At 50.0% G+C, this 142,944-nt stretch overlaps 2 protein-coding genes across 7 annotated transcripts; both read right to left on the minus strand.

The window, feature by feature from the left end:
* Positions 1-34,531: 34,531 nt before the first annotated feature.
* Adcyap1r1 (ADCYAP receptor type I) lies at positions 34,532-82,075 on the minus strand. Of its 5 annotated transcripts, none has more exons than XM_070014269.1 (16): positions 81,620-82,075; positions 74,005-74,118; positions 72,601-72,706; positions 61,832-61,939; positions 59,791-59,811; positions 56,122-56,231; positions 55,497-55,594; positions 54,943-55,075; positions 53,934-54,087; positions 53,535-53,595; positions 52,955-53,024; positions 49,799-49,890; positions 44,702-44,782; positions 41,705-41,834; positions 40,327-40,368; positions 34,532-38,889 (listed from the first exon to the last, which is right to left on the minus strand). In XM_070014269.1, exons 2-16 carry the CDS (start codon positions 74,053-74,055, stop codon positions 38,701-38,703), a joined length of 1,446 nt encoding a protein of 481 aa, XP_069870370.1. In that variant the 5' UTR covers positions 74,056-74,118; positions 81,620-82,075; the 3' UTR covers positions 34,532-38,700. The 5 variants fall into 5 exon arrangements, with proteins under 5 accessions (XP_069870370.1, XP_069870369.1, XP_069870371.1 ...); XM_070014268.1 differs by having other exon boundaries at positions 44,702-44,785; XM_070014270.1 differs by lacking the exon at positions 59,791-59,811 and having other exon boundaries at positions 44,702-44,785.
* Positions 82,076-120,094: 38,019 nt separating this feature from the next.
* Ghrhr (growth hormone releasing hormone receptor) lies at positions 120,095-133,598 on the minus strand. 2 transcript variants are annotated; one of them, XM_070014211.1, is made up of 13 exons: positions 133,542-133,598; positions 131,170-131,272; positions 130,934-131,041; positions 130,362-130,459; positions 129,041-129,138; positions 128,071-128,206; positions 126,344-126,497; positions 126,087-126,147; positions 125,549-125,618; positions 124,967-125,058; positions 124,184-124,313; positions 123,451-123,492; positions 120,095-122,614 (listed from the first exon to the last, which is right to left on the minus strand). In XM_070014211.1, the coding sequence occupies exons 1-13, from the start codon at positions 133,596-133,598 to the stop codon at positions 122,489-122,491; spliced, it is 1,275 nt and encodes a 424-aa protein (XP_069870312.1). In that variant the 3' UTR covers positions 120,095-122,488. The 2 variants fall into 2 exon arrangements, with proteins under 2 accessions (XP_069870312.1, XP_069870311.1); XM_070014210.1 differs by lacking the exon at positions 124,967-125,058 and adding an exon at positions 125,059-125,240 and having other exon boundaries at positions 133,542-133,596.
* Positions 133,599-142,944: the final 9,346 nt, after the last annotated feature.

Consider the following 142,944-nt stretch of genomic DNA (forward strand, 5'->3'; position numbering starts at 1 on the left):
CCTGTGGGGAACTCCCTGCAGGACCTCCATTCCTACCTCCCTGTACCTACTGTTCTTCCCCACTGCCACTTCTGCTGGAGATGACAGGGTTCTAATTACCTAATCTTATAGGGAGGCCTGGGATTTTTTTCCCACTTCGAACATGGCTCCATGTAAAACTCCTTCAAATTCTGCTTGACTGCAGCCCAACTTGTTGAAGCCCTCACTGAGAACTCGGAGAAGATATGGAGCCAGACACTGTCTAACTGCCCTTGAACCCAAGCCACGCATCAGGGAATCCTGCTCCTAGACCTCACTCCTCCATCTTTTTCCTGTTCTCTCCTTCCATCCCTCCCTCTCACTCCCTGTACCCCAAATACTACTCTGTTTAGGTGCATGTCTTTCTGTTTGTTTGCTTGTTTGTATGAGTGGATCGAGATTCCACCTATAGAGAAAACATGCAAGATTTGTCTCTGTGAGTCTGGCCTATTTTACTTAACTTGATGATCTCCAATTCCATCCATTTTCCTGCAAATGACATAATCCCATTTTTCTTTAGGGCTGAATAATGCTCCACTGTGTAGATACCCCACGTTTTCTTTATCCATTCATCAGTTGCTAATTCCATAGTCTGGCTACCAGAATGCTGTGGCTGTAACCAGAGTGCTGGTGTCTCTATTGTGTGCTGATCTACATTACTTCTCTGGGTGGTTCCCAGAGTGGTCAGGCAGAATGTATAGTGGTTATCTTGTCAGTTCTGCTCCTTGGAGCAGGGGGGTGAAAACACAGCCTTCCCACATAAGCCCCTGGCCTCATGTTCATGGCCAAGATGAAGGCAACCAGAGGTAAATGCCATCTGCCTTCCAGCAGATGGCTGGAAGAAAGACTCACACAGCTTCCTGGCTGTGTCATGGTGGCACAGGGAGAATCTAGAAAAGGACACAAATGTCCTGAGTGAAGGCAGACACAGGGAGGGGAGAGGACCCTCAGCTTTCCTGGGCTGTGGTCTTCTGCAAGGTTGAGAGGGCATAAGAGGAGCCAGGGTATGGCATGGAACAAGCTGCCAGCAGCATCCAGGGGAGCCTGTAGGTCAGAGTGCCAGCTGCTGCCACTGCTGTCACCACCACTCCCCCAGGTCCCCACACCAGGGACTCCAGAGGAGGGAGAGCACGAGGAAAGGAAGCAAAGAGAGGCAGGGTCTGAAAGAGAGGCTGTTGTGGTTCTAAGGAGGCCCTTCATTGTCAGCCCCTCTGTTTGGTTCCTCAGCATTCTAGAAGAGGAGACCCAGGAGCTTGTGGAATTCAAGGAGAGGACACTGAGGGTCAGAGTTTGGGGAACTCAAGGAGGGAACACAGAGTCAGGGTGGAGAGACAGGGATTCCAGGGCAGCTGCAGACCACCATGAAGTCCCAGAGCAAGCAGAGGGGATGTGGGTCTTCATGTCTAAACTCAACAGAGACACATCCCTTAAAGACTTCTTTGACCAAAGACCCAAAGAGTTATCTTCATCCCTAGAAATCAAGGTCCAAAAGCACCGGCAATGTCAGCCTTACCATCCACTAGTAAATGTGAGTGGGATAGAATGTCCAGCATCGAACACCTAGAAAAAGATGACTTCCATTTAAAGAAATACAATCTGTTATAAGTTGCTGGTGGTCTGATGCTTTTATAGTAAAAATGAATACCAGCACACCTGCCACCACACCTGTCACCAGGACATCTCAGTGGAATTATCTCAATGACAAATTAAGGGCATGACTATAAGTACTAAATCTCTTTGACTGACTGTCTTCTGTCCTGCCCCCTGTCCTCCCTATCAGCTGACTGAAGATGGCTTTCATACCTTTCAATAAATATCCCTTCATTACATTACCGGCTCAGTGGAAGAAAGTATTGACTTAATTTAACAAGACAAGAAAAGAAGATACGATACATACTACCCCAGAGGTCAAACAAAAGTCCTGGGTCATTAACCCTTTACTCTAGGCCTCCATTTTGGACTTTGTTTCTATAGATCATTCATGCTTAGAAATAGGCCAACTCTTCATACTCAAATTTCAAAACTGCTTCAAGATCTATGAAGTACATGTCAAATACTGCAATATGAGTTGAACTCATCCTATGTGGAGCAAGATAGATTAAGATGTAGTAACAAAAATACCCCACATTTCTACACTCATAACCAAAGACTTATTTCTTACTTGGCTGTCTTTCTTTCAGGGTCAACAAATGATCTTCTCCATGTCTCTCCCTGGAGACCCAACCTGCTGTCACCTCCAGTAGGTGACTAGTTAGGCAGTGATAGGAATTGAGGGAGAGGGTCGCTGTACCACAGTTACTTCTCCATCCTGGGAGGGACCCCATCACCACACTCAGCTTCATCCTGGCAGAGACTCCATCACTATGCTCAGCTCTTTGGCCAAAGCAAGTCAAATGGCCCCACAAATAATTTCCAAGGTGAAGTGAAGAGAATTAGGCTGTAAGTGGGCTGCCCTCCTATCTGTCATGCAGGCCAAGGCTAGGAGGTTAGCCTCCAATGAATCCAACAGAGGAATTCATTCCAGAAAATCCCTGAGAATGCAACCTTTTGGAGCACGAAAGTCTTCCATACACCCAATATTCTAGTGAAGACTTGGACCAGACTCAGGTGTCCTGGGAAGTGGGAGGTGGAGCCTCCTGGGAGGAAGTGAGGTCACGGGGGTGTGGCCCTGAAGGACAAATTAGGACCTTCATCTTGCTTTCTCCCGTTCTTAGAAGCCACCAAGAAAGTCTCTTTCTGCGCTTGCTCACCACAGGTGCACAAACAATGGGGCAACTGACCTCAGGCTGAAACCTCCAAAATGGCCAGCCAAAATCAGCATTACCTTTCCTAGGATGGTTTATCCTGAGTGTTCTGCTATCTTTTTATAGTTAAGCAGCACAGAGTTCATTGTGAAGCAAGAGGGCCTGTGATGGACTCCATCACTCAGTAATCAAGAGTACTTCTGTTCAGAGCAATGCTGGGTAACAGGAAACCCACAGCAGCAGATCTCAACCTTCTAGGTGCTTAACAGTGACTGAGGGGTCACACTTGGCAGAAGACTCACAGGATGGTCTCTTCTATATAAAACGGAGGAGTCAGTCATAAGGCTTTGGGGTCACTCTGAATGTCTCAAATGATATATGTTCTGCCCTAAAAACATGCATTAATAAATATTGCTGAACTGAAGTCCAGACACATGAGAGTCTAGGCCCAGCCTTGAAATAGGGGATGGCAACTGTCACTTTCTCAAGGGATGTGGAGAGGTTACATACAGGAAATGCATGTGGACGTCTAAGAAGGAAGATGGACAAGGAGAAGGTGAGCCCAGCCCCCTTAAGGATGTACAGGCTTTGGCTAAGGAGTCATAAGAGTAAGGACAGGGTACATAATCCTACATTACATCAGAGAGGGAAGGAATGCTATGAAGGCTGGAATTCGGGGAGTCTTCCATTGAAGCCAACATGCAAACTCCATTGAAAGCAGCTTTCCTGGGCACTTTGGACAGTGGAAAGTGCTTCATTACAATTGATTGAATTATCTACATTGTGAATTGTTTGATTCTGAATTGCACAACCCAAGAGCCAAACTCCAAAGCAGATAATTAATGGTTGTTTGCAATTCATGTATGTCTAACTTCTCAGTTGATTCTTTTGCTTCAAAGATCAAAACAAGAAGTCATGCAATCCCCCTGTTTTCTTCGATAATAGATGATACTTGTATATTCATGTAGAATCCTCTGAGTTTGCCTTGATGAGCAGAAGAAGCCACTGAGGCTATCTGAACATGAGAAGCCCATCAGAGAAGTTAATAGCATGTGCTATTAAATCTATGCATGCTGAGGTCTAACATGGTAACAGTTATTGAAAAGTCCCCTGTAACAAATGGGGACAGAGGCATACATTCAGCAGAAGCAGCCAAAGACCCACATGAGAAAACCCAAAAACCACACTGACACAAGTGACCACACTCTCAGTTGCTATAGGATTTTAGATTTTCTCCAATTGTACAACTGCATTGAAAATGCTAGATTTTTATTGAGCTTCAACTACCTTGTTAATGGCTGGAGAAAACTCCCTGTATTTAGTTTTTGCAAATCACTGGGACTCAGATAACTTGGCCAGTAAACTTTCTTTGCATTGGCCTGACCTTTATTTACCAGGTTCTCCATTGGCCATTCTACCTCGCTCTCTTCCTAGCCCTGTGTCACCAGCTTAAACAAACACGTGCATCTGCTCGCAAGAAAGGCACTTAGGTCTTTGTCTCTTCCAGGCAAAGAAACAAAACAAACAAGTAAACAGAAAAGGTTGATATGATAAAAATGGAGCCAACCACAGTTTTTGGCAAAAGCACACCAAACTGGCAAGACTAATTTTAAATATCAAAATGGACTCAATGGGATGAATGCAAAATTATTGGATTCTAATCCAACTGAGTAGTTTCATAGATGGGCCATGTAGAAGGAATGAGAGGAGTTACATATGCTCTGGCCAGACACCAGGCTGAGGGTCTAGGAGTGAGAATGGACATCCCAAGATGAAAAGGCACATTATACCCTTCTCTCCAGGTTCTAATGTTGCTCATCCCAATAAACAGCATCAGCTGATGAGTGCCCCCTAAGTGACTTCTCTTTGTTGTTTTACTTAAAGCCTCTCAATTTATAGATGAGTAAACTGAGGAACAAAGCATTTAAGTCATCTTCCCAGGACCTCAGAATCCAATTGTGGGAAGTGTTGGCCTCTTAGCCCCACCCCAAATTCCACAGGCTCAGCCTTTACTGTATAGTCTCTTGCCTATGCATCACCCACTAAAATTTAGGTGTGTGTGTGTGTGTGTGTGTGTGTGTGTGTGTGTGTGTGTGTGTGTGTGTTGCTTTGTGGTGATTTTGGAGGTTGAACTCAAAACTTGCACTTGCCAGGCCAGCATTCTACCTCTTGGCACACACACACACACACACACACACACACACACACACACACACACACACACACACACACACACATAGGTACACATAGACATCTTTTTACCATGAAGTATTGAGGCTGACCCCAGTCATATATAAAATGGGAGGAAGCTTTGATTTCTGGCTTTAGTAAAGTCATATGCAGGAAGAAGAGAACTTTGGGGTAGATGAGGGATGGTCAGGGAGCTCAGCAGGCAGCCCAAGCCCACAGTGTTGGCTCACTCTGGGCACCACCATGCCAAGCCTGGTCCCCAACCCTGGGGATGCAGATGGGGACAGTCCCCTGCGACACAGATCAGCACAATCCCTGGATGATACTGACCTCTAGGGGCCGCACTGCAGCCAGCAGCCAGTCACAACCACACAGAGGAACCCTGGGCTGCCAGCTGGAGCCCGCCAAGAAATCTGCATGGAGGGCTCTCAGATGGAGACACCGCAAAGCCAAAACATTAACATTTTGCTTGCTATTTATTCAGCTTCTCTGTCTTTAATTCCCCTTCGCCAAGTAGCTTCCAAATGTGTCTTTTTGAGTATCAGAGTGATCACTTTGGATTAAAGTCTTCCTTCTCAAAAGATACCTTAATTAAAATGTGTGTGAGTGTGCATTCGGGTGTGCATGCACATGTGTGTGGGAGGGGGAAATCTCCTTACCAGGAAAATAAAACAAAACAAATAGCTTGAGGAAGGAGGAGATAGCTATTCACAACATGAGATAGAAAATGTGTTATTTCTGTTCTGTTTCTTTCTGCTAGCTGTGTGAGCACAGAGTATGATGGCATATTCCAGCATTTACTGAGTACTTCCTGTGTGCTGTTTGAAGTATGCACATTTACCATATGCATTTTAGGATGAGGAAACTAAGGCACAAAAAGGTTGGATGAATTTCTGAAGTTGCCCAGCTGGCAGGTTGTACTCAGTCTCTTCTCTTAATTACTGCCCTGAAATCCAGAAGGGTTGCAGAACCTGAACTTACACTCCTCATGCAGAAGCACGCTGTTATCAACACTAGGTAATCTGGTGATAATTTGGCACCTTCCCTAGGCCCAAGGAAAGTCCAGCTTCCCGGAAGAGGGAGGGAGGGAGAAGGGCTGATGTCCAGGAAGAGTAATAGTAGGGGTGAATTTGATCTAAGTCCATACAAGCATCCCAATGAAAGCAAACCTCTTTGTATAACTGATATATGCGAGGAAAAATAGTTCCTTTGGGGGCTGAGAACAGGGTTCAAATGCTAGAAAGCCTGCCTAGCGAGCTCAAGGCCCTGAATCCAAACCCTAGTACTACAAAAAAAAAGGGGGGAGTTTCTTTGGATGAGATTATTAAGCTCTCTGCCTCAGTGGTCCCCATCTCTAGAATGGAATAGTAAAACTCCTCTGTCACAAGATTCTTTGTGAAATGATGTGATGCTGCATCATCCTAGCTCAAGCTAAGCCTGCAATGAAGGCTCATGGATTTTTGCTCTGGCTTTGTTATTGTCTGTTATTGGAACTTGGAAGGCTCAGGAAGAGGAGAGGGTGGAAAGATGTCTATGAAGCTGATTTTGCCAGGGAGGCTGAATCTGTTACAGTTCTTCAGAGAGCCAAAGCAAGTTTTAAACAAGAAAAGGAGATGCTTGCACCATCACACTTTCTCTCTCTCTCTCTCACCTTGCTGTGGTAGAGCAAGAAATCTCTCATCAGAGGTTGAGCAGATAAAGACATGTGTTAAAGACATGCCTTCCCATTATAAATACTTGGTCTGTGGGGCTCTGTGATGGCTACAGAAAACAGACGGAGATGAATGACTTAAACACCTCATGCCTTAAACACCATTGTCTGTTTAATTTCATCAAGGAACCCTTAAAATAGACTTGTCTTTTCCAGGAAAGGGGGAAGCTTAGATAGGTGTCCACACATCACAGCTCTGGGAGTGCGGCTGCAATCCCTCCTGTAGAGAAGGATTTCAGGAACACAGAGCCAGGTGGGGGATCTGCAGCTATGATAGCACTTGGGGCAGCTAGACACTGACATGGCTGGCAGACAGCTGGACTGTACAATGTCCACTGAGTTTGCCGGCCACGGACTTGGTTACCTGGTGTTTCTCAGAAAGGATTTTGGCACAGCACCAGTCCAGCATGGAACCTGTGCACATTCAGTTCTCAAAAATGGATGCTAGATTCTGAAATAGTGAACTTGGCCAAGTGGTATCTCCACTGAGGGACAAGTGGGCCTTGAAGAGGTTTTGTTGGATCCATTGAAGGGCCTGCTGGTAAGTTGACAAGCAAATTTAATAGACTCCTGGGCAGGTGGGACAAGCCCCCTCACAGGAGAGTGAGGATGTACTCCAACCGGGGATGCATGGCAGTGCCTTCTGGAGCCATGCCTGCAGAGACACTCAAAGACATCCAATCACTCTTGAGAAGAAGAGACTCAACACTGAGGGAATTATGGAGCAGGCTGAGCTTTGATACCAGAAGGATGCATGTGTCACCAAAGATGGACAGAGAGCAACAAGAGATGGATCCAAACTCAACCAGGCCTCCATGTCCAGAGCAGGCTGCATGGTGAGCTGGGTGAGAAGTTACCAAAATGGGAAGGAAATGTGCACCCCAGTGTGTCAGGGGGAATGACCCATGGAATCAAGTGGAGTCGGGGTAGAACCTGTCACCTCGGCTTCTCTGGGAAGCTTTATCCCTGGGACCACAAGTAGAGAGAGGCAGCACAGATCTGAAATACAAGAGTGTGTCCTGGGAGAGTTGGGTTATGAAGCTGCAGTGACCAATACACACACATACATGCATGTATCTAAGCTGAGCACTCACTCCGTCATTCCTCACTCACTTTCTGGTCACATCTCATGTGAAGCTCTCGCGATCACAGAATGAAGATATCCCAGGTCCTCACCCTTGATGACTCTGGTCACTGATGGATCATCCATGAGTTTTCACAACAGAGCCTTGGAAGAAAGGATTTCAGGGACTTTGAGGAGACAATTTGTTCATGCGAGCTGGAAGGGGATCAAGGAAGCTGCACAAACAAGCCACAACTGAGTAGGTTTTTCAGCACATACAACCATGGGGGTGGGGGGTGGGAAATGAGTAGTTCCTTTAACTCACAAAAGCACAAGGAAATAAATGCAATACACAGAGATGGAAGTAACCATAGTTAAGCAACTCCCTCTCACCCAGCTTTAGGCACATCTGAGGCCAAGAATCATTTGTAGCCAAACACAGGCCTCACTGGCCATCACCCCCTTGGCATCAGCAGGAGCAGGTTGTGACCGCACCCCAGGCCTTCTCATTTCCCACACAGATCATCTGTCACCTTGCACAACCACCACCTTGCACTGTGCACTGATCCATCATCCTTCTTCAGAAAAGGCTCATTGCCTGTTTATCCTTTCTTGCAATAAAAGGTGTTGTGCTCCCTGCAAAAAGCTATTTTTATTTCAAATGCTCAGTGGGGAACTTTAAACTTTGCTTTGCTAAGTCATTTGTAACTGGAGCTGAACAAATAATGTGTGATCTGAATTCTTTACATTTTTCTCCCAACTTCAAAGACTTCCAATCTCAGGAGTTAGACCCTGACCCCTGACCCTAACCCCTGACCCAGGACCCCTCACCCCTGACTCCCTGCCTTAACACGGGGTTTAAGGTGTTGCAGATGCCCTGAAGGGCCAAGAGTCTATAAAGATGGTATTTAGGGTTGAGCTAGAGGTGGAAGCAGAAAACAGAAAAGGAGGCCGAATATAAAAATATTCTGTAAATTTCCCTTGAGGGATCCATGCCTTAGTTCTGCCAAATAAGAGCAGTATTGACCCAGTGCCAAGTGCTAGGATATGTGGGCCTCATAGAGCCTAGAACCCTGCATGGCAAACAAGACCACATGGAGCCAGGAATCCTAAGAGGATGAGTATGTCACCCAGACACCATGGATCACGATTCTGTCCCTCCTGCCAGGCAGTTCCAGGCAGGGCCTTTGCAGGGATGTAAATAGCAACTCCAGCTTTCTGGGTGCTCACACCCAAGTCTTTGAGTATCTTTGGTCCCCTCTTACTCTCACACCTACCTCTAGTCTCATCGTCTCTGCTCTCCCCAGCAAGGGCCCAGTCCCCTTCTTAACCTCTCAAACACCCGTGGCCATGGCCATTTCTTCTTCCCAGAGCTGCAGCCAAAGGCTCAGATGCTTCTTTCTCCAACCAACCCATTGTCCTGCTCTGGGCAACCGTAGGGCAGAGGCTCTGCTAGCCCTGTGCCCTCCTGCCCCTGCCCTGCAGCCATTGTTTCAGTCCCTCTTTCCTTCCACACTTGTGGCTAAACTCCTTCCCTGCCAACAATGACTTCTCCTTGTATTGACTTTGAGATCCCACAATGACAACAAACTTCATCATTCCTGACACTGACTTTCCCACAGCACATCAAGGGACAAATTAAGAGAGACACCAAGGGCAAAACACATGCTAGGGGAGTATGAACTTGTCCAATTGCTTTCTGTACCAATGTCTTTATAAAGACATAATGACTTCATTCTGACCAAATTTGTATTTTATGGAATCAGAAGAAGCATGAATATAAAAGGAAGGGAGGGATGAAAGAAGGAAAGAAAAGAGAGAGGGAGGAAGGAGAGAGGAACTAAAGAAATTCTATCTTGATAAAATTGATTATGAAAATCACCTATATTGACCAACAACCTTGCAATGAAATCAAGAATTATTGCTGACAAGAAGCAAGAGGCTGGCACTTGCAGACATCATCCAGGAAAGCTGGGGCAAGCTATATAAGGTATAAGGGAGTTATTGTGGGTGGAGATGAGTCTGAAGGCAATAAAGCCACCCTCCCAAAGAGGCTGTCAGAATTCTCAGACTTGATCTTTTATACCCCCTAGCATACTTGGTTTTCCTTCCTTTCTTTCGACAAAAGAATGAACTATTAATAAAATGGCAACGTGTTATTGATATTTTATGTCATAGTAATAGGAATCAGGAAAAGTAATCATGAAATGTTTAACATAAAACTAAATACTGCCCCCTCTCCTTTCCCTTCAGCTTCTGCTGAAGTTTTCTTGCCAAAAGCCAACCTCCTCCTACAGCACAAGCCTAAGAGCAGGACTCCGCTCTCCCGCTGCGTGCTGGCATCCAGAGCTCCCAGCAAGGATAGCAACAGTGTCCTCTGATGCTCAGACGTGGAGAGCAACTTTTTTGCTTGGAAATCCCACTGCTTTTGATCTATCCACTTTCCATTTTGTTGCCTATGTTTCTGCTGGCATGCCATGCTTGGTGATGTTAGGCTGGGACCACAGGCGGGGAAAATGCAGTACTGTGGGAAGGAAATGATCAGCCAGAGACTCTGCTGTTTAATATTGCAAGGGCCTGGGGGGAGGGAGGGAGGAAGAGGAGGAGTATGAGGAAGAGGAGGAGGAGAGGAAAGCCAGAAAGCAATCTTCATTTGCCTCCCAGCCAGTGGATCCAGGCACTGTCTGTGACTCTAGCTTCCTTTGGGAAGAGGAAACATTCCTCAGATGCCCCCTTATGTGGGGAGATTGCAAACACCCCACAAAGTGAGTCCCAGCAGGTTAAATCTAGAAGGCTCCCACATTCAAATGAATTGCTTTAATAACCTCAGTTGCTGGAAGTTTTGTATGCTTTGTTTGAAACTAGCTGCCTTTTGTTTGTGAGTGGGCAGTTCCTCCTTACCACTCGGGAACTATGAGAAACCTGAAATCACCACTACTTACACATTTGTGAGGCTACAGCACCAAATTGAATACCCAAAGCTCTCTTACAGGGGAACCGGTCCACACAGCACACTCAGAGCTCAGGACAACCACACCTCCAAAGCTTTGACCCTACATGATTTACCACAGCAACACTGGTTCCCTCCTTTTAATAACATAGAGCACACGCCCACATGAGCAAACACAAGTGGTAATACAACTAAAAGCCACCCCAAACTTCCTTGCTGGTGTAATTCCCAGGATATACACCAACAGATCACAACTCTAGGTTAAGAAACACTGGGGGGGGGGGTACATGGCTCAAATGGTAGAGCATCTGACTAATAAGTGGAGACCCTGAGTTGAAGTCCCAGAACTGGCTTACGTTGGTAATCAGCAAAACAAAAGCAATAAAGCAGGAGAGTCATAAATTCAAGGCTAGCCTGGGCTACACTTTTGGCTTGGGATGTGACTCAAGAGCATCTGCATGGGAAGCCTGGGGCCCTCAGTTCAAACCCCAGTTCCAAAAGAAAAAAAAAAATAAAAGCAAGGTGCAGGTGACCAAAACAGCACAGTCTGGAGGGCTGAGCAAGAGAGAGAGTTTATCTGACCAATGTACAATACACACATTGTGAAATCCCTTTGCACAATTAATGTACTCTGACAAAGGCAATTTTCCTCTATTGCCTCAAAATTCTCATACAGCATGGTTTCCAGATTGTTTGTGTTACAGGTCCCTTCCGTTGGAATCCAGCATTCTAGAGCAGACTGCACAGACCTAATGGGTGTCTTGTTCTGCTCTCTCTTCATTCATTTACTCACTAATTCATTCAACAAGTGGAACCTCATGAATGTTTGCTCACAAGCAGGATGCTTGTTCCTAGAAAAGTGTTGGAGATCCCAAAATTAGAATTCTATTTAGTTGGAACACAGCTTGGCACTCTTGGCTGTTGAATAATGGTTAGCTTCTCTGCAAGGGGGAGTCACAGCCACGCCATGGCTTTGTAAATAGGCAACAGTACTGATTCCAGTTTGCATGGACCATGGAATCATTTTCTGTCCCTCACTTTGGAAACTGAGTTTTTACTGTTCTCGATGTACCCTCATTTTCCTCCCAAAATACTTTTTAAAGGAGAAAGTTTTATTTTATTCCTCTGTCTCACAATTGCAAAGTTTTCCATTCCTTCCCCCACAGCTTCTTTCCCATTTTCCCATCATTCGGTGACACCTGACATCTCTTCTTCACTCATACTATGTAGTTCAGAAACAATGTGTCAGCCTTCTCCAGAGCAACTCAGCCTTCATCACCCACGGGGGCCAGTAAAACAAAAGATGAAATGTTTGGTGAGCAGAGATTTAAAAAAACAAAAGTACTTCTGCAGGCAAGTCAGCTATAAAAGAGTCTGAAACTTTCCTCCCAAAGAACAGTCAACAGATTTAATTTTAACACAATCCTGGAAGGAAGAAGTCCTGGATAACTCTCTCCTGTAAATCCATGATACAGCAGGACAGGAGTGTCCCCCCTAATAAATACTGATACTGGCTCCCAGACAACACACAGCCTTTTATCTGGGTGATCAGATTGATAGGCAGCAATGTGGAAGCTCTTATCATAAAATGAGTGGAGAAAGCGTGGCATCATTCACTTAGTTTGCTTTGCGTTTGTTGGGTTTTCTTCAAAGATTTACAATTCCACAACCCTCAATCTACTCATTTCCCTTCTAAAGTAGGTCAAACACGATCTACCAAGTTCTTCAACGTCAAAGCACTTGCTAGTGATGGAGCTAGAACCAGGCAGTGCCTGAGGTAGAGTGAAATGGGAGCTTAAGGTCAGGCTTATGTGCATGAATGAAGATAGAAGCCACTGGATGGCCAGGTGGCTGTGGTGGCCCAAGTGGAAGCCCAGGAGGCATGGTTGAAGTGAAGGCTCAAGAAGTCATCACTACTGTGGAGGTTTGAAAGGCCACAGTGGCTGTGGAGCCCTGAGTGGAGGCCCAGGAGGCCTGAATGGAGGCCCGGGAAGCATAGTGGCTGTGGAGGCTGAATGGAGGCCTGGGAGGCATAGGCTTGGTGGCTGTGGAGGCCTGAGAACCATCAAAGCTATAGAGGCCCCAATAAGTAAATAGTACAAATCAGAATTGTAAAATTGAATATTCTAGTAACCATGTTAGTAAAAAGAAGCAGATGAGATTAGTTTTAACACGTTGTATTTAACCCACTATATCAAAAAGTTCAACATAGGTCAACATTAAAATTTTTGAGATATTTTGTCTTTTTTTCATACAATGTCTTCAAATTTTATAGTGTATTTTACTGCTTTTTCTGGGCTAACACCTGCAGAATGATCAGTATTGGACAATCCAAGACTAAATATTTCTATGTGGCTTTTGTGATGGTAAAAGACCATTTGGAGGCAAATGCCAGCCCAGCAGAGGCCCAGCAGAGGTTCAAGTTGCCTCTAGCACCACCCTCTTCAAAGGTGTTTGGATGCTGCTTGGGAGGAAGCCATCCACATCCTCTAGCTTCTTGGCCTCTTTTTCCCACTGACATAATTTCCCAGAGCACAAATAGAAAGGACAGGAAAGCTGGGGCTCAGCTCTAGGGGACTTGAATGGAAATCCAAGAGGCCTCTGCTGTCATTTCCCCTATCCTTCCCAGGGAAGGGGTTGGTGCAGTGGAAGGAGGTGATAACATAGAGAAGAGGGGGAGCTGACCTTGGGAAGATGGTGACTGATGCTGGGGAAGGTGGGGTGCTGGCCTGGAGAAGGAGGGTCGGCATACATGGACACCAGGCCTGGATTGATCTAATATAACCTGGGAGAGCTGTGTGAGGAGCAATGGAGCCCATATGAAATTGTGAATAGGACATGTGACTATATTTTAAATGTTTAACCCAGTCTAACAACTTCATGTTTTATATATTTTTTAATTGTAAAAATACTGTACAAAAGGGTTACCGTTACATGAGTAGGGTAATGAGTATATTCCCTATCAAGCATTGTTACTTCCTCCTTTGTTTTCCCCCTACCATCCCTTCCCTCCCCTCCCCAACTCTCCCCCCGCCCACCCCCGACACCACTGGAAATTGTAAAGTTCGTTTTCAACATAGTGTCTTCTACATCTCACTGTTACAATGGGTCAATCTCTATTCTTATTTAAGCATTTTTTATTTCCCGTCCCCTCCCCAAATTAGAAAAATGTATATACAAGATGCAGGACACCGGAATCAAATACAGTAAAAACAGGGGTTATTGGGGGGGGGGGGGGGATGGAAAGGGATGGGAAAGGGAAACAAAGAAGGAGGCTACAATGCTTGATAAGAAATGTACTCATTATCTTGCCCATGTAATTGTAACCCCTCTGTATTTTCACACACACACACACAAAAAAAAAAACTAAAAGGAAAATAGGGGTTATACCATGGGGGAGGAACATATAAAAGAAACAAAAAAAATCACATAGTACATTATAAGTACATTAAATACAATAGCAAGAAAGGAAAAAAAAACTTGTGTCCCTATCTTGGGGTTTATTTCACTTAACATCATCTTACATGGTCATATGTACATAGTTTTTTACCTTTTCTGCTTGTCCTAGACATGTACTAGTAATTGCAAATAAGGAAAACCATGGGACCTATGTTTCTTGGGGCTTGGCTTATTTCACTTAATATAATTTAATATAATTTTTTCCAAGTCTTTCAATTTCCTAACAAATGGGGAAATGTCATTCTTTCTAATGGAGGCATAGAATTCATATATATATATATATATATATATATATATATATATGCATACCACATTTTCTTGATCCATTCATCTTCTGAGGGGCATCTGGGTTGGTTCCATATCTTAGCCATGGTGAATAATGCTGCAATAAACATAGTTGTGCTGGTAGCTTTAGTATGGCCTTGTTTGTGATCATTTGGGTAAATGCCCAAAAGTGGAATTGCTGGTCATAGGGGAGCTCTATGTGGAGTCTTTTGAAGAACCTCCATACTGCTTTCCAAAGTGTTTGAACAAGTTTACACTCCCACCAACAATGCAGTAGGATTCCCTTTGGCCACATCCCCTCCAGCATCTGTTGTTACTAGATTTCTTGATTGTAACCATTCCAACTGGAGTGAGGTGGAATCTCAATGTTGTTTTGATTTGCATTTCTTTTAATGGCTATCAAAGTTGAGCATTTCTTCATGTGTCTATTGGCCATTCTTATTTCCTCTTCAGAAAAGTCTCTCTTTAAGTCTTTAGCCCACTTATTAATCAGGCAGTTGTTTCTTTGAGGATCTCCACTCCCAAGTTACTTGAGCTGATCGGAAACTTTGGCAAAATAGCAGGGTATAAAATTAACCCTCAGAAACCAATGGCTTTCCTGTATGCCAATAATGAGAAGAGAGCAGCTGAAATTAGGAAAGCAACCCCTTTTAGAATAGCCCCACAAAAAATAAAATACCTAGGATTTAACTAAAGAGGTGAAGGACCTCTATGATGAAAACTTTTAAAAACCTTAAAGGAAATAAAGCAGAACTAAGGAAGGGGGAAAACCTCCCATGCTCCTGGATTGGGAGGATTAACATCATGAAAATGGCAATACCTCCAAAGGTTATCTACAAATTTAATGTGATACCTATCAATATCCCAACCTCATTCTTCAATGAAATAGAAGAAGCAATCCAAAAATTCATATGGAACAATAAAAGACTCCAAATAGCAAAAACAATCCTTAACAGAAAGAACAGTGCTGGAGGAATATTAATACCAAATTTCAAGCTCTACTACAAAGCCATAGTAATAAAAACAGCTTGATATTGGCACAAGAACAGACTCGAGGACCAATGGAATAGGAATGAAGATCCAGAAATGAACCCACAGACCTATAGCCACCTAATCTTTGACAAGGGAGCTAAAAAAAATAAAATGGAAGAAAGACAGCTTTTTCAGTAAATGGTGCTGGAAAAATCAGTTAAACACTTGCAGAAAACTAAAGCTAGATCCTTATATATCACCCTGTGTCGCTACCGCCTCGACCAGCAAGGAAGACGCGACACCGAACTCTTCTCTCTGCAGTTTATTCAGGACCTTTTAGTAATCTTCTGACCCCAACCCCAGGGAGAATTCCCCACAGCCTTAAGTACCCGCTGGGTAGCCAACCCTGATAAGCCACGTGGGAACCACCAATAGGTTCAGGTGCACGTAAACAAGCCAGATTCTTTGCCTTAGCCATGTAAGGAGTTGTTTACCACCGAGAGCACTCGCCATCGGGAAGGCGGAGGGCGGAAGCCGGCGCCATCTTCCAGGTGCGGCTGCACGCAGCTCTCTACAACCCTGCACCAGAATCAACTCCAAATGGATCAAAGACCTCAAAATAAAAGTAGACACCCTGAAAACATTACAGGAAGGAATAGGAGAAACACTAGGGCTCCTTGGCACAGGCCTAAATTTTCTTAATAGAGGCCCAGAAACACAACAAACCAAAGAAAGTTTGGACAAATGGATTGCATGAAACTGCAGAGCTTCTGCATGGCAAAGGACATAGCTAGCAAGATCAATAGAAAACTCATGGACTGGGAGACGATCTTCACTAGTCATACAACAGACAGGAGTCTCATATCTAAAATATACTTAGAACTCAAAAAATTAAATCCCCCAACAATAAATCCCCAAAGAAACAACTTCATCTTTTAACTGGTGAGTTTAGTCTACATATTTTGTGATTGATCATGCAGGCTGACCAATTTCTTTTTTTTTTTTTCTGACCAATTTCTTAAAATCTTGACTAATCTTAGTTTATCCAAATTCCTATTGCCTTTACTTATCACTCTTTATTTTGCCTTTTTTTTTTTATAATTGACAAATGTTTGTTCATTCTTCTCTAAACTCATTTCCTACTTCTCCAACTCAGAATTTCACACTCCTGGGGGCTGGGAAGGTGGCTCAGTGGTAGAGTGCTTGCTTCACATGCATGAGGCCCTGGGTTTGATTCCTCAGTACCACATAAGCAAAAAGAAAAAAGCCTGATGTGGCGCTGTGGCTCAAGTGGTAGAGCGCTAGCCTTGAGCTGAAGAGCTGAGAACAGCGCCCAGGCCCAGAGTTCAGGCCCCAAGACTGGACCCCCCCCCAAAAAAAAGAGAGAGAGAGAATTTCACACTCCTGTTTATTCTTGCTTTTTTTAACTTCACATACTAGTCCCTATTGCTTAAGTAATACGTGCCTAGATGTATAAGTTTTTGTTTGTTTGTTTTTCTTGCCTTTCCTTCTTCGTGTTACACTAATAGCCTTCAGGGATAGTCTTCTTTCTGCCTAAAACAACAGCATTCTCTTTTTTTGGAGGGAGGGGAGGTGGGGGGTTGTGGGAAGGTAAGTACTAACATTTGAACTCAGGGCCTTGCACTGGCTAGTTAGGTGCTCTAACACTGAGCCATGCCTCCAGTCCTTTTGTACACTACTCATTTTTAAGATTGCATCTTGCCTCCTTCCCAAGTGTGTAGTAGGACCTTGATCCTCCTATTTATACTTCCCATCATACCTGGGATGAGAGGTATCTACCACCATACCCAGCTGCCTCCATTGAGATAGATCCTTGTGGACATTTCAGCCTAGTCTGGCCTCAAACTGCCATCCTCCCATTCTCAGCCTCCCAAGTAGATAGGATTACAGGTGCAAGCCCCTGGGGCCCAGCTCTGAACCAATATTCTTGTAATGACTGTCTTTTAAGGGTAAAGCACTATTTCTTTGGTTTATTTGAACCTTGCAGGATAACTTTCTAGGTTGGCAATTTTTTTTCCTACAATCAAAAATATCACATTGTCTGCTGTTTTCTACTATTGCTGCTGATATCTACTGGCAGTCATATTCTCTTTTCCTTGTAAACCATGTCTTCTCTTTCTAACTGCTATCACAGTTAAAAGAATACTGACTAAATCTACTAGGAATGTATCAATAAGATGAAAACAAATTTATGTCACAAGATTTAAGAAGTATGTGGCAAGATAATGAAGCTGGCTAAGAAGGCAAAGAAAATGTCGCTAAGTTGTGCTGTGCAATGGGGGACACTGAAAAAGACATCACTGAGGAGGTGACCTTTGAACAGGAACCTCCTCAAGACCTTGGGGATCCTCTGTAGCTGTCTAAAGGTGGGAGATCCAGAGTAAAGAAAAGGCCACTTCAAAGGCTCTGGGGTGAGCGTAGGTCTGTGTCAGAGCTGTGGGGAGAGCAGTGAATACCCAGAGGCAGGCAGAGACAGCATTAAACTACAGTGATTGATTACAATGGCATTCACCCATGGAAGCACTTTGCTCTCAGACAGGGCCTTCAAGACACAATTAGAATCAAGAGAGGTCATTAGAGCAGGTTACTAATCCAATATGGCTGCTGTCCTTAGAAGACAAAATGGTACATGGGTATCTGCACACACACAAAACCCCACTTCCAAACATGGCGGGAGGCGGCCATGTGCAAGCCAAACAGGGAGGTCTCAGGAGAAACCAACATTGCGGAGACCTTGAGCTGAGGCTTCCAGCCTCCAGGACTGTGCAAAGATGAAGTTCCATTGCTCAAGCCTCCCAGGGTGTGATATGCTATAGCAGCCATAGTAAACCAGCACAAGGAAGTAAATGGCCAGACCTCCATCTTTCACTCAGCTAGTCTTTTTTCCCAGCCTCAACCCTCCCTTCCACAAAGAAAATCTTACTAGAGTTCTGCTAGAACTCTCATCTCTCGCATCTAAGAATCTTGGATTCCTTGGAAGAGTCAAGATACACTTGGATTCTTTGTTAAATTGGCACTTAAAATCTTGCATGAAACATGAGACCACTTCTGCCATTTCTCTTCTGACTTGCACTTTTATCTACACTGATGTGCATGGTCCCTTCCAAGACCCGCAAAGGCGGTATTGTGCGCTCAGTCCCTGACCCTCTAGAAGACGTGATGTGCAGATTTCTTAATGAGCACCAGCTGTAGAGTCAAGTTGGTGAACGGTGTCTTTGTGAAGGGTGTCTTTGTGAAACAAGATGACACCTTTTGTGGTCATTTTGGTTTGTGCCAGTTACACCTATCATGGTCGTTCTGGTTTATGAAACTCGCCTAACCTACCTGGTAATGAAGTAGCAGACAAACAACATCTGGGCAGATATTTATCTTGTTAAGTTAAACATGCACCTGGCCCCTTAATTATCAACTATAATTGACAACTTCATCATCAGAGAGCACTTTCCTGTCCATGCCACCGTAGTGCAAGCAATTAGGTAATAATTAATGATTCTTTAAGTCGGCTATTTCCTGTGAGTTCATTTTCACTGTGTGTGTATTTAAAGAGCAACAATTCTATTTGTTTCTGCCATTGGTTGGAATGAATGGAACTTGCTGGCCTTTGTGAGTATCTCACAGGCTCATCTACAGTCACTGCTAGTCTGCCTTTTCTCCCTTTTATATCGTGCCTGATTTCTTTTCCTTCTGCTCTATCAAATAATCATAAAACATTGGGGCTAATTGCAAGAGGTAAATGTGTTTTTACTCACAAAGAGGTTCATAGTACATTATACACAAAGAAAAATTATATAAATTATTGACCTGGCAGAAAAAGTAAGCAAGTTACAGTGTCTGAAATACACAAGATGTCATGCAAAAGTATAAGCCATGGCTTCAAAAACAACATAAAAAGGGGGCCAATTTTTTCTTATTGCCATAACTAGGCCCCCAAGGTTAATGCATTCAAGGCTTTGTCTCCAGAATAGGTATGAGGAGGCTGCAAGACTTTAAGAGGAGGAGCTTCCTGGATACTTGTTATAGGAACTGGAGGTAGGCCCTTGAGAGGACTGTGGGATGCTAGGCCCTTCTTCTTCCTCCCTCTTTGCCTCCCTGGCCATGCACATAGCCATGCTCTGCACATAGTCCCTCTGTGATGTGTGTCTTTGCCCCGCACATGGTCTCTTGGTGATGTGTGGCCTAGTCCTGTATGTGCTTCCTCTGTAATGTGTGGCCTTACACATGCTCCCTTGGTGATGTGTGGCTTTGCGCATGCTCCCTCTCTGATGTGTGGCCTCTCCCTGCTCGGACTCCCTCTGTGATATGTCATCTCCCAACAAGCCCCAAAACCATGGACTGAAACCTCAAAACTCTGAGTAAACCTCTCCTGTTTGCAAGTTGATTGCCTCTGCTCTTTTGTTACATTGACAGAAGGCGGCTAACAGGTACCATGAAAACACAACCGTTCCTGATTATAATGATCATAAATACGTATTTTAGTAAATAAAAAAATGAAAAGAAACCGGTAGCCTAGCAACATCCATAAATGAAACTTATTTTACTAGAAGGCAGCAGAATTCATTTTCTTCTCTTTTTAATTAATGTTCAACTTTTCAAGCACAAGACTGTGCACACCAGACAAATGACCTACCGCTGAGCTACCTCCAGTTTCAAAGTTTCTTTGAAAAATATATTTTTTTTACTAGATAGATGCCGGTGGCTCCTGCCCTGAAATCCTAGCTACTCAGAAGGCTGAGATCTGAGGATTGAAGTTCAAAGCCAGCCTGAGTAGGAAAGTCTATGAGACTATGTCCAATTAACCAGCAAAAAGCTGGAAGTGGAGCTGTGGCTCAAGTGGTAGAGTACTCCTTTGAACACTAAAGCTTAGGTATGGTACCTAGGCCCTGCGTTCAAGCCCCAGAACCAGCACAAGAAATATTTTTTTCTTTTCTTTTGACTAGGTAATTCATACAAGGCTATTATATAACATCCAAAAGTTACAGAATGAAATGAAAAGCTAATGTTCACCTTGGGCCTGCCCCGAGTGACCTTGCTCTGTCCTTGGAGAGGAATCTTTTGCAGGAAACAATCATCTCATCATGGCTAGTGTTTATACCTCAGTCTATATATGGTCCATGCACTTGTCCTTCCTTCACACCAGCCATTGCAGCAAGATGCATGCCTTGCTCTGCCCCTCTCTCTTCCCACTGACTCTAGGAGCTGCTCTGTCTCATTACATAGCAAGCTGCCTAACCTTTTCTAATTGCTGTGGCGCTTTGTTAAGTAAATTCATCATCATTTATGTAACCATTCTGTATTGGTGTACATTTAGATTTATTCCAGTCTTTTGCTATTTGAAATAATGTTCAAAAGCCAGAGTAATCACCACTCGTGAGAACAAGATGAGACTTCTGACCTCAAAGCAGCCTCACAGAGCTGAGATTTCTCCATTGAGCTTCTTGTATGTCTACATAGAGTAAAATCAAGAATGGATCACATAAATATGGGAATCACAAGCACACTATTTTTGTAGCAGTGCGGAAAAAGAAATGCCACATAAATGTCCATCCAGCCCACAGAAAAGAAATAAAAGTTAGATGAACTCATATACTCAGCCCTGGGTCCAAACAATTACCTACATTGATGCAGAGCTTTGCTGGCATAGAAAATGTCCAGACAGCAAGGCGCCAGTGGCTCATGCCTGTAATCTTAGCTACTCAGGAGGCTGAGATCTGAGGATCACAGTTCAAAGCCAGCCCGGGCAGGAAAGTCCATGAGACTCTTATCTCCAATAAACCACTAGAAAACCAGAAGTAGCGCTGTGGCTCAAGCAGTAGGTGCTCCCCTTGAGCTGAAGAGTGCAGGGACAGCGCCCAAGCCCAGAGTTTAAGCCCCACAACCGACCAAAAAAAAAAAAGAAAAAAAAGAAAGAAAGAAAATGTCCAGACCTGCAAAGATTAATAAACAGAAATTATTTACGGCCAGTTCTAAACCAACTTCCACACTAAAAGCAACTAGAAATACTTGGGGATTTTTTAATCTATATTTCACAATATTAGAGAGCTAAAGAGGCAAGGAGGACTTGAACTAAGCTCCTAGAGAGAAGGAATTAACAGAGGTGAACTTGGCAGTAGCTTTACCTGGCTTTGCTAATGAGAGAATCTGATAAGTTGTAGGTGATGGGTGAGAGGATTTCTTACATCCTTGCCAGACTGAAGGAACGGCATGGTAGCACACGATTATAGTCCCCGATAAGGGGAGTGGCAGTAGGGGAGTCACGCATTTCAGAGCCAGCCAGGCAAGGTTGCCAAGATATCTCAAAACCAAAGCAAGCAAGTGGACAGAGCTGTAGCTTAAGTGACAGCCTTGTATACACAAGGCCTCAGGTCTAATCCCCAGTACTGAAAGAAAAAATAAAAGACATGAAGTAACCGGAGGAAGAGTAGGACACCCCGGTATTTCAAGTGAGACCCCCTGAAAAATGTATACTTCAGGATTCAAGATGAACCAGAAATGCACCATCCCTTACAATGACTCAAAATCAACTTCAAATAAACTCATTACCTTGATAATGGCATTAAAATTATGGCATCCTACATTTACTTCCTAACAAACATAGGCCTAGATAAAACTATACAGAGCATTTAAAATGTTTAGGGGCTGGGAAAGTGGCTCAGTGGTAGAGTGCTTGCCTTGCATGCATGAGGCCCTGGGTTCGATTCCTCAGCAGCACGTAAGCAGAAAAAACTGGAAGTGGTGCTGTGGCACAAGTGGTAGAGCAACAGCTTTGAGCTAAAGAGCTCAAAGTCAGTGCTCAGGCCCAGACTCAGACCCACAACTAAGAGCAAAAAATAAAATGAAATGAAATAAGGTTTAGTTTCTAAAAATGTTAAATCAAAAAACATTACTTAGGTGGTTTAAATAAGATGAGACACAAAATATGAGACACAAGCCACAGTGGCTCCATACTGATGGCCTTTAAAATGTAGGATTATATAGTTCCAGAAATCAGATGACAAGATGGTCATTTCAGTAGAGAAATGTAAATTGTAGAATTTTATAATGGTGTTTAAAATAGAAAACTGGAGTGGGGAGGGGGGAATCTCAAAAGATATGTTTAATGACATTCCATAGATAAGAATACAGACCTAACTGTAGATATAGAATATCACAGACCCTCCAGAACCCTGAAGGAAACATAAAGTGAAGCCTAGAAAGAAGACAGGATGGAGTAGCAGACACATACTACATAGCAAAACTAAAGTCTCTGGATAATCATGGTCCAAGGGGAAATGGGCGAAGAATGGGACCCAGGTCCCCTCTCCCAGCATAGCATCTTCCTGCAGTGAGACTCCAGGCCTTCATGCAGCCAGGCCTACCATGCTGCTTCTGCTACTGCATCTTCCTCAGCCTCAGTAACCTCCATGTGGGGCTGGATGAGCTCTGAACACTATAGAACATTTACCAGGGACCTCGGCTTTCTTCCATAGATGCCAAGAGCAAATACCAGTTCCCACCAAAAGGTCTATAGACAAACGTCTCCTGGCAGGTAAAATCATCCCATTGCCTTTTGTCTGGCTGATGCCAAGTTATTCTCAAGGGATCAGTATGGCTGTCACTTTGGTGGCTGTGTAATCAGTGAGCAATGGTTGGGGGCGGGGGGCAGTGTGGAACACAGACAGGAACTAGCAACAGTATGGCAACAGGTTGGCAATGATACCATCATATAAAAAGAAGAAGAGAGCCGGGCACCAGTGGCTCACACCTATAATCCTAGCTATTCAGAAGGCTGAGATCTGAGGATCATGGTTTAAAGCCAGCCCAGGCAGGAAAATCCGTGAGGCTCTTATCTCCAATAAACCACCAGAAAACCAGAAGTGGAGTTATGGCTCAAATGGTAAAACACTAACCTTGAGCGTAGAAGCTTAGGGACAGTACTCAGACCCTGAGTTCCAATCCCATGTCTGACAAAACAAAAAGAACAGGAAGGCCAGGGGAGAAGGAAACAAGCTCAGATTTGCAAGCCAACAAGGATGATGCTCAAGACCAGCCAACTAGGCAGCCCAGAGTAGCCCCGTTGGATGGGGGTGCCTACAAAGCAGTGCTGTGCTTTCTTACCAAAGGCCAATCCTGGCCCCAGCGGGGCTTCCTAAAAAATATTGCAAACCCACTCCCTCCTTCTTTTCTATTCCTACCACACCCCTGTACCACATGTGTGTGCACGCACACACGCACAAACACACATGCACATGTACATACATGCACGCATGCACACACACATCACCTCCTCTCCCTTCAAACCATGCAGACAATGCTGCTGTAAGGACTCTCATTCTTGAACAGGGTAAGAATTTGGAAAGACAACCGAGCCAGTGCCGAAAACCTGACTTCAGAGCTGCTGGCCTCAGCCCAAGGGTCCAGGAAAGCACTTAGCACAGGCATCTGCCGCCATCTAGTGGCTGATCCTCAGAACTAGTGGACAGGTCACTTGCTGTGAGGCTCAAAAGAGACAAAGGCAAGCAGGAAATGAGGGAGGACAGCAGAGGTAATGATGGGAAACAGTCCCAAACTCTTCTCCTGAGACCCAAGAACCACGGTCCAGCCTGGACAGGGCACACAATGGTGGTCCCTGAGGAAGGACAGCTTCTCATGGTTAGATCTCTGCCCCGGGGTTTCCCTGGACACAGCCCTTCTCTCTTCCTGATCAGGTCTCACGTCTGCTTTATGCTGGCCTTGCTATTTTTCTCCTGAGTATTTGTAGGCTTTATTACCAGTGCTTGGATATATTATTTCTTATTTGGAAATCCAGCAAGCTTTTAATTAGAGAAGCAACAGGAAGAGATATTAAGCTATATTAATGCGTCTGAAAGCCCAGCACAGCTAAAAGAAAGCTAATCTCATCGATAACAGCACTGTTGAAAATGACAGAAATAGCTTCCAGGAAAGAACTAAGTAGAAAACCCCAGAGAGGGTCAGTGGCTGTTGGTTAATATTTGTAGGGAAGCACAGCATGAAATAACACTACTCACTCTTACTCTCGTACGAAGTAAATACTAGAGTCAAGATTTCGGCTTTTGATATGAGTTCTAGTTCATTTTAGAGACCCCAAATCCTGTGAAAACGACTTCAAACACATGTATGTATATGATGCTGGTATGTTTAGTATATGTTTATTCTTTAGGTCTAACATCCACATATGAGAGAAATCAGTGACCTTTGTCCTGAATCTTACTTGACTTTACTTAATGTGTTTTCCAATTCCATTTATTTCCCTGAAAAAGACCTGATTTCATTCTGCTTCATGGCTGAATTATATATATATATATATATATATATATGATATATAAAATATATATCATATATAGTGTCTATGTATATACATTTTCTTAACCACTCATCACACATCAAGGCCGCTCCATAGCTTGGTGAACAGTGCTGTGGGTATGCAGATGCCTGTTTGTATCCTAACTTACATTCCTTTGGATATATATTCAAGAGTGAGGCCACTCAATCATGTTATAGATTGATATTTAGGTTTTTGAGGAACCCCCATACTGATATCCATAGTGATTGCATGAATTTTCATTCCCATCATGTTGTAAGATTCTTTTATGCCAAAAAATACTCACCAGCATTTGTCGTTTGTGTTCTTGATAACTGCATTCTGATTCAATGTCCTTTTGATTTCCATTTCTCTTATGGCCAGGATGTTGAGCTTTTTTTTTCATTTGTTTATTGGCTATTTCTATTTCTTCTTTTGAGAAGTGTCTATTAAATTGATCCACACAGATATTAATTGGATTGTTGGTTGGAAATTCAATGTTTTGAGTTCCCTTTATATTCTGCTTATTAATCCCATCATATGTGTAGCTGGTTAAAAAATGTTTTTCTCCCATTCTTCAGGGCATGTTTTCAGTCTGCTATTTCCTTCACTGTGCAGAAGATCTCTAGTTTAATGTGTACATGTTGGTCAATCCGTGCTTTTATTTGTTGAGCTATTGAAGTTCCATTCAGGGAGTAACTGCCTATGTCAACATGTTCTATTCTTTCCTGTTGCAGTTTCAAAATTTTGGATTTTCCATTAAGATCCTTGCTCCACTTGGAGTTGCTACTGGCATGGAGTAAACTAAGGCTACCAGCACAACTATGTTTATCGCAGCATTATTTACCATAGCTAAGATACGGAACCAACCCAGATGCCCCTCAGTAGATGAATAGGTCAAGAAAATGTGATAAGTGTGTGTACACACACACACACACACACACACACAATGGAATTCTATGCCTCCATCAGAAAAAAATGACATTGTCCCATTTGTTAGGAAATGGAAAGACTTGGAAAAATATATTAAATGAAGTAAGCCAGGCCCAAAGAAACATAGGTCTCATGGTTTCCCTTATTTGCAATAACTAGTACATGTCTAGGACAAGCAGAAAAGGACAAAAGCTATGTACAAATGACCATGTAAGATGATGTTAAGCGAAATGAACCCCAAGATAGGGACACAATTTTTTTTTCTTTCTTGCTATTGTTTCTAACATATTTATAATGTACCATGTGATTGATTTTTTTTTCTTTGTATGTTCCTTCCCCACGGTATAACCCTTGTTTTCACTGTATTTGATGTGGATGTCCTGCATCTTGTATATACACTTCTCTAATTTGGGGATGGGAAGGGAAAAAAACAAAATGCTTAAATAGGGATACAGGTTGACCCATTGTAACAATGAGATGTACAAGACACTATGTTGAAAATGAACTTTACAACTTTGGTGGGGGGGGGGGGTATAGTTGTGGAGGTGGGAGGGAAGGGACGGTAGGGGAAAAACAAAGGAGGAGGTAACAATGCTTGATAGGAAATTTACTCATTACCTTGCTCATGTAACTGTAACCCCTCTGTACAGTATTTTTACAATAAAAAAATACTAAAAAAAAAGAGATGGGATCTAGTTTCAGTTTTCAGCATGTGGAGATCCAATTTTCCCACCACCAGTTGAGATTATCCTTTCTCTGATGTATTTGGGGGCCTCTTTTATCAAAAATCAGCTGGCTGTATCTATGGAGTCTATTTCTGCATCTTCTACTTTCATTGGTTTTCATATCTGTTTTATCTCAGTAACATACTGGTCTTGTTACTGTGGCTCTATAGTATATAGTTTGATGTCTGGAACTGGGATACTTCTAGCATTGCTTCTTTTTGCTCAAGATTGCTTTGGCCATGTGGGGTCTGTCGTGTTTCTATATGAATGTAAGAATTGACCTTTCTATTTCTGTGGAGAATGACGTTGGGATTTTGATGGAGATTGCATCAAAACTGTTTCTTGAGTATGGCCATTTTCACAATATTGATTCTTCCACTCAATGAGCATGGAAAGCCTTTCTATCTTCTGGTGTCTTCATCCATTTTCTTTTCCTAAGCTTTACAGTTTGCATCTTAGAGCTCTTTCACATAAGTTTTGTTGTGTTTTTAAGGTTATTGTGAATAGAATTGTTTGGATTTCTTTTTCAGCCTGTTGGTGTGCCAAGAGCTTTTGGCTACTTTCTGTGTTGCCTTTGGATCCTGCTACATTGTCAAAAGTATTTATCAGATATAAAAGTGTAGGATCGGATCTTTAGGACCATTTAGATATAGGATTAAATCATCTGTAAAGAATGACCATTTGGCTTTTCCCTTCCCTATTTGGATGTCTTTTCTTTCTTTATCTTGTCTTATTACTCTGGCTAAGGATTCCAGTACTGTATTGCAGAGGATACTTTGTATTTTTGCTGCCTTTTTCAACTTATTGAGATTTTCTTTGGTGGCCTAGCTTGCGACCTATCCTGGAGAATGGTGCATGCACTCTTGAGAAGAGTGTATCTGCTCTTGCTGTAGTAGACCATTATGTCTCCTTTAAAAAGAAATAAGTCAACATGTATGCATATACATATAGAAACTCTGTGGGGGTTTTTGTTTTGTCTCTTCTTGTCTCGGTTTGGTTTTTAGGCAGTCCATGCTGGCTTGAAACTCACCATATATGTAATCCCAGCTTCAAACTAGAATTTCCCCTGCTTCTACTTTTCACATAGACAGATTCATAGGCAGGCGCGTATATACCATCAAATTCACCTTAGAAAAGTGTATCCATCCATTTTTCTTTTGCTGCAGCCAAGTACCTGGCTTAGAGTATCTTACTTATAAGTACAGGGATGTATTTAGCTTACCATGTGGTAGTCTGAAAGCCTACAGAGCTGATTCTGTGAGAGCTCTGCCCTATCCTCATGGCTGATGTACATGTGAGACAGAGGTCAGCTGACAAGGGTGGAAGCTAAAGATGAGGAGCCAGCCTGACTTCTGTAAGAACGCTCCCCTCTACCAAGGGAGCTAACTTGGGGTTTCTAGGAACACCACATAATACCTCCTGAAGGCAGGGCCCTGTGATTTCTCTCTTCAAGGTCCTCTGGCTCACAGTGGGAACCAAGCTTCCAGAGTGAAATGTGGGGGCACAAACCACATCCAAATCACAGCAGGGGGTGAGGGAGAAATGACCTCATCAAACCCAGCATGCCCCAGTGGGCCACAGAAAGTAACACCTCTGCTATTGCTATAGGAAACCACTGAATGTTTTCAAAATATAGTAACATAGCAGACAACAGCAACAAAAACATCAAGCACACAGTAATAATTTTTTAAACCCCCTGGGCTTGCTGAGTCATGTATTATAGACTCATGGGCATCTTTCAAGGGGAATGAGTTCACATACATCCTGGGAGATCCATTGTAAGGCTGACCTTTTGCCACTGGGCATGATGGTGCAGGCCTCAGCTCTCAGGAGGTGCATTCCAGACCAGCTTGGAATACACAGGGAATTATAGGCCCACACGGGCTACATAGCCTCCAACGACTGACTACAGGGCACACAGGATAGAGAGTGTGGGAGGTGTTAACCCATGGGGCATCCATTAGCAACTCTGAAAGTCAAAATATCTCCTATTTGTGCTTTAGGCAGGGTCCAGCAGCACCTCCTATTTGTGCTTTAGGCAGGGTCCAGCAGCACCTCCTGGGTATGTTTCCTTTTTACCTTCTTATTGCTGACCATCTTCCCTCAGTGTCTGCAAATCCACCTCAGAGCATTGGCTTCAAATAGACTCCAACCTCTCCATGCTCAATCTTGCATGTACAGAAGTGTGGAATGTGCCTTGAACCTTTGCATCTAATCCAGTCCAGTCTCCAGGCAACTAAGACAATATGATGCTTGCATCCATAGTTTTGTTCTGGATTGTTTGGGGAATAATGACAAGAAAAGTGTGCACATATTCAGGACAGGTGAAAATTTTTCTCAGAACATTGTGCATTTGCAGTTGGTTGAATCCACAGATAGAGAGACATGATTTCTTATTAACTTCCCTAGAACAGTGAACTCCTTGAGAGAGCCTGATGTCTCTCACTCTAGTATCTTCTTCTTCTTTTTTTTTTTTTTTTTTTTTTTTTGATGGGAGGAAGGGTTAGTACTGGGGCTAGAACTCAGGGCTTCGTAATCTCAATTTAGCTTTTGCATTCATGCCTGGTGCTGAGCCACAGCCCCACTTTTGGTTTTTTGCTGGTTATTTGAGATTAAAGTCTCTCAGGTGTCTCTTCCTTGGCTGGCTTTGAACCACAATCCTCAGGTCTCAGCCTCTTGAGTAGCTACCCTGTGAGTCTCTAGTGCCTGACCTCTAGTATCTTCTGAAATCTCAATATGGGGACATAATAAAAATCTCCATGAAAATTTGAGGAACGGATGAGTATGTTAGTGTCCACAATTAAATGTGACTTTTTCACACAAGCTCAGTTCCTCCACAACACAAAAGAACATTTGTATTTGTGGTCTTTATAAGATTAGACAAAACAAACAAACAAACAAATGTGTGTTTTATCAACAGAAAAGCCAATGAATTAACAAAATGCTCTGAATATTGCCTTCTTTCTGTGGGCAGTTCTCCTCTCCTGGAAATAACCAACAAACATTTGGCTTGCTCCTTCCCAGTCCCTGTGTGCTGCTAGCCATGACTGCCTGAATTAGGCTCGGTGCTTTGCCATCAACCAAATGACTGACCAGCAGAGGGCAGTGCAAATCCACAAGCCGATTCTGGGAAGAAAACCCTGGGGGAAGAACCAACTCTCAGCTCCCTCCCGGCCACAGCCTGTTGGCCACTGCTATCTCCCTTTCTTCAGGTTAATGACTGTGGTTAGCTCTGACCTGTGTTTCTCAGAGTTGATGAAAAGGAATAATCGCTGGTGACACAGCTCCCGTATCAGGCCACTTGCAGAGACCACACTGCCTCTGGGGACCCAGGGGTGCCTCTGGTTTTCCTGTCTGTCCCTAGGCCTACGTGTGGGGCCCAAGAGGCCCAGAACAGGACCCTCATGCTGTATGGTTGTTGCCTGGGCCCCAGAGGGCACTGTGCCCTCGCATTGGTTCTGAAGGGCAGAAATCACTCCATCTCTGGCCTTGGTTCCTTTTCTGGTCTTTCTTTGGTGGAAGGGCTTCTGTCCAGAAATTTCTTTCCTGGGAGCATGTAGGTCAGGGAAATGGCAGTGTTCTCTCTCTCTCTCTCTCTCTCTCTCTCTCTCTCTCTCTCTCTCTCTCTCTCTCTCTCTCTCTCTCTCTCTCTCTCTCTCTCTCTCTCTCCCTCTCTGTCTCTCTCTCTCCCTCTCTCTCTCTCTTTCCCTCTCTCTCCCTCTCTCTGTCTATCTCTGTCTCCCTCTCTCTCAACAGAGTCTTTCTACACTGGCATCTCCTTCCTCCAGGACTAATGAGGACTCCCCCCTCCCAGTGGGGAGGACTGATGTGATTTCTGGCAGCCCTGGGGCTGGTCCTTGAAAGCCCTGGAGGCCGGAGACTCCTGAGAGCCTGCCCTTCCCTGCTGGCCATCTGCAGCCTGATTCTCAGCACTGAAGAAGGCCAGAGGAGGCTTGAACTTTGGTGAGAGAGGAACATGGCTCCTAAATGTGCTGGGACCTGTTCTTAGTAGCTTCAATAAATGGAAAATAACCACTCTCCTTCCAGTAGCTCTCTGTACTGAGCAGTCACCCTGAGGAGCCAAGGATGAGGCCAGGCTCTGTGAGGGTACACTTGGACTGAAGACCACCATCCAGACTGGCCAGGGATGACTTGAAACCCAGCTGACTGCTGTCCCTGTCTTCATAAGCTAGCACCAGCCTTGGGTCCCCTGCCCAGATCCTTCTCCTTAGAGCCCACATGGCTTTTCTGTCATCATCCACCCCCACTGGCTTCCCCCAGTGCTCTCTTCCATCACATAGAAACCCTACCTTCTCAGGACACACCTCCCTGTAAGGCAGGCATTAGAACTGCCACCAGGAGACCCTGGAAAGCTCAGAGGGCTGCAGACAGGAGGCCAGGGCAGACCAATAAAGGGCTGGGCAGCAGAGAAGCAGCTGGGCATTGGGGAAGAAAGTGGACATCCCAGGCTTGCTGAGTAGCTCCTGAGAAAGCATGCATCTTTACTAAGACCCAGAGGACTCAGCCGCTTCCTGAGCACCATATCCCTGCTGCCACGTGGGGGCAAGTTCCACACCAAATACATCCACAAGTTGTGGGTGGCCCTACACAAGGGCATCCACAAGTCATGTGACTTTCAGAATCAGTTCCATGCGAGTGCTCAGAACCTACCCACTTTGGTGCCAAGAGTTGGAGGAGGGTGAGGGTGTTTCCCTCATCCTTCCTGTGTTCTAGAATGAGATTTATGTTTGACAGACCAGAAATGGCCTCCCTAGACCCTATCCAAACTGCTGCAAGATGACACTTCTAGTCTGGGACAGGACTTTCCCTGCCTCTTCCCACCTCCTGGCCCCTCTATTAAAAGCTTCCCCACCTGAACTTGGCCATGTTATTTCCCTCACCAGCTTCACCTGGCTCTGACTCCAGGTACTCCAAATCCAGCTCCATGCTGAGGTCATTGTCCTGTCCGAATCCCTGGGCCAACTCATCTCCACCCAACAGCCAGTAGCATCTTGAGAAGCAACACATCACTCCACAGCTCAAGACTTCCCCAGACCACACCGATCTAGGAAAGGACTTCAGAAACATGAACCGGAATGGTGTGGACTCCATTCTTTCCATGGCCAATGCTGAAAGGAAGCAGGGAGGGGAAATAACTATTTCAATGGGTTCCCAATCCACCTGTAATGCCTTCTTCTAAGGAAAGCGTAGCTTGAGTCAGGTGTGGAATTGTATTCATCTCTGTGGTCAGGTGCCCACGTGGGTGTCTGTCTCTGAGACAAATTTGTTGCACGTCACATGTTGATTTGTAAACAAAGAATAGCTTTAGGAGGATCAGTCTTTTTAGAATGCCAGTGGATTTCATGGGCTCCCATCTTGGAACTGTCTGTGGTGCTGGACCCAGTCACATGCCTCTCTCCATGGTGCTTACAGCAGAACCTTGTCTGAGTCAATCTCACACTATGCCTGGACGTGAAGGGTCAGGTGGATCCACAGAGGCCAAGACCAGTGTCATTGTAAGGATGCTTTTTCCCATGGAGGGAGTGTCAGGTTTATGAAAAATCCACAGTGACTCCCACGTAACCACAGGTGTCAGCTCAAGGAAACCCTGAGCATGATGTTGCACCTGAGACTAAGTGAGCAGCACAGATGAGGTGGGATCTTTGGCAAGGTCAAGAATGTTGTAAGACCATGGGGTGAGGGTGGGAAGCCATCTAAACATGGAAGAGAGAGGAGGGGGGGCTGAGAGGGTCAGCTCAAAGCAAGTCCTGGGGACAAAGACTCCTTGTCCTAGTGGTGGAAGATGAACTCACCAAAGCCAAGACCTCCCCTAACTCCCCTTTTGTGGGGTGTGTGTGAGAACCACATGATGATTGTTCAGGTTTCCTGGCTTCAAAGACTGCTATGGCCAATTGATCATAAGACTATTAGCTAACTCATTCTCACTTTGAAACAGGCCTTCAACTCCTTGGAAGGTTGGGGTTGACTGGAGAGCAAGGACAGGAAAGAATTCACCATTTCCCCTCTGGAGCCACGAGAGGGCAGGAGCTCACAGCAACCCGACTGCAGACTTGTGGCCTCCATAACCATGAAAGCATGAAAGTGAGTTATCTCAGACTCTACGGTTTGTAGTGATTTGTTAGTATAGCCTGAGGAAATGCATGCACCCTCCCTCATTTCACACCCTAATGCCTTTGCTCCTGACAGCTTCTCCACCTCACATTCTCTTGCCACAAGTATTTGCAGAGATGTCATCAATATGGGAGGCTCAGATGCTGACATTCCTGTGTGCCAGGGCCTCTCCAGCTGCCCAGTCTAAACCTTCTCCCTGGAACCACATCATCGGCTGCCTCTCCCCAGCAGAATGGAACTCATGATGTGGGGAAAGCTTCTCCAGCACTAGCTTGAGCACGGCTCTCAGAACAAATTGCACATGCAAGAGTCATTTAATGAGGAGTGTGTACTCAACAAAAAGCTGCTGTCCTTCTAAAAAGACTGACATGGCTAAGGCTCTTCTTGTGGATATCTTTTCTGAGTGCCTACAGTACAAACCTAAGCAGCTTGAAGGTCATTCCTGGACTCCAAACCAGGCTGCTGTCTGCTAATAAGGACTGCTCCCTAATCTAGAAAGAGTCCAGAAGAACATCTGGTGATGGTTTACCTGGGGAATTCACAATCTTGGGTCCAGGACTACATCTAGGAACCATCTATGTTCACAGCAGAGCCACTGAGCTGCACTGTCCACCAGGGGGCAGCCGAGCCAAGGCAGAGGCTCAGCATTCTGCAGAGTTAACCTGAGGAAACTGCCTTCACTAATGCATAACCATGGCCCTTGTTCTCTTCCTCCACCAAAGAACTGTCTCTCCCCTAATTAAAAATTCATTAATGTCAAAGTTACCAGAGCACTGAATTCAGGTCTGACACAATGAAATCCACTAAAAACTGTTTAAAGATAGGGAGGATGAAGAAGAGACAGAGCAATGGAGGTGGTCAATCTGATTGAAGAGCTGTCTATGCATGTCTATACAATGTCTATCATATCTATACAGAGAGAGAGAGACAGAGAGAGAGAGAGAGAGAGAGAGAGAGAGAGAGAGAGAGAGAGAGAGAGAGAGAGAGAGAGAGAGAGAGAGAGAGAGAGAGAGAGAGAGAGATGCAACCATGAGGAGGAGCCCAAAGGATGGAGAGCCAGACATGAGGCAAACCATTCCTACTAAGACAGAGCTTTGTCTCATTAAACTCAGGTAGACAACTGAGAACTAACATTATGTCTTTGATGTCTCTCTAGGGACTCCAGCTTCTTTCTAGCCCTCTGTCGTTAGCATGCAGGTACGAGTCCTTGCCAAGAACTGCCTCATGGTCCACGATGATGCCTAGCGTTCTAGATGGCACCAGATTCAGAGTGAAATGGGAGAAAGCAAAATGTCTCTGACTTTTTCCAGTATCTCTTCATGCTTCGATCTGCTACATCTTACAGGCTGATGTCTACCCTGCCTGTAAGAGGCCCTGTCACATGTGTCAGTGACACTGGAGGAGAGGGATACCTGCTGACCAACAGTGGTCCAAGCCATCATCTTGATCCCCCAAATCTTTTGGCAGTCTCATGGTTACAGGGCGTGTCCCATGACAAAGCTGTGTGCACATCCTCCTTTGTTAGGAGCAAAGTTGGGTGCCGTTTTCAAGCTGTACCCCAGACTGGCAAAGTTTCCTTGATTAGATTTTGGGGGTCCAGTTACCCCGTACACTGAGGCCTGGAGGTAGTGGTAATGGTGATGTCCAGGCTGATACAACAGCTCTGACTATCCACTGGGTGAGGGGCTGGTGTTCTGGCAGCCAAGGATGTGCTGTGTCTCCATGGGACAAAACGCAAGACCGTGGAGCATCGTGAAGAACCAAAGATTATTCAACAAGCTGCTTACATTTCCCGAACCCAAACTCTTCCAGTAATCCTGGTCCCACACAAGTAAAAGGAAGATCTTTCGAGAGCCAGACTTTGTTTTTACTCTTCCAAGTCTGCTCTCAGTTCATTCAAGCCCATTTGAATACCTCTACTTTGGAATCACAAGGCCACAGAGCCTTGTAGACCGGGTTGTTCTGTAGCAATGGGGTTTCAGTGTCCTCTGCTCCCTGCCCTCAACCTCCACCAATTTACAGCCACCAACAAAAATGAGAAAACATTTATTGAGCTGTCTACAGCAGGTTGACAACTTTAAAATCCCAGACAAGGTTGTAAGCACAGCATTAATGGAGGCAGAGTAGTTCTATGGTGTGTCGGGTTTTCTCTCTCTGGCGGACGGTGGAACCCAGGCTGGTCCAGCGCTGGTGAGAGCCTGGAACCACATCTGGAACACCAGGGGCTGTACCACTGCAGCCCTGGCAGCACAAAGCTACAGAAGACAGACATTAGACAAGACACATGGCTGAGTGCAAGCACACCCCAGGACCTGGAGATCAGGAACAAGTGGGGGCCAGATGAGTACACCAAGTCCTTGAAGGATTGCAGATGGTATCACGGACATGCTCACAGCAAGCACATGGAATTCAAGAGCAAACCTAGTCAGCTGATGAAGACAAACCTGGACCTCTGCGCCCACCAGAACCCCAAGGCCATATTCCCAGTGCTGGTGGTTTTACGAACTAGGTGAAAGCCAACCCAGGAAGGTTCGAAACAGGAGACAGCCAGTCAGTTCTTTGGGGGTCCTTCTCAGGAATGGTTCCCAATCTGTTATTTCCAAAGATCCTTCATGCACCATGGGTGTCTCACCCCACTCCCCCCCAACCCTGGCTTGGGGCTGTCATGACCTCCTCATTGACCAGAGGCAGAGGGCAAGCCTGGGGCTAGGAATCATAGAAGAAACCAGGTTAGAGTAGACATCACACTCTGATGGCTCCAGCTGCTTGTGGAGCCCAGAGGCCAGACAGCTTTCCATGGCCAGGGTCTCTATCCTGCAGAAGGTAGCTTGTTACTGGAGGGCTGGGTGAGGGTCACATTCCTGCCCTCTCACAGGGCTGCACACATAGCTGGGGCCATTTCCTCATTCGGGTGTGTGCAGGGCCTTCTGTGTGTCCTTGTCAGCCCACTGGAGGTTTGACCAGCAGACCTCCAAGCTCCTCCTAGCACTAGTACCTTGTGATGGCTGGGGACCTATTACCCACTCCCTCTAGCTTCCTGGCCCCTCTTTCTTCTTTGGGAGGGGGGCCCTGAAGGGGCCATGGTCTTCAAAGAACTAAGAAGATGATCCCTCTGGCTCTCCCTCAGGAGGGCAGGTCAAGGCGCTGAGACCAAGTGAGTGGTGATGGATGCAGGGTGTTTCTACTTTTGGGTAGGCGGGAACTCCCTGACCCTAATCCCCACACAATCCAGGACAGAAATGACCAGATTTGAGGGGAATCACTGAAGGCTCCTCATCAGCTTCCCACTGAAATGGAAAATGGGGTCTTGCCTGAAGCATGTGAGAGTTCCGAGCTCATAGTGCAGGGAGCCACGCAAAGCTGCAACACCCCACAACCATCTGAACGCCCCCCCTCAGCTTTCCTGTTACTCGGTATTCTGCAGCTCTATATACCATCTCCTGAGTCTTCTCAGCCTGTCCTATGGATGCATGTTCATGAAAGGGGAGAAGAGATATCCTTCCGTCAAGAAGACCTCATGTGGGGGGTATTCAGCCTCTCAGACTGCACAGAACAAGAGCCCTGTCCCAAGACGGGCCATCCTCATCTGTCAACTACACTTCCTTCAATCCCCCTGAGGCTGATGGCTGGTGTTAGACAGAACCCAGGGGCACCCCAGGCTAGGCAAACCATGCAGTCCTTGTGCCCCTTCTACAGAACTGTAAAGAGGAAAGGGCTTCACCAGGCATTGTGCTGTGAACCTACTGCCTGTGACCTAAAGCCAGAACCTCCTGGAACATTCCAAATACATCAGGTTGGCACAAACTCATTTAGACAGAAACCCCCATAGGATCCTAGAATCTCTGGGATACCTCAGGCCTGGGCACTGAGAGCAGTGGGTCCAGGTGGATTTTACTTTTTCCTGATAATGGGTCTGACCATCACTGTTTCTTCCATGTGAAGCAAATCTGCTTATGGGGATGACTGCAAACAACGGGGTCCACACCTTAGGGATTGCTTCTTGGATCTGAGGTGTCATGCAGTCAGGGCATCTGACCCCACCAGAGGTAGAAGGCTGGGTCTCTGTGCTATTCCCAAGGTCCATGGCCTTGGCCTTTCCTCTGCTCAGACAGCTTCCACTGTGGTTGGCCAAATGAGTGAAAGGAGTTTGGTTTCTAAGAAAGGGAAAATAAACATCATCCTCCCACTCCTACACAGATAAACAGGCACAGACACAGACACAAACACAGACACAGACACACACACAGACACACACACACACACACACACACATACAATCTTACATAACACACACAGGAGTGACACTTGCCATTTTACCTGCCTAAGTTTTGAACTGGAAAGTTACTAAAGTACAGAGCCTGGAGAAGCATTAGAGGCCACATTATTTCACAAATGGGGAAACTGAGGCTCAGAACAAGGAACATTGTGTCCATAGTCCCAGCAGTCTGAGCCTACCTGGGACAGAGCCCAGGTTTCTGAATCCAGGCCCCTTTCAAACATCTCAGGTCCCCTAGTAGTGTCTGAAATCAAGGCGACAACAGACACTTGGTTGGCTGATACAACCTGACCTCCAGAGCAAGGGAGGCGATCATGGGGATCGGGGCAGGGCAAAGGCCACTGCACACCCAACACCCTCAACCAGTAGAAGTCACTGAGCAGGCCTGGGAAAAGTTAGGGAAGATCTTCCTCTAGCTTTGCCAAAGACCCAAGAACTTACCTAGCCAGCCAAGGACACAGAACTCATCACTAAATTAGAGCAACGAGTGCCTTCTCCCACCAGCCACTCAGACATCTCCCAGAAGCACTGCCCCGTGTCCCTTTATGAAACCCAGTGAAGCAACAGTCCCTGCACCCCAAGCATTCCAGAACACTGCCATGATGCAGGTCCACAAACACAGACAGGAACAAGACCAAGAGCAGACACAAAATGAACTGGGCCACATGAGCCCCTGGCTCTCCAGCACCTTCCTCTACCTTCAACCAGCCTGGTCTGGCCTGACTTTCAATTCTTAGGCTGTGGCCGTACAACTTACCACTGTTGGGGGGGGGAGGAGTCAGGATGGACAATGGGGGGCCCACTCTATCCATCCACAGCCTCTGCTAACAGTGGGGGGCATAGCACCCCCCCCAAACACCCTGGTAGCTATCTGCAGTGGCCCAGTGTCCAGGGCACACAGGGCAGTCTTTGCATCTATTTCAGAGTCTGGTACTGGAGCCCAGGTGTCTGGGGCTCTTTGCCATCTACGGAGGCAGGGAGACGGTCCTTGCCTCGGGCACGTGTTGATGAGCAGTGCTTCAGACTCACAGACTCTCAGGAAGACAGCTGGGTCATCCTAGTCATGGCTTTGACTTCAGAGGGGACAAGGAGTAACTGGAGACTCTGGGGTAGTGGGAGCAGCTACTCCGGGCCACCACCAGGGACAAGAGGGACAGAAAGGAAGCCACCAGAAGAGCTCAGCCCCACTCGAGTCTGGAACACAACGGAGATGGCAAAGGTCTGCCATGGGTCCCAAAACCTCCCCATCTCCATCCCAGTTGCATTTCTGGCTCTCAGTTCTTCTTGGATCAAGTGAAAAGCACCAGAACTTTTCTGACCATCAGCCCCATCTCCCCAACCGAAGTTTCTATTGACGCTGTCCCAATATTCTGGTACCCAGTAGCTGGGCATCTGGACATCAAGACACCAGGTGAGCATGAGGAGGCCTGGGGCCAGCCTGCACTGAAGGACAATGGGCCTCCCGAACAGGACCTCTGGTAAGGGCTGAGCCCAGGCTGAGAAAGGCCCATGTCACACACTGACGGGCAAGGGTGAGCACCAGCCCACCTCCCCAAAGCAGGGTCTCTCTTCAGCCTCAGTTCATAAGGCCATGCCTGGGGTCAGGCCATCACCCAGGCAGGCCAGAATGCAGGGTGTCGCAGAGCCAGAGCTGGGAAAAGGTGAGCAGGATATGGGGTAGGGGATGGATAGGGCAATTATCCAAATTTGAGGAATATTTACATGTCAAATCAGGACCCAGGGGACCACAATGGGGAAGGGCCTATACCCAAACAAGGGGCCTCCCTCTCCCCCTTGGAGAGGAGCCCTGCTTCCCATCCAAGACCTGCCCAAGGAGGGGGAGAGGCACAGGCCTGTGCAGGCCTCTGCCCACAACCCCAGCCTGTGCAGGAAGAGGGAGAGGGGAGGCTCAGGAAGGGAGGTTCAGGTGGCTGGATTGTCAGCTGGGAGGCCAGACATGCGGAGCTGGGAGCTGCTCTTGCTCAAGATGGAGAGCTGGGTGCCCCCGTTCACCCCGCTGCTGGCCAGAGATGGGTGCCGCTGCTTGAAGTCCATGGTGAAGTAGCGGTTCACCTTCCAGCTTCGCCATTTCCTCTTGATCTCTGCCTGCACCTGCAAGGGGTAATTTCCTGTGACTTCCTAGACACCTTCCCCAACTGCTAGCCTGCCCTGGCTTGGGGTCTACCCATTGTCCCTGCCTGACCTGGGGTCTTCCCACTGCCCCCACCACCTCCAGCCCTTCCTGCTCCCCTAGAGCAGCCTGCAACCCTGCTTCACACAGCCTCTGAGAGGCTTCTAGATACCTGCTTGCCTGTGCCTGCCAGAGAGCAGTCCTGGGGCTCACAGGGCTCTACCAAGCATTCTCCTTGAGCGGAGAGATCAAGGCAAGGGTCTTGGCCTTGGCTGACTAGCACTGGGATAGTCCCAGCCCTTGCTGATCACCAACACCAGGATGGTCCCAGCCCTCACAGAGCCGGTTTACGTGTCCCAGATATCCAGCCCTTATGAACAGTGACATCAGCTCCTCCTGGCAGACGCAGCCTCTGCGACTTCCCAAGTGACACCAACAGCAGTCAGGGCTGACAGCCACTAAGTGGTGTCATCCGCCCCTGAGCAAACACAGGCCCACACAGCTGCTGGCACAGCGAATGGGGCCACGCCCAGGGAATCTCACCCTCCATACACTCCCCCTGCCGTATAGCTTTGTGCTGTGTGCAAACTGCACGGCTGGATCCAGCAGCACTAACCTCTCCACTTCTGCCTCCCACCTCGTCTGCAGGCCCTGCCCAGCTACCCAAACTCATCCAGACACCTTCCACAAGACCATCTCCGTCTCTCCTCGTCTGTCCTAATCTGACCCTTGCTGTAGGCTGACATGGCAATCACTGAACCCAATATTCATTCTAGCCTCAGTTACAAAGTAAGGGGAAAGTCTGCTGGGTCAGGACCATGCAGTTAGATGGGAGCTCTGGGCAGACAGCTGCTCACTCCTCAAGTACCTCCCCATCCCATCTGCCCCACCCCCACACCTCTGCTCTGGGCTCCAAAAAGCCAGAGAAGCCCCAAGCCATTGCCCTAGAGATGGAGCGCTCTAGGATGTTTCCAAGTGTCTCCCTAGGGTCTGTTTCAAGCCCTCACCACCACCCCTACTTCCTCAGGGGGCAGGTCTGGATCAGACAAGCTGGTCTGCTGAGGGTGGCTACCAGCTCTAGCCAGCACAACCTCCTGGCCCAGCCCCAGCCACCACCAGCCTGCCCACTGCTTACTGACAACTCCTCTCCTTACTGAATGTCTGATGGCAAAGAGGTTCTGGGCAGCTCTGTGCCAGCAGCACAGATGCCCTTGGGGAGCAGAAACACTCTGCAGATTGGGCTTCAGTGGCAAAGATGGAGAGATCCCCACCTGGATGAAGACCAGGGGCCACATGGCAATTGAGCAACCAGCCTCCCCTCCCCAGTGCAGGGAGCCTTGCAGAGCACTGCAGACAGAGCATTTAGCCCAGTTGCTCCCTGATGAGTCCCACCTCCCTGCTGAATGCCAGTACCTTACCTCCCCATTCAGGAAGCAGTACAGCACGGCCACCACGAAGCCCTGGGGAAAGAGGATAGTACACCTGAGAGGCCAGCAAAAGCCCTTCTGCAATGCAGTGTTCACCCGCAATGCTAGGAGGGTGGGGGGACACCTGGATGCAGAAAACTACACGCCGGATAGGGGACAGCAGGGATCTAGAGTCCTGAGCTGTATAGGGGACATCTGCCCACCCTAAAGAGTATACCCAGGGAACCAGATCAATCTAGCCTCCACTGGTGCCCCAAGGCCTTAGATCACAAACCTCCTTAGTCAAACCATTTCTGTAAGCATTATGCCCACCTTTGGTCTTCCCCATTGCTGACAGGAAGTGTACTTTAAACACCCAGAACAGACTTTCAACTAGTGCCCAGGCTCCTGAGGGGGAGAAGACCATGCAGGATGGAGACACCTGAATTGCATTTGTTCAGTACCATTGCCCTCATCCCCTGCCTTCCCCCTCAGCCCTTCCTCCTCGGCTCTCCCTGACCAGACACTTCTGTATGTAGCAGAGCAAGGACCAGGCACCCAGTAAGAACTCAGCTACTCCCCCTCTACAGCAGACGTAGCACTAAGACTTTCCTGACACCTCTGGTCTGCTCCCCACATTCCCTGGTGCCTTCCTTCTCAGTCCTAGAGGAATGGGAAGCCTGAAAGATGGGACACTTGGGTTCTGATTCAGGGGTCAGAACTTCACCTATACAACTCTGAGCCTCACGAAGCGAAGTGCCAAGTAAAATGGTCTTGAATAAAAATAGGGTAGATGTACAGGCCATTCACACAGGAGGCTCAGAAGACACCAAGGGGATCTGTCCCTCTGGACCACCCCCTTCTCTGTCTCTGTCCAGCACTCACTCACTCACCTCCTCGCCCCCTCACCACTCACCTGTGCATCTGTCCAGCTCTTTCAACTCTATGTGGCCAGGCCCTAAGCAGGATCTCTGAGGAACCAGGAACCCCAACTGGGGTAAAGCCAAAGTCCATCCTCCATGGGGTACAGTCCAGCAGGCCAAAGCCAGGATGTGGACACCAGGGCTCTCAAAACCACCCCATCCATCGTCCCAGGTTGCTGCAGAGTTGCAACCTCCATCACTCCAAGAAGCCTGCCTCAGGCCTCAGATATGGTGACAGCCTGACATTAGTGTCTCCTTAGACCTCAGGATCCAGACACAGTAACAGCCTGACATTAGTGTCAGACAGGGATGCCCCAGTGCACTCGTAGTCTAGGATTCATTTCAGAACAGAAGCACCAAAGCCCCTAGGCACAGTGCACACAGTTCCCCCAACCAGTTGCAGGCCCAAGCTCAGGCCTCAGGCCCAGTCAGCTCCAAAGATTGTGCCTCCAGGGCATCGTGCCTACCTGAAAGGAACCCAAGCCCAACTCGAACACAAGTCTTTCCCTCTTGCTGACATTCTCTGGAGAGAAGGCGAAGACCGTGTAGTGTATTCCAAACAGAGGGATGAGCAACAGGGTGGACCGGGCCAGCCGTCTGTTAGGAGAAAGCAAGGCATCTGCTCTGGGTGCTGCCAAAGTTGGGGGCCAGAGGTATGGAGGGCAGAGAGCCCAGCATCAGCCCCTGGCTTTCCCTAGTTCCTATTCCCAGATCTGCTCTCCCAGTATAGTGCAAGAAGCTTCAAAGAGCAGTTCACTGACCAGAGAAGTCACTGACCAAAGCAAGGCTTCAGGGCCAGTGTCCTGCAGAGCCACTTAGAAACAGAGGCAGGATCTATAAGGCTCTCTTGGACAGTGTGCACAATACACTGGGAAATGAAGGCAGGGAAAGCATAGGATGAGGCTGGAGTCTCCAGGCCAAACTTCTCACCCTGGAAGGAAGCCCTGTATATGACTGCCCTTGAGAGCCAGAATCAGAGGTTTTCTGAGTCCAATGCTAGCTGGGGACACTGGCTGCCAATGGTAGGCTGTGCTGATGACAGAGAGGGGATATGGGTGGACCTCAGAGACAGACTTGGGAAGGGCTCTGGGCAGAACTGTCTCTGGACACAGCCTAGCTCTACCTGGACAGGCGAAGCTGCTACCCAGGAACCTGGCCAGAAGAAGAGAAGGCATTTGCTCTGAAGTGGGGCAGGCCTCATTCCCCAGGCTACCAAGAGTGGGGTACAACCCTATTCTAAGGGCTCAGAGCATAGAAGCCACAGTGAGAGCATTGGAGAACACACATTCTGGGCCTGCTCTGCAGGGAGCAAGTGCTCCCTGGGCTTTCCAGAGAAGGATGTTATTACCCACACTGGCTCCCCGTGTGCCTTCCAGAGTGGTCCAGCCCTGCACTGCAGACATTGCCTCTCAGCTCTACCCTGCCCTGAACTGCAGACATCGCCCCTCTGCTGTGCCCGGCCCTGCAGACATTGCCCCTTGGTTGTTCCCTGCACTGCAGTTCTGATATCACTCCTCTGCTGTGCTCAGCCTGTCTCCTCTGAACTGCCAGTCTCACCCACTGCTGGCATAGCTTAGCCCTTGGCAATGGACGGTGGGTCACTGGTGTCCATTTGATTAGGGGCAACATTGTGTGTCTCTTCCACCAAGCCTCCCTGTGGGAGACTATTCTATAAATGTGGGGTTCTAGATTTCTAGAAATGTCAAAGTCTTGGAGTCTGTGGGGTTCTAGATTTCTAGAAAAGTCAAAGCCTCGGAGTCTGTGACACACCCTGGTGTTCTCCAGGTGGTGTGGCACTCGGTATCCTGGCTTCTAAGGAGGTGGAAAGAGACAGAAAGGGGAAGGAGGCCTTCAGAAGGAGGCTCAGCCCAGAAGGAGGGCCTGCGTGCTGGCCACCCCTGCCTTATTCTGCTCAAAGCAACAGGTTCTATAGGTCCCTACAGGATCTGAGCAGTCCCTGCTGGGAGCCCACGTGCACCTCCTTGGAGCAGCCTCTGCTTCTGGCCTTTCTCTCCTCTGCCTCCCTGACAAGGCCCTAAAGGCAGGGAGATGCCTGCTTATCTGTGGCCAGCACAGCCAAGCACAGGGCAGACACCAGGAATGCCTGCTCCATGGAGGAGTCGGTGAGCCACATGGACATGAGAATATAGAGTCCTTAAAACTGAACATCTTCTGGGCACCTGGACCGCTGGGCACCAGGGCCAGGCACAGAAGGCAGGAGAGGATCTGTGGACAGAATGAGAGTTGGAAGAGCAGAGGGGAAGGGCTGGAAGTGACGGTGCGTAGGTGCTAGGGCTCTGCAGGTCTGGCCTAAAGGCAACTTTAAAGCAGAGGCTTACAGAGGAGGAGATCAGGAAGGGGTACAGCTCTGAGACCGTCCAAGTCCTCCCTCCCATCCTCTTCTCCTTCAGATCTGGGTCCTTATTCCTGCAATCTGAAGAGGGCCCTTGGCAATGAAGATGCCAGACCTCTCCAGCATCCTCAGGGGCATTAAGCCAGGTTCAGAGGGAGAAGCTGGGGCCTTCCAGGCACAGCTCTGCTCTTCCTCCTAGGAGGTAGGTGATGAGTGTACCCAGGTACCCCACAGTATGGCCCAGAGGCTGCTCCTGAGCCCCCACCAGACCTGCAGTGAACCCACACAGGCAGGGATGGCAGCTGGTGACCCCAGCACCTGGGAACACAGACTGTAAACTTCACACTCGGTTTAATGGGTCCAAAGAAAGTGACACAAGGACCTCCTCCCCTAAGGAGCCAGCACTAGGAAGACAGTCTTAAAATGCCACAAAGAGCTTCTAGTGTGGGGGCTGAGCGATTAAAGCAGGCCTCACCAGGATGTGAATCAGGCAGAAGCCAATACTCTAGTCAGAGATGATCTGGAGCACAGGGCTTAGGACCCCTGGCCTCAAATCCTGGCAGTTGGGTGGCCTTGAGTGAGTCACTTCACCTCCCTTGTAAAATGGAGACAAAGGCCCACCTCATAGGACCCTGGTAGAGTCCTACACAAAGTGTTCTGTGTGCTGCCCCCTGCAGGAAGGAAGGAAGGAGGCCCCTGACTTCTGCAGGGGGTACGAAGGGCTGCTTCTACAGATTCAAGCTCTGAGAGAGAGTTTGTAGCTACAAAAACTGAAGTCCAGGGAAGCAAGGAATCTGAGAAGGCCATGTAAGAGGCTGCAGACACCCTGCCTTTCCTCCCTGTTGGTCCAGGCAGGCCCCAGATGCTCCTGCAATGCCAAGGCCTGTCCCCATCCCCTGCCCACCCCCCCACACACACACAAGACTGCAGAGGACTCACAAAACACACAACATCCACATGCAACAGTGGGGCAGGGTGGGCTCAGAGGCAGAGTGGCCTCCATGCTCCTCCAGCCTGGCAGGACGCAAGCTTGAAGCAGCAGCAGCAGCAGCAGCATGCGTCCCCCTCCCGGCCACAACTCCCGGCCACTGCCATGGCCACGCACACTTACAGAGTAATGGTGGACAGTTCTGACATCTTGCAAGAGTGCTGCTGAGCCCGCTGTGGCTTGCAGTAGCATTTCTGCACGCAGCTGCTGGGTGTGACAAGATTAGCACTTCTGTCAGCTGGGCCATTGGGCAGAAACAAAACCAAGGAGGGATTTGGGGAGACCCAGGGTGGGCAGAGAAGCTGAAGGGATGGAGAGAGGGCCAGGACAGTCATGGTTATCTTGGAAATAGAGTCTCTAAGAATTTCTGTCCAGGCTTACTTTGAACTGTGATCCTCCGGAGCTTAGCCTCTTTGAGTAGCTAGGATAATAGGCATGAGTTTAGGCATCAAGCCAAAAGGTCTTTTTTGTATGCACACAGAGATAGAGGCAATTAAGGATGCTTTGCTCACTGATTAAAAGAATGTGGTTGGGTTTACAGGAATGGCTGGTTAGTCCATCATCTCCATTCCCAGTGACTCTTCAGCCCCAGCTGGATGGATGGTGGATACAAGGGCACATGTCTCTGCTTGCAGCCTGGATGGCATGCCAATACCCAACCTGAACTCTATATCCTGAGATTCCTCCTCTTTCTTTAGCTCCAAAGTGTGCCTGCCCTTCCTGGACCTGAGACATTTCTACAGTAAACGCAGGTGCCTCTGACTTTGTAAAAGATTTCGTAAGACCTGTAAGTGACAAGTTTGCCTGGAAGGGTGAGCAGGGGAGCAAGAGTCAAGGGAGAGTTCTCAGGGAAACTGAATCCAGGGAAAAAAGAAAAGCAGCCCCCACAACACCACCACCACTCCCCAGGCCTCCCTGTGACCCAAAGGGAGACAAGCTGCAAAGCAATCAACCAGCCGGTGGCAGAGTAGCAGAGCCAGGAACCCAGGAGCGTGAGAAAGACCAAGATGCGAGAGTCTCAGGACAATTAGAGAAAGGGAAAGGAGGTCCATCCACAGGAAGAGAGGGGCCTGGGGCTGTGGAGGTCAGCTCTGAGCTGGTTCTGAGGGAAGACAAGAACCTCAGACAAGGGGGTCGGGTGCAGCTGCCTGAAAAGCAGTCTAAATCAGAGGCAGGAGCCCCCTGCTCCCCTTGAAGTCTCTCTCTGCAAATCACAGAGCCCTGGCTTCCAGGCCCAGCTCTGGGACAACTGTGCTGTGTGCCTAGGGAAGGTCCAAGCCATGCTGAGCCTAGCCACTCCCATCTATCCCCAGGGATCCAGCACAAGGTTTCTATAGTGACCAAATGCCATGAATACTTCTGTGGCCAGGCACACTCTCTCGAAAGCACCCAGCAAGACTGAGGCTTATGGAGGCCCTTGGCATGCACACACCACCACCTTCAACTCTGATCCTGAGATCTGCAAACGGCTGAACCTCTGGTGGTCCACAAAGTACAAATCCCACTGAGAGCTCCAGGGGCTAGGATGTTGTACACCCCAGAGCCCCGCCCCATCCCCAGGAAGTACTCCCTGGAGCTTTAGCACTCTACCTGCTGCATGAGGCTCCATAGATCCCGTGAGCTTCCCTGTCCACCCTCAAGTCTGCCTCAGGGAGCTCTGGACCAGTAGCTCTGTGTTCTCTTACCGTGGGGAGCCAGGCCACTGACTTGCTATGTGATCTTAGGGGATGTCATTGCCCCGAGCTGGGCCTCAGTTTCTCCATCTTCAAAATGAGGGTGATGACACTTACCACCTCCCCTGACAGGACCTGCAGGGATGGCCTGTGGCAGGTGCAGTGGAAGATAGAAGATGGACAGCTGGACTGTGGGCAGAGGCCCTGGCTCCATTCCCCTGAAGCTTAATTTTCCAGGCTTAAGAGGTGGCTGCCAGTGGCTGCACAAGTCCATCACCTAAAAACCTCCATCCTCCCATTTCATAATCGGAGGGCTTCCTGGCAGTGCATAGGGAAACCTTGGTCCTCAAGCAGTGGCTGCCCCGCCCTGCCCTGCCTGTACCAGAAGTCAGCCCTGCTGCCCCAGGCTGAAATCTCCCTGCTAACTTCTGCCCACATTCAAGTCTCCCTGAGCCCTGATACAGCCCCTGAACCCATGGCTGGCCAATCATTCTACCAAGAGTGTCAGGCAGGTGCGATGAGGGCAAGCTGGGCACCGCTGGCCCCTGCAGGGCCCAACACCCCAGTGGGTGCTTCTGAGTCATGGTGGTCTATGGAAGGAAGACAAGCCCTTATTATCTGAGCAGCTGGAACCAACCTACAGGAAAGGGGGTGAATGCTGGTCTGAGGGCACAGGCAGGGGGTCCTCTCGGGCTTTCTTGGGGACTCCCAGGCTTAAGTTTGTTCTGGAAACAGAGGAAAAAACCAGAGAACTGTTGTGGGACAACCTGGGAGCCCATGCACAGCCCTGGGGTCCCCCTTTCCCACCACATCTGCCATCTCCAGCCTCCCACCCCCAGGCTCTGCCCTCCTCCCCATGCAGATGCAGCCCCTCCCTCCTCAGGCCAACTCCCCTGCACTGGCACTTCAACACTTTCACATAGGGCTGCAGGCCACTAGGGTCTCTTCTTCCAGGAGGCCTATGTCATGTGCTAGGTCAGTCCCAGCTTTCAGCATGGAGAACTTGAGGCCAGAGAGGGAGCTGTGAGCAAGTCTGGGCACATGGCTACCCACACCACAGCTATAGCTCCCTCCCTCCTGCAGGCTGGGGGGGGGGGGGGGTTCTATCTCACAACACCTAACTCACCAATCCAGACTCACTGGTTGGTGGGTATGGATAGGCACCAACAGTGGAGAGTGCTTCCAGGTGTTCCTGGTTCCTACCTAATGTTCCCTGTCCCTATCAGGTATTCTCAGTGTCAATCAAGTATTCTTGGTTCCCATCAACGGTTCTGGATCCTTATCAAGTGTTCTTGGTCCCTATCAAGTGTTCTGGGTCCCTATCAAGGGTTCTCAGTTGTATCAAATGTTCTCAGTCCCTATCCAGTGTTCTTGGTTCCTATCAAATGTTCTCAGTTCCTGTCAAGTATTCTGGGCCTCTATCAAGTGTTGTTGGCTTCTATGAAGTGTTGTAGGTCCCTATCAAGGGTTCTTGGTTGCTAGCATTACTGGATTACTTGCCAACAGGGTCTCCCAATCCCTGGAAACACCCAGGCATGTGGCTAAATTCAACAAATCAAGCTGGTCTCTTTAACCTCAGCCTCTACCTTGCTTACATACTTATACATCTGAATTTTTCATCTCTGGAACTTGAGACCAGCAGACATTTGGCTTTCTGTATATAACAGACTTGCTGAGCTTATAAAATATTTCTATACTACCCAGAACAGGATGTCCAAGCTGACTAAATGTAACCAGCTTTGTTTTGATCAAGGCTGAATCCCTATATGTGTGTCCTTGGAAATGCTTGGGGGGTAGAAAGGGAGGTAGAAGACCCCAGCCAGGGAAGAAGTCCTGGGGTCTTCAAGACAAAACAAACCCGCCCTAGAAGGAGAGGAGACTGAAGCCAGAAGAGTTCCAGAGAGTTCCAGGGTTCCAGTCTGTCTGAGCTGCCCCCAGGACCAAATACCAGAGAAGATTGTCAGTGAAGAACCAGACCAAAATCAACAGGAGAAACTGAATCTGGACACAAAGATATAGGTTCATAGTTCACTGGGCAGTGAACTGAGGGAGAGCTGGGCCCTCTTTTGTGATTCTCTGAGATGTGGAAAGAGACTCCATCTCTGTAGGGCAGGGCAGGTAGTGGCAGAGGGCTGTCCCAACCAACACATCCTGATTTTCATTAATGTAACAATTTTCTACCATGGAATAGACACATAGAAAATAAGGATAGTAAAAACTTACAAAAGCATAGGAAAATGGACAGTATATTGAGAAAAAGAAATCCATCATTTCCGATGTATGACTGTAAAGGCAGAGAAAATGTGGTAAACTGCCCAGATGCTAGGCTAACTGTCCCCATTCACTACTCACCTCCAGCCCCCTTGGGATTGGAGAGGTATCCAGGCTGGCCAGGCTGGCCAGGCAGGCCAAGAGCGAGCTCCACTTCCCCCAGGGTTCCCTAAGGAGCCCAAGGAAGGACCGGGGTCTTCATCACTAAGCAATCCAACCCTCTTCCCACCTATCCCCAGAGAGTGGCTAGGGGACTAGGGAGGGCTCTTCCAGGGACTCACTGCCACCCAACTCATTCTTCCTGGACAGACATCAAGATGTTGGGGTGTCTGATGAAGACAGAACCAGGCACTAAGTATTCTGTGAGAATCCCACAGCTCCTGTCAAGCTGCAAGAGCCACCTGTGGTATGTCTCCAGCCAGCCACATGGAGCCACCAGCCTTCCCCCTCAGCATCCTGGCTGGGGATGCTCTAGTTCTGGAGAACAGCAAAGTGAAGAGCAAGCTCCAGTTCTGAAGACCAGCAAGATGAGGGGAGGCTCCAATTTTGAAGGACAGCAACGTGAGGGGAAGTACTCTGTCTGATTTCAAGAGGGAAGGGAGAGGCACATCCTGTGGGAACAAGCTTCTAGAGTCAACTCCAAACATACTATTTGTGAATCTAATGGCTGTTGAAGTGGAGAACGCCTCATGGTAAGAGATGTCCTTAAACCCAATATCCACAAATGAAGCAGACATCCCTCAGTCTGAGGAGGAGGGAGCTAAGGAAGTGAGAGGTGAAGCTGGCCTAAAGGAAAAGTGAAGGAGAGAATGAATCCTCTTCCAGCCTACCCCAGTGAGGACACCACCCAACTGACAGGTCAATGGCCCTCATGGGCATCTACACAATGGGCGGGGTGGGGGCCCCATCAGGCATCTGTGTACCCAATGGTGCTCACAAGCTTCCCACAGAACCAGTATCCCCAAAGGAAACACATCTCCAAACAACCAAGTCCCTAGTTACCCTAGGGACTGTGATGTTTTCCACTTTAATTTTTCAAGAGTCACACAAGCTCTGTCATCTCTTTCTCTTTGCCATTCCCCATCCATGTAATGGATGAGAAGCTTCTGGATTGGCTGGAATTTGGGAGGGTCTGGGAAGGACAACTCTTATTTCAGAGGCATTTTAATCAGGAAGCTAGCGCATCCAATCAGCAAGGCCCACACCTCATCCTGCCTGGGAGCCTCATGTGGGACCCTCAAGGCAGTCAGAAATGGCTTCACACGGTGGTACTTACAAGTAGATGCTGGATTCGTTTCCACCCATGTCTGGAGACTGAAGTTTCTGCACAAGGATGACGATGATGCCAATGAAGAGCACAAAATTAACCTGTAGAGCAAAGAGCAGTAGGTGGAAATGACTGTGGGCAAGGCTCCCCCTGGCAATTTATTCCCCGGGACACTCAAGATCCTACCCAGATTTATAATTCAAGATGGCAGCATCTTGATGGCAGCCTCATATACCCCATCTCAGGCTCCTCCAGAGCCATGGAAGTAAAGGACCAAAGGTCCCCAGGAATACAAAGACTGTCATGCATAATCCAGACAAGTGAGCAGTTTCTGGAAAGAGAAAGAAAGTAGCAGCATCTTGATGGCAGCCTCATATACCCCATCTCAGGCTCCTCCAGAGCCATGGAAGTAAAGGACCAAAGGTCCCCAGGAATACAAAGACTGTCATGCATAATCCAGACAAGTGAGCAGTTTCTGGAAAGAGAAAGAAAGTAGGACTGGGGTGATAGAAAAACCAAAACTTGAAAGAGAAGAAGAGGCAACCTCAGAGGTAACAGCCTCTTCTGGAAAACCTTCTCCAAGTTCATCTGAGCATAGTCATGTACACCTATAATCCTAGCACTTGGAGCTTGAGGTGCACATGTATTTGAGGAGAAGCATGTGTCTGAGGCAAGCCTGAGCTACACAACCATACTTTGTCTAATAAAAACAGAAAGAAACTCCAAGATCAGAGTCACGACGTGGGGGGAGGCAGTGGGGACAGGCAGAGGCTTTGCTAATTGCACGCTGCAGCACTTGCCTGCTCCAGAGATCTGACACAAAGGCTTTCTCAACAAAGTGGGAAGCTGTGTGTAGAGAAGGAGAGGCAGAGGCTGGGAGCAAATAAATAGAAACCAAACAAGGAACAACACAAGACTGCACGGGGATGGCTTTGGGGTGCAGCCAAAGCCATCCTTAGAAAAAAAGACTGAGAACCTAAAGCCAATCTAACTAAAAAATAATAGCTGCTGAAAAATAACAAAGCCAGGAAAAGCTCACCACAAATTCAACATATACAAAAAGGAAATGAGCACAGGTAAAAAGTCCTAAGAAAGAAATTGGACAAAATAAGAGCCTTGATCCATGAAAATATTTAATGTTTGCTTCATTCCTTTGTTTCTTTAGACGTTCAGAAAGGTGACACATACATCCTCCTCGGTCCCTCTTGTTCTCTGCTACATGTCTGCAATTAGTTCAGCAAGTGCTTCTCAATCCAAAAGGAGAAAATACGATTCAACAAATTTAGGGGTGAGAAAGAGGACAAGAGATATGTTTTACATCGTAAGAGAATGTGGAGCTGACCAAAAATCTCAGTTGAAGCAACAGCCTTGGAAATTTTAAAAGTACTCAAAGATATATGCATTAAAAGGCATCAGGCCAGAATAATTTTATGAACTTCAAAAGAAGAGATGCAATTTACATGCTGCTTAATTGTTTCAGAGCAAATCAAAAGACAATCTCTATTTACCTAAAAGGGTAACAAAATCCAGCTAACAAACAAAAAACCCAGACAAGAAAAGCCAGGCATAGCACTGCATGCCTATAATAAGCCCAGCATGAGAAGGATCCAGGTTACACACTGTCTAAACACACACACACACACACACACACACACACACACACACACACACACACACACACACACACAGCATTTAGGAAGATCAATGCAAAAACTTTAAGCAACAAGGAATGCACACCAAAAAAACTACAAATATTTGTCATAATATGAGTTGAAACAGTAAGTTTCCATTGTCCCCTAGAAGGTAGCAAATAGTTTGGTACAGAAACATCAGCAAAGACAGAACTATTAGAAGTTAATGTCCTGTACTTGGGCCACAGAGGGCAATTTTCTATCTTCAAAAATGTTAAACACATGCATCTTTGTCCCTGAAATCCCACTTGCAAAAGTTTCTTCTAAAGATATAGACACACGTGCTCAAGGCTAGGCACAAATGCATTCCATGTGGCACTGTTCACAGTGAAATAACTGAAATATTGTAAATGTTGGTCGCTAAAGAGTATGACCACGTCAGTGAGTGTATCCACGACACAACTGATAAAAGTCAGTATTTCTGCTTGACTTTAAAAAACAAAACAAAACAAAAAACATAGGCACCAGTGTTTCATGCCTGTAATCCTGACTATTCAGAAGACTGAGATCTGAGGACCCAGGGTTGAAGCAGCCCAGGCAGGAAAATTCTATGAGACTTATCTCTAACTAACCAGCAAAAGGCCAGAAGTAGAGCTGTGGCTCAAGAGGTAGAGTGCTAGCCTTTAACACAGAAGCTCAGGGACTGCACCCACACTCTGAGTTCAAGCCCATGATTGGGCTGAAAAAATACTAAAACCAGCCAGGAAGAGAGACTTTCCCAATTCAGTGCAGAGTAACTGCCAAACACCAAAGTCAAAACAGGAACAAAGGGACAAATGTTGGAAAGGAAGGGCAAAAACTGTTTTTATTTAAGGATTATATAATTTTCTGCAGAGAAATCCCATGTGAAGCACATTAAAGGGGGTAAGAACTAGTAAGAAATTTCAGGAACATACTGAAGCAAAGAACAAAAAACAAAAGCCAATAATTTACCTAAACATTTGCAGTAACCCATCCGAAAATACAATGAAAGAATGTCCTTAGACCCAATACAAGCCCAAACTGGGGGACTTCCTAGATGTAAACCTAACAAGAACAAGGAAGTAAGCGTAAAAACGTCCCAAAGGCATTCAGTGAGGAAGTGTGTACCTCTATTAATTCCAGCATCACAGGAAGTGGGGATGGGAAGACTACAGCTCAAAGCCAGCCCGCGCTAAAGTTAGCCAGGCTCTAGTTCAGAATGCAAGCTGAGTGTGATGGCTTATGCCTATAACCCCAGCTAGGTAGTGGGTAAAGGATCATGATCCAAGGCTGGTTCTGAATGTAAAGTCTGAGATTTGATCTGAAAAATCATACAGGTAGTACCTATGCCGCCATAGGGGAGGAGCTGAGCCATCTGTCTATCCATGTTGCAGGATACGATGCCACATGAGGAGAAGAAAGTCAGTCTGTGCTGACCATTCCAGCTCCCTCCTTCCATGCCCTTCTGCCCAGGTCCATTTCTACCCCTCTTCTTTGACCCACGGACACTCACCATGATAGAGCCAACCACAGGGCCTTTGATCACCCACCACAGAGCTGTGCTATCATTCATATCCCAGCAGCTGAAAGATGGGCAGAGAGAAGAGAGTCGTGTTCAGGGGTCAGCCCAGGCATCTTCAGAACACTGCCCAGCTAGTCTGTTCTGTCTTCCATCCAGCTCCTGAGGAGGGACTGGCTTTCCTAGGAGAGCTCTGTGTGCTGCAGAGGCCAGGTCCTGGCTGTACAGCCTTTCATCTGGTCACCCTTTCCCTCCACTCCTCTGTGAAGTCGTGGGGTCCTTGGTCTCCCCTGTGGACCAGAGGCCCTTGAAATACGGCCCCACCCTCAACCTTACTCCCCATTGCCCAGGAGAAAAACAAATTCTCTGAACAGCCACGTCAGAGAAATCTCAGAAATCCTGTTCATCTTGCTGGCTTCCCTGCTGAGATGCCTGAGACCCACATGAGGCCAGGTCTCAGCTGGTATCAGGACGGAGCTTCCATGGGGATCTGAGTCTAGAGAGGTGGCCAGGCAGTTCCTGTGAGGCAGTTCCAGGCAGTCCTCCTGGGGGGAGGCCCCAGGGTTACACTCACCCCGTGTCATCAAAGTAGAACCTCAGAGTGGCCCACACCGTCACACACACAGTAGGAGTTCCTGAGAAAACAAGCAAAGGGCATCATGGTAACAGAGGCCTGGGTCCCCTAGCACTGAGAGTTCCTGGGCCCTCACTATCCCTCACACCCAGGCTTTCTGCAAGGTGTGCACTTCTCAGCTGGGGACAGGACTTGTACTGCCTCGTTGCTCAGCAGTGTTTCTAGGGTAGAACTTCTCCCCATGGTGACCCCCATGGGCATTGAAACAAAGGAGTGCAGCTAAGACAGGTGGCCATCAAATCAGGCAGAGCTCCGTTCTCAGCGGGCACCCCCGGGAGCCAGGACCAAGGCCTCAGATGGGCCTCAAGCCAGAGCCCATGCTGGGCAGTGGTAACTTACCCCAGCCAATGATTATGTACCAGTAGAAGTATCTCCTCTCTGGGAAAAAGGTTTCCACCAGCAGCGTGAAGAGGTACAGTCCCTCGATGAACAGCCAGAAGTAGTTGGACACCACGCAGTAGTGAAAGAAAACCATGACAGCCTTGCAGGCCACCTGCAGGGCAACAGATCAGGAGGGGTGAGTTCTTGCCTGTCTCCAGGCAAACCCAGGCAATCTGGCCCTGCAGGACAGAGACAAGGCCTGGGGCCCCTCACTTCCCACCTGCTCATGCACCAACACCATGAACACCTGAGGATTCAATGCTCCTGGATGGCAGACCTGATTCTGCAGCATCCTATGAATTGAAGTTTCTCAGAGAGGCAAAACAGACAAGCACTAAAAAGCAGACACAGGGCACCAGGCCTCTCTGCCCCATCAGGGCAGCCTGAGATCCTTACAGAAGGCTACTTGTGAAATGAAGAGCTGGATCCTTCACAGGTAGAGGGGAAAATACCCTGGTCCCCAGAAATCTCTTCTCAGAGGGACTTCAAGCATACCCTCCCAGCCAGACCCTGGACTCCACACTGCTCTGTGGAAAAGACCACAGCCAGTGGCCAGTGAATGACAGCGAGGTCTGTGGAAAGACCACAGATAATGATCAGGTGAATGATAGGGGTCACACAGCTGGCTAACAACTAAGACCCCTCTAAGCCTCAGTTTCCTCCTTGGTGAAGTGAACCTTAAATCCCTGCCTGACCTTCCTGGAATGTGCTCCCAGTACAAGACCCAGTATGAGAGAAGGAATGTGTCTGGGCTGACTACTAATGACTGCCTGGTGACTTTTCTCAGGCTTCCTCAATTATTGGAACAGCAAATACAGGGAGACTGGGGCTGCTGGGGGAGGGAGGTAAGGGAGTAAATGGTCTGTCTGCAGGAGTCCCTGGGAATAGAGGTCCTGTCTATAGGGGTCCCGGAGGGTGTAGGATCCGGGAGTGTAGGCAGCATCCCTGAGGTCCCAGGCTCACTCACAGTGGAGATGAAGCAGTGATTGCTGTCCTGCTCAGCATACAGGATCCAGTCCTTGATGAAGACAGAGATGGCCCTCAGCATGAAGGACACAAACAGGTTCATGTGGATGAAGTTCCGGGTGCAATGCAGCTTCCTAGGTGATGGCCAGGGAGGAAGGAGACTTGACCCCAAGCCTCTGCAGTGCCACTGCCACCCCTCAGCCTCAAGCCCATAGCTTCCACACCAGAAGTTCCACACTCGGAACTGCTTGGAGTCCACTCATGGCTCATCTCAGTAAGGTGCCCACCTTGCTCAACAAACCCCTTTCTTGTCTTTCCACCCTCATTGGCTTCCAGCTCCCTTCTGCAGCTTCTGTCTATGTAGAACAGGAAGATCAAAGCAAGCAAAGCAGGTGTCCTGCCCAGCCTCCACCTGGCTGTGTGACCCTGGATAGGTCAGTTACCCTCACAGGAGTCAGATTTCCACCTGCCATGCTAGAGGTCAGGGGAGATTCCAAGGGCTGACACAGGGGCTGGGTTCTAAGCACACTTGCTGGAACATTTTGGGGATCTCACCGGAAACGGCACAGGATGACCATGGCAGTGGTAAGGGTTACAAGGGAGGTGCTGTAGCCGACCGTGTAGAGGGCCTTCACCGAAAGGTAGTAATAGTCCTGGGGAACACAAGATAAGGTTCTGTGCAGGGCCTGCTGTAGGCCACCAGCCACCACATGGGGACAGACATGGGCCCCCAGAACCTGTACCCAGCCTCCAAGCCAGGCTTGCCCATCTCCAGGCCCAGGTCCCCCTCCCTCAGCCCTGCCTCCCAAAGCCCCTTCTACTGGCAGCTGGTAGAGCTGCTTAGTCTCCTCTGCATAGGGCCTGTGTTCTGGCATTCTGTGCATGCTCAGTACATACTGAGCATGTTGAAGGAAAGTGTGCTGATTAGTGAGAATAGAGAGTAGCTGAGCCTGGGGAAGGGTTCAGGAAGCCCCATACCCCAGAATTAATCCCTCAATTTCTGGGAAATCCAATGACAGCAGCCAAGGTGTGGGGAACCCATAGTTGGTGGCACCTCAGGACTTCTCACCCCAGTGGGGTAGATAAACATCCTACTCTTTCTGGCTTGGTATACAGCAGGAACTCCAGACCACTGTCTATATACAGCAGGAACTTCTGGAGGACAGGTGTTGACATTTACCTGGTCCCCAGTCTCAGGCTCATAGTCATCAAACCCACAAGCATCAAAGTAATGTGGGAAGGGCTCAGACCAGCCATCCTCTGTGCAGTTCCGGCTCACCACTCCTGCATCTGTGTCAACAGGAAAACTCCAGTAAGGCACTAGGTTTGAAAGACTAAAGAGAACCCTGAAATTCATTTTCAAAACACCGTCATAAGTAGCCTAGGGCCCTGCTTGGAGGCTCAGGGGTCAGTGATTCTGAACCTGGAGCTCAACCTTCACTAAGGTTCTAGAGGTAGAGGAGCAAAGGGCAGGTATAGCCCTTAACCAGGGCAAAGTTCTGAGCCTGTGCTTCTAACATGCCTGCATCCCTTCTAGAAAATTCCCAAATGATCACCAAGAAAGAGAGAGAGGCCTCCCAAGCCCTAGCTCAGCACATCATGCAGTGTGCAGACCAACCTCTGTGCTAACCATGACTGCAGACTGCTGACCCTCACCCCCCAGCCTAGGGACTTTCACCAGGGCTCTGGGATCCAGGGTGAGCCCACAAACCATGAAGGTTACAGCAAGGCTGGGTCCCTGGCAGCCCTTGAGCCCAGCCACTGCAGACAAGATTTCCCATCAGAAAACTTGTGGGTCATGTGGCTGGCCTGTTGGACTGACAGGCACAGACCCCCACTCACCCACCCAGTGCAACATTATTGACATGCATGTTCAGGTTTTCTTTTTTTTTTTTGTCGGTCGTGGGGCTTGAACTCTGGGCCTGGGCGCTGTCCCTCAGCTCTTCAGCTCAAGGCGAGCGCTCTACCACTTGAGCTATAGCGCCACTTCCGGTTTTCTGGTGGTTTATTGGAGATAGGAGTCTCACGGTCTCTCCTGCCCGGGCTGGCTTTGAACCGCGATCCTCAGATCTCAGCCTCCTGAGTAGCTAGGATTACAGGCGTGAGCCACCAGCGCCCGGCTGTTCAGGTTTTCTTAAGTTTTGCCTTTCAGAGTTTGGTGGTCTTTTTCCTGTCACTAATATGCCTTAATTTTCTTTTGACTTCCAGCCCATTTTGTGGATACGAGAGGAAGGTAACTATGGGCCACTAAAAGGCAGGCACTGCTGCCCCATAGTTCAGGCTGGTTCTTGCTGTTCGAGGGGCAGTTTTAGCCTCTAAAGACTGCTATGTCATTCTCCCTCAAAGGGCCTTTAAAAGGGAGAGTCTCTCATATCCAAAGGAGAGGGTGGACAGGCCCTGATAGACATCTAGCTTCCAGGCACTTCCCACCTCTCCACTCAGGGGAGGCTCATCTTCTCACAAGAAATTGAGTTGAACAGGAGATGCATGCCAAAAGCGGGAGGGGGAGCTTGCACACATGCTACTGAAGAGACCTGTCCCCTCAGTGACAGAGGATGCTCCTGGGGAGCTCATGGAAGAGACAAAACACAAGGCAGGCAGGGGGTGGGGGGACATAGGATAGGAGGGGAGGGGAAGACTCTCTGCCTTTCCAATCTGCCTCCTCTCTTTGCTGAGACAGAAGATTGAAGGCCAGATGTCCTCATCCAAGAGAGTGGGAAACAGACTTCCTGGGGCAAGCAGGAAGAGGAGAGACCCTGCCAGGCAAGAGAGTTCTGCAGGAGTGGAGAACCTGGTTCCCATTGCTTCTACCAGGGCACATACTGGGGAGGCAGTGAGCAGGCCCAGGAATAACGAGGGAGCTCGCTGCTGCCCTCCCACAGCTTCATGCCAGGTTGGCCCTCCTTCCAGGGAATCTGCCCCAGGGGCTGCCACTGGCAACCTCTGTCCCAGTCCTCCGGAAGTCCTAGGAGCCTGCACCTCAGCTGAGTTCCCCCCTCCCCCTCTCCCCGCCCCTCCTACCCCTCATTTCCTCTCTGCCCTACCCACCAAGCCAGCTGGAAGAGAAAAGAAATGCTGCTTTGAAAACATTTTTTTAAGTGTCCTATAGAGAAAAGCCATTTCCTTTCTTTTATTTTCTCCTTTCTTTTTTTTCTTTTTATAACCCAGTGTAGGCTCAGGAAAGTATAAATGTTTTGTTCCCAGACCTGCTCTATAGAATGTTGCTCTGACAGAAATCGTCAGGCTGTCAAAACCCTCAAGTGAAGCCCTGGCTTCAGGAGACAGTTTTGTCCTGGCAACTCTGAGGAGCACAGAATTTCAGGGTAGTGGTCCCCAAAGTGGGCATCCTCCCCAGAGCGGGCCCCCCCACCCACTCTGGGAGCCTGGCTAGCTGGGCACACTCAGACCCTACCCAGACTCACTGAATCAGAGCCCACGGTGAGGCCCAGCCTCTGTGTGCTAGCAAGCCTATGGGGCTCTGTGGCACAGGCAACAGGTGTGTTCTACCTCTGGGGGTTCAGATTCATCAGGGACCACAGAACTCAGGGACCCCTTACTAGGGGTCTGCAAGGGATTTCCTAAGACCTCAGCTTTTCTGACGTCGTTCTACCTGTGCATTCAGGTATGTTTTCCATGGACATAACCTGTAGCTCTATCAGGGAGCACACAGCTGCAGAAGGCAGAGCCCAGCCTACAAGGGAAGCCTGGAAGCCTCCAGCCACCCAGACCATCTCCCACATTTGAGAGGACTAAGGGGTCAGAGCAAGCAAAACCCAACACCTGCAAAAACACTGACTGGACATGTATCATAATGCTTGGTTAATGGGCTTGTTGCCTTGCTCTTTGTTTACCTGCCAGGGCTAAGCCTTCTCTTGGTATGGAGGGGCTGGACTTGGGTCAAAGGAAGCCTCCCACAAATAGCCACTCTCCCTCTGACATTTGGGCCTCCCAGCACCATCTCACTAGGGCTGAGGGTGTGTGGTGCTCAGGATGGCCTGCAACTCCATCCCACACTGGTGAGAGCTGCCATGGCCACTACCAGGAGGATGGAAGAGATCACAGGTGAGGAGGAAAGCGGGAATAGAAAACAACAAAGAACAACATGGGTCCAAGGCCTGGGATTTCTTTGGCACTCAACACTCTACCTCAGCTCTAAGCCTGTTCCTCATCAAAGGGAACCCAGGATACCAAAGTCTATCCCCAATTCCCTCCTCTCTCTCTCTCTCTCTCTCTCTCTCTCTCTCTCTCTCTCTCTCTCTCTCTCTCTCTCTCTCTCTCTCTCTCTCTCTCTCTCTCTCTCTAACCTCCATTCCCATTTATTCCCTATCCATGTCTCTCTGGATACCCCCTTCCTATCCAAGACCAATCTCCATTCCCATTCACACCAAGTCCATGCTTCTCTGGCAACAAACCCACATTTCCTCTCAACTCAAAATCTTGTTTCCACCACCTCCAGATAGCATGCCCTGGCCTTTTCATCGTTCAGCTGTGCACCATGCCACCAGGTCCCTCTGTTCTCTTGCTCGCTGAATACACAGTCTAGCTTCTCAGCCATTGATGTCTATGCCCACCTACATGTGTGCATGCACATGCACTTTGCAGACAAGCAGACACATGTTCTAACCCTGTACCAGTGATTTTCGACCTCTGAATAAGTCAAGGGCTGTGTCCCTCTTCCTAAGCCCCGCTGCCAGGAGGATTAAGTTGGTTTGAAGAAAGGGAGGAGGGACAGATAGGACCCCTGAGGACCCTGGCCAGCTACTCCACCCGCCCCTGGGGCCTCCTGAGGCTGAGCTCCTGCTGGATGGACAAATGGACAGTGATCTGTCCTCACCAAGGTTCCTCTTACCGAAGGCTTCCGTCTCCCAGACTGCAGCAGAGAAAAAGAGACAGAATGTAGAGGTGAGCAGAGGTTGGAGTTGGGGTCTGTTCTTAGTGACCACTTCTTCCCTCTCCCCATCCCGCAACTCTGAGGAGAGCCCTGCTGGGCCCATCAGGCAGAGGAGACCTCTACCTCCACTTCCAGAGCACAGAGCTGTGTTCTAGGAGGAGGGGGAAGAGGGGAGAAAAGGGAGAAGGGAGAGGAAGGAGAAGGGTGAAAGGGATAGAATGGGGAGGAGGGAAAAGGAGAAGAGGGGTAGGGGGAGGAAAGTCTCCACTTCTCCAGCATCTCCAAAACCCCACAGAGCCAACACTGCTGCCTGACTTCCTGGGAATTGAGAAAGCAAATGGGAAGTTGCACTCCCTCCCTCCCTTCCAGGAGGAGGGCAACTCTCTCCAGTCAGCCTGTGAACAGAGGTGCTAAAGACTCTGCCTTAATGAGCCATTAGGAACAGGTGTAAATAACATTTCTGGCACTGGCGGAAGGAGGGGCAGAGGAAGGGCCTGTAAAGGAAATCTTACTTTACTGTGAATTCATTTTGTCTTTTGTGGTGGCTGTGGTTGAAAAGAAGCAATCTTGGCAGGGAATCTGACCAAGAGTAGATGCTCAACAAATCTTAAATAAATGGCTGAATGAAAGCAACTCACACAGAAGTGATTAAGTTAGTGTGTAAAAGACTGCTTTAGGAAAGAGCTGAATGACAGGCAGCTACTGGGCCACAGTACCTCCATTCATGGGGCCTCTCTCCAGCACTTCCCTGCCAATCTCTTCCAAAATTGCTCAGTCCCCATGCCCTGGGGCTGGGAGAGCTAGGAAGTCACCCACCTTCTGGGCTGGTAGGAGGTCTGAGAAGTAGCAGTAGTGGGTAGCAAAGCAAGATAAGGTACACAGGAGAGGAAAACACTTTCTCTGGTCTTGAGATAGAAGAACAGAGACAGAAGCCTGTGACCCAACACCTGCCACTGTCTTTCCCCATGCTTCTTTCAGGTCCCTTTCCCTAGAGGCTGGAGTCTGAGGTGTCGATGTGAATTTGCTCCCAGTGCTTCTTAGACTCTGACAGGATGACCCGCTTGTGGGTCTGGAACCATCAGTGATCCCTGCCTTTGGGCAGAGCATCCTGCATCCACCATGGAGCTCAGCCCTGTGCCTACCCCACAGGCTCCTAAATCTTTCTCTGGACCTCCTCCCCTCATCATTTTAGTAGCATTTGGAGACCCCAAATGCAGACATGCTCAAAGTCAGCTCCTCAAGGGCTACCCCCACCAGGGTTCTCACAGGAAGATGTCATTGTAAATCTGTTGCCAAGCCAGCATCCAGGGTCACAAACTATAGCTTAGGAGTCCCTGGAGAACAAAACCACCAGTGCCTCCTATCTTGGGCCCTTACTGCCACCTCACAGCCGTCAGTGATCAAGAAAATGCTTTGTTTGCCAACAAGTATGCTGGCCAGCCACACTCCTATGTATCCGAAGACATCTGATCATGTGTTCCTGTTATCTGTCCACAATCTTATTCATCTGAGGATGTCTGAGTATGTGTGCCTGTCATTTGTGTGTCCTCTAATGGCAGCTAACTCTAACTAAGCAACATGAGTCTAGTCCTAGGTTGAGAGTCCACATGCGGACATCATTCTATCCAGAGACCTTTCCTCTGGGAGGAAGCCACCATGCCACATTCCCATCTGGTAGACTAGACCAGGGACTTGGGGTACAAGAGTGAACAGGAGATCTGGCCCCCATCCCACGCCCGAGGGTGTAGCTCAGAGGATCATGGCAATGCTCACATGAGCCTAAGCTATGTCCCATCTCCAGCACACATGCTCTGGAGCAAGGGCTCCACCTCCCATCTCCAGCACACTCCTTCTGGAGCAGGGGCTCCTGACCATCTGTCCCAGGAGGGTCCGATCCCCAGGATCTGCCCTGTCCTTGGTGAGTAGCTCATCCTAGGGTCTGGGCCAAATCTGAGTCCAGGTTGGCCCAGAGCAACCAGAGAGACACTAGGCTACCTACCTTGGTCTGGGTTGAAGATTCGAAAGAGATCAGGGCAGGTGACCAGGACAATCTCTCCTACGTGGGCAGGCTTCCAACACGTGATGTTGTCCCACATGCCAGGGCAGCCTACAGGGAGACAATCATGGTACACATATATACCATATGCCCATATACACACATATGTCATGCCCAGTCATTGGTATGTGACACACATGTCCACAGATGTAGGCATCCATACACACCGCATTTGTGTTCATACATGTACTACGCATGCACATACCTATACTTAGCATATACCCTACATGCATCATATGTGCTTCATGCCTGCATCCTATGCACCCCACACACATATGCTTATACATGTGCTTTACACATACCATGCATGTACACTCACACATGCACCCTTTGCACACGCACACATACACATCAGTTTGTGAGCACCACTCACAAGCCAGACACTGCAAGGTCCTGGCAGTTAATAACTTGAAGGAAAGCCAGATTTCCTATCTGAAGGAAGCTCAGAGATGGACCTGGAAGACTTCTCAGAGAAGAGGAGAAATATAGACCCCAGGAGCTCATCTGATTCTCTGCCTCCACAGGCCCCAGCCCTACAGTCCTGGGACCAGGAGGCAGCAGGCTGATCTCACACTCCTGGAGACAGGGAAGTGCCAGGCTAGTACTAGATCTCTGAGGGTGAGAGGCCATATCTGCAACCTCATCTTCCTGCCCCTGCTCCTCTTTAGCCTCCCATCCTGCCCTCTCTCTGCCTGTACTGTGTCTGGCCTCAGCTCTTCCTCAATAGGTCCTTCCCACCTACAGGGAGACCCAGAACCAGCCTGAGGCTGTGCCCCACACCCCCACCTGCCTACCACAAGGCCTGGAGCCAGGAGCTGGCACAGAGCTGGCTCTTGGAAGAGGAGCTGACAGGAGGAGAAAGCCATTCAGGCAGCAGCCTGTATGCCAAGGCTGGAACTGTGGAAGGGCATGGAGTGGGAAGAGATGAGGGAGGCCAGCACAATGTCACAGGGGCAGACTGAGGGAAAGGAAGGGAAGTACACACTGAAGGGCGTTAGGGAGGTATAAGGCTTGGTGGCTAGCTGGACGTGGGCTGTGAAGAAGAGGAAAAGCTTGATCTTGATTGAGGACTGGATTTTTAGATCTGAAGGCACAGAGGTCTTGAGGACTGGATTTTCAGATCTGGGGGTGTGGAAATCTTGAGGACTGGATTTTCAAATCTGGGGTACAGGAGTCTCTGACTCCTTCTGCTTACTGTTCCCTCTCTCTCTTACCACTGCTATTTTCCCATCTGATCATCTTCCTCACCTTGTATTGATTCTCAGCACAGTAACAGTGACCTTTTTGATGCAAACTCCTAAGAACAAATCAGCCCTGGCTGGATCATGCTCTGCCTACAACCAATGGCATATGCTGGTGACATCCTGGCCAACACTGGAGGAGCTCACCCTGCCCAGGGACACGAGAGCAGCACTCAGCTATGCCCGGTCCCTGTTACACATCAGTCCACAATCAACTACCTGCAGAGATGCCCCTCTTCACACCAAAGACAACCTGGACACAGCAGTCTGTGACTGCGCAACACCCCACTAACCCTTACCTCGCACTTCAGCCTGGCTAGTAGCTGCCCCACCACCCCACCACCAGCTCCAGCACCTTCTCCAAGAGCCCTGTGGACCATACCCTCCAGAGCTTAAGAGTCAGGTGCCCTCTACCAGGACCTCAACCACTGCCTCTGTAAGGTGTCTTCTCAGCCCTGCACCACGGATCATAAGCTCTACAGTCAGTATCTGGCATGGACACACTTCACCACCAATAATTAAAAGCTTCCCATGCTCTGAGCACCCCATTTTCTCAACATAGTATCCTCAGCTCCTGCCCTTCACCCAGTCCCACCAAGCTCTCCTTCTCTGCTGTAGGGGTAGTGGTAAGAGAAGTCACCCAGGGGAAGAAGATGATCAAGTGAGAAGAGCAAGGAGGAAGAGACCCTGGGGACCCCATGCTTGTGGGGTAAGCAGTGCCAATGAGGGGAGGGGGAAGGCACAGCAGAGGAGGTAGAGTGAGAAGTCAGATATCAAGACAGGGAGCCAATCTGCAGTGGGCTCTATGCCAGGGAAGCACAGGACCCCTATGGCCCCATACCAGGACTGTTGGGCAAAGAATTGAGTTCATACATAGAAAGTTCTAGGGTTCACCCAGCATAAGTTCCCTGGGTCATCAGCACTAACTCCATCACTTTCATAAGCACCCCTGGGAGTCACTACCCTGGGAAGACCGATCCAGGCAGGAGGAGAAACTAGAGACTTGAAGGGGAAATGACATCTTGGTGGCCAGCTGCTGACAGGCCTGGAGGACATATGGCCAACACCAGGCTAGAGAGGGCTCTCCTGAGGTTGCAGTCCCTCTGTCAAGGTCATGACTGTTAGGTGTTTCTCAGACCAGAAGACGCCCACAGCGTGGGTACAGAAAGCTCCATCTCTCAGGCCTGGGAACTCCCAGTGGCACTGGCCTGTGAGAGATGGCTCATAGTACTGGGAATGCTGCAGGAACTCTGAGTACTGTGAATGGAGAGGGCAGGGACACTGAGAGCCAGACAAAGCCCGGTCGGGACACTGAGGATGATTCCTGCTCACCACTGTTTCACCAACTCACATGTGGCTGTGACACCATGTCCTTGAAATACACCCAAAAGCAAATCTTTGCCGCCCGTGCCTACTCTGGGATGTCTGTGGAGCATGGCCTTGAGCCCACACCCCAGGAGCCCTGCCCAGCAGATGTTTCTGTAATACAGAACATTAAGCCCTGGCACAGCCATCTGCCATGGCCAGCAGATGTTGCTGAGATCAGGAATGACTTAAGATCCAGTGAGCAGAGCTAAGGGGCAAGGAGGAATCCAGGGCCAGGCAGGATACTTGAAGAAAAGATCTTGGGCTAGAAGCAGAGGTGTAGACAGGGCAGGGGTTGCATGCTCATAACTTTCCAAGTGCCTTTTATATGCTAGGGACCATCTAGGTACCAGGTATACAGGGTATATACAAAGGTCTGGAATTTTCAAGTGAGTAAAGTGAGGGAAAGGGTAGAGCCAGCCCTCAGCATCTGTACCAGCACCCTGTGACATGCTTTTTGTTTCCTCTACCACAATTCTCATTGAGGAGGGTCAGATGTCTATGTGTATGCCCAAGTTTGAGTGACTAGAGTATAGAGAAGATCTCCCTAGGATTTGCTAAGAATATCTATCAAGATCTCCAGCCCATGGCCTGGAAACCCTAATGATCCAGCTGCCACAACTCTGGTACCTCTTCCTGTCCCCTCTGTCTGTGTCTTATGTCACTGCAGCCAGACAGCAGAAACACCCAGAACAAGACCCATGACCGAGGGCCTAAGTCCTAAGACATGCCCTCGACCTAGGAGAAGTTCACAGCCTCCTGGTTCTGGAGGACAAACAGTGGGCTCTCAACACAACCTTGGGTTTCTCTAACTGGAGAAGAAACTCATTTTCCTGCCTTCCAAACAGAACGCACACAGCATCTACATCCCTAACAATTCTGCATGCCAGACAAAACACAGCTCTGTTTTGTTGTGGCTGGGAAATCTCAAGACTTTCTTCCTTCCCTCCTCTTCTCACCCTTTTCCTTCTCCTTTTCCTCCCCCTTGTTCACTGAAGGAACACTAAGAAATATGTGTCAGACTGTACCATACTGCAGAATCACACAGGAGAGAAGGAAAGCACCCAGTCTGGGCCTCACCAAGCCTAGGGTCTGGAGAAACATGGAAGGATGTGATGCTAAATGTTGAGAGGCCGCTGGATGCTGTGCTAGGTTCTTGCTGCTGCTGGAGATTTATACACAAAGTGAGTGTCTCCACATGCTGCAAGTTATTGTCATGCAGCTCTGGAGGCCAGGGGCCTGGGAAGGTCTTCACTGGGCTAGAATCAAGGTGCTGACAGGGCTGCCATTCTGGAAGCTCCAGGAGGGAAAAAAACCCTTCACTGCACCTTTTCCAGAGTCAACTAGCCACCTCATTCTCCATCATCAAGCCCAGTAGCTCAACATCAGCAAGCTTCTCTCCCCTGTCTGGATCTCATGATTCTTTCACATGTAAGGACATGTATGAGGGGGTTAGTCCACCTAATTAAGTCAGGATAATCTCCCCATCTCAAGGTTCTTACCTTATGGCATATTCAAAGTCACTTTTGCTATGTACAGTCACATGTTCACAGGTATGGAGAACTGGGTGTGACTCTGTCTCTAAGCAGTCTCAGGGTATGAGAGAGGGACTTATTCTGCCTACCACAAAGGGAATTCAGGAATCACATGGTCTAATTTTGAAAGCAGAAAAGAAGACCTGAAAAGACCTATTGTGGTCCAGAAGAGGATGAAAGAGTTGAATGTGGATCAATGGCAGAAGAGATGGAAAGAGATGTGTGGGGCAGTCTAGATGCCAGTGATGGGGATTGGTGACAGAGATGCTTAGTGCTCACTCATAATGTGACTTATATTCCAAGTAGATGAAGAAATTTGTCTCCAAAACATCTACTGCCTTCCTCTCTCTTCCCTCACAGTTCCTTCAGAATCACACGCACAGGCCATATATAAACATAGTTGTGTTCCGAAATGGAAACATCCTGGGTCTCTGGATGGCTGTGAGAAGCCAAGTTCTACTCCCTCCTCGGATGACCGCAGTGGCCTATGACATGTACAAACAAGAAATGTCACTGTCCTAAGTCTTTGGATTTTAAAATTGACTTGTCCCTGGAGCATAGTATAGGTTGTCCCGACTCATACAGCAGAGACAGAGAGGTACCTTACAGATGTCACCCTGATTTCCAGCTTGGATGGATAGATGGATAGTGGTAGGAAGGGTAGATGGATAAGTATTTGTGGGAGTGGTGAGTGGATTAGTGAGTGGTAAGTAAGTGGGTGGATGGGTGGGTGAGTAGATGAGTAGATATATGAATGCTTAGGTTAGTGGAGGTGGTGGATGAATGGATGGGTGGGTAGATGGGTGAGTGGGTGGATGAGTTGGTGGGTAGATGGGTGGGTGGGTGGGTGGGTGGATGAATGGATAGATGGGTAGATGGGTAGATTGGTAGGTAGGAGGGTGGATGGGTGGGTGGGTGGGTGGATGGGTGGTTAGGTGGGAAGGTGGATGGGTGGGTGAGTGGGTGGATGGATGGGTGGATAGGTGGATGGGTAGGTGAGAGGTTGGATGGATGGGTGGATGAGTGGGTGGGAGGGTAGATGGATGGGTGGATAGGTGGATGGTTGGAGAGGTAGATGTGTGGGTGAGTGGGTGGGTGAGTGGATGAACAGCTGTATAGATGAGTGATGGGTGGATGAATGGAAGAATGGATGACAGACAGATGTTCTATTTATCACAGTGGGGATGGCTGAGTGAGAAGCAATGATGGGGTAGCTTGACAAGTTGGAAATCAAGAGTTCTGTCTCCATATTATTTGATTTGAGGTAGTGATAAGAGCCAAGAGGAGACAATTGTCCCAAACAGCAATTGGACAAAAATCCAGGACCCAGAGCTCAAGCTAAAGCTAGAGAAAAGAAGTAGGCATGATCCTTAGGGACTCTGTTTAGTCCCTGGGCATCCAACCAGAGGTGGAGCTCACAAAAAAAGGCGAAAAATAGGCCTAACTCCAGAAGAAAGAATGCCAACATTTAGAAGCGGGGCTGACAAAAGAGACGAAGAGGAAAACCAGGACAGGCCAGCAACACTGCAGCCAGAAATGAGTTTCAGGAGGGTGACGGTCAAGTGAGGCCAACACCAAGTTCCCACTTCCCTTTCCTCTTCCAGAGAAAGCCAAAAATCAGAAGAGGTCTTGATCTCTTGAGAGCCCTCTCCACTTCTGGCTCCTCACCTAAACCTCCCTCTTCACCTCTCCCTGCCCCCAATTCTACACCAGCTCTCCTGAACCTTCCTGGCTTAGCCTGCAAAGGCCTCACTGTGGGCAGAGGAAGGTGGGCACCATGACGGCAGCAGCACTGCATGCTCTCTGAGCTGTGCCCACCTAGGACCTTGAACACAAAGTAGCCAGGGGGTGGCAGTGAATCGTGACAGTGGGAGGGACGGATTCCACTTAGGCAGGCCGAACTGAGAGGGAATGCAGGGCTATTAGCTCTCGCCTGGAACCGGATGAGGAGAGCTAATCTCAGGTTGTCATGGTGATAATTCTGTCCAGTTCCACACAATGTTCAAAACTCCTGAGACCAGGAACACCAGAATGACAGACAAAGCCACTGTCTTTCTGTGGATATGCTCCAGTATTGTTAGATCAAGGCCTCCATCTGAGCATACAATTCAAAGGTGAAAAATATTCAATTTACTGAAACTTACTTTACAGCCAAAGGTTTCTTCTTTTCATAAATTGAGGTCCCCCACTCACCCATGAGGTAAATGTTGAAGAGGTAGGGGAGAATCCAAGACATAGCCCTTCCCTTTAGGAATGAACTGATCTCAAAACTTGGACCCCAGGCCAACAACACACCTGGGAACCTGCCAGAATGCAGGAGCTCGGTGTCTCCCAGGCCTAAGAATGAGGAAACCTGTAGGTGGGACCCAGCAATCTATGTTTTTACAAGCCGTCTAGGAGCAGGATGTGCTCTCCCGTCTATGACAACCAAGTAATAGAAAAGCTAAGCTGGATAGAAAACGAACTCAGACTGCCATTCCTACCTCCAGGTGAGTATAGAGGGGGCTGGGGCAAGGCACCCAGGACAGACTAATAACCCGCAGATCTTTTCTGTCCTATACTGCCATAGCCGGCCTCATCCACATCCTCTAGAGGGTAGCATCCAGGCTGGCCAGCCCTCCCTCAGCTGGAAGGCTTCCAGGCTGATGGAATGCTGATGGGCCTGCAAAGAGGAGGCACTGGCTGGCCTGGTTCTGGACAGGCAGGCCTCTGAGCTGGGCCCCAGGAACCAAGCCCAGCAGACTGTGCCTGGGGACTGCTTGGCCCGTTGCAGCCAGCAGAGCAGCCGTTCCCACGCACAACGGCCCTCCTCCTGCTCTGGCCCCAAGGGCACTGCAGCAGAAAAGAGCTTTCCCTCCGGGCAGCAGACCTGGGCACCAGCTGGACTGGCTCTCACCCTCCATGTGCCACCTCTGGCCTTGGCTGTTCCCTGGGTCACATGACAGAGCCAGGCTGGGGTTGGCTCAAACTCCATTCAGCATAAGGGCTAGAGTGAGGGACAAAACCACCTCCAGACCTCCTGTGTAAGAAACACCCGTGACACAAGCCAAGGATGCTGCAAACCGAACAACTCGGTGAGAACACGCCTCCGGCTGCCAAACGTTTCCTTGCCGCACTGCTCCCACTCCCACTGTCTCCCTCACATTGCCATCTCGGGCCCCAGGACCAATGAGGACCAGCGGTGGGAGGAGGGAACGCAACCCCTCCAAGCCCCCACCTCAACCCACACATACCACCACACCCCCTCAACACACCAATAGTTCCTATTCCACCAACCTACCTTACTACCTGACTAGATTACAAGGATTATAAGAAGACCCACAAAAGATACACATGGAGAAACATAAACAGGCAATGCATTCATCTGCCGCATAATGACACTAGGAGCAGACCAAGAGCACCATGGTCACTGATAACTTTACAGCAGCAGTAGGAAATTCCTACTGCTTGGTGATAACTCAACACACTATCAAGAGTGCTAGTAGAAACGAATCCTACTTTGCCACCAGTAGTATGAGAGAACAGTAGGTGTGGCGGCTCATGTCTGGAATCCTAGCAGGCTCATATCAGAAGGTCATCGTTTCAAGGCTAACCCAGGAAACAAGCTCATAAGACCTAGCTAGGACAACCTTGCTCTCCTCACCCCTTCCCTGCTCACACCTTTACCTCTATGCCTCTCCCTCTATGCCTCTCCCTTCCCTGTCTCTCCATCCACTCTCCTAAGCACAAGTACAGCCCTCAGACCTATCCTTCTCCTCTCAGGATTCTTTCTAGATGTTCCAAACAGCACTGGCCTGATTCCTGGAGATGCTGTGTGCTCTAGCACAGACCTAGAAGAATATGGACAACCCCACAGCCCTCCAAACCGAGGCAGTCATACTCATAAGCATAGCATCTCTATTAGGTACTTAGCAAACATTGCCCACTACCCTGTGCACTTCTCCATGGGTTTCTCATTCAACACAATAATCCAACTTATACTGTTCAAGCTGGAGCTAGGGAGAGCTTTAGGACACAGTGTCATCTCCTGAGGCTTACACACAGTAGCTGAGGCCCAGACACCTTGAGTTCAAGTTCAAGTTCCATGTCTGCTCATAACACACTTGTCCTGTTAAGGTGCAGAACCTCCTTATGCCTCAGTTTCCTAATAAACAGGAGTAACAGCCCTCTAGGTTTCTCTGGTGGTCTGCCAGCACTGTGCTGGCACTCAGCAAGTCTAATCCACATTGGCCATCCACATGATCATCTCACCCCCTCCTTGTACAACGGTCCTAGAGCAGGAAAGAGCCATGGAGTTCATAGCCCAGCCTGGCCTTTAGTCTCCTTTTTCCCCCCCTGCAGACTGTGTAAAGCTTCTGCTATATTAGCTCTGAGGCCTGGCCTTGTCCTGCCCCACTTCCTAACTCAAGGACATGGGAGGGAAGAACACAGGGGTGAGACCCTCTCTTTAGGCAGGTCACTGGTGGGTGAAGCTCCCTCTCTCCTCCAGGTGCTCAGGACTAGAGGAAGGCTATTGCCAGCCTCACCTCTGAGGAACCCTCATCCCATGCCCTCCTCCAGGCTGTGGGGTTCCCTGCCACTATACCAGCCAACAGGAAGTGCCTTCTCCCTGTCTCCTTCCCACTGCCCACAGCAGCTCTGGGCAGTGCATCTCTCTGAGACCCAGCCCTTCCTGGCCCTCATGGTACCCTGGCCACTGTGTATCCAGTAAGCAAAGGAGGGTTGAGGGCAGGCAGGCTTTCAGCCCCCAGCTAAGTCTAGCCTTCATGAGTGGCCACAAGAATCCAGAGCTCCCCTAGAAGTGGATTTGGAATGTATACACACCCTCAGAGCAGGCCCAGGGCTCTGACACAGGTTGTTAGAGTCCTGAGTTGGCCAGCTCCCATCCCAGGCCTCTTGTAGATGTGGCCTCTAGTTTGGAGTCATCTCTCTGGGTCATCTTTCATTCTTCTCTGCTGCTCAATGCCTACCTATGCCCTGGGCCTAGCACAGGGCCCTGTCACTCCATCCAGCCCTGAGAACCACCTGGAGTCTTTAAACATCAGTGGCTGTGGCCACCTTTGGTTCTGATTTAATCAGCGTGGATGGTGGCTGGAGTACATTCTTCTCAAAGTCCCCAAAGACAATGCAGTTCCTGCATTGTCTGACTGTCCAGCAGCTCCTGCATCATTTGATCCTCCATCCGTTTCTATATTATCTGACTCTCTAGCAGGTCATGTCTCCAGTCCTCTAACAACAGACTCACCCCAGCTCTCCAGCACAATGGGAGAAGGCTCCTGCCAGCACTGCCTTTCCATCCTCCACTTTAGACAGGACACTCACGGAGCAAGTCTCTGTTGTCCTGCCTCAGCCCAGGGCTCAAAAGATGGGGCACTATTAAAAGGCACACAGCTCCTGCCATCCTGCCCCACCCTACTTCACCTTTCTCCTCCTGGACAGAAGGATAGCAGTGGCTCCACCCAAAGACCTGACATTTAGGAACAACAGAGCTTGGAGGCAGATATCTAAGATCTAGACCCAGCCATGTGATCTGAGCAGGCATTCCCCTCTAGCACCTTACTTTGTATCTTTTTGGGTAGTCTTTGAGTTTCCTCCAGATCTGCACCCATCTGGGCCCCTACCTCTATTTCCCTAGTAGGTGGACAGACCTATATAGAGTCCACAGGGCTGAGCCTATGCTGGGTGGGCTGGGTCGGGGCTGAGCCTTTGCTGGGCAGGCTGGCAAGGCAGTCCTGACTGGGGCACCTCTCTCCCGGCTGTCTTCACTGAGGTGCAGGACAGGCAGCTTAAACCGCTACATCTAACTGGGCAGATCAGTGAAGCCTTCAGACACTGGATGCTCAGAAAAGCTGTGAGGGCTCTAAGGAAATCATATAGCCCCTGACCAGGGCAGAGAGCCCACCCTCCAGTGACCACACAGGAGAGGGGGGGCAGAGCCCCTAGGCCTCCATGTCCCCTCAGATGGGAGCAGAGGATGAATTGCTTCCATGAGTCCCAAGGACCCTCCTGAAGCAGGGAGTTGGAAGCAGAGGTTATCTAGAGCCTCTGGGCTTCACAGATGCAGCACTTCTCCCTTGGCAATGGGAATCATTAAAGGGCATCCTTTAATGCCTGGGACTGGGGTGCCATGGGCCCCCTGGAAGAGGCTGAGGATGACAACACCCCAAGACTGTGACCATGTCCACCACAGGCACTCAGCACCCCGGGAGCCCTGTGGTACACAGTCCTGGTGACCAGGACACCTGCTGCTCTGCGCTCTGACCTCTGCCCCAGCACTTGGAGGAGACAGTTCCACCTGACACTGACCAATGCTCTCACAGCCCAGACACCACAGCAGCTGCATTTCAGCTGCCACCAGCCCAGGTGGCAACCCAGCAAGCTCCCTGGCCAGCTGCTGGCCAGGCCAGGCTCCAGCTGCGTCTTAGCCCCTTGGGGAGACAGGACTGCCACATCCAGAGGCAGGATGCAACAGCCCCAGAGCAGTGCCCTCTGTCATGCTGCAGAGTACAGAAGAGGCTGGGGAAGGCCACCTCCATGCAGGGATAGTGAGCTGCTCTGCGACCTCACTCACCTGGGGAGGAATCATTGAAGTCCAGCAGGCGGTTGGCCCTCTGGATCTTCTCCAGGCACACAGCTTGCTCCTTCTTGAAGATGCAGTCAGAGTGCATGGTGGTGGCCTGTGGGACACACAGATGGATGATAAGACTGGTGGGAAGGGTGGCCACCCACAAGGCTCCTAACCCAGGGCAGAAACCAGAGGGTACTGGGAAGAAACAGGAAAAGTAGAGGGCAGAGAACTTGTTTTAGGGCCAGGGCATCCACTCTCATAATTACCATGGGGTTCCTCTTGGTCACTAACACGGTGAGGCCAGCCACTCTTCCACATCGATAACCTTGGCAAACACCCATGAAGTACTCCAGCAGGGCAGGCAACTATTCTGAATGTCATGAGTGTGTGTGTGTGTGTGTGTGTGTGTGTGCGCGCGCGTGCGTGCACGCATGCACACACACGCATACACACGAGCATGCACATGTGTATGTGCATATGTGTAGGTGTATGTGAGAGATATTTTGTATCATTGTCCATTTTACAGGCATGGAAACAGAGATAGGAACTTGCCAGGCCTCACAGCTTAGAGGACTGGAGCCAGGGTGTGATTTTAGGCAGCCTTGGGCCCCCAGGATCAGGCAAGCAAGCAGGGGCTAGGCTGAGAGCGTGCCTCTCCTGTCCTTTGGGGTTGCAGAAGGAGGAGGCATTCAGGATCCTCCTCTCATTTACAGAGGAGGAGAAATGATCTCAGAGAAGTTAAAACACCACAGCCCAGGTTACATAGCTCTTTCATGCCCAACAACTCTAGCTCAGAACAGGGGACTTCACAGCACACATAGCAATGATGGCCACTGCACTCAATGATGCTGTCATTTGAATCAAGGGCCAGGATGGCTCTATCAAGAATGTGCATGCGTGTGGAGGGGGTTGTGGCATCTGAGCTGCTGAGGGCCATGCTCTCAGGCTGCTCCAGTCCTGGAAGCTCACAGGTGTATAGGCAGCTCCCCGAAGGCCCTGGATTTGCCAGTCACACAGGACAGCAACACAACAGGCACCCAGACTCCTAGGCAGGGTGGTGGGGCTCATAGTAGGGAGTCTTCACTTCCCACTTGCTTCTTGCCAGAGGGACATCAGCAGAGTACTTCTCTAGAGTCCAGAGCTGGCAGTGCCGATAGCTGGGAAGAGAAAGCTAACAGAGCCTCTGCACCCCACCCAGGGCCTCTACATGCCATGCTGAACAACATGGAAAGGGTGGCCATCCATAGATTTGAAAACGCGCGCCTCTCTCTAGAGGTGGGGTCCATCTCTAACTCAAAGTTGCTGGGTGGTCCCCAGAAGGTGCTGGGATGAGCATAACTGTGGGCACACAAAAGACAGGGTCTCTGGGATCCAGAAGAATTATGGAGGGAGGTTGTAGGTTCTTACCACAGGCAGTAGGAGGAGAGTGGCCAGGACTACCTGCAGGACACCAGCCATGGTGATCAGCTAGGACAGTGAACTTGGCTCCCAGCAGCCTCAGCTCAGCCCCACACGCACAGGCTGCAGGGAAGGAAAGGTGTTGAGTCCTGGGGTGGCACCTGACACCTGCAACACACTCCCAGCCCCCAGGGGTCTCCTTCTGGGACCTGATGCCCAGTTCTTGACTCCCCCAACCCACAAGCAGGTGCCAGCATTGAGTGCTTACTCCAGCAGACAAGCCAGCTCATTCCAATATCTGAAAATATTCACACTGACACAGAAAGAATCATATGCACAGGGCTGGGCATGGTGGCCTGTGCCTTCGTCTAAGCTACTGGGGACATGGAGATCAGTAGGTTCACAGTACCAGTCTAGCCCCAGCAAAAATTTAGCAAGACCCCACATCAACATATAAACTGGGCATGGTGGCAGCTGCTAGTCATCTCAGCAATGGGGGTAAGAGCAGTGAGGTCTGTGGTGGACGATGAGAGACCTTATCTGAAAAAATGACTAGTGAAAACAGGCTGAGGGTGTGGCTCAGGGATAGAGTGCCTGCCTAGCAAGAATGAGACCCTGAGTTAAAATCTCAGTGCTGAAGAAAGGGGGTGGCGGGTGGAGGGATGTGAAGCTATTCCTGCAGCATCATTTAAAATAGCATACAAGCCTAGTGTCTGTAGCTCACACCTGTAATCCTAGCTACTCAGGAGGCTATGATCTGACCATCATGGTTCAAAACCAGACAAGGAAGTCTGTGAGATTCTTACTTCCAATTAACCACCAACAAGGTGCAATACAGAGCTGTGACTCAAATGGTAGAGCTCCAGTTTTGATTAAAAAGCTCAGGGGCAGTACCCAGGCCGGGACCCGCACAAAAACAAACAAATAACAAAACAAGATCTAGGACAAAGGGGCCAGCACAGAAGCCATCTTACATGCACTGCTGGGCAGTGCTTGTTCGACCAATAAGAACGTAACAGCCCAAGTTGCTATTAAATTATTAAATTGCTCGAGAAAGGGTTAACATTGGGAGCACTGCTAACCCACAGAGTGTGATTTAGGAAGCCACACAGAACTGGAGAGAGTCTGCTCTAGCACAACGACCAGGAGGCCTTGTACACGTGCCCAGCAGGCAGTCCTAATATTACTGTGGGCCCTGGCTCTCAGCCTAAACAGACCTGTCTCCCTCCAACTCCTGGCCTCCCCAGGCTGCCAATAAGCAAGCACCCAAAGAAGAAACAAAGACAGAGGCAGAAAGACTGTACAGGGCTATGCAGATGCTGAGGATGGTGCTCAGGGAATCCTGGGCATGGTGGCCAAGTACGTAGCCGCTTCCTGAAGCCAGAGGGCTGGGAGGGCAAAAGGATTTATTCCTCTGAACACCCAGATAGCAGCTATGTCAGGCACATGGGAAGTGCCTCCAGCTTGGCACTGGTGGGCACCAGAGGGCTCAGCCATCTCCATCATCCTGGGCTCTGCCTGGCTGGGATGGAGCAGTGCCTGGTCCCTGTACCCCAGCAATGGCTGAATGGCAGCCAGGGGTGAAAGTTGCTGGAAAGGTGGAGATCATCTGAGATCAGGGTGCCTCCTGGACCCCTTGGACAACATCAGGTCACACACAGGAAAGTTGAGCCCAGTGACACCAGCACTGCCTATCCCTAGCTGGATCTCCTGGCCACTTGTGGCCTGGCTGCCCACTGGATCCCCATGCTCAGGGAAGCAGAGCCCTCTGCCCACCTGCCCCAGTTCTCCATCTCCAGGCAGCATCAGGAGGGTTGGGGTCATAAAGATTTTATATCAAGCTTTGTTAAGACCATGGGGTAAATACAGAGTGAAAGCAGGAAAGGCTGGAGGGGGAGCAGGGGCAGGTGAGGGAAGGCTGGCTGCATTCTGAAGTTTCTCTCTGTCTCTCTCTCTCTCTCTCTCTCTCTCTCTCTCTCTCTCTCTCTCTCTCTCTCTCTCTCTCTCGCTCGCTCGCTCGCTCGCTCGCTCGCTCTCTCTCTCGCTCGCTCTCACACACTCTCTATCCTCGCATACACACACCCAAATCCATAGAGATGAGCATATAGATGAGCACACCCCTCATACACACAGGAACACTCGCTGCAAACATCCATGATGGACACAAGACTCCACCAGGGACAGTTAGATATGTGCAGATGCCAATGCAGGGCAGCTGCATGTCCCTATGTACTGGCCAGCCTGTGGATGCACACCATGATGCACACCTCAGGTGGCGAGCAGAGACACCCTTAAAAATCACAGCCCCGAGAAACACTGCAGATGCACTCAGCAGCATGGGCAGTGGTAAACACACACGTGCACCCATGGGCACACAGGCAGGATGCTCACCACCATCTACCATCACAGCTCTACTGGAGCTCCACCAGCCTGTCACACCACCTATGTGCACAGAAGAGGTGCGCTAGCCCAAGAACCAAGGCCTGCCCCCTGCACTGCAGTCCACCTCCACCCAGCAGCACAGAGCCCCCACCAAAGCGAGGAGACAGTCTCTAGGGTGCCCCACCCTGGCTCCCTGTGCCCACGAGAATGTCTGGGGGCTCTGTTCCCTCCCACCCTGCACAGTGCCTGGTGGACAACTCTGTCCCAGACCACCTGCCCAAACACACTCGCCCAGGCTCTTCAAGGCACAGGCCTGTCTCCTCTTGCCAAGGTCAGCTTTCAGAGATATGTGCCCTGGGTCTGTGCCCACTTGCCAGCTGCTCAACTCCATCCTGGCTGTATCTCCTCCTCCGTTGTCTCCCAAGGTGCCAGGAGATGAGCTGGGCAACCATTGCCGGGGCCCTACCAGGAGATAAACCGGGTAATCGTAGCCAGAGCCCCATCAGGAGATGAACTGGGTGACCACAGTCACAGCTCTGTTAGGAGATGAGCCAGGCAACCACAACTAGGGTTAGACAGCACACGTGAGGACAGACACTGGGCTTGGATGGATGACCTGACGGCTCCATATATCCCCACGTGCCACCCCGTGGGTCCAGGTTCCACTTGGTAGTTGACTTTGAGGACAACTGAACTCTATCACTTAGTGTTTAGCATGATAGATGTGGGAACCACTCCCTACTTAGCTAGATTGTTTGGCCTCAGGCCCTAAGCAGGCTGTTCAACCTTTCTAGGCTTACCTGTAGATGCGGAAGGATAGTAATTCCCATCTCACACATGTGAGTTCAAGGCCACAGGAAATGAGGGCTATGGCTCTAACCTCAGCACTTCCTGCCCAGACCTGTTTCACTGTCTCACATGGGGAGAATGGCAGGGCTGCTGCATCTTGACTTGCCCAAGGGTGTATTTACTAAGTATTCATACTCAGTATAGGCAGGTACTTGCCATTGGGTGTATTTATTAAATACCCATACTCAGTACAGGCAGGCACTTGCCAGCTGTGTTTACTAAGTACTTATACTCGGTACAGGCAGGTTCTTCGCAATGGGGTGTTCACTAAGTACTCTTAGTACATGCAGGCATTTTCCCAGGCAATAAATGTACATTAGCTCCTGAAACCTACAAGGTAGTTTCTGGCACTGTCCTTGTTCTAAAATAAGAGAGACTGAGGCACAGACAGGCCAAGAGACTGCCTGAAGGCCCCACAGCAAGCACATAGCGGGGCTGGACAGGGTGCCCAAGTCATATGGCTGTGATGCTTACATGGTTGCTCTCTGACATGGGTAAAATGAAGGCCAGCTCAGAGCCCACGGATGCCTCATCACACCGCTATCCCCAGGCCTGCTGTGGCCCTCCTACTCCATCCTGTGCCTGTATAGATGCAGACATCTATATCCTGAAGTCAACTTTAAAGACCACCTCCAATGGGACAAGTGGGGAAACTGAGATCAGAGTGGAACAGGTCACAGCATAGTCCCTGGCAGGAATGGGGTATGTAACAGATGCCTGAAATGGAGGGGAGTTTGGCAGGCAGAACAATGGCATACCCTCCTCTCCAACAGGGAAACCCAGCTCAGGATAGGGCAGGAGATGGTCCTATGATCCTGGCAGGCAGCGGTGCCCCCCCCAACAGTGAGCAGTGACGGGTGCATCCTCAGTCAGCAGTCAGCGGATGGAGCCAGCGGTGACTCACCAGCCCCATGTTGGAGGAGGGGAGAAACTGCAGACCCTCCAGCCCTTCCCAGAGAGTGCGTACCCCATGGCCACTGCCCTGTCCAGAGAGGCCCCCATAGCCAGGACCCCCCAGCGCCTCCATGAGACCTTGGGATTTCCCTGCATCCCTCCCCCGGAGTGGCTCTGAGCTGCACAGGTCCCTCTGACCTGGGAAAACCTCCACTAGGGGCAAGGATAGCCCCCCTCTCTCTTTCCTGGCCCTGAGTGCCTATCCCAGCCCCTCTGCTGGGGACTACTGGCTGCTTCCCACCATCTCTCTCTCTGAGTAGACCCAAGCGATGGCACAGAGAACATGCAGGAAAAGGTCACCATCTCCTCTGTTCCCACCTGAGGCTATACTAATTGAACCAGGGCAGAACCCACCCCACTTCTTCCTACCCTTCCTCAAGCACTTCGAGAAGGATAAAGGATATGCATTGCTTCATGGAAGGGTGGGAAAGTTCTAAAACCTCCTCCTTTGGGAAAGAAGCAGAAGGAAAAGCCAAGTAGGAGCCCTTGGCCCAGACACACAATGGAAGCTGGCCTGGACAGAATGCTAGGCCCCTCTGGGACAAACACACCAGACAGGAGACCTAAGCTCCAGTGGGGAAGGAAGCATCCAGGCTATCTTCAGGAACCTGCGGCCCCCAGCACCAAGCCTCCTACTTCCTAGCCTTTTTCTTAACCTTATAGACCAGGAGTTGTCAAGCTTTTCCAGTTAACTCCCTATTTTTGTACAGCAGCCAAGAATGGCTTGTCTGTTTCTAAATGGTGGAGAATAACTATTTTAACCCTTTATTTCAGGTATATGCAAATCACCTTGAATTCAAATATCCAGCATCCATAAGTAAAGTCTGCCTGTACCTCTCTATGGGCATCTGTGGTTGCTTCTGAGTGATAGCCGCAGGAGAAAATCACTGTCAAGCAGTCTTATGGCCACAGAGGCTAAAAAAATTGACTGGATTTGCAGAAAAAGGCTGCCGATCCTTGTTCTAGGCTCATACAGTGTGCACATGCACACTCAAATGCATGCCCATGCCTGTACATGCGTGTGCGCGCGCGCGCGCGCGCACACACACACACACACACACACACACACTCACTCCCATTCAACCCCACACATCTGCACCTTCATTAAGGAAGGCTTTTGCTGACTTCAAGCTCATCCTTAAGTCCCTAGTTGTGCCCAGATTTGGGTAAGAGGTGCTTATCTTTCTGGTATACATCTCCATTGTGTCCTAGCTCCTCAGCAGGTGTCACCGGAAGCCTGCATGCTTCCCAGCTGTGTGTCACTCCCTCTCTGTGTCACTGTGGGGGAGGCTGTCACTGTGCCTCTGACGGCATCCAGAGCTCAGCACAAACACCACTGAGGATTTTACAGCCTCGTTACCAGGTGGCTGGACCACCAGGCCCAATGCATCAGCCCCAGCGGCTGCAGATTCTCCAGTTCAGGAAGGGCTGTGGTTTCTTGAGGCCTCTTGGCCTCCCAGGAAGGAAAACCCCAGTCTTCCCCTATATAGGTCGTACCCCTACTTAGCTCCCTCCCTAAGAAGCACAAGCTCTGTCACCAGATGGCCCCCAGCAGCTCCCCAATGAACCTCTCTCAGGTGAACAAGGCCATCCTGGCACTGATGTGAGCTCATACGGTGCACTTGGCATACGCAGCTTTTGTCGTCTGACAGACAGCACAAGGTGTCCTCCACTTCATCAATGCCAGTCCCATTCAATGAAATGCTTGTCCCTCAGAAACCAGCAATCTAGAGACAAGGGAAAGCCCCCATGTGGCCTTCTGTCTTGTCTTTCCTAGCATCTCACCAGGGAGGGGTACGGATTTATACATATCCAGGTATTCAACATACACTTAAAGAAGGAACATGGCAGAGACAGGGGCCTAGGAAGAAGGATGTATCCCAAAATGCTTCTTCAATCAGCCCTCGCCACCCTGAACCTTAACACAGCAGGGCCTCTAGCCTCAACTAGTCCCCAGAGTACAGCCCTCCTAGCTCCCCTCAGCTCCCCTGGAAACCACCGCCCCCCCTCGCTGCATAGATGGCAGAACCCTATGGTATTGCCCCAGACACTCTCCGACCCGAGAGATGTGGCTGAGGGTGGAAGAGGGAAGGCCCACCACACCACACACACTTGTTGATGTATGGATGGCAGATCATCCTGTCTCTAATTCCTATGTTCAATTTCAGCTTGTGTCTGCACTGGGGCTTCTGCTTGCCCTGTCCAAGGTCACTGAGAAGAGTAAGCCTGAGGCTGGGGGTTCTAACAGCCTGCCCCTTTCCAGTACCAAACTCAGAGAGGAGTCTCCTGAGTACACACACACACACACACACACACACACACACACACACACACACAGGCTGAAATGATTCACACACACACACACACACACACACACACACACACAGGCTGAAATGATTCCTCATCCGCATCCCAAGTCCACATCCTCCATCCTGCCCTTCAGGGTGCTTGGCTGCCCCTGCCTCGTTCGTCCTGAGTGTCCCTTCCAATCCTCCAGCCCACGGCTCACTTAGTGTTGTTTTTGTTACTGGCTGGGAGAGCTGGGAAGCTGGAGGAGACAGAGAATGAGAGTCTGGCACACCTCACTAAAACATAGAAAGGTCTGAAGAATCAGCAGGCCCATTGCCCTCTCTAGGCTGGTCCAGAGGTGGCCTGAGCACCTTAAAGGCTCCAGGCTCCACTCCCCCTGGGTGTAAAGTGCCACCACCTCCCTAGGGTCCTGATCTATCCCCGACTTTTCTGAGGCCTCCTCCTGGCAAGACATCCAGGCTGAATTCAGCCGGCTTCAATCCCACTATGGCTGCAGAAGCCTGGGCATTTATTTAAGGAGTACGGCAGGGTCTCCAGTTCAGGTTGGGAAGGCCTGGGAAGGCTGGGAAGGCGTTTCCTTGGGACTGCCTAAGATCAGACATCAGACTCCAGCCTCTGCGTGCCTCGCTTCTGGAAAGCCAGGAACCAGCTCTTTCTGAACAATCCCAACTAGATCACCACAGGGGTGCATCCTGCGCGGCCCTTCCCCGCCCCCCCCCCACTTACCCTGCACAGGACCTCACTGGTCACCCCACAAAGCCCCTCAGAACTCAGCATCCCGCCTCAGGGACCCCTCCAGTTCCTCTTCTGAGTCTGCATGGAGGTTTGGGGTGGAGAGGCAGGGCTCCCGGGTCCCTGGGGTCACAGTGCCATCCCAGTCCCTGGCCGCCCCTCCTGGCACCGGGCTAGGCCTATCCCGCTCCAATGGGCTGTAGGCATGTTCTCCCCCCGGCCACCTCCCAAGCAGGAGCCTCGGACACTTCACTTGGTGACACCGCGGCGCAGCAGGCAGTGGATGCGAGAGACGCCCATTTCGGGGTCGCAGCTCTGCGCCTCACTGGCCCGATCCGCGGTGCCTGCGGGTTCGGGGACCCCGAGCAGGGCGAGAACGGGCAGAGGCAGCTCTTACCTGCTCCGTGCGGGGTCTGGCTGAGGGCCGCGGGAATTCAGGCTGGCACCGGACAAACCCCGAGAGGAGGGCGCGCAGCCGGCAAATCTGCGCCCCGCGCCTCTCGGGCACGGAGGGACGGAGCGGGAACGGATGGAGCGGGAGCCGAGCGGCGCGGGGATGGATGGAGCGGGAGACGAGAGGCGCGGGGATGGATGGAGCGGAAACGGAGGAGCGCGGGGACGCGGGGGGCGGGAGGGAGCGGGGATGGATGGGGCGGGAGCCCAGGGGCGCGCACCGCGCGGGGTTCCGAGTGCTGTGGGCTAGCTGAAGGCCAGGGTCCGCGTCCCTGCGCGGCGCCGGTGGCGTGTGCGCACGCGGAGGCCGCGCTCATCTGGAGCCGCCGCCGCCGCCAGGGCTTGCCCAGTGGCGAGCAAGGCGCCCCCGCGCCCGCCCCTCGCCGCCCGCGCCCGCCCCTCGCCTCGCGGTCGCCTCGCGCGCTCGGTCCTGCGGGACAGGCGCCGCCTCCGCCGCCGAGTCTGGCCGCGCCGGAGGGAGGCGACCGACCACCGGCTCCCCGCGGACCCCGCGGGCCCCCGCAGGCTGGGGGTGGGCCCGGGCCAATGAGCGCCGGGGGCGGGGCCAGGCCTCGGCTGCGGGCAGGCGCGGCGCGTCCTCTGCGTTGCGCCCACGGGTGCTTCGAGCGGACACCCCCCCACACACACACACACACCTCAGGCGCGGAGGTGGAGGCCACAGTCGCCCCTAGCTCCGTATCGAGCTTCCGGCTAGTGTAGGCCTTCGCCTCCTTCCTCCCCTCGGCCCAAGGCTCAGAGGTAGACAAGCGCTCCTGCTCCTCCACTCGTGTCCCGGAGCCCCATACTGCAGCTCAGAGAAGGAAGTCCCAGACCCTCCTCCATCTCTTCTCGGCCCGCAGCCGGGGTAGGGGAGGGGTGCCTGGACATCCACCATCGTGGCGTCCTATGGACCACTTCTACAGCCAGATAAGGGGGTGGGGTGTCTATAGGACACTGGTGTCTCGAAATGAACCAGACTGTGGTGTGCCAGCACTGCGAGCTAGGGTAAGCGGCTAGAGCTGCCCCACTGGCATCTACACCCCGGGTCTTGCTGACAGCTTTAAACTAGCGTAGTACTGCATCCCATAATAGGCTACACTTACTATTGATGCTGAATAAATTACCGTGGTTAATTATTGTGGTCCTGCTCGATTCTCCTAGCACAAATGGGTGGATTGAGGCTTAATGAGGGGACCAAGCAGGGCAAGTGGGGGAGTTGTGGAGGAGCCAATGTCTAGCTGAGAGCGGTCACCTCCCCCAGGCAATGCAATCCTCAGCCCACCCACCTCATCCCGTAAGAGTCCTTGCCCAGCCCCCAGACCATAGGGTACCTGCCTGCCTCTGCACTGTTTACCCTCATTGTTCACGGCAACAGTAGCCCCAGAGCTCCCTCCACATTCTCAATCCCCAGTTCTGCCACTGGACACTGTCCTTGCCCATTCTGGTGAGTTATTGGCCAGATTCCCTGTCCGGTGTGGGGGGGGGGGAACATCCGATTCCAAGTCCCTAAATGGTCATCTAGCTGAGGAATCCCCAATGAAGAAGAGGAAGGAAAGAGAAGACTTGCCTTCCCTTGGGGACTCCAACCTCAGCAAGGGAATGCAGAGAACGGACAAGGGTGATCCGAGGTCACAGGAAGGTGCATGCAGTTCCCTAGAGGCAGACAGGAAGTTCCAGCTTCCTCCTTGCCACTCAGTGAGCGCTACTGCCCACCTCACTGTTAGACTGTTAGTCAGATGTCTCCTGCTCCCAGAGGAGAGGTGAGCCAGTCCCCAGGAATACACAAGCGCCCTGTGGAGAGAGGAAGGCCAGAGGCGGAGCTGGAGTCAAATGGACAGGACCTCCCTCTGGAAACCAGGCTGGGGGTAGCTTCCTTCATCAGCCTCAGCCAGGATTCTGGGAAGATCAAGGGTGAACATGCTCTGTACACCATGCAGATGCCCTGGAAGGCGAATGAATCAGGGAGAGCAGGCACACAGGACCTGACCCATGGAGCCATGGAAAGGTGGAATCAGGATCTCCCACAGCTCACCCTGGAAGTATGAATGGTGAGGCTCCCTGATGAGAGGCCCTCCACTCTGCAGCTCTGCCTCTCCTTCCTGGTGTACTCCCTGCTCTGTCATCTGGGCTCCCCAAGCCCTAGTGTAGGGTCCACATCCTTGTCTGTTCTATGCGCTCACATACATGGTGAGCCATAGCGTGCGTGGCTCCACCGACGGTGGAACACACCGTCCTCTCTGCCTGGACAGCGTCCATCATGTGAAGGAGGAGCCCAGCCATCCTCAGGGAGTATCCAACCCTTCACTGGCTCTCCTTTGACTTCAGAGCCCATGGCCAGAAGGTAAGCCCTAGTTGACCATAGTTAGATGGCAGGCAAGGCTCTGGTATAACAATGCCCTACCCAGAGGGACAAGCAAGGGTACAATGGGGTAGAAATCCACTGTCCACCAAGCCAGACATGCCCTAAGCCCCACCCCACCCCCAAACCACGGACAGAGCCAGGCATGGAAGACATATCAGCTAATGGAAGATGTATCCATTCATGGAAGGTTTATCAGTGCATGGAACACATATCAATGCATGGAAGACATGTCAAGATTCGGGATGGTGGGTCACACAGCCCTTCTTTGGGAACACAGGAGCTTGGAGGGCAGCAGGACCATCCAAGGATGCACAGATGGCTTTCATGACACTCGCTGTGTCTTCCCACCTGGGACTAGACCACCCCTCTGACAGCACAGGCTAGGCTTCTGTGCCCTGGCTGCTCCTGGCTGCCTCTCACACATTCACCTCTGGCCTCCCAGACCATCCTGGCTTGTCTTGAATAAGAGGTATACATTCCATTTCCCTAAAGGGAATACCTCTAAAAACAGGGCCACGGTCGCCCTCTTCTGTCCCCATCATCCAAAAAGTCAAGTTGTAAACCTGATGCTCCAAGCTAGCCAGCCCACCATCCCTACCCCACTTGCCAAGCATCTGGCAGACTGGAGCCCAGGTCTGCCCCTGGGAGTGGCCTTCTCCCAGAGGCCCCTTGGTTTGCCTTCCACCCTGAAGAAGATTGGGGTCTCACCCACTTTTCCCTGCCCTGAGGTGCTCACCGCCTTGCCTTCTTCCAGCCAGGCAGGCAGGCAGCAACTGAAATATATGGGTTTTAATTCAATTTTCTGAGACATGGCTGAGGGAGATGAATGCCAGGCCTCCCTAACTCTGCATTCATCTCTTCCTAGCAGCAGTCCCTGCAGGACTCTGGGCCCCAGTGATGCCAGCCCAGCCCCAGTCTGGCGCCACTCAGCAGCAGCAGCACCTTCCAGGACACAGGTGTTTTATGGTAGAAAGCCAACATGTGCGATATCACAATGTCTGCTCATCATACCCCCCCAACCAGGGATTTCCAATCCTTCTGGTACCACAGAGACACCCTCCTTCCTTCTCCAGGGGATGCTTTTTAAATGTCCCTGTCCAGGCCTCACTGCCAGAGATAATTAGATAATTGTTCTGTGGAAAGGCTTGGGCAAAAGTATTTTGAAAGCTCCCCAGGGGTTTTAATGTGTAGTCAGAGCAGCCTGAACCACTGTTGCCAGCCCTCTGGGCCCTCTGATCCCTGCTTCCCACGTGCACCTGTAAGTGGCAAGCTCTCTGTCCAGAACAGGTACTCCACAGACCCTGGTCCACAGGACCATAGTATACATTAGGAAAGCAAGCAATGAAGATCAGGTCTCTGTCATATGGGGTAGTTCTATCCACAGCTGCCTTAGAAGAGCCCAGGAGCAGAGGACGGAAAGAGTGCTGTCCTCCATGGCTCAGCGTGTCTCCAGGAACAGGCCTGTGCCTCTCAGAAACGGGCAAGGAACAAGGGATATGGGACCCTGAATTCTGACCACTGAACTGACCACTTAGCACCCCTCTTGGAGGAAGAAAATGAAGCTCAGGGACCAGAAATGTTATGTTCATGAACAAGACTCACCACAGCCCAAGTGGAGGTCAGCCTCCAGGTTTTCATCCTCTGCTCTCTCTCTCCTGGACTGTAACTCTTAGGAAGCAAGTTGTGCTTCTGGGGAGCCAGAAAATGTGAGTGTGTTGGGGTGAGGCAGGTGAAAGACGTCATTCCTTGAAGCCCAGAGTAAAAGTACACTGTGCCGAGTCAAAGGCCCTGCATCTCCTCATATATAAATGTCCTTGAACATATAAATGTTCAAGGACTTCCTCCTGACCAGGAGCAAGGCAAACGCCCAAATCCACATGCTCGTGGCTGCACATCCATGCAAGCATTCCACGCAACATGTGTGCCAGCGCTGCACTCTCAGAGGGCCACACACATCCACACACTCACATGAGAATACTGTATACTCACATGCATTTCGTGCAAGATGCATGCCAGCACTGTACTCATAAAAGGTGTATATGTGCACATGCATGCACATGCACACAGATCTGCAGTCTTAAGGCACATCTTCTCCATCAGGGAGAAGAGATATTTTCTCGCCCGCAGAACCTCCGCAGCAGTGGGCCTGTCTGCCAGGTATAGTTTCATCACTGTCAGGCAATTCTTGTCTGTCTGCAAATGACATTTCCAATTCATCCTGTAGTCTCTTCCCTGGGGACTTGGCTATTTACTCTTGGGAATTGAATGTGCTACAGTGTGTGGGGGTGGGGGGAACAGGGGGAGCGCTGCTGCTTGAAGGAGGAATGAAATACTTCCACTTCCATTCTCGCCCCACCTGTACATGGGCTCTCTCCCTCCCCCTCCCTCCCTCTCCCTCTCCCCCCTGTCCCCCTCCCTCTCCCCCTGTCCCCCTGTCCCCCTGTCCCCCCCCTCTCTCTCTCTTTCTCTCTCCCTTTTCTCTCCTGAACACTGCTCCTCCATCTTCTGCCCTGTGGAGTTTGTGCTCAGGGTTCCTCTGCTGTAGGAGAGAGTGGTCCAATTTGTACCAACCAGCTCACAGAGTAGTGTATGATTCGGAGCCACTTTGTGTCACACCCTGCCCTCCACTGGGGGAAAGTGTGCTGTGGGGTCTGACTCCAGCTCCTGATGGGATAGACTGGACTCCTGCCTCCCCCATCTGCCCCCCTCCTTCAGGATCCATCATCAAATCCAGGTACCTCTTGATGCTCCTGCAGCGTCCCAGAGCCTGGCTAGACTGCCTTTCAAATGACAAGAAGTGCCTACCCCACACCAGCCTTGGCTTCCACATAGGGGCCTCAGCAAAGCACGGAGGTGTGGAAATTACAGATAATTTGTGTGGGAGGAGGCAGCTTGCATGAAGCACAGATACAGCCATTTCCAGAAAAGCAGCTCAGGAGAATACAAGGCTGACAACAGGCTGAGCCTTGACTTGGTGTCATGCACTCAATGCATGATAAAAGATGCTTTGATGATCAACTTTAGGCGCAGATTGGCAGTTGATGAAATAATCTTTTGCCATGGCCGATGACATGTCTGCAAGAAATTCACTGGAAAACCTGGGCTCTAGACCCTGAGCTAGGGCTGGCACCTGCAGTGACAGAACAGGGCCCACGTAATGCCCTAAAACATTTGAGGTGGGTTTGTACAGTAGTAGGTTTAAATTGTGGTGCAACAACTTATGCCGACATACTGGCTTAAAACAGTGTGCTTTGTCTATGCAACAGTTAAGTGGCAGAAATGAGGTCTCCTGCTTAGTCCTATAAAGCTGACATCAAAGGCTCAGCCAGGCCTGGGGTCTCTCTGGAGATGTTGATAGAACTCAGTTCCTTGTAATTCTGGAACAAGACCTCAGCCTTTAAGGCTTGTCCACCAGTCACTGCTGTAAAACATGTATACACACACACACACACACACACACACACACACACACACACACACGCACACAGCGGCCCACCCAGCTTGGATATCTAGACACTCTTTCAAAGGGGTCTACACAGGCTTAGCTCAGGCCCTCTCTGGATAAACAACCTGTGCATAAGCTTAAAGTTGATGCATTATCGATTAAATGACAGCCACAAAGTCCCTTCCTTCTTGCCATATAACTGGCCGAATTCAGAGAGGCAAAATCCCCAACAACCACCCCCTATTTAAAGTCCTGCCTCACTATAAAGCTGAGGACCTCATGCCCCAGGGCTGGCAACTGTGTAGGCCTTAGACCTCAGCCTCAAAGCCCTCATCTTCTAGCATTTGAGATGAGAGGGTTGTTAGGTCCAAGGCCACTCCCTGACAGGAGTTCCCTGTTGTTAGAGCCTGGCCCATCTTGCTGCCTCTCTAATACTTGTCTGTGGCCAGGAAATTCCTGTTGATTAATCCAGTAAGTCACCAAGCCCTATCTCCACTCAACCTTCATGGGGAAGTTGGAGTCTGGAGAGAAGATCTGGTCAAAGAGGACCAGGCCAAAATTCTGCTACATAGTACTGTGGACAACTGTGTTGCCCTGTACTGTGCATTAAGCACTCTTTTAAGCACTTGCAACTTGCTAGTTGTCCTGTGTCCAGCATGGAGGCCAGCCAGACCATGGTTGTGAACTGGTGAATGAATCCCATCTGCCTTCCTTGTACCTTCAGAAACCTAAATCACTGTGTCCACAGCATCACTGAACCCTTGTCACCCTGATCCTTCTCCACAGACCCCATGTCCATAGCACAGGCTCCTCTATCATACAATAACCAAATGCTAGAAATAGATGGTGGGCTGCAACCTTGGCCATAAAGCACTACAGTTCTAGAACTCATGGCTTCCGGGGATGGATTTTTGGAGTCAGAGAACTCCAGAATCAAACTGCAGTCATGTAATGCAATCCAAGCACTGCTGGGGGTGGGGGGTGCGCCTAGGAATCTTAGAAAGGAGTCTAGAATTTCAGAAGGATGGGGATGGGTCATCAGGAGAATCTAGTGAGACCAGCTGGCTCCCTTCACTGGCTTTTTTCCCCTAGCAATAAAAAGGCAAGTGTTTCTGCGTTGCTCGGAGTGGAGGGGGCAGGGTGAGGGGCAGGACAGCGGTGGGAAAGGGCTCCCCTGTGAGAGTTGCTAGGCTCTGGCAGAACTAGGGAGGGAGGACAATGAGCCGGGCCTGGCTGAAGTAGGTAGACCCCGGGCTGCATCCTAATCAGGTCTCCAGAGGGAGAAAGACTTTGGGGCAGCTTGCAGGGAGGTGGGCATGGCCAGCCCTAATCCCATTACAGCTGCTCGCCCAGCTGCCAGCCCTGGCTGGACACCAGGCCCCAAGGCTGTGGTCTCCTCCCCCAATCACAGGCTCAAGCTACACAGGGCTTTAGATTCTGAAAGGTTCCCATCATCCAGAATGACAAGACTTCATAAGAAATGTGGGGTCTATTACCCCAACCAGCCAGCTCTGTGACCCTGCCAGACCCCAGCCCTGTCTCATATTGGCCTGTCTAATCCTGGTCCACAGTCAGCCCTGCTCAGGCCACAGATGACCTTCAGTCCTCACTGAAGATAGAGGACTGTGGCTGTCCCCAGCCACAAATTCCTCCTCAGTGAGTGGCCTTGAATGTCATCAAAGTCCACAGAGCTCCTCGGAGCTCCAAAAATGGGATTATCCTGACAGAAGAGCATGATACAGATGTAACAGCAGTGACAAAAGCCTGGGCTGATCTCACAATCCCTCAAGCAGACTCATCCCTGCTCTGGAGTATAGGGGTCGCCAGTTCTAGAGATCTCTGTGCCTAGGCCCACATGGGCTGTCTAGCATGGCAACATGAGTCAGGAAGGAGACCAGTGGGCAGCAGTTAGTTTGACCCAGAGTCCAGACATATGTGCCAGAGACAGAGTCACTCATTTTGGAGATGGAGACCCTGAGCACAATGATAGTGTGCATCTGGGACCTAAGGGTGCTGGAACTGGTATACTGCCCCTGGCAATGTTGACAAATCAGCTGGAGATCCAGGTGGCTATCCTAAAGTGGCATTAGCTTCATGCCCCAAGCAAGTCATCCCATTATTTTCTTTGTGCAAGAGTCTGGAGCAAATGGTGGAGGAGTTCTAACAACTCAAACAGCAGGTAGACCTGAGTATGTGTCTGTGTGTTCTTTGCCATTCCTGCTAACATCTCCAAGGTGGAAGGGCAGCTGCCTTCTTCCTGCCCATATGGCAACACATAGGCTGGAGACTCCCACGGAGACACGGCTGGCAAACAAGTGCTCACCATCTCCAGGAATGGAGTCCTGTCTTGAAAGGACAGATGGACTTGGCTTCTCACAACTCTAGTCCCCCAGATGAGCAAGTGAGAAATGGTGGCTCAGATTCAGGATGCTGTAGCTGTTGTATACAGTGTGGTTCGCTTCATCTGGCCTGCATGACCAGAGAGTGAGGGAAGACCATCCCCCAGAAGTCTTCCTTGCCTACAGCCTTAGAAATTTCTCCACTGAAACTCATTTCCTGTGGGTGGAAGTAGGAACATGCCTTGGATCTGCCTATGTGGCACCAGCAACTTCTTGTCACTTCCAGGCCAGAATTCCAATCTAGAATGCAGATCCCTGCACCTCCATGGTCTCCCTAGACTCCATCTCCAGGCATTATCACATCTATTTTGTTGGTGATGCACAATCCTGGAAGTCCATCTCCAGCTTTGCCAGTCTGAGGATTTATGGGGACAACCAACCTTTACTAAGGACTTCCCATGAGCCAGCTTCGGTGACAGATACTGTCATCTTAGAGCCTGTCATCAGATAGAGGGCACAGAATTTACACGTGTGATATAATACAATCTGGGTTGTTGGAATGTAGAATAAGGTAGCAGAAGCCTGAGTAGCAGGACATCCTGGTCTCAGTCAGGGGCCAGATAGATGTCACAGAGAAGTCACCTAATCATAGATCTAAGAACAAGGGAAAGGGCTAGAGTGGCATGGCCACCCTGGTGGTACAAGAGAGGCTGAATCAGAGAAAGAGATAAAATCAAAAACTGTGGATAGCATTAGGACATCATATACCCTTACTAGACTCAAACCATGGACTGGGAGCAGACATCCAGGGAGAGAGGCCAGACTTGAACCAGAGAGGCCAGAACAAATAGAAAGGGCTCTGAGGGGGCCCACTGAGCCTTGAGTCTTATCCCCAGAATGGAGGAAAGCAGCAGAACACATGCTCCGTTGTCATCTCTATTAAAAAAAAACTATCACCCAGGATACACAAGAGAAATAAAGCTGGAGGCTCACAAGGATAGAATCCATGAGGATGGGGTCTAGGAAGTTTCTAGATTACAGCATGGTTGTGTGGAGGGGGAGTGGAAGCACTCTGTGAAATAAAGCTAGATACACAGGTGACAAGTCCAGGGTCTCAGATTGAATAGGAAAGGACAGACATAGAGCCAAGAAGAGCTACCTGACATGGCATCAGAAGACTGTGATGTAAGTGTCTATGCTACATGGGTGGAAGAAGTGCATTCTGGGAAATGGAGGTACGTGCTAAGAAGAGGCCAATGGGAATGGAGAAGCAAAGGATGATCTACTAGGAAATGTTCCCCTTGGTCATGTGGTGTGAATGCAGTCCCAGAGGCCAGCAGTGACAATGTGATAATATGTGAGGAGGGGCTTTGTATGGAAATGCACATAAGAGAACATAGGCATATATACGTGTATATATGTATAGCATATCTATGATTGTGGATGGTTTGAGGTGCTGGAGAGAGGAAAAGAGATTTCTGAAGAGAGAACAATACCAAAATACATTGCATCTGCAAATGGAAGTGGCAAAACAAAGCACACTGAAAGTTGTAACCTAACAATAATAAGGAAAACAGGGAAAGTACAAGTAAGTGAGGGTTCATTGGATTAATCAGCCTGATTAAAGTACTACTTTATGTGCATGCATGCCACAGTGAACTCCTAAGAATATTATCATACAGTTAAACAATGAATAATAGGAATTGTAAGCAGGCCTTGCCAGAGTGTGAGTACGAGGAGGAGGAAGGGGCTAGCGGGGTGGACCAAGAGGGTGAATGATCAAAACATTTATGTACATGTATGAAAATGGAACAATGAAGCTTGTTGAGAGCAGGGAATAGACTAAGTCTGGGGAGAGTGAGTGAGTCTGATAAAGGTACATTGTATGCACATATGGACATGTCAGAATGAGGCTGCCTTGAACAGCTAATTGATGCTAACAAGATTGTAGAGAATGAAGAAGCCTTGAGGAGGTGATTTTTTAGCAATTAGAGTGGAGCTTTCATACCTGGAACTCAGGTTTTAAGAGAGACTATAGTGAGGAGTCTGGTCACTTTTGACCTCTGCCTTCCTACACAGTAGGTTACAGTCCAAGGGATCAGCATAGTAGTGGAGAGAAGGTCTGACAAGCATCAGACCTCCAGGTTCATCGACCTTGAACTTCCAGCCTCCAGAGCTGTGATCAATTGATTTCTGTTGCTTGTAAACTTCCAAGTCTGGTATTTTTGTTAAGCAGCATAGATGGACAGGTTGATGAGGGAAATCAGAACTCCCTGTGTCCAGGAGTGCAAGGTCTGGCAAACTAAGCTATCTGGATGCTGAGCACCTACCTACTTGTTCTCCAATGGGGCCAAGCTGGTCTACTTTGCTCTATGGCATTGACTAGATGGTGCCTACCATCCTGAAGTCTGGAGGCTCTTCCAGGGCTGGCTGCACCGGCAGCTCCCAGCCCCCCACTGGGACATGGGGATAGGGATTACACAACTTGAAGGACTCCTCCATGTTCCCTCCACCAGCCTCCACTGGGTTCACAAGTTGGGATCCCAACAGCTGTCTCTGCCCAGGCCTTGGTTGCCTTTCCAGTAGACAATTTTCTACCTCCCTAAGTACATCCTGGCCATCACATCGAGGTGCCCTCTATGAGGTCTTTGGGTTTTCCACAAATAAGATGGCAACCTGAGCCTTTGGTGCTAAAAGGGGCTTCAAACTCTGGACCAGGAGCTGGCTTACTGGGCTACAGATGTCATGTGGTCTCTGAGGAAGCACTTACGACTGAGCTGGAGCTGTACTCATGTTATCCAGGGACAGCACTTCAAACATCATCAGACCCAACACCTCGGTTTTATAGATAGGATCAGGGACTGGAAGGCAAGAGGGGTAGGTCCCTCCCCTCCCTGGGGAAAGCTGTCTCCTAGGCAAAAGACTTGTACTATGGATGACAGAATCTCACACAGAGGCCTTCTTTGTGAACAGCATGCACTGGCCAGCGCCTGTGGGTATGAGTGATGGCCCGAAGGTCCCAGGTACTCAGCAAAAGCTGAAGCAATCGGATTCCAGAAATCCATGAGAAAGAATGGATTTTCTTACAGTGCACAGTCTTTAATTTCCTGTGTTTATCCCCAAAGGACTTTTCCACTGATGAAGCACTTGTTTCTGTGGGCAGAGTGGGTGAAAAGAAGCCACTGGTGGAGAGATTAGTAACTGGGGACATAGGAGCCCAGTGAGCTCTGATTGGGGGCAGGAGAGGCCAAAGCCAGTCCTGGCCTGGACAAGGTACACCATAAGAGCCACAAATGGAGACCATGATCAGAAGCCAGTGGAGCTGCACCAGGAGCCAGGTGGCTGTGAGGATACTGACAGAACAGAAACACGCTGTCCTGAGGACATATTCCTTGAAAAAGACCTTGCTGGGGGGCAAGAGGGGATATAGAGAGGAAGGAAAGGATTAGGAATTAGGAACATAGGCCAACTGAAGTCTTTGAGACCCCCCAAGGCAGGACACACAAGAGGCTCAAATAAGAGATTTGAACCCCACACTATTAGCATTGACTCATAGCTAAACTCAAAGGGCTATCATAAGAGAACTGTCTCTATGGGCTAAGAAAATAGGAACCTCTCAAAGGGAATTATAGGTTTAAGAGAAGAGGTGAGTGGACAAGAATTTTACCTTTATCCATAAGAAGGTGTCAAGGAGGGAGTACACTTAGATGAGCTTTAAGAAAAGACTTAGAAGCAGTATTAATGATCCAACACAGGGAGGAACCTCGTGGCTGCCAGAGTTACCTGGGTCACCTCGTCACTCCTCAGAGATTTCCTCACTAGAGTCCTTCCCTTATTTTCAGGAACCAGATATGTCTAGCTCTGGAAGACAGCATGAAGCTGGTAGTCTGCTCAGCTCAGGCCAAGGGAACCCCACTCCTGGTTGCCCCACCTTAGGCCAAGCTCTTGTGATATTCTGCTCCCTCCAGCCAGAGGCTCATAGACATCTGGGTGAACCTGAGAGTAGACACACATCTTCTCGGTTTGCCTGGCTATCCTCTGCTGTCTCCTCCCCTGCCCTGCTCCTTGGCCCGTGGCCTGCTTTACACGCTGGTATGTTCCAGTTCACCCTAGAAACCTCCTCTCCTCACTGGTCTCTCTAGGTGACTCTGTTTACCTTCCCCTTCAGTGGATTTAAGTCCCGTCCACACACTGTTGACCCCCAGTGTCTCGCTCCACCTTGGGGTCTCTCTGGAAACACTGCTGCCTTCATGACATTTCCAGTGCAGTATCCAAGGTTGCTTCATATATAGCAGGACCAATGCAGGACTCCTGAGCTCCAATTCCAAGCCTTCCCCTAGCAATCCTATATCAGTAAACGCCATTTCCTGTACCCATTATTCACACCAAGATTGTCTTATGCATTCTTCCCTCCTTTCCTTCCCTCTGCTTCCCTGTGTGCATGTTTTGGGGGGGGGTTCCTGTGGAGCTCCCACAGACTCTGATTCATCTCTTACGTCCTGCTCGCCAGTCCTGCAATTGCCAATCCTCAAGCAAGGTATCTAAAGCCAGTTCCATACTTACTGCCTGTGTGGCCTTGGATAAGTTCATTTCTCTGAGCCATACCATCTCCTATATAAAAAGACTATAAGAACAATATAGCACTTATGAGGTCCTTATGAAAATTATGTGATTACATAAAACAAAATAGAAATATATTGTGAATGTCTAAAATTCTCCTAACTACATTAAAGAAAGAAACCTTTGACATTCATTGTAATGATGTACTTTATTTAACCCACTGTATTCAAAATATTATCATTCTGAAGTAGCATCAGAATAAAAGATGATGAGTTACTCAGCAGTCTTTCTCTCGTGCCAAGTCTGAATGTGGGTGTGTGTTTTGGACTGGCAGAATCTGGCTGTCTAGACTGGCCATGTTTCCAATGTGAGAGACACTCATGGCCAGTGAGGGCAGGCTGCAGTGGCCAGCACAGGTCTGAACTGTTTTACTGTTTCATGTTCCATCCACAGCAAGTTGCTTAACTTCTGTTCCATTCACATTTGGGGCAAGTGATAGAAAAAGAACTTGAACTTGACATGTGTATTGTAAGAACCAGTGAAGGGGGGGGGGACGTGAAACTGGGTGAGTCAAAAGAGTTCACATGGGGTCACCAGTATTTAGAGCAGGGTTTCTCAAGCCAGCACTGTCAACTTTTGAGATCAGACACTTCTCTGTTGTGGAAAGGGCTGTCCTGGATGTTGGCACCTCCCCTTGTTAATACTGCCTTGTGGTAGGAATGGGGAGATCACTGCTCAAGGCACTCTTCTGTGTAAGTTGCTCTAATGGCTTTGCAAAGCACTGAGCATCAAGTCCCAACTCCTTGCTGTGGCTGATAGCACCCCAAGATCTGCTCCTGCCTCTGAGTCTATCCCTTCCTCCATCCTCTGCCCACCAGCCCCAGCCCCCTTGCTCGGTTCCTGGATAGGCCCAATTTGTTCTCTCTGCCCTGCTCATCTCTCCATTTGCCACATGAGTCCCTTGACTCCCTCTGCTGGGTCTTGCACACAGGACTCAGATTGTGACTCTATGAGTCTTGCCAAATACATCCTATCTCCCAAATCTACCCCCCTCAGCATTCATTCTAGGATATTTTTAGTCTCTTCCTTCTGAAACACAAGTCCCAGGACCACAGGCATCTTTCCTGTCTTGGTTCTCTCTTTCTCCAGAATCCAAGAGTGTCAGGAAGGAGGCAGATGTTCTGGATTCATGTTTACTGAAGAAATCAAAGGAAGCCTGTTTGGTTCTGGCCTCTCAGACTCAAGATCAACAGAACCTCCCTGTCCATCAGCAAGAGTCCCATGGGTACACACAAGGGTGTGTACTCAGACATTGTCCTTCACTCTGCTTGACAACTGTCATGGCTGACCATGCAGTCAGGTTCAGTGACACCTGTAGGGGGTGACTAAAGCACACATACCATAGGGCAAGTCTGCGAAGCAAGGTCTCTTTCTCTAATTTGTACACAGGGTCCGCAAGACTGACAGTATCTTGCTGCTCTGGCTGCCTGCTGGTGCCAGCTGCCCAGTCCAAAGGACTGCAGTCCTGATGCAGCCAGGACTCCCATTGGCTCTGAAAGCTGGTTGGGCACCCATGGGACTCTGCCTGGATGAACACTGCTCAGATCTTTGCTATAGAGCTAGGGATCTACTGATGGGGGGCATCTCCTCCCCATGACCTTGACCTGCCCAGGTATGCACTGCAGAAGCCTCTGGCCTGGGGAGGAATGCTTACCTGTGGTGTGCAGGGGACAGAAGTGGCTTCTGGACCTGGCATCTAAAAGTCCTGGAGACATTTGCATAAGTGTCCTTCAGACCTCCAAGACCTACAGGGTTGTTTGGGCAGTGACCGAAGACCACAGCCACAGGCAGCTGTTCCATAGTCCTCTGACACAGGCTGGACTTGTCTCAGCCATTTTTCTACAGGGATGGGCATTAAGCCTTTCCTCTTCAATAGATAGGGAAACTGAGTTCTAGGACTATGAACTCTCCAGAGAGTATTCTGAAAAGCAGTGTCACTGTGAGGGTAGTGGTGGGGAAGATGAAGTGGAGGGGTGTGTCCAGAGCCTAGGAGCTACTTTCCCAGGCCCTCCTGGCCCTAGCACCCACCCCTGCCACCTCAGCCTTTGTCTGATTTGCTCTCTGCGACAGCTGGGGAGGCTGGGCCTTGCCCTGGCTCCTGCCATCAGCCATCTCTGCGAGGCACTAAAGACCTGCTTGGGCGCCAGGCCCCAGCAGCAGGCTTGGCAGGCGGCTCTGCGTTGCCCGGGAGACCACAGAGGATGGAGGATGAAAGCTGCTACACATGGTCGCTGAGAGCCAGATGACCCAGAGTTCCAGCAGTGTTTTACCTTAGGATCATGACCTTGTCTACATACCCCCACGGTGGAGGGGGAAACTGAGGCACAGAGGGGAAGAGGGTCTGACTGATTGACACACAGAAGGTAGGTGACAAATAGCTGAGGACAAGCAGGATCCCTGTTTGCCATTCTGGCGCTGTTGGCCCTGAGGAGCCACAGCCTGGTACCCAGTCAGAATGCCAGAGGGGTAACTAGTTGAGAGCCTCTGTGGCTCAGGTTCTAACAAACATGACTCTCAGGAGCAATCTTAATTGTGTGGCCCCAAGCCTAAGGCAGATTCCCAGCCCTGGACATATAGGGAAACAGTGAGCAAATGCTGAGGTAGAAGTGGGGCCTGGTGACCAGAACACCTTGAGCTGGCTGGACCTAGAGCTGAGCGGTCCAGCCCCTTTGTTCTATACAGTAGGAAAATCAAGTGTGTGAGGATGAGGAGAGAGGTCAGGCCTCTCAGAAAAGCATCTCTGACCTGGGGGAGGGAAGGGGACTGGCAAGGAGTCTGCCTGCAGAACAGGCCCTGCCTTTGAAGAGACAGGACTCGGGAAGAATCTTGCCCTTTTCAGGTACCTGACTGCCTGGAAAGCAGTCAAAGGCCTCTGTGGAGGGCACAGGTATGAGGCAAGGCTGGAGGGGCTGGGGACACCAGAAGGTAGGGCAGTCTTCCCAGAGAAAGGGAAGCCAGGCCCACCCTGTGTTGGAAATGCCCAGCTCAGTGCTCACAGGGATCCTGGGGAGCATCTTCCTGTGGAGCAGAGGCAGCTGGCTTGATGTTCTCCAGCTCTGACACTCAGGCATAAATTAAAGAGGGAGAAGAGCGGGGCTGGCTCACAGGGTTCACATAACTGAGCTAAATTGCTCCACAGCCTGCTCACTGGCCTAAGCGGAATCCCCACCTGCTGAAGGTTGTTACGCAGGCAGCAGTGGGACTCCAGGCGGGGCTGGGAGCTGCCTGCAGCCTGAGGCCTCCCACCCTAGCCTCTGCTGGCTGCCTGAGCTGTCAGCCCAACTAGCAAACAAGCTGATTATCCCCATCTGGGGAAAACAAAACATGTCAGCTGGTGCCTGGAAGAGGCCTGTCTCCTTCCTGAGAGAAAGCCCAAGGACAAAGCCCTGCTCATTCACCATCTGCCGTCAACTTCCTGTCTTAGTGTGGCCCTCACCTGCTCCCAGAGTTCTGGCCATCGGCTCACCAAACTCAACCTCCCAGGTCCTGCTGAAGTCTTCAGGCAGCATTTCCCTGTGTGTCCCAGAGATGTGGCCTCCAATTCAAAACTAGACCACTGGTGGCACTTGGCTGCTGTGGAGGTATTCTGGAGATAGCCAGGAGACTGGCTGGTGCTCCAGGGGGAAGAAGTCTTTCTTGCTGAAGGGGTATCCCAGGAATGTAGTCAGGATGTCACTATTAATGAGAGATCCAGTGTGCCTCCACTTTGACCCCTCACCCTTGTGGTTTCCTACCCCTGAATTGCCATAGGCTCTCTTCCCCTGGGAGATCTTCCATCTATCCCCCTTCCCCAGAGAGGCCTCTCATTTATCCATCCTCTTTCCCCAGGAGAGCCTCCCATCCATTCCCCTTCCCCAGGGAGGCCTTCTATCCATCTGGCAGGCCTACATTTCTTCTAGCTACTCTAACCACAAAACAAGACAAAACCAAACCCTGACCCTCCCTAGCTGAGCATCGTCTATGCACCATGTGTGGCCTGGAAGCTGCTGTGGGCAGGGATGCTGGGGGCCACATCTGCCAGACCCCTGGCATCACAGCACGCTCCACCCTAACGTTACCACCAGCCACCTGTTCTAGAAGGTTTACAGTGTACCAGGTAAACAGTCGCATCATACATTTCACAACCAGCCTTTTAAGTGAGAGCTTTCATCAGCACATAGCACAGGAGGGAACTTGGGTGCACAGTTCACAAGCTTGAGAGACCATGGCAATCATATGACATCCCATCCCCTTAGAGTACTCAGGCTGGCAGGTGGGACATGCAGATCACCTGTCTTTGCAGCCAGCCAGGATGCCCACCATGGGTGGGCATGCTGTCTCTCCCCTCCATGCTGTCACCCACTCCTGAACACAGGACCTGACATCCCTACCCCCAACTTCTCCTGCTCTCAGTGACCCTATCAAATCTAAGGCTCAGATTCATCTTTTTTTATTACCCCACCAAGGATCAGGGACAGAGTTGAACACGAGGTAGTCTAATGATTTTACGTATACATTTATGATGTTTCCTCTCTGCCTTCTTCCAAAGCAGATGGAAGGTGGTTTAGAATATTGAAATGCATAATGAGGTCAATAAAATTATTCTTTGAAACAGGGCTGTTGGAATCCAATCAGCAGACTGGAAGATGGTTCTTTCGGGCAGCTGATACAAATTAGGTTGGGATGCAGGACCTGGGTTTAGATCCTGGCTATGTCACCAGCAATCTTGTGTAAGTCACTCCTGACTTCTACCTGTCAAACAGGAGTCCAAACAAAGCATGCAGGGAGGCTGAAGGTGGGAGTATTCAAATGCTACTCTGAGCCCTGGGGTTAATCCAGGACAATCCAGCAGCTGATGGGTCAGGCAGGGGAACAGAGGTCAGTTAGTGACCACAGCTACCACCCTCCCCCAATATAATCAGACTGACTTCTTTCATCTGTCACAGAGTATCTGGTAAGATCTCAGCCTCTTGAGTATCAGCTAGGATTACAGGCATGAGCCACAGGCGCCTGGCGCAGGACAACACATTCTTGGCACTCTGCCTCTCTTCCATATTGCTAGTGGCCTTCCTCAGCAGGTCTCAGCTCTGGACTTAGCCTAGTATTCCTCAGAATCTCAGAATGATGCTAGAGCCCAGGTTGGGAGCCCCTTGGGGTGCCCCTTGGGGAAGGAGCTTCAGTAGAGAGCGCCTTCCTCTGGGTAGAAGTTGCTAAAATGGAAGTCAGGGTCCATTTGTTTCCCTCTGTGCCTATAAGACTCAAGACTTATACAACAGGCCAGGAGGCCACAGTTTCAGAGCCCTATCTGCCCCCAGACCATCTGTGTACAAACAGGCTGGCATAGGATGTCCCACACAAGCCCATCTAACCAGTGAGGACCACCAGCTATAAGGGTGACACAGCTGCTGCCCAGAACACCCCCAGGTCCCCTGTGTGGCAAAGGCCTAGTTTCCCCATAGGCAGCACAATGAAGCAGACAAGGCCATATTTTTAAATATTCAAAGTAATAGCATGTGTCCCCTTGTCTGCAATCTTGGATCTGAATTCTGGCTTATCCTGAGCAGTTAGGCAATCTGGTAGCATTGGGCCAGCATAGACAGTTGACAGCATGTCCCCCCCAGAAAAAAAGCTCTCCCTTGGCCACAACCCTCACCGATCCCCATTGCTCCCCATCCCTCCTATCAGCTTTGCCCTGTCATCTTAACAGAGAACTATTTCTCTGTCACTATATCACCATCAAAAGCTGAACACTGAATAGGAGGATGAAAGGATGTGTTTCTACAAACTAGCAAAGGCAGGGTCTTTCCTTGGAAAGCAAAGCGTGATAGCATTTTACCCAATGGCCACAGATGGGCTTTTATTTTGGCATCCTAGTCTGATGCTTAAGGCCTAAACACTGAGTTCTCAGGATGCCCAGGGACTTCCTGTCCTGCTTGCTGCTTCCCAACAGGACAGACTCTACAGGTGTCCACCCACAGGCTCCTATCCAGCACTCTCCTTCCCCACTACATGCTAGCCCTCCCTTAGCCAGGCCCAGTACCCTGGTGTACAGAGGGGAACCCATGCTGCACCCCAAAATGGAAAATGCTTCCAAAACAACAAGCCAGCACAGCACTGAACTGGCTGGGGAGATGGGGAGCACTAGGAGACTGTGCTGGACAAGGAAACTTTTTCTGGCTCCTCAGGCTGAGCCCTCTACAGGTCCCCACTTGAAAATCCAGCTGATGGTGGAACAAATTCATCCCTAGGCCCCCCTCCCTTCTTCCTTCTTCTGGAGTTGCCATGACAACCAGAGTTCACCCTTGATGCCAAAAACATTGCAAAAACAACACAGAAAACTCCACCCTCAGGAGGGAAGGCAGACACCGACCAGGCTCAGGACTAGGGTAAGGAGGGCCCCTTCTTCCACCCCTAAAAGAAGCACAGCCTGGGAATGTGGGATCCATGCTGGGCCAGAGGCAAAGAGCAGATGGGGGCCAACCCCAGAGGGACTGCGTGTGCCCCAGGGGTGCTCATTTCTCACGCACTCACAGCCCCTATCTGACCCCGTGTCACATGTCTACCTCATGTGTCCCTTTTCAGGGGTAACAGGAAGAATGTGAGAAGAAGGGGTATCTTCCTGGAATGCAGCTCAAAACCAGTACAGGCTTTCAGTCTGGGTGGCCACAGGGCCTCAGACAAAGCCTTCTCTAAACTCCTATACCCATTCCTCCACCCTTCAAAGCTGAGCTCATGGTAGATCTGGGGTCTCTTGAAGTAGGTGAAGGGTAATGATCAGTAACCTGCAGAACAGGCATGCAATAGTGGCATTTCAAGTCTCAGGAAGCCAGGTGGGGCACTGCGGGGTATTTCCCACTCTGAAATCCCTCCAGAACTCAGCTGGGACCCACCTCATGCAGTCAGGTCCACTGCCTGAGGGACTAAGGACTTGAGCCTGAGGACAGCTAGAAACCACACCTTGTTCTGTACCCCAGCTCATCCTGCTGGGCAGACTATTGATAAGCAATGTTCCAACAGCTGAGGGGCTGAGGGACTGCAGGAGTGAGATGCTGTGGAGGAGCAAGAGGCCCAGGGGAAAAGTATCTGTCTGCACACATGTTTGCATATGTGTGCATTCTGTGTGCATGAGCATATTCAGCCCCAAGCACTAGGCCCGGGGGGAAGGGTGTCTACCTGCCTGTGCATGTCTATGTGCACACATTCTGTATACATGCATGTTTGTATATGCATATGTGAGTATATGTGTATACATGTGCCTATGGTTGCAGAAGGCAGAGAAGTAATCACAGCCTAAGCATGACAGGTGTAGGCTGCTCAAAATCATGATGTCCTCAGAGGGCAGATTGGGGTGCATGGAGGCTGTTGTCCAGAGTGGATAGGACAGCAGGACACAATTCCACCTAGCAATTCTTCCCAGAGCTCCTACTTAATGATAAGACAGCACTCTCAAGGCTCATGTGGGCCAATCACATGTTCAAGCACTTTTCTTATACTAAGTGACTTAGTCTATTCAGCAACAAAATGCATGCACATTTATGGGCAAGAAAACTGAGGTGCAAGACTCTTCTTGCATGCTCAAGGAGACAACCAAGGATCATTGCTCTTCACCATTCCATGAAGGGGCAATATGCCAGGTAGAGAAGATAGGTAAACCTTGGTCCCAACAACACTAAGCCCCCACCTGGGCCAGTTATCCCTTCTCACTACTACTACAGCTAATAGTAGTAGTAGTAGTGAGAAGGGACAACTGAGGAGGCATCCAAGGTGTTGAATGTAAGTGTTGTGTACAGAGAAGGCAAGTAGGAAGCAAGAGGAGGGTGGCAATGAGTCAAGGGCTGAGGCGTTGGCCAAGCTGTCTAGTTTCCATTGATATGGGGTCGACTCCCTGGCTCCCTTCTGAGGCCCAGATGGAATGGATGCAAGGCAGAGGAATGGGTAGAGATGTTGACACTCTACTCTCTCCAGCCTGGTGGGCTGCCAGTCTCTCCGTTGCAGCTGAAACAAGAAGATGGGAAGGGCCTAGATATCCACGGGCAATCAACTGCAGAAGAGGAAAAGGCCACGATGCCCCTCCCCGCCCCCCAGGATCCTCTGGAAAGAAGAAAGGCCATGATGCCCCCAGGTTTCCCTAGGGTCCCACTGAGGCCAAAACAGAGTAACTTCCAGGACTTCTGAAAACTTCACAGGTGGCTCTTTCTTGCTCCCTGCCCAGATCCCATGACTTCTCTTATTCATGTAAGGATTCATTAATAAGTGGTCACCATGCATTTAATGTACCATTAAATGAATCAATTTGTAGTTCACACAATGGTTGTAGAATTAATTTATGTTCAACAAATCAGCACCAACTTTACCCAAGGTAAGCCTTGGTAGGAGGGAGCAAGCCCACCCTAGCTGGATGCCCCAAGAGTGTGAGCTATGGAGCATCTAGAGCTGAACATAGAGCCAGTGGTGAGCACCTCCTTTACAAAGGAGCCAGCCCTACCTCCCCTGCCCCCTATCCCGGCCCTGAACCCTTCCCACCTAGCTAGGCAGAGAATTAACCCAAAGACCCAGGGCTTGGTGACTCTGGGATTGTGGAGGGGAATAGAGGACAGGCATCAAATAGAAAATTTGTGTAAGATTGTGTAAGATGGAACACCAGCTCCCAACTGCTATTCCATCTGCAGAAGGCTAAATGCCTGTGAGAGGAACAAAGAGAAGTCTCATGAGAAACTAACTGGCCCAGAGGAAAGATCTCAGAAGAATGGCATTGAGATTGTCATCCCTGACCTCCAGGAGAGTCCTCAGGGGCAAGCTAGACAAAGCACAGACTCTCCTGTCCCATGGTTAGTGCCTCTGTCTGAAATAGGGACACCTTCTCAGGATCTCTCCTATCTTATTTATTATTATTATTATTACTATTATTATTATCAAATAGTTATACAAAGGGGCTTAAGTTTAACCTGTCCATTTGTGTGTGCAATGCTTCATGACCAGTGTCACCCATCTGATATTCTCTCTCCACCCTATCTAGCCCATCCTCACCCATCCCCATAAATTTCCTTGTTCCATTTTCACATATGTTCATTGCCTATCATGACTATATTCAATCACAATTCATCTTTCCATTTACCTGCCCTTTTTCTTTTAGTCTACCATCAGTCAAGATACATTACAGCTCCCTGGTATTATTCAAAGTGCTTACACCGTGGAAACCCACCCTTGCATACTGACCTTTAGTCAGCTTTGCTCTGTGTTTTGCTCGTGTGTGTGTGTGTGTGTGTGTGTGTGTATGTGTGTGTGTATGTGCTCTCATATAGATTTATGATATAGATCTAAATTCCACATATGAGAAGAAATGTAAATTCCTTGACCCTCCAGGTTCATCCATGTTTCCCAGGTTCATCCATTTCCCTGCAATTGACGTACATTATTTTTCCTGATAAGTGAATAAAATTCATATATATACATATACGTATTATATATAATTGTATACATCCTGTAGATATACAATTGTATACATGCTGTATACATATACACAAATATATGATTTGTTGTAGGGCATTTGGCATAGTTTGGCTAAGGTGAATAGTGCTGCAATGAACATGGGTGACTTGCAGACTTTTAACTAGACATTGAAATCTTTATCATTGGATTGTAGAGTGATTCTGTGTTTTAGTTTTGTGAAGAACTGCCACACTGATATCCACAGTGGTTGCACTAATTTACATTCCCATCAGCAGTGCATTGGGGTCCTTTTCCCTCCCATATCGTTGACAGCATCTGCTGTTCTTATTCTTCATGATTACTGTTCTAAATGGAGTGAGATGGAATCTCAATGTTGTTTTGATTGCACTTCCTTTATTGCCAAGGATATTGAGCATATTTTTCATGTATTGATTGGTCACTTGCACCTCTTCTGAGACGTGTTTGATTAGCTCTTTTACCCATTTTTATTCAATTATTGATTCTCTAGGTGAGAATAGAGTATTGATGTTTCCAACCACCATTGTTTTGTGGTCTCTATGTGTTTTTAAGTTCAATAATGTTTGCTTAACAAGGCTGTGTGCTCTGGCATCTGGTGCACAGATGTTAGGAATTGTTACATCTTCTCGTCATCAACTTATGATGTACATCATCCTCTCAAATTACTTAGTTCCATTTTCAGATGTGTACATTGAATATTATGGCTGCATTCTCCAACCATTTCTCTATTTTTTCTGTCTTCCTTCCCTTAAATTTGGTCTTTTATTTGAGCCCTGAATTCTTGCATATTTCTTTGCTCTTTCTCTGTATTTTCTTCTACCTTTTCTACTATATTTATTCTGTCAAGTCAGAAATTCTGTCTACTAAAGCATCCACTCTGCTAGAAAGCTTTCTACTTTACTTTTCTTCTGTTGGCTTTCAGTTTGATCATTTTCCTGGATTTTTATCTTTTTCTTGAGGTCCTTTTTCATGTCTTGCATTGACTTCCTTGCTTCCTTAGTTTATCTACTTCAGTCTCTTTTAGCTGGTTAGCAGTATTCTCTTTGAGCTCAGCTAGCTCCTTATTCATATTCACCTGGCAGTCATTTAGCTTTCACTGTGTTCTCATTGAATTCTAGTATCTCTTTGCACGTATTCTTTTTGTGTTTGTGTAATTACTTGTAGGTGTCCTCTTCCATTGAACTCTTTTATCAGCAGTTCTTTCAGCTCATTACATGGGGTTTCATTGTCATTCTAATACCTTGTTGTGTGATTGTTTTCAGAGGTGTGTTTCTTTGCTTTCTCATATTTCTTGCACTTCTGTGTTGGATTTTACTTATTTAAGGGCTCTTTGCGGCTTGGGGTTTTAGTTGCCTAAAGTCTCCCTGATAGGTTATTCTCTATATCTCATTAGACTGAGTGTTAGCTGATACTTTATTCTCTGTATCTCATTAGACTGAGTGTTAGCTGGGTTGCTGAGCTGCTGGTGTAGGGGCATATATCAACTAGAATAACTTCTCCAATCCAGAACCCAGTGAAATCTTTATATACCATTGACCATTGGTTGAATGTCTAGCACTTTTGTTATAGTGTTGTTCTAACCATCCTCTTTTTATCATTACTTGCCCCTCTTTCTCTCTAAGCCCAATTGATAAGAACTAGGGACATTCAGTGTGGAGGATTAGGGCTGACTCCTGTGGTTGAGAGGACACTGCTGGACTGAGCCTGCAGTGCTTCTACACAGATCACTCTGAGTAAGTGAACACTCCCTCTTCCCTAATCCTGGGAAGCATCCACATCTTGGTTTTCTACCAGGATTTGAATTGGGACACCCCAGGGGCACAGCCATTGCTCTGAGTCTCCTGGGATATGGCGCAGGGTTTCTACTATGCTCCACATACTGCACACCTGGACCTGAGGAGGGAGTGGCACAGGGCAGCCCCAGGCATCTGGGGACTTTCCAGTAGCCAGATTGGTAGCTTCCCTTGCTTCCTGGGGATGGTCTCAAGAAAAGAAGATTGACTCTGCTGCCCCTGCCCTGTGCTGAGAAGCCTCTACAAAGAGAAAACAGACATTTGCACAACCTTCTTTTCTGGAAAAGCCATCTAAGTAGTCCCTTGACACAGAACCCTTCAATTTTCTGAGGAAGAAAATTAAACGTCTGCATAGTGCTTGAATAGCTAATGTTCTTTTCAGTTCACACTGGTTTGAGAGGAGCTGAATTTTGTGATAGCTAATTACCACTTACCATTGCTGGATGTTGTATGGGGGCTTTGGGAGGTGACCTCAGTGGCCTTTCATGCCAGCCACCTCAGGGGGTAGATCTGTCCTTATTTTACAGAGGAAGAAATTAATCCCCAGGCAGTGATGGGAGGTAACACAGCTGGCAGAGGGGGAGCTGAGTTCTGACCTGGAATTTAGAATGCCTCTGTTGTTGTTCTTTGTACACTTTTGTTTACTTTCGGACTGCAGGAACAAAAATGTCCAGAGTCCAGGTAGGATCCTGGATGCCTGGGTGCTAAAATGGAGTCATGCATGAGTGTAGATAGGTAAGCCTCTGGTTGTTATCTCTGGGTCTCAGTTCCTCCTTAGGCAGGTGTGCTGACAATTCTGGCCCTGAAATGCCAGTATCCTGGAACTGGAACTACCTGGGCTTCCCTTTCCAGCAGCCACAGCCCTGCTGTTGTTTGTCCTGAAACAGAAACACCATAGAGGGGAGTTACTTGCAGGTCAGCCTGCAGGCCCAATGAAGGGCAACTCCTGCCTAGACCTGAGAAGCCACCTTCAGGACCTCCTGAAGGAGGCTGGAATCCCAGCCTAAAGGCTGCTTCCCTCAGCCCCAAGGATTCTGGCTCCTCGTGTGGAGAAGGGACAGGGACAGAGGCAGTTGTAGTCAAGAATGGAGGAGCAGGTTGTAGAGAGTCATGCTGGTGTGGAGTCAGAGATCACCAGTTTGTTTGAGGGGCCTCGGATGGCAGGGCTGAGAGGGGCTAGAACCCCCAGAATCCCCCAGGTGTTAAGGAAGGGGGAACCCCCAAGAAATGTGAGTAATATGCCATTCTCTAAGGAGGGAAAAAAGTTATCTGAGGTCCCTAATGTGGGAAGAGAAATGTCCTCAACAGCCTATGAGGACCAGGGTAGTAGGCAGGGCATTAAGGAGGTAAGGGACAATGGAGAGGCAATGCCTGGTGCCCTGTGGGGACATACAGAGGTGCCATCTTCTATGTCATGTTGCTCACAGAAGACTCCACATTCCACATCCTGCTCCACACAGAGGCCTTCACCTTCCATGTCCTGTTCCACACAGTGGCCACCATCTTCCATGTCTTATTGCACACAGAAGCCGCCATCTTCCACATTCTGCTACACACAAAGACCGTCCATGTCCTGCTCCACACAGTGGCCACTTATCTTCTACATCCTGTTCCTCCATGGGCTCAAAATCAAGTGCTGGCCCTCTGTTACCCACTTTCTCATTGCCATGCTGGAAACCCCCAAGGTAACAATAAGGAGATGAGCATCATCATCACAAAGGGCCACAGAGCAGGGAAAAGCAGTGATGCTGTGAGAGTCCTCTGTGACCACAGCCCTCCTTTGAATAAGAGTCAGGACTTACCTGAACAACTTCCCCCCCAGGGGCCTCAGCTCTAGGGAATTACCAGACCTTTTACATCCTTCCCTATAGGACAACACTTAAAGTTCACTCTTGGTTCAGAAACAATTCTTTTGCATGTCTCAGGTTCTAGTTACCAGGAGACACAAAAGAAACGCGAGAAACCATTGGCCCCTTGGAAATGTACATATGATCAAGGTCAGGCCCACAGGCCCAACTCCCTCTGACCTGTGACATTTTCCATATCATTGCATGACCCCACCCCCTGTCCTGTCTCCCTTTTCTCCTTCCTGTCTCCTTCCTTCCAGAGCATCTTGGTCCCCAATTACTCTGAGCTGCAGGAGGCCTGCCAGGGAAGAAATTAGAGCTACACATCAGCTATTCTATATTTACCACCTGATGGCTGAGGAGGATCTATCTTCTGCACAATTAAATGAAAAGAGTTTTAATATCAGCAGGCAAAGGACTCTAGCAACAATGGAGAATTAGGTTAGAGCCGGCAATTGGATTAGTGCCAAGCTGCAAGTGAAATGAGGGCTCAGACACAGGAGGGTGATCTTTCTCCGGGTGACAGGCCTTTTCTTGGTGCAGGAAAAGAGGATTGTGGGGCTGAGAGCCAGGCTGGGTTACTGAGATTTGCCCAGCCCCAGACTGAGGACCAAAGACTGGGAGTGACATACCCAGAGTCCTCTGTGGTAAAAACCTTGCCGGCTGTGGCAGATGAGAGGGTGCTGGCCAGGAGTCTGACAGCCCGGCAGCTGCCACTTTCTCACTAAGAATCAGCCTGCCCGAAGGCCCTCGTTCATCCTTCCTCCTCTAGTCTAGGCCCTGGCAACCTATCCCAGGACTGCTCTGGCTACTCCTCTGCCTGTCTCCCCGCTTCTAGTCCAACCTGGGACCGTGCACAAGGATGTCTTCCTGTACCACCCTCTGTTCCAGAGGGTGCAGTGGGATGCAGAGAGGCTAAGTTCTGGGTGAAAGGTACAGAGGATACAGAAAGGACACCCCACTGTGGAGGGCGCAGACACATGAGGTACAGAGGATACAGAAAGGACACCCCACTGTGGAGGGCGCAGACACATGATCATCCCTTCCTGATTTTGTTTTCAAATTTGCACCAAGTTGCTTTCTTTAGATGTATTAAATGTGAAACGCATGACTGCTCCTTAGCTCTGCTGGGTGTTTGTTGAAGGGACAAAAATCTTCCAACATTAGACCCAGGAATGCTAAGGAGAGGTCATCTGTGATCATTGTACTTACCAAGACACCAGCGCTACCCAGATGGCAAACCCAGGCCGCCGATGCCACCCGATGGCAAACCCAGGTCCTTGACTAGGAAGCAGGGCAAGTCCTCCCTGTGGGCTTCCTGGAGGTGTCACCACAGCTCCCCTAAACAGGGCCCCAGAAGGCATCTCGTCCTGCCGGTCCTGTTCCTGAAGCCTCTAGAAGCAAAGACCTCATGGCCCACTGAGACTCTTCCGGCTACTTTCTTCCTCACTAACATGAGCTTTTCCTTCCTAGAGCCCAGGAAGAGTCTAAACTGACTGTCATCACCTCAAAAGGAGATGCCCAGCTGACTTGGTTACTTCCAGCAACAGCAGGAGACAGAGTTTCACATAGAACTAGTCCATGCCCCCCACACCACTGCAGACCCACAGAGGCCAGGTCAAGGACCCAAGGTGGTGGGACTACATTACGGAAGAGAGATGCTGAACCTAGGCAATCAACTGCTTTCATAGTACATGGCAAGTACCCTGCACATTACTTGGTGTGAGACATAGATTATCTCTCCATGTTGTCCTGGCAAGTATGATCCTGACAAGTGGCCCAGGTCTGGTCAGGTCCAGTCAGGTCTAGTCGGATCCAGTCAGGTCCTTGCATCCTTGGTATAAGGATGTTAGCAATGTCTATGGTAAACCATCTTTCAACAAGGAACTGATGCAGAAGAAGGGAGGGCATTGCTCCTCCCTGGGAGGGTGCCAGAGGGCCATGCTTTCAGTGTTGCCCCCACACAAGCACAGTGAGCATCCTTCTGGAGACCTACCTCTTTCCCTCAGATCCAATCTCATGAGCCAGGAAGGGAGGGGTTCCTGGATATCTTGTATTAAAAACAAGTATCCGAACAGAATTATAGAATGGAGTGGGGGCAAGACTGTACACAAATACTAGAGCAATAGATTGGAGTACATCTACGTGCCAAGAATAAGACCACATGGCCTTATCCAGCAGGGCTTCAATCCGGATCCCTCTCAGTGAAATCTTCTGCTTGAGTTCCTCATAGAAAGCAGCATAGTATCTGTACATCTTTATACTTCACATCACTTTTAGAACATGTATAGTACCTCATGAGAAAGTACCTGATGAGAAAGCCAGTCTGTACAGATGCCCTACAGATGGTGTTATTTCCTGAATAGTTGCAGCTGTGGTAGGCTGAGTCTAAGGATGTGGACCCAACACAGGGATCCACTGGACTCAAGTGCATCACTTAGATACGGCAAGCAGTAACACACAGGCCCCAGACTCAATGGTTCCGAAGCCCACCGTGGGTCAACAGGAGCTCAGCATTCAGCCCCGGAGGGATGACTCAACAGCACTGGACCTCTGCAGGCCCCAGAGCTGAAGGGGAAATCAACCCTGTGGGGTAGCACATTCTGACTCAAGCTTCTGCCCAGAAGTGCCATCCTGCTTCTCTTCATCATGTGACCACAGCTAATGTCAGGGGGGCACAGAGAGAGCTGGAGCCTGTAGACCCTTGTCTAGGAAGACAGCCGAGCAGGAAACCAAGGATGAGGCACCATGGCTGAGGTTCTTGAATATATAAATAAGTAGAAGACAAAACGGAACTCTTATCCAGACACTCCTACACAGAGGAGTTGTTGACCAGTGTCAGTGGTCTATGCCCAGGGTGACTGCACCATTGTGACCACCCACCTTTGGCTATGGTGGTCATCACCAGGTCTCACACCAAACTTCCCTAAAGATCAAAAGGAGAGTCAGTCCCCTTTCACTAGGCACTAAGTGTCCTAAAGTCACTCCAGACTGAGTGACAGGACTTTACTCAATGGCGTGTGACTGCCCCTCACCTTCCACCCCTCCATTGTCCCCCATCTCCACCCATCCCCGCTCCTTCTGAGCATCTGAGTAGCCATATTTGCAGTCTCCCTATATGGTAAGGAGCTAACAGGACCTGCCATGTAGGGATTTGTGAGGCTTTTGGAGATGCTTAGAACGTAAGCCTGTACTAGATGGAGGGCAAATGGTTGTTGCTTTTTAGAACCATTCCAAGGACATACAGCCTATCCCCAAGACTCAGAATACTCAGCACCACACATTTACCAGAGCTTTGCTGACTGTGCTGCCTGGGACCTTGTGAGCTGTCTCTGAATTGCTCCTGCTTGCCAACGTCGCTGGCAAGGTAGGCGATGCACGGCCATCCCCTAAATGTCCAGGGGAAAGGTCTGCTCTGCTCTCCATCCATCTCTGGGACTGTTAGCAAAACCATCTCATTGACTTTCCTCAAAGATCACCCTGTCTAGGTTTTTTATGAAAAAAAAGTGATTTTTCTCTTTGATGCTAATCTATGGTAAATAATAAAGTAGGGCTCTGACCTCAGTATTTTCTCTTTCCTGGACAACACTCTCCCTGCCTAGGACAAAGGGTGGTGCCGTGTGCAAATCTCCCTTCTTCTGCATGAGTTTGCACGGGGTACTTACACAACACAAATCCATGCCCTTCCAAAGATTCTGTGAGTCTACAAGTCCAAGTTCAAGGCATTGGCAGGGCTGTGCACTGTGGTCTCCCTCCTTGGCTTGTAGACAGTGGTATTCTGCTTTCCTTCTATGTCCAGTCTCCTTTTCTTACAAAGACCTGGCTCAAGAGCCCCACCCCCACCCTCCAGGTGAATTGTGTGGGCCTTCATTTTTCCTACAGCCCCCTTCACTGTGAGTGCAGACAAAACTCAGCACAGCGTGCTTGCCAGCATGTGAGGTACTAGGCACATCCTGAGGCCCTGGGGGTGACTATGGACTTGGACAGACACCTACAATCCATGACGTCCTCACCTCAGGTTGAACAGGAACAGGGAGCAGGCTTCCATGAATTCCACTCCACTGCCCCACCTCCTCCAGCACCTCCACAACAGTGACTCCTGAGGACCCTGTCCCATCCCACAGAATCACCCCCTGTCCCAAAGCCATGCTCTCAAGATGCCTAGAGGCATGGTCAGGGCCCCACACCCAGAGACCAGCCCAGGAGTGAGATGAGAGGTCCAGACCACCAAGCTCTGTGGCAATATTTAGGACTAGGGAGCAGGAAGAGGCCCTGGGAGTCCTCCCTGAGATTCAGCCATGGGATCTGCCTGTCCTGCCTGGGGGCCTCCCTTGGATCTATTTGTCCTTGCTGTCCACCTCTGCCTAGGCAGCCTTGGTCTGGTTGTCCCCTGTGCAAGAGGGTGGCTAATGATGTTTCAGATGTTCATGGAGTTCCTCCACCTCCACATTCTGAAGGGGTTAAAGGGCAGCCAAATGATTCCTGGAGGCGAACTGTGGCTACCGGTGTGCAGCAGTGTGTGAACTCCCTCTGTGCTTTGTCCCACCTCTGCCTCCCATCCCTTTTGTCTGTGGACCCATCTTTGAATTGCCTGACTGTCGGCTCTTCCGGCCAAGGTCTCAGAGCTTCCAGACACCATAGCAGCTAGGGAGGGGTCGTTCAAGCCTCCCATGTCTGTCTGATACTTCTATCTGCTTTCCTTGGTAAATCCCCAGTGTCTGTGGCTGCTCCCTGTATACACGGTGGAGGCTACCTCCTGCACACACATGGTGGAGGTTGCCCCCTGTATACACACCATAGAAGCTGCTCCTGTACACAATGTAGAGGCTGCTCCCTGAACACACAACAGGGTAGAGGCTCAATGTAATTTTGAAGAAATAAGACCAGGATGAGTCAGTGCACCATGCAGAGCACAGGAAGGTGGAGAGTGTTTTCTCCATGACACAGCCAGAGAGGCTCTGTGAGAAATCCACTACTCATGGGGGACTCTCCAGCCCCAGGAGGGACCCAGGGCTCAGAGCCCAAGGCAGATGAGTTATGCAAGGCACCAATGAGAACTGGTGTGACCCTGCCTCCCACACCTGCAGCCAGCCCCTCTGGCCTGCAGCCTTGAGTTCCATGCCCTCCCCAGGGTACTGGAGAAGCTATGAGGACAGACTGTGCAGTGGCCATGGTGTTCCCTGGGGAACCCGGGCTGAACACAAATCGAGTCCAAGTCGTAAGTGAGACCTGGACTTGGACTCAGCCCCTTCCCAAACTCTGACTCTGTGTGGCTACAGTCATATCACTCTTCCTCTCTGGGTCCTAACGAACAAAGGCTGATTCTAGGTTCCACCGGGCTCCACACTCAGCAAATGATAAACACAGCATGACAAGCATGCAGAATCTACAAAAGAAGCTTAAAGCTCCCTGCCTGGCTTTCCTGCCGCTAAGAGAAGAGCAAAGTGCTATAACCTGTGTGTACATATGTGTGTAGGAGTGTGTGTGTGGATGTGTGTGACTCATGACCATAGAGATCATGGAGATGGACCCCAAGCCCAACCCCAGGCAGGCCCTGGCTTTGGCCCTGGGCTTCATGGTCTTGCATGCTCGCCGCTTGCATGCTCATTGCCTCCTGCTCCCCAGTTGTAGGCTCGAGGACAGGCACTCTGTCTCCTCTCAGTCTCTTGTACAGGATCGCGTAGCAGCTGGCTGGGTACCTGGAACCTCAACAGTTTTTGTAGCAGGCCCTGAGTCAGAGTTGGAACCACCCAATGAGGCAGGATTTGGTCACTTTGTTCTCAAATTCTTTGAGACTTCACAGAAGTCATGGAACAGTCTGAATTTTGGACTTCTTTCCACCAATTTTTATTCCAATCCAATTCATTTCCACAGCATTGTTCTTTGCTGCACTCCTTTGATATCACGAAAAAGCCATCTCTCCCAAATGGCAGTGATCTATCGAGCATTTACAATGTGCAAGCTGTGGTGCTAAGTAATTACCAATCACCACAGCCCCATGGATGAGACCACTGCAAGATACTATCACCCATGTCTGCTCTTGGCATCCACAGGCACGTTCCTAATGCCTGCCCTGTGCCAGGTTCAGCTGCACCCACCACTCCAAGAACTCCACCACTGAAACTCCCACTGAGGGTGCACTCATTATGATGGGAAGAGTGAGGAAACAAGGCCAATGAGTCAGTCTCCAGAAAGACCAGGCAAGGGCACAATGCCATGGCACCAGGAGCCTTGCTGTGTTGAAGAAGCCCTGTGGGCACTTGATGGACCAGTGCAAAGGCCCTATGTCCAGGATCAACAAGAAGCTGGCGTGGCTGTGCCAAGTGAGTGAGGGAAGGTGAGAAGCAAAACATAGGGTCTTTTCTAGGCCAAAGGGCCTTTTGCTCAGAATTAAGCAGGAGCTCCTGGAGAGCTTGGCAAACAACCGGGATTATTTTAAGTGACAGTGTCTTACTTGGGGAGTTGATTAGCTTCCATATGTTTCTGTGGTTCCAACCCTAACTTGAACCCAGGTCCAACTAACTGGAGACTATAAGTACCTTCGGGACCCAGGCTTCTGAAGAGAAAGATCTGGGAGTGAAGGACCAGTTAGCATTGAGGACTGAGCCCTGGGCTGGGGCCTCAGTCCAGACCAGGAAGGGAAATCTAGGCCTGTAGGATAGCCCCTCTGTGGAGAGGTGGGGATTCCTATGGCATGTCAGGCCCTACAGCGGTGGGACCACAGGAATGTGGTCTGCATCCACGCACTGCAGATGAGGTGGGAGGAGAGGGGAGGAGCCGGCTCCAGGATTGCTCAACAAGCCCCACTGGAGCCAGCCAGCTCCCCATGATCTGCGCCCATCCCCACACCCCAGCAACAACCAGGTCACAACTCTGCTGCTTGCAGCTAGACCCACAGAGCACCAGGCCTTCATCAGACCCTGGCATGAGCCAGAGTGCAGGGTGGAGGAGACAGGGACCAGGGTGGGGGGACCAGGGGCAGCCCCTCTGGGTTCCCAGGACCCAGAGACAGACCACCTGCAGAGCTCAGTCCCAGGAGATCTGGAAGATTCTCAGACAAGATCAGACCAGTTGTGACAGGTCCGTGGATGGGACAGTGGGAGTGAGCAGTACCAGCAGTGTAGTTATTCAGGCAGAGACCAGCTGGCTCTCCCGTAGACAGTTGGAATCTGGCCTGAGAGAGACTGAGAGAGCTGAGGACCCAAAAATAGCCGTGTAGCATGGTGGTTAGCAAACCAAGCCTCCAGTGCTCCTCCCCACCTGCAAAGTGGAAGGAGAACCACTCCTCAAAGTGTTTGTTATGGAGCATGTATGTGAGTATGTGTATGACTGTGTTTGTATATGCATATTCTGTACACCTTGGGGGAAGCATTGTACATACATGTATTTGCATGTGTCCTGTGCATTGTGTTGTGCATTGCATGCCTGTGTGCATCATGGGGGCAGTATCTATGTGCACTGCATCATACGTGTGTGCATGTGTGCTTGTGTGAGTACATTGTGTGTTGCACATGCATACATCATGTGGATATTATGTGTGCTTGTGTGTACAAGGGTGTGCACATGTGGGAGTGTGGACTTACTGCATTGTGTGTGCTTTGCGCACACGTGTTTGCATGAGTGTGCACATTGAGTACCTGTGTGTGCACATATGCACATTTTGCACATGTGTGAGTGGTATGTGTGCATTGTGGGTGTGCTTGCTGCAAGTGTTTGAATGTGTATTTGCCATGAGTGTGCATGTGTGTGCTTGTCACAGATGTGTGTAGGTGTGTGCGCATGCACGCTTGCTATGAACATGTGTGACCTAAAGCAGTGCTTGGCACTCCTATTACTGTCATTGCTCAGCCACATGCAGCCACTTACTGGCTTCAGAAGAATCAGATTGTGTGCCAACAAATGCCATATGGGGCCTCCCTCTCCACCGCCTCCATGCCAGTGAACCAGGCTCTCCTGGGGGACTGATGGGGGCAGGGAGACAATGCCACCTGCTGCCCTCAGTCAGGCCCCACCCACTCTGGGAGGAGAAGATTCATTCTCAGTTCATGGGCATGCAGGTGGGCTCTTGTGGGGCCAGAGGCTATGGGAATGCCTTCAATGGGGTACCTCATCCTGGGCTCTGTGGTCTCCCCAGAACCTCATCCTGGCTTGAAAGCAAGGCTCTGTGGTCTCCCTGGAGTTCCCCATGGGAACTCAGCTGGATGCCGTGCCCGGGGCCCTCTCAGGGAGCACAGCACTTTAGACTTGATGTCAGTGCAGTGTGTCCTCCCTGGAGAAATGTGGGCTCCTGTGGGACTGCCCAGACCGTGAGACAGGCCACAGAGGGGACAAATGAGCATGGAGTTGGGGGCCAAACACTGGACACCAGAGAGAACTCTTGCAGGGCTGTCCTACCCAGCCACCAGGGGCAAGATCCTGTCCCCTCCATCCTGCAGCCCCGATGCCACAGAGCCCAGCCTTCACCCAGCTCTGCCAGTACAAACTTCTTATCCATCATCTGTGCATCTCAGTTCTCCTGGGCACAGAGGGCCATGCTTGCCTCACAGGGCCAGGAGGTTAAACAAAGTCTACCAAGTAGGTGAGCCATCACAGTGCTTGGCCCATGACAGATGCTGGCCAAATAGGAGAGGGGTGTGCTCCTGTCTTCAGCCTTTTATCCCTGTCCCTGTTCCATCCTCTACAGAGGTCCCAGCTCCCAGCAGAGCCTCCCCCCACCCACAGGCCTCTTTCGAGTGCTTGGCTCAGTGAGCAAGTCTTGTAGCAACAGCAGGCTTTAGGCCTCAGCTCAGTAATTTCCCATGATTACAGCCCTGTCAGTGCACACATGCTCCAGCTGCCAGGAAGCTGTAGGGCCAGGCACATGCTCACACACGTGTCTGCACACACAGGGGGCACACGTTTCTACATGTGTGGGGAGAGGGGTGTGCACACAGAACCCAGGCACAGGAATCCTCAGTCAGGCCAAGAACACAGAGACTCCATGTTGCCCAGGAAGCCTTCAGGAACAGGTGACAAGTCTGACACAAAGGAGAGGAGTGGGGAGGGGGAAGCTGCAGGCTGAGAGCACCCACTGACCCCCACTCTGCTGCCAGAATCTTCCACTGTCCTTCCCCTGCACTGCTCAAGGCTGGTCTTGAGATGTCTTGAGAATTCCGAAGCACATGTATGGTGTGAATGTGCATGTGTGCACTATCCTCACATGTGCTGTTCTGCGTGTGCATGTGTGTACCACGGAGCATTCACTGCACATGTATATGGACATGTGCACAGTATATTGTGATGTTGTGTATATATCTGTATGCACAAATATGCATGCTTGTGTTATGTGTGTGTTATGAATACATATGTACATTATACTATGTGTACACGTGTGTGCTTTGCATGTGTGCTGTGTGCACACAAGTGCTTTGCACATGCATGTGTGCAAGTGCATGCACACATCAGTATAAGGCAAATCAGTTAGGCATTGCCATGGTCTGGCTGCGTCCCACAGAGGTTGGTTACTGGAGGCCAGGCCTGTGAAGGCAATGTCAGGATGACAGAACCTTAAAAGGTAGAGCTGAATGGTGGGTAACTGGGTCACAACCAGCCTCAGAAGGGATTCATGAGGGTGTCTTGCAGTGAGGTGGTTCTGAGCCAATGAATTGTTACAAAGTAACTCTTATGGTCTCTGCTTCCCTCTTGCTTCCTGTCACTATGTGACATCCAGCATGCTGAGATGTGGATCCTGCCCTTGCTGCTGTGGTTGCCACACCCCAGCATCACAGAGCCAATCTGGAGACATTTCTCTATACACAGACAGTGCCAAAAGATGTGCTTCAATCCAGTGGCATGCATCCTGGCCTCTGCCTCCAGGCCAGCTGTTCTCTGCCCTTTGTTCTTTGTGGCTCCTTCTGTGTCCCAGGTCTGCTGTTCTTGTCCCCATTCCATGGTGTCCCAAGCACAGCCTGTTTGGAGGCAGCAGAATGCAAGAAGGGCAAAGAGAGCAGGGGCCACATCCACCTTCCTGAGGGGGGCCTAGGGAAAGGTTTGGGGTGAACAAAGGGTCACCAGAGCTCAGTCTGGGGTCAATGCCAGGCTCTGGTATGGTCTAGCAGTATGGTTATGGTGGCTGTCACACTGCGCCAGGGTCTCTGTGAGGCACAAGAAGCTGGATGCTCAGTCATAGAACCCTGGCCACGTGAGTGCTCCTCACATCACCAGACTCCATTGGATTGCAGGAGGGTCCCCATTCAGTGAGAGCCCAGAGCCGCAGGCCGGCGCCACGCCCAGCAGAGCAGTAGGCCATGCGGGTGCCATGGCAATGCCATTGTGGCCAACCTCTCCTGTAACCATGGGAATGCGCTCCGGGCCCAGGCAGCTTATGCAACACCTCGGATGGAGGATACTTGCCTGCTGCCTGCCTGCCTGCCTATCCCAGGGGCACCTTCAGGAAGCCAGAGCCCCAGGAGAGTCTGGGAATGTGGGGTATATCCAACCCCCATGGTCTCCCACAGAGGGGCAGGCCGGAGGTCAAGCAGCCCTCCACTGTGCTCCGAGTCTGTGCTAGAGAAGAAGTGGGGGCAGGAGGAGAAAGGGTGGTCAGGAAGGGAAATTCTCATAGCCAGGGATGGAAGGCTGGCCTCTTCCTTGACATACTCAGATCCCAGATGTTTGGTATCACTGACACCAGACAGTGGCTGGACACTCCACCCACTCCTCACAGCCGAGCCAGGGCCTCTGGAGGGGGGAGGGGGAAGCAGAGAATGCGCCTGAGCAAGCCAGGGGAGCCTGACCACAGGAAGAAGGTTCACAGAAGAGCTGGGCCGCTGGACAAAAAAACAAATCTTCAGTTTCTTGTCCATTTCCAAAGCTGGGTCAGCCCAGAAGCAGCCCCAGCTCCTCCAAGAGCCTGGCACCAGCAGCCCCAAGACTTGAGGCCATCCCAGAGGTGCATAACGGTCCATGGGCAGGAAACTCAGGACCTTTCCATGTCTCCTTCTGCCTGCCCTAGTATCCACTCCATCCCAACCCCATCCCCCTCATCCTATGTCACCCCAATCTTTTCAAACCCCAGCAAGTTTCCCCAAAGTGTAGACTAGTCCTCCACTCTGTCTGATAACAATGAAGACCAATGCCCTGGCCTTGACCTTGCTCTGCTCCTCCCAAGGGACCTTGGCAGTCTCTGCCCTCCTTCCCCCATCACATTCTAACACTATTTCTTGACGTGGCTACCGGCCACTTGGGCCGTGCAGAAGCATGATCCCAATTGCTAGGGTTCACCTGTGCTTGCTCTCTGCTTCTTACTTCACAAGACTGAAAGGACTTGTTCCTCCCCTTCCTGTGGGACCCACCACCCCATCCCATATGGCCAGACCAGGAATCCCTTCTTATGCCTGGCCCTGCAGGCTCACTGACCCACCAAGGGCTCCAAGGGCTCTGTCCATCCAGCCAGGGATCTGGCCATAGCTATTCTGCCACCTGGTGGCCAATGGCAGCATTGCTCTTCTTCCCCCATTCCCAGCCTGCCATCCTGAGTTCTTTCTGAAAATTTCTGGCACTGCATTCTGATTCGCATCCCCTGCCAACTGGGAAAATGGAGGCCTAAGAGAGGGAAGGAGGTTTACCAGCAAAGGGTTCTTCCAGAACCTGCACCCAGGGGGATGGCTCCAGTTCACCGATATGGAAGGGACTAGAGAAGTGGCAGGAGTTTTAAGCACCACATGAAATTGGAAGAGGGCAAGAAGCAGACTTGCAGCTATAGTAAAATCTACAGGGAGAGGTGAAAAATTCCTAAAAGTTGTTTCTACCCACTTCTATCACCAAAAACCAACTTCTGAGAGTAAACATTTATACTAACCAGGCACTAACCAGCATTATCTACTGCTAACAACTACCCACCAACCATTAACACCACTAACCTCTCACTACTGATGTAACAGCCACCAACCACTAAGTAACCACCAGTATTAACTAACCTAAGCCCTAGCACCATGCTCACATCTCTAACACAGCTGGCACCACTTAAAACTCAGACACAAAGATATGTTTAATAACAATGATGATGCAGATAAACTATATTTATACTGTGTGTAGGGATATGGTAGACCTTCATTTATTGAAAGCAATTTATCTAAGTATTCAAAAGATTTCTGATGCCAGTCTCATTCCTGTAATCCTACTCAGGAAGCTGAGGTCTGAGGACCATGGTTCAAAGCCAGCCTAGGCAGGAAAGTCTGTGAAATTCTTACATCTAATTAACCACCAAAAAACTGGAAGTGGAGCTGTGGCTCAAGTGGTAGAATGCTGGCCCTGAGTGGAAAAAATTCAGGGACAGCACCCAACCCCTGAGTTCAAGCCATAGAACCAGAACATCCCCCCACACACACACACACACACTCACACACAGTATCGCCTTATGGCTATTGTTTGTGTTTTCCTGATGCTAGTGACATCCTTACTGACAACCGGGTGTTGAGCCTGTTATTTTTAAGCATACAAACTCACAAATATTATGATCTCAAGATATTTCAAAAATGCTGAGAAGAAACTTTCAGGAAACACAAAATAGTCGGTGGCTAAAGTCCTTGGGTAATAAAAATGAAAGTTATTTTTATTTTGCTTTTTAAATAGAAGGCTGTGTTGCCTGAATGCCTGCAATGAGTGTAAATGATTTTCAGGATCTGTGATTAAAGGCAGAACTGTGTGCTGGGCCACACTTTGACTTCACCTTTGTCTGACCAGGCAGGTGCCGGGCAGTAGAGCAATGCGTGGGGGCAGGAGTGCCCCCTTGATTCCCCTTCATACAACCCCTTGGGGCACCGCATCATAGCTTTTTCTGCTCAGAAGAAATGGAGCCAGGCCCAGGATGACAAGCCCATCCCTTGTGTGACCAAGGATCACAGGGGGTTCACGGTGACAGGACAGGTGGCAGAAGGTAATCACCCAGTGGGCAGAGGCTAGAAAGGGAGATCTCTTCTCTCAGGGCAGCTGGGAACGTGGGGGATGACCAGGAGTCTGGGGTGGGAGCAGAGCTGAGCTGCTCCTTGGCCATGAAGCAGGGAGACGTCCTCCTGACCTGCAGAGCTTTGATTTCTGCCTGTTCTCTGTGCTGAAATCTGTCCCTAAGGATAGCACCTAGTCCCCTCCTGCCTCTTGCTGGCAGGGAGGGTGGCAGAAGAGAGACCTGTGTACCCCCCTCTGGAAAGGTACACGGCAGGGGCGAGGGGGGGGGAGAGGGAGACACAGAGAAACATCTAGAGTTGAGGAATTTCCACCCCACAGAAGCACAGGAAATGAAACTCATCAATTTCCAGTACAAACCCAAAAGGCTAACCAGAAAGAAAAAAGCCATCCACACCTGATAAACATCAGGGAAACACACTGTGCTGTGCCTTTACCTCATTTGACTCTCCCACATTAAAGCAGAGTAAAAGCCAAGTCTTGGTGGGGTGGCTGGGGTTCTAGAATCTGGGGAGCTACCAATGTAGGTGTACAATCTGGCACGACTGAGTCACATGAAGAAGAGGCCCCCAGCCCTGCTCCTGGGTGTGAGTCCCACAGAAAGGTTCCACAGGGGACAGCAGGTAGTGGGAGTGGGGGTGAAAGAGAGGAATGGCACCTTCATACAGCACCCAGATGTCTCCACAGCAACACGGCAGATCCATTAAAATCACAGTGCTGAGTCAGGGAGAGGCGTATGACTGATGGGTGTTATGTGAATTTAGAGCGCGTGCGCGTGCGCAAGCACACACACACACACACACACACACACACACACACACACACACACACACACACACACACACACACACACATCCCACTGCAGATTTTGCCAGGCACATAGAAATCCAAAGTGAATACATGGGTTTGCCTGCCTGTGGGAGGAGGGCAATGGGAATGAGGATGGGGACAAAGAGAATAGGTTGTCTAAATAAATAAAACATGAGAACCCTTGCAGAGACAGGTGACAATCACGTGGCATGAACAGAGCTAAAAATGCCGCTCTGCACTGGAAGTCCAAGCTAAGCACGCAGACACGCTCCGCTGCACTGCACAAGCCTGGACTCACTCAAGCACACACCATCCTCGTGCAAGTTCCTTGGCTCTCTGGTCTTGGCGTAGCCCCAGACTCCAATGAAAGAACCAATGGGAACAGAAACAAGAACCAAGGAAGTCAGGGGAACCTAGAAAAGAGCTGGTGTAGGGGCAGGGAGGAAGGGCTGCTCCTGCTCAGAACTGGGCAACAGTTTGCAGGGGCTTTGCCCAAGGGCTCCTGGAATCCCCTGGATCTTCCAGAGGGTAGATGGACCCATTACTGCCCCAACTTCTAGTGTGGCTTGTCCCAGTGCATGATGGGTTCAGGGTGGCTTGTCCTGTGTATGATGGGTCCAGAGTGGCTTGTCCTGGTGCATGATGGGTCCAGGGTGGCCTGTCCTGGTGTATGATAGGTCCAGGGTGGCTTGTCCTAGTGCATGATGGGTCCAGGGTGGCCTGTCCTGGTGCATGATGGGTCCAGGGTGGCCTGTCCTGGTGCATGATGGGTCCAGGGTGGCCTGTCCTGTGTATGATGGGTCCAGGGTGGCTTGTCCCGGTGCATGATGGGCCCAGTGTGGCCTGTCCTGGTGCATGATGGGTCCAGTGTGGCCTGTCCTGGTGCATGATGGGTCCAGGGTGGCTTGTCCCAGTGCATGATGGGTCCAGGGTGGCCTGTCCTGGTGCATGATGGGTCCAGGGTGGCCTGTCCTGTGTATGATGGGTCCAGGGTGGCTTGTCCCGGTGCATGATGGGTCCAGTGTGGCCTGTCCTGGTGCATGATGGGTCCAGTGTGGCCTGTCCTGGTGCATGATGGGTCCAGGGTGGCTTGTCCCAGTGCATGATGGGTCCAGGGTGGCCTGTCCTGGTGCATGATGGGTCCAGTGTGGCTTGTCCTGGTGTATGATGGGTCTAGTGTGGCCTGTCCTGGTGCATGATGCATCAGTCTAGCACACAGATGTCAACACTTTCATCCCCGAGCCAGAAGGCATGGCCCACTTGGCACAGGTCCTCCGAGCCGGCAGAAGTTCAGGGTCGTGACCATGCCACTTCCGCAAGATCTCATTCCTCACCTCCAGGGACAAGGGAGATGGTGTTAGGAAGATCCCCTTTCCCAGGGAAAAGGGGCAGGAGAGGCAGTATGGGAGGGGTGGGCAAGGATAGCACACTGCCAAGTAATACCAAGCACTGCCTTTAGAAGAGACTACCTCCTATTCCCGCTAAGGACATCTGGTCACCTCCTCCTTCCTCTGAAGATATCTAGCCCTTGCCTTTTGCTCTTTGTTTACCCTTTTAGCTGTCTGAGCCCAGTTAGACATTTGTGAGTGCTTTCCAGAGTTTCTAGCCAAGTAACTACTCTACTCTCCCTAAAGGACTCCACCCACCCCTGCTTCAAGGTTCAGTGCTGTGAGCTCAAGTGCGGCCACCAGACATCTGAGGAGAGACTGTGATGGGAAAGAGAGGACTCAGCCCTCTGCCTGAGGTGCTAGCCCTGTCTGACAGAGCTGAGCTGGGCTGTGAGGACAGGCCAAGGGGAGAGCGGTTTCTGTCGAGCATAGGGTTGACTTCCCACTGCTGTGCCACAGAGACTACACTATTAGGAGGCAAGGAGCTCCCCACGTCTAGGCAATGTCACCTCTGTTCTCTGGCAGCTTCCTGAACAGATCTCTTTGAGGGGAGAGAGAAAGGGGAAATGTCACAATGTCTCAGGCCAGCCCTATCCTGCAGCTACTACCCAGAAGAGGGTCTTGCCTGTTTGAGACAAGATGACCACAATCTAACAAGTTGTCTAAAGGGAAGAGACTGTCTGGGATGGGAGCTGCAGGGCATAGACACGGGAAGGGAGGCACTTGGGCAAGGACTGATATGGGAAGGGAGGCATGAATGATTGGAGATGATGGTCACACACCTCTTGGTTGAGGAAGCAGTACAGGACAGCAACAATGAAGCCCTGTGGAGCCATACAGAAAGGATCCCATTAGAACACTTGGGCCTGGTCTCAACATGTCCTAGTCTGTCTATTGCCTTCTCTCCAACAGTCTCAGACTGTGACCGGGCCAAGTGTGAAAGGAGAACTTAATCATTCATCCATTACTATGTACAGGCATACATAGTTGTGCATCCCATCAAGCCAGCCCCCCATGACTCTGATCATCCCATTCATCCCCCAGTAATGAGGACGTGGATGGGTGGATGGATGGGTAGGTGGATGAGTAGACAGATATGTAGGTGAATAAGTGGATATGTGAGTGGGTGGTGGGTATATAGGTGGATGGATGGGTAGGTGGGTGGTTAGATGGGTATATAAGTAGATGAGCGGATAGATGGATGAATAGATGGATGGACTGACAAGTAGATGAGGGTGGGTAGGTAGATGGGTGAATGGGTCGATGGATGAAAAGATAGGATGGATAGATAGACAGACAGACAGACAGACAAATTGTTAGATGGTTTGTGGGTAGAGGACTATGTGGATAGCTGAATGAACAGGGAAGTAGAGGGAGGGATAGAAGATGAACAGGTAAATAAATTGTTGAGCAGATGGATGGGCAATAGTGGCTCTCACCCCATCATGAAGTTAACCAACTGCCTAAGTCCTGGGTGTAGGGAAGTGGAGGAGGGGTAGAGGGAGGGGACATCACCTGGAAGGAGCCCAGTCCCAGCTCGAGGGGGAGGCGGACACCCAGGCCAACACTATCCGGCAGGAAGTTGAAGATGATGTAGTGAATCCCAAACAGTGGAATGAGGAGAAGTGTGGACCTGGAGAGTCTCCTGCGGGCAGACAAATGCTAGACTCTGAGGACACCCTGGACACTCTGTCCACTCACACAGTCCTCCACCTCCCTGGATCCTTCATCCTCCCCCCGCCTCCCAGCCCATGAGGCTCTCCTCCAAGATCCTGCTGCACCCTGTGTCAGTTCTCTTGCCCCAGCAAAAAGTCTTGGCCTCTTTTAAAGTCTAGTTCAAAGGTTACTTCCTCTAGGAAGTTTTCTCCAACTCCCTTCTTGGCCCCAGAGAGCACCTACTTCCCCACGCCCCAGAGGAGGAGCCACAGTACCTAAGAGTCAGCCTAGGCAGAAGGGAAACTGGGTGTCTGGAGACCTGATTTTCTCCTACTGCAAGACAAGATCTTTTCTCATTCTGGGAAAGTTGGACTGGGGTATGAATGCCTGCCATAGGAGAGGTGACCATATGGAATCCCCAACATATGCACACATGCATACATGTACATATATGCACACAGCACCTGCCTACATACTTATATTCACACATTTACACATATACATATACACATGCACACACACAGTATCAGTACTGAGACAGTGTGGGGAGCTCCTTGCACACACATGCATATGCACACACACACACGTGCACATAGTAAAAAGCTCCTTGCACACACATGTGTGCACACACACGTTCAGTACCAGTACTGAGACTTGGTGTGGAGAGCCCCCTGTGCTGGCTCCAGCTTTCTCAGCAGGATGCGAATAATATTGAGAAACAGCGCGAAGTTCACCTGGAAATGGTGCACAGAAAGGTGGTGTCGAGGGTGAGGGGAGGTCCTGGCAGGCCTAGGGTGGATCCCAAATCCTTGAGATGCCAGGTGGTTCTTGCGGGCAAACAGGAAGATAGATAGAGGCTCCAGAAGGAGGGTACGGAGGGCAAGGGAGGGTTCAGGGCTCCCCCTCCTCTCCAGCACTGGAAGCAAGGTGAAATGGCCTTGGCATCTGTCTCAGGTCCCTAGTGGGAGCCCCCTGGGTGCTCACTGGGTGCCTGCCCCAGCTTCTCTTCCCCAGTCCAACCCTTCATCCTTGGCACCTCTGAGCCAGGAGGCTCGGTAAAGATGAAGAGACCACTTGGAAAGCTGCAGCTGGGAGAGAGCTAGGGCAGAGCAGAGCCAGGGCCCGTTTCCTGGCCCTTGGAACTTTGACACCCACTGTATGAGACCCCTTGAAGAGCTAGATGGGGGGGGCTGGAATAAAGTGAGGACACCATCCAGAACTAACCCCCACGGAGAGCACGATGGGCCCTTTGATGATCCACCAGTAGGGGGAGCTGTCATCCAAGTCCCAGCACCTGAGGGGAGACAGCCCAGTTGTGCTAGACACTACGCAGCCATCACACAGCATCACACAGCCACCCTACACCCCCCTACCTTCCCTCTGTACTAGAGCCCTGGGCCCTCCTCTGCCCCCCACATACTAGGGGACTGGGCCTTTCTCTGCTCTGTTATCCACACCCTCCACCACCTCACCTCCACACCTGTGTCCTGGTCCTATGTCTCAGCCACACTGGCCCCCTTGTCTGAGAGGAATCATCTGCCTTAAAATCTGTCCTTGCTGCCCCGTTCACCTCCCCAGCTCCAGAGCTCCACTGACAGGTCCCTGTGCCCCGCGGCCCTGGCAGTCCAGGTCCCTCTTCTGCCCCCCTATGTGCAGCCTGCAGGCCCCCTTTGCCTTGCCCTCCCCACCAGGCCAGGGCCTCCACTCTGCTCCTCTCCCCAGACTCCAGGCCTGGTGGGGAGCAGAGGGTACGGACACTCACGCGGCATCCTCAAAGGCCATCTTGCAGATCACCCAGGTGCCCGTGCAGAGCATGGGGAACCCTGCGCAGGGTAGGGGAGGCCACAGTTAGGGCTGTGTCCCTGAGATTGGCCCCACCACCCACCACCACTGCCAGCCCTTCGGACTGCAAAGGCCAGGCCTGGCTGGGGCCCCAGGGACCTCACCTCGGGATCCCCACCAGTCATGTGAAGTCCCCACCCGCCCCCTCCTCCACGGAGTCCCACCAGGGATACTCACCCCAGCCTGCCAGGACCAACCACCAGAAGGCTGATCTGGAGCCCGGGGAAGTGGAGGCCAAGAGGAAACTCAAATAGACGGCTTCTGCCAGCAGCCAGCTGAAGTTGGTCATGGTAGCGAAGTGGGAGGCAGCCACTGAAACCTTACACAGGACCTGAGGGCCAGGGCCGGAGGGCTTCAGAGTAGAGACTCCCTCCACAGCCCCCATCCACAATCCACAGTGCCCCACTGCTCTGAGACCACAAGTCCTTAACCATACACCAGCAAGCGTAGACTGACTGAATCCTTGGGCAGCCCCAGGATGGGGTATCATGATCTGGTGGTCAGGGCACAGACTGGAGGTCCAGAGGAGATGGACTAGTATGATATGGTGATAGAACAGACTGGGACCCAGGGCTCAAAGGTGCATGGCTAGCCACACAAGCCTCCCCATGCCTCAGCTTTCCACCCATGCGAGGAGGAACTCTTATATCATCTTGCGGCCTTGTTGCAGTGTTAAACAAAACTGCACAAGAATTGGCCACTGCCTGGGATGGGGACACACCTGTTATCTGTTGCCCATCTATGTGGTTAAACTAGGTAAAAGAATGGGTCTGACATCAGCCCAGAGACCCTCTCTACAAAAAGTAAAGCAAATAGGACTGTGACATGGCTGATGGGTTAGAGTGCCTGCCTAACAAACCTGAGGCCCTGAGTTCAAATCCCAGCACTACCAGAAATGAACTCAAAGGATACACCAGTAAGTGTATTCACTGTCTGAGCTTGCTCACCAGCGGGGTTGGGCAGGTGGGGGAGTTGGTGGGGGGGTGAGCAGTGGAGCCACCCCTGAGCCCAGATGCCCAGGTTTGAGCCCAACCCCACCGTGTAGCTGTGTGTCCATGTAGCAGTATGTCTGTGTAGCCATGTGGCCGTGTAACCATGTGAGCATGTAGGAGAGCGACCTGGCCAGCTGCCCCCCCCCACAGGGACAGAGTGAGGTATTCAAGGCATTGGAAGATCCAGGAGATCATTTCTGCAAGGGCTCATAGTAAGTGCTCAGTGTATTCAATTATTCATTTCTTCATTAATTAACTCAGGCGGTGTGCTGGTCCATGCATTCACTTATCTGTTCATCACCAGCACACTGTCAGAGGACCTTCATGGTCCTGAGCCTCACTCTTCGCTTCCTGCCTGCTTTTTCAGCTCCTTTGCTCCCCAACAGCAACCTCTCTGTGTGACATCCAGTTTTGTAGCCCAGATTTGAGTCTGTTCCCCACTGAGCCCACACTAGCCCTGCCTCTAACCCAGCAGCAAGCCACCTCCTCCCTGAAGCCCTCTCATCAGCTCCTTGCTTTCAGCTTCCTTCCCCTGAGGTCTTCAGATCTGGGTGCATTCTGTCTGCTGGGTGCTTCAAGAAGGAGGGAGCCAGCATGGCCTGGCCACAGGCAGAGAGGTTCTGAGGGAAGGGCAGGAAAAGGCTAGATGTGGTGCACTGGGAGCTGATGTACATGTGGAATATGGAGTGACATATGAAATGGGAAGAGATGGGATGTCTCTGGATTCACCTGCAGGTCCAGAGAAGGTCCAGGGCTTGGGCTGAGCTAGAGGAGGTGTGGGTGGTTGCACAAGCTCACAGGTGTACTGTCACTCCCCCTGAGGAAGAGGGTCAGCCCACAGGAGCAGAGCAGACCCACCCTCCAGGCCCCTCCTCTGACCCTACACGCCCACCCTCCAGCCCAGTCCTTTACAGTGGAGAAGCCACAGTGGTCCGAGGTGTCACTGTCACCAAAGAGGGCGGCATCCTTCAGGAACACCGCACACGCCTTGAGGATGAAGGTGGCAAACAGCTGGGTGTGGATGTAGTTCCGGGGACAGTGGAGCCTCCTGGAAGGGGAACGGGGTGGAAGGGGAATGGGTAGGGACCAGAAGAAGGGATAGGAGATGAGGGTGGACAAAATGGAACCAGTGGAAGGCGTGGGGGGATAAGGATAGACAGGTGGAGACCAGCGGCCACAGAGGGCTTTCTGGTATCTAAGACAGGGCCAGGCTGCCCTGGACTATGCTGGGCTGGTCTGAGGGGATTTGGATAAACTCAAAATGGAGGAAACCAAACTAAATCATATAAGAGGAGGTGAATGACATTGAGCAGAATCAAGCTACATGTGAACCTTAGCCCCAAGGGTCAGATGACCAGTACTGCTTTGGACTGGGCATGCCATGCCTCTAGGAGCAAGGTAACTATAGCTCTGCATTCAGTTGGAGAGCTCCTGGTCTGATAGAGCAAAGGCTGACACGGCAGGGCACTGCCTGGGAGCCCTGGATGGATATCAGAGAAGCCCTCTTCCCCTTATAGGAGGCAGAGCACTGGCCTCATAGGGGGGCTCAGACTCAGAAGTCTAAGGAGCCATTAAAACACACCATGGTCAGGGGAGGAAACAGTCAAGAGAACTCTGGGCAGGAGGCCAAAGGGAATCTCAGAGGCAGAGGGAGCTGGGATTTTGGCAGATATAAATCCTCCCAGAGGAAAGGAGGCAATCGAAGCCAACGGAACGCTCTATGTGAGCGAAACTATGGCCCTAAGAATGAGTTCTGGTATAGAGGACGGAGCCCATGCCTCGAAGAGTTGAGAGCCTCTAAAGTGCCCAGGCAAAGAATCAGACTTGGTCCTTGGGCAGCGGGGAGCCAAAGAATGTTTCTGAGGAGATGAGGATGACAAACCTGAGAGCAAGCAGGATGGCAATGGCCACACAGAGGGCGACAATGGAGACGCTGTGGCCCGCAGTATAGATGACCTTCACTGTGGAGAAGTAAGACTTCTGGGGCAGCGCACGGGGGAGAGAGAGAATCAAGCATCAGCCCTCAGGGAAAGGGAGGCGGCTGGGAGCCTTTGCAGCTCCCCCTGCCGAATGAGCTGTGGCTCTGGGAATGCCACAGGAGACTCCCTCCCTGTACGGAGCCTCTCTCCTGCCCAGCAGGAAGTGGGGGCTGATGGGTGGAAATGTTGAACACTGGCTGCTGTAGCTCTGGGTGCCAGGGAGGACAGCAGAAACTGCCCATCCCTGGAGAATGACAGGGCCTCTGCGCTGACACACATGGGGACACAGCCTCACCACATAAAGGGAGTGAGGCAGCTTTGAGCAGCAGGGAGAGGGAAGATGCTCAGGGACCAAGGGTTTGGATCAGACTCCTGCCTGGTCCCCAAAGATGCAGGCAGCAAAAGCCAGCTCTTCTGTGCAGCTCAGGAGCCCCAGGGCCTTTTCATCTTAAAACGTGGCCACTCCCATCCTTCCAGCACTCAGGCCTGAGCAGAGGGAAACGGATGTTCTTTATAGGGCCCTGCTCCACAAACCTCTGGGAGGGGGTGGGTCTGTGCAAGCACACATACACACCACACATATACCACACACAGAGATGTACAAACCACACTCATACACACACAACACACACAACACACACATACAGCAACACAGATGCTCACACCAACACATACGATACACACATGTACAAACCACACTCATATACACATCACACACCACACACACCAACACAGATGCACACACCTACACATACACATACCACACACACAGGTTCACACACCACACACAGACACACAGACACACAGACACACAGAGACACACACACACACACACACACACACACACACACACACACACACGTCCCTCCAGGCTGAGGACTAGAGAAAGTAGGTACTTGCTTGCCCAGCAAAACAGCAATCACCATTTCCTCTGGAAGCACCCAGAGCTCTCCATGCAGGAGTCCAGGCACAAAAGGGGCCATAATATTGGAGTCCACACACATCCTAGTCTGCCTTCTACCTCTCCTCTCCCTCTAAGCCCTGTCTTGTACGCATCAACCAAACCCACCTTCACAGACACTCACTGCCCCCTGCCGGACACTACTGCAACTACAAGTCCAGAGTCACAGTGGCAGTGGGAAAAGTGAAGGCCACAGGTGCATAACTCTGTCTGTGGTGACCCAGACTGCAAGAACCAGACTGCAAGACCCCAGGACCTCTTACCTCCTCCACCAGGAGCTCCAAGGGCACCGGGCAGGCCACAGGGTAGGGTGGGAAGGGCTCCGACCAGCCTTGGACCGTACAATCCCGCTTCACTGCTCCTGGGGTGCAAGCCCACAGTCACAGCATGCCTCCCCTCCCCCTGGGCAGGATGGGGACACTGGATCCAAGAGCAGTGGGTCCAGGGATCCTTTCCCACAGAAACCAGGCTCCAGGTTCCCCTCTGCAGCACCTTCTCTTATCTCCATGTGCTTCTGTTAGAGCAATCCCTAGTACAGGGCAGAGTACTCCCAGTCCTCCTAGCTGGAAACTTGGTGGCACAGGCCCTGCCTCCCCCACCTTCCCAGCAAGCCTTGCCCCTGCCGATGCTCTGCCCTCTCACCCTCCCCCGGAAACTAAGGTCTTACTCTCATGGGGGGGGGGCGGGATCAGGGTTGCCTGACTTGTACAGGGCTACAAAAGAAGAGGGGAGGTTGGTGTTCAAAATCCAGGTCCCTCCTCCCCCAGAGTAGAAACATACCCCACCCCACCCCACCCCCGATGAAAACAACCTTTCCCCATCCAGAGTCCCTCACCTGGCTCTGAGCTGAACTGAGAGAAGAAATCTGGGCAGGGGAGGGTCACCCACTCGCCAGAGCTCGCAGTAGGCCAGCACAGCAGACCATCCCATGTCACAGGGCAGACTGAGAAGAGAACAGGAGAGATGGAAGAGCATGCCCACCAACAGAGTGGCTGGCCCCTACTCCGAGGGATGAGGCTGGAGGAGAGGGCAGTAAGGAAAGCCCCCACCCCTCCACCCTTAGCCCCATACTCAGGGAGGTGTTGGATGTCTCCTCGGCCTTCTGCACACAAGCATGCTCATCCTCCCTCAGCTGGGCAATGAAGTCACATTCTGGAGGCCCATAGCCCAAAACCTGTGGGAGGATGACAGGGTGAGCCAAGCCAACTGGGTTCTAAGCCCTCTCGCTTCTCAGCCCAAGAGACAGAACAGACAAGAAAGTCCTATGCTTTCCCAAGCCCCTGACCCTGGGCACAGGCCTGCTGTGTGTTCCATCATGGTGGGCTTGGTGGAGCAGTGATCCTGGCATGGTCTCCTCTTGTGCAAGCACCCTGCTCTGCGCTCCTGCTCCCTGGAAGTGGTTCTTCAGAGTAACTCCCCACCCAAGGCTGTCTGTGTACTAGTCATGGAAGCTTGTGAATGTGTAACTTTGCATGGTTAAAGTGCTTTGCAGATGTGAAGTGGGGAATCTTGAGCTGGGCCCAGGCCCTTTGTTATCTGAGTGGCACCGTGCCACCACAACGGTCCTTCTAAGAGGACAACAACAAGGCCAGCGCCAGAGAATGAGATGAAGTGATGGAGAGGAGAGGAAGAGAGATGGAGATCGCATCATAGAAGCTATGCTGCTGCCTTTGATGCTGGAGGAAGCGGCACAGGCCAAGGAGAGGGCAAGGAAGAGTGTTCTCTCCTTTGGCTTAGGGAAGGACACCACGCTGCCAATAACTCAGCTATTGTCTAATGAAAACAATTTTGGAATTTTGACCATAGCAAGTTCTGCTTTTAGAGGTTCTCAGGCAAGAAAATGGTAGATAGTGAGAGAGTACATGGATGAGTACATGAGCACTCGGACTAGTACATGGGGGAGCATGCGAATGGGCTGTGTGGGTGGATGGGTGGATGAAAGGATGGATGGATGGATGGATGGATGGATGGATGGATGGATGGATGGATGGATGGATAGGGGAGGGAAGATGGATGGATTGATGGAGGATGGAGGATGGATGAGTGAGGATTCTGTATCAGACCTTGAGGTCTGTGGAATTGGAGCCCATGTTATGAGACAATCATTGGTTCTAGAACCCCAGTGACCCCCCACTACTCTAGCATTTCCCTCCCTAAAATGGAGCTCTTACTGTAGTATACACACAGAGTTGAGGAAGGGGTGTCCTCCTCTCAAGCTGGGGAGGGTAATAAAGTTACCTGCACTGCCCCTGGATGTCAGCCCTTGACAATCAGATCCATTTACCATACAGGCCTGGTCAGTAGTGTGGTTATATCTTTTACACACAAGAATCTAGGGGGAGAGGGGCAATTCCTCAGGTCACACAGCTAGTTTCGAGGCTCCAGGATTCAAGGCCAAAGTTCTGGTGTCTAGGGTCAGGTACATCAAGGCACTTGGAGCAACCCCTGAAAGGCTGGGGGAGATGCCAGCTGTAGCACATGGGGCTCCCCACCCAGGACCTTGTGGCCCCCCTCCTGCCCCCGTGGTCACTTGCAGTGGTAACTTGCGGCCCTTGCCAGCACCACTATGGTGCAAGCTATAGAGCAATAATTGGTAGCCAGAAGCTTCTCAAGTGAAGGGACTCATGGGAGGAAGAACTCCTTAAGTCTCAGAACAAGAGAGCTGGCATCCACTAACTCCTCAAGCTCAGTGAGTCCCAGAACCCTCTTCCCAGAAGCAACCTCTCTGGGGGGCTGATTAGATGGTGTAGCCTCAGGGTAGGGAGGCTCAGACCTTCTCCAGAAGGTGGCCTAAAGGAAAAGGAGGACCTCACCTCCCAATTTCAAGGCCTGTCTTAGACTGGGTCGGGACCCTGTGCACCCCAGGGGGCTCAAACAAGCCAGGGATGTATGCTGTCAGCACTGGAAGAAGAAGGGAGCCCCAGGCTCAGGCAAGGCTACCCCAGCCACTGCTCGGCAGCCACCTGGGATGTGTGGTGGGTGGATGGAGGAAGGAGGAAGGGAGGGAGGAAAGAAAGGAGGGAAGAAGGGAGGGAGAAATGATCTAGGGAGGGAGGGAAGGGAGGATAAAGGGAAGAAAGACTAGGAGGAATGGTGGGTGGATGGATGGATGGATGGATGGATGGATGGATGGATGGATGGATGGATGACAGGGAGGGAGAGGACTGGAAGAGAGGGATTGGAAGGGAGGGAAAGACTGGCAGGGATGATGGATGGATGGATGGATGGATGGATGACAGAGGAAGGGAGGGAGAAAGAGAGGATAGATGGAAGGAGGGAAGGAGTGAGAGGGAGGGAGGGAGGAAGGGAAGATGAGAAGGATGAGGAGGAAAGGACCCCAAGCTGGGAAGGAGAATGGAGTCTCCAGTTCAGTCCCCAAGGGCCCTGTGGCTCCCAGACCCAGAGCCCAGCAACAGGGCAGGAGGGTCTAGCTGGCTACTCACGACTCCCAACTGGCTCAGCAAGCAGAGGACGCAGGTACCCCACATCCAGCTGTCCATGTTGGGACTCCACAAAGGCTCCTACAGTCAGCTAAGTAAATCTTGCCTGGTTTTCCTCCCCCGTGGTCACTTCCCCTTCCAGGTGGCTGCTTGCATAGGCAGAATCACCTACTGCTGAATATTCACCAGGGTGGCAGCACAGCTGTGCCCTGGGGCCCAGCCCTGAACAGGACTCTGTGTCCTGTCAGGGAGGAACTGGCCCAACCCAGCCCTTCCCTTCTCTTCTGGGTCCTGACATTCATTCCCAGGACATTCACTTCAGTTAATCATTGTTCCCCACCATGTTCTTCATATGACCCTCACTGGACAGCCCTTATCCTGCCTCTCTCAGGATGAAAAGGCCTCAGGAAAGAACAAGGAGGCTCTGGCTGCTGGAGTGTGAGTTCTAAGCTTGAGAGGCCCAGAAGAGCTGGGCCTACGGCACAGAGATGAATTTTGCAAAGGAAACAGGGCCTCAAAGAGGACATAAGCTGGCCAGGTATGTGTCCCCTTAGCAGGATCTGCACAGTGAGTGACCGCTGTCCGTTTCAAGGCTCCTGACTTCATATGGGGCCTGTCCGAGCCTCCAAAAGTCCTCTTGGCAAGAGGGGAAATCAAGGCAGGGAGGCAGTCTCACAAAGGGATCCACTTTGACTAGGACAAGGTAGTGCTTCAAAAGCAGAAATTAAAGTACTTACTCAGCAATTCAAATTATTTTGAACACTGGTCATGATTGTTGTAGTCTTGGGTTTTAGACTGCAAGATCTCTAGAGACAATGCTCCAAACCAGCCTGGACCTTACACAGAACTTCAGAATTTGAAAGTAGATTTCATTTTCTAGGGCCATAAATGCTCCAGAGGCTGATGGGTTCTAATGGCTAGAGGTAGATCTCTATCCACGAGTCCCTGGCCACAAGCTGGAGACAGCAGGTATGTTTACAGCCCATGGAGGTCATGAATATGAAAGTGTCTCTGCCCACAGGGCATCTGCATTAGGCGATGTCTGACATCAGCAGACCTCTATTTTTCCACCTTGATTCACACTGTCAACAAAGCACTGACAAATACTTTGAAAAGAAAATGTGAACCACTAAAGCCCCAGGCTGCCTCAGGTTCTTGTGTGGCCTTGCCTGGTATGGACAATGCAGAGCTGAACAGGACACAGAGCACCTCCGTGGCTGGGTGAGGAGGACACAGGCTGAGCGCAGAAAGCTGAAAAGGCCTGGATTAAAAGGGGATCTACAACCTTCTTCCCATTGCTTCCTTGGAACAATAGCACCAGGAAGAATCTGGGATTCATCATTGCACATCATTAGCCCCACTATCATTAGTATGAGGGTGGATACTCATTGGAGCTGATGTTGGCAGTTCATAGTAGTGAACATCATCTAAATGAGAGGTTCTTCTAGGGAGCATGTTTGCCCTGACAGAAGACATTTGACAAAGCCTGGGGCAGGGAGTGAAGACAGATAGCTGCTCTTACACATCTACAATGCAAGGAAGGCTCCCACCACCTTACATACAAGGAATTCTCTTGTCCAGAGGGTCAACAGGGGCCTGGCTGACAGGCCCTAGTTACACTGTGGCCCCCAAGACTCTCCCTAGGTCCCTCCATCTGAGAAATGCAGGGCCGTGGGCCCCTTTCTCCAGCTCTTTATGCACACGTGCGAGCGTGTGTGTGTGTGTGTGTGTGTGTGTGTGTGTGTGTGTGTGTGTGTGTGTGTGTGTCTGTGTAGGGCTCAAGTTCAGCTTTCACCAACTTTTTCCAGTTGTGCATTTGCCCAGTGACTTCTGAGTTTGTTTCAATATCTAGAACATGATCATAAAGCTAGCAGCTTTCTTAGACAGTTGATGGGATGAGTACTGGAAATTTATCTGAAGTACTTTTGTATAGGGCCTAGAAAGGTACATAGAGTACCTTATATATGTCCTGACCCCCAGGGTACCATCCTTGATGCTATGGTGAAACAGGAGTAGATTACCAGCTAATAAAGGTAGAACAACTGGTTCTTTGTCTTTTCTTTCTTTCTTTCTTTCTTTCTTTCTTTCTTTCTTTCTTTCTTTCTTTCTTTCTTTCTTTCTTTCTTTCTTTCTTTCTTTCTTTCTTTTGGTACTGGGGATCAAACCCAGGATGTTGTACTTGCTAGGCAAGCGCTTTGCCACTGAGCTACATCCCAGCCCATCTTTGTATGTAATAAATATAATCTTTCAGTCACATCTGTAAAGTATAAATCTAAAATGATTTAAACCCTACCTATAAAACAGTAGAATAATAATAATAAATAGTAATTCATTTTATGACCTCAGAATAAAGCAGACTTCCTTATGTAATAAAACAAAAACCATACAGGAAATATCAATGATTGAACACATCAACATTAGAAATAATGCATGCACAAGGTGTGTGCTGGTGGCTCACACCTGTCATCCTAGCTACACAGGAGGCTGAGACCTACATGATCACAATTTGAAGTCACCCCAAGCAGAAATGTCCATGAGACTCCATCTTCTAAATAACTAGCAAAAAATGCAGGCTATCAGACTGGCTCAAGTAGTAGAGCTCCAGCTACACAAGGAAGAAAGAACACATGCAACTCAAAACCAAACAAACAAAAACAAAAACTTACCCAATTTAAAAGTCATAGGACCTGCGTAGTCTGTTCTCCAAAGATCATACATATATGAAAAGTACTGCCAATGAGTAAGTAAAATAAAAGTAACTGGAAATGAACATAGAGAATCACTATGGTAACAATTAATGGCGGCGAATCTAGCAATGAATGCAAAAGCTGAAGAAAAGCAGGCTATTTGTTTCCAAATATCTCCCCCCATACTTTAAACACAGAGGGGAAATAGCGGGATTTCAGTGAGGAAGCATCAGACATTCAAAGTTACCACCACTAGTAAGCAGTCATGTTAGTGAGATATGATTAATGAGAAGTCATATTAATGATGAAGTAAAATGAGAAAATGGTGTTGGTTCTTCCCAAGCCATCACATAAGCCACATGGAGGATGGTGGACAAAACACCAGGCTGTCACAGACTGGGGAGCCCATGGAGATGGGAATGGATCTCAGGACAGAAAAGAGACATAGTTTATTTATAGACTCATGCTAATACTGATTCCTTGCTTTTGAGTCATGTTGTGTGATTGTGCAAGATTTACCATTAAAACACATAGGAACACTGTGTGCTGCCTGTGTAGTTGTTTTGTAAGTCTGAAGACTGCTCAAACAGGAACGACTTAGTTAAATGAGAGGCAACACTTCTGAATGTCACTTCTCAGAAGGGACCCATACCAGATGTTACAACTTAGTGCAAGGGAGGAAAATCCCTGCTTTTAAGAGAATGGACCCCAAAAAAGCACATTTAAAAGTATTCAACATCATCGGCCGTTTCAGAAATATAGATTTCACCATAAGGTGTCTCTGCACACACAGGAAAGGCTAAGATTACAAAACCATGGATACAAACTTGTCAAGAATTTGGAACATCTAAAATTCTAGAATACAGAATAACACAGCTTCTCTGGAAAGTGGTTAGGACTCTCTAGAAAACAGTTTAACTATTGAAAAGAAAGTCTCATTCACTCACACACACACACACACACACACACACACACACATATACACACACATATACACAACTTATATAACCAGTCATCTTCCTCTAAGTTCAGATTTATCCAAGTGAAACAAAGCTCATCACATAGAGACTGTATGCAAACACACATAAAAGGTTTATTTGTAACAGCCTAAACCTCAAGATACTTGAAATACTGTACCCATCTCTGGTGCATGGATTAACAAATCAAAGTATCTGTGTTACCATAGGAATGTTATTTAGTAATAAAAAGGAACGCACCTCTCACACACAGAACCACAGGGGTGAAAGCCCCAAAGCATTTACCTAAGTGGAAGAAGTCAGACTAAATGTGATTTCTGCCACATGAAATTCTAGAAGTTTAAAAATAGCAACAGAAAGAAGCTGAGAGGCAGCCAGAAACCTACCAGAGAGGATTATGTATGGATTAAAAGGCAAGGAATGACTGCACAGCAGTGGTAATCTCTGTTACTCAATTACATACATTGGTTAAACTTCATCAAATTGCCGTCATGGTGGGCCATTTCTTCATATATAAATTGTTGGTCAATAAACCAAATGGAAATATATAGGTTTTCCAGTAGAAAAAAGAAAGTTGCACAACGCATGTATGTAGAAAGTTTAATTTACTTTTGCAAAAAAAACTGTATATATACCAAAGTTTTTAATGTCTGCAGATGGTGAAATCACAAAAATAAAGAAGATGAAGGGGATGTGGGTAATGACCAAATAGAGCATTCTCTAATTCCAATATTGTAGTTTTTGAGACAACATTATGTCCTATGGGTACGATTAGATGTCAATTTAAATTATGGTGGGATGTGCATGGGTTTTCTGTGTGGGAGAGGTGAGTGTGGGAGATGGGCATCCGCCTGTCCATCTGTCTATCTGGTCACCCAGCCCACCAGCAGGTGCAGCCCTTGATAGCTGGCCAGGGGAGGTCTCTGAGGGCCCCTGGCGGTGGACCTGGGCAACTGCAGCAGTTCCAGCTGCAGATGGGGAAAGACCAGAGCTGGGTCCCTGCTGGGGGCTGGGGTTGGGGGCTGTACATGGCCCTGGAGGTCAGCTCTCTCAGGATTTGGCCCAGGACTTCCTTGCTGAAGCAGCTGCAGCAGAGGGAGCTTAGAGGCCCTGAATCCTGAATCCCTGTTTGAGCTGCGGCTCCCTGCCTGTTTCCCCAGGCCTCCCCTTCTGGGGTGGGGTAGGGGGGTTGAGGGGGAGTCAGCAGGTACCCTGCAGATTGAAGCCCCTCCTGGGCCTGGCCTCACTACATAGGGCCTTGTGGAGACCAGCCCTTCATAGCCTCACTGCCCAGGGGCTCCTTGGGGATGTCTGTGGTTCTAGAGCTGAGGGTCAGACATGGTGCTGGGACCCTACTGTGTTGGCCCTCAACACTCAGGGCAGCCTGCAGAGAGATGGGAGCTGTAGCAGGTCACTGTGTGTGCCATGCAGGACCGGGTCGATGCTGTCGTCATGAGAATAGGTTTGTTATGATGGGAGACGTCCTGAATAAAAGGCGAATTCAGTCCACATCTTCTCCCTCTGTTTCCGAGAAAGTTCTGACATGCCCTGGGCTGGGCGACATGGATGCACCCTGGGCCCTCTGCTATTGGTGACATGGGTGGTCCATACTGGATACTTCCCCAGCCTCCAGAACCATAAGAAACAAACCTTTCTGTAAATTACCCCTTTTCCTATCTCCCATATTCTGTTACAGCAGCACAGACACAGTAAGACAGTGCTGAGTTGGGGGTGAGGGTCAGGCAGACTGAGCATCAGGCTGAGGGCCCTTGGGACACATCTGAGAATCTGACTTGGAACCTTGGGCCCTGAGTGCTGAGTTAGACTCTACTACTGAGATTCTTCAGACAACTCCTAGTCCCAAAGTGAATTTCCTGCTAGACAGAAAGGGGAAATGAGGGACAGAATTCCATATGTCCCCACAGGACAGGGGATACACTATTCAGGCTGGCTGCCCTACCTGCAACTCAAGATTGAGTTTGTCCTTTACGCCTCATTCCCTTCTCATGAAGGCAGAGGCCTACTGAGCACCTGGCAGGGACAGAGGGCGAGGCAGGTGTAGAGGGAGGAGGCATGGAAGCACTCTGCTATAGCCCTGACCTGAGAACAATGCGTCACCTTGTTCTCCTCAGCGGAAAAGGGCTTTGATTTGTACATGGATAACTTGTCGCTTTATAAACTTTAAACCTCTGGAAGACTTTGCCCTTCTTACTGCAGCAAGCCTGACTGAGGGGCTACTGGGAGATGCACAGATGATCATGCGTGGGCCAGGCATGAAGAATCAGCCTGGTTTTGCAGAAGGAGATGGTGGGGGACCCCAGGTTGTCCAGGAAACTGTTCTGTGGGCCTAGATAGACTCAGCTCTCCAGGCCCTAGCCCTAGCCCCAGCCTGTGGGCCCAGCTGCCTGCTCTGACTATTTGAAGAACCACAGGTTGGTTTGATGCCAGACTCTAAGCCAGGTGGCCTTGAGCCACAGCCCATGTTCTAACAAGCTGTATGTATTATGTATGAGAATTGAGTATTTTAACTTTTTTTTCTTTTGGCAATGCTGGGATCTGGACTCAGAGCCTTTTGCTCAATTGAAAGCCACCAAAGGTCCCCAGCCCTTTTGTGCCTTAATTAATTTGTAAATAGGCTTAATTTGGAGGGGGGAGGGCCAGTTGTGGGACTTGAACTCAGGCCTGCGTGTTGTCGATAAACTTCTTTGTGCCCAAGGCTAGCGCTCTACCGCTTGAACCACAGTAATGCTTCCAGTTTTTAAGAGTTCATCGGAGATAAGAATCTCACGGGGGACATTTCTGTCCTGACTGACTTTGAACCACAATTCTCAGATCTCAGCCTCCTGAGTCACTAGAATTACAGGTGTGAGCCACCAGTGCCTGGCAATAGTCTTGATTTTTATGGCTTCTCACCACTATCCTACCTATGTCTCCCAAATGGCTTGGATAGTTTTACCACCATGCTTGGTTTGTTGATTGAAATGAGGTCCTGATAACTCTACTCAGGCTAGCCTCAAACCACAATTCTCCATATCTCTGCCTTCCAGTTGTCTGGGTCCTAAGTCTGAGCTACCCCCCACAGCAATATTTATTTTTCAGTACTGAGGTTTGTGCTAAGTGCCCTGTGCTTGCTAAGCAAGTGCTCTCTCGCTGAGCCACACCTCCAGCCCTTTTAATTTTTAATGAAATTAAAATTAAAATGGCAGAGGCATGAAAGGAGGTGGCCATAGAGTCTTGGGCAAGAGGAAAAGAGTCTGAGATGGAGACCACAGGCTCCCTGTGGACCTCCTCCTCCAACTCTTACCAAACCCCACCCAGCCCTCCACAGGCTGCCATTTTCAGGCAGTCCTGTTTACCCAGCCCTCTCTTCCCTAAGCCCTTTGCTTCCATTCGCAAATCAAGATGACCTGGTGCAGCCAGATACTTGTGCTCTGTCTGGAGGACATCAAGGAACAAGCAAGCTGGTCCCTCTATGGGGGCCCCGATACTCCCCCAGGTCCCCTTTAGAGATTCTGGGCCTGGGTCCCAGCACAAGGGGTGCTAACTGTCAGCTTTGATCTGAGAATGAGTGTCTAGGAAATAGTCAGGGATACAAGAAGGGGTAGATGTCCCCTGAGCTCTTCCCAGCCTCCCCCTGCAGCTTAACCCCCACTCTGCCCACTCTTCTTCACAATCCACAGGTCTGCTTCTGCTAATAACCCAGGATGGGAGAGGCATTAATCCTGGGGCCTGGGGATGGGGCTGGGGCTCAGTGATACCACATCTCCCTGTGAATATTAATTGATGCACAGAATTTGCTGCTCTAGTGTGGAATTTTCATCTCTGGAATTGCCCCTAGGAACAAGCCCCCAGACACTTGGCCAGGGACTGCAAGTAAGCTGAAGAAATGTAGACCAGAGATGGGAAACAAGCTTGTCTGGCCCACAGATGGGCAGTTTGGAGCCCTTTCCACCTCCCTGCACCACCTTTTCCAAGAACAGAAAGCACTCAACAGCTCAGATTCCATCCTGGCTTTGCCTTTTCCAGCTGTGTACGCTCCGAGTCTTGACACTGCCTTTTCTGTCCATGCAGCTGTATGCGGTTCTTCTAACCTCTCCGGTTTGAAGAATTCTTGTCTCACAATACTGCCTGCCACAGGATAGGACCTTGTTATTTCTCAAATCCCTAACTTTCAGCTCATTTACAAATGTCCAGTGAAGCAGCACATAAAGTCTTTGCCCAGTACAGGCTCATGGCAAGGTCATGGCCACAAGGCCCATGGACACTCTAGGGGATCCATCCCGAAATTCACCAGTGCCAAGAGCTCCATGCCTACCAGGAGCTCCAAGCTCCACAGGCCTGGCCTCTGCTGTGGCCTCCCCTTGGGACCCTGCTTCTTGCTTTTCTGCCTATATCAGAAATAGTGCCCTGACCTGTCTAAGGGGCCCATCTGCAAGACTTTGCTCCCGGACACTTCCCTTTTCCTCTCTGTTCAGTGAATGTCTTCTGCCTCCTACACCCCATGTTCCAGGGACTCATGGTGGAGGAGCAGACAGGCAAGCTGGGAGGGCCAGAGTCAGAGCCAGGGTCAGGGAGCTGCAGGCCAGCCTGAGTGCATTATGCTTGGTGTGGTGCTGGGGCCTGGAGAGGCCTAGAAAGGAGGAACAGGATGGCACAATCAGGGGCAAAAATATCCATGGCAAAAGGAGGGGCTGAGAATGTGGGTTAGTGATAGAATGCTTGCCTAGCATGCATGAAGCCCTAGGTTCAGTTCTTCAGTACCACATCAACAGAAAAAGCCTAAAGTAGTGCTGTAGCTCAAATGGTAGAGTGTTAGCCTTGAACAAAAGAAGCTCAGGGACAGTGCCCAGGCCCTGAGTTCAAGCAGCAGGAATGGCAAAAAAAAAAAAAAAAGAGTCACAGGTAAAGTACAGAGCAAGTTCTGGGAAGTCCTTCCCTGACCACTGAGCCCCAGGTGACTTAGTCTCATTGCTCTGCTTCAGATTTCCCATCTTGCTAACCTGTGTTGTAGGCTTGGGGCTTTGCTAAAACCTTGCCATCTCCAGCTATGACCTGGGCAGTCACACTCAGGTGACAGCAAATACATGCACATGTGCACATGGGTACGTATAGGCACCCATACACATGTACATGTGCACACAGACATACACATGCACACACACACACAGACCCATGGACTCATTCTCATGCACACTCACACACCCATGCCTGAGGAGGATGAGGCCTTTCTACTTCCCATGTCCAGCAGGTGTGAGTACCTGGGGAGGTGAGGACTCTCCACTTCTGGTGTCCGTCAGGTATGAGTCCTGTGGAGGACAAGGACTTTCTACCCTCACAGCCCTGTGAAGGGGCCTCAGCTCCCAGAGCTGCTGCTCTTGCCCTGCAGTACCTCTGGGGGCAGGGTACCCCTGAGGCCCAGACATTCGCCAGACCTCAGCCCGGAGCAGGGATAGGGCCTGTGGGGATTCCAAGCCCACTAACTCCTTTCCCAATCTAACGCTAGAGTTTTTCGTCCTTGGAGTGGCTTTCCACTTAGGATCTAGGGTCCTGCAGCCTTCAGAATCTTCTGGAAGTGGAGCTGCCCTCCATGAGACCTTCTGGGCCTGGTATCTCTGGCCCACATTCCTGGAGGCAGATGCACTGCCCCTCCCAGTCCTGGAGGCCACTGGCCGCAGTGGAATTCCTGGAGTTTGTCTCGGATGGATGGTGCCACCCGGCCATCAGTAACAGCCTGGGTACGCT

This window comes from Dipodomys merriami, unplaced genomic scaffold, assembly GCF_024711535.1.
Source record: "Dipodomys merriami isolate MVZ:Mamm:240054 unplaced genomic scaffold, mDipMer1.0.p SCAF_94, whole genome shotgun sequence".
NCBI classification, from domain to species: domain Eukaryota; kingdom Metazoa; phylum Chordata; class Mammalia; order Rodentia; family Heteromyidae; genus Dipodomys; species Dipodomys merriami.

What these genes read in the sequence shown, in the direction of transcription:
- Adcyap1r1 (XM_070014268.1), bottom strand. Translation starts at nt 74,055, where the DNA reads ATGGCTGGTGTCCTGCAGGTAGTCCTGGCCACTCTCCTCCTACTGCCT. An exon ending in AACGAATCCAGCATCTACTT is followed by an intron (nt 44,786 to 49,798) that starts GTAAGTACCACC and finishes TGTCACACCCAG; the next exon opens with CAGCTGCGTGCAGAAATGCT. An exon ending in TGGGCTTGGGTTCCTTTCAG is followed by an intron (nt 40,369 to 41,704) that starts GTAGGCACGATG and finishes CTCTTTCCCCAG; the next exon opens with GGCTTCGTGGTGGCCGTGCT.
- Ghrhr (XM_070014210.1), bottom strand. Translation starts at nt 133,586, where the DNA reads ATGTGGGGTACCTGCGTCCTCTGCTTGCTGAGCCAGTTGGGAGTC. An exon ending in ACCACTGTGGCTTCTCCACT is followed by an intron (nt 126,498 to 128,070) that starts GTAAAGGACTGG and finishes CCTGGCCCTCAG; the next exon opens with GTCCTGTGTAAGGTTTCAGT. An exon ending in CCATCGTGCTCTCCGTGGGG is followed by an intron (nt 125,241 to 125,548) that starts GTTAGTTCTGGA and finishes CCTTGCTTCCAG; the next exon opens with TGCTGGAGAGGAGGGGGAGC.